The sequence below is a fragment of the Lepisosteus oculatus genome, chromosome 9, assembly GCF_040954835.1.
Source record: "Lepisosteus oculatus isolate fLepOcu1 chromosome 9, fLepOcu1.hap2, whole genome shotgun sequence".
Lineage (NCBI taxonomy): Eukaryota > Metazoa > Chordata > Actinopteri > Semionotiformes > Lepisosteidae > Lepisosteus > Lepisosteus oculatus.
In genome coordinates, this window is record NC_090704.1 from 1470821 (window position 1) to 1593122 (window position 122302).

A 122302-nucleotide genomic window follows, 5' to 3' on the forward strand; every position below is an offset into this window, starting at 1 on the left:
ACAGCTGAGACATGTGCCCTGACTGCCTCAGCACAGCCTGTTCCGGACAGAGGTGTGTGGGTGTCTCTTTACCTGCAAGTGGACTACAGAGTATGATTGTATACTAAAGAGTTTTCCAAGGAAAGGGTTATTTCACAATAATGCTTAAAGACGTGTTAAATGATGACAAACTATTTAATGGAAAACATTGTCTCTTTTTTTAAAGTATGATTCAAAACTTTAGTCTTACATTTTAAAGTTAATTTGAGGTCTACAAAGCCTTTATTAAAAACAGTCACTAAGCCACAGTTTCTTGTGTTTGGCATAAACAGGCTCTTTCAAGAGACATTTATTAGACAGCTCAAAACAGATATAAAAAAGAGGAAACAGAAATACGATGCACACTGTAAAATTAGGCACGAGTTATGATTGAAGGTTACCAGATATATTATCTGAAGAACAGAATTTAGTGAGCCTTTAAGGAGTCAGTGTCATTCCATTGCCATTCAGTCATTGCTTGACTAAAAAACAAACTTTTATTAGTGTCATAATTATGTCAGGGCACTAGAAGGCCTAGATTAAATCAAATGTATCACCCATCTGCCACGTGCAAATAACAAATCCTGAAACGGAAGAGAGTTTGTCATTGAATAGAAGAGACGCCAGCAAGTATCAAGTATAAACTCCATTTCACATTTGTGAGTGAAATGGAGTTTAGATTTAATCCCAGCTTTACAACAAAACAGCAGTCACCATACTGCTGCTACACTTTGGTCTAATCTTTATATAGTATACGAAATGATGTAATCATGTGCCCCTCGCCTTATTTTATGCTGTTTGGTTTAAATTACAAAGGTTCTTCCAAAGAGATCATCTACCGTGATCCTGGGATAAGACAATGCAACCATTACTGTAAAAACAAGGAGCAGTGTGGACATGACTGCTGTAGGTATTATTCTTATTTAAATGACGTGTGTGTACATATAGTAGGCTACAAATAGATTTGATATCTGCCAAAGGAGAAACCTTAAGTCCTTAAAAGTATATATAAATAAATAACCTCATGAACATGTAATCTTTTCTGGTTTTGAAGTTTATTTTATGAGGGTCTTTTCTCTGTGATAAGTCTGATATAGTCTTTCTGTTGTGAGTTTTGGGGAGTATTCAGTGTTTTACTGAATTATTCAATTTAGAACTGATATGGTTACTAAATAGTAAAAGTTTAAATGAGCAGTGACAAGAGATTAGTGTTCATGATTAATTCTGTATTCTTAGGCAAGGTTGGTGTGGTGGTGGTACAGCGAAGTGTTAAGAATCCAGAATCCATTTTTTCTTCATACCTTAGTGATCTTAAAAGCAGGACCGAATCACTAGCAGAAACACCTGTCAAACGTTTGAAGGTAAAGTTAACAGAAAGTAACACAGCAGAGCCTTTATGACCACAGGGATCATAAGGCCCAGTCAGCAATGTAGCTGTACAACATCTGTAGCTCATTTAAAGGATATATGTTCAGCTATCTTCATCGGACTGGATGTGTTGTTGGTGCCACTATCATAAAGTTTAATGGTTTTAGTTTAAGGGTAAATGTAACCCTTACATTCTAAATCAAACAGTGACTTATTTGGCAAAGACATTAGACAGTCCCAGAGTAGCTAACAGTGCTGTAGCACTTAATATTTTGCCATCTTCAAATCAAAGTATGACGTTTCTCTGCAGAATTAATTCCATTGATGGGAAACCTCTTTCTTGCTTTACTGTCATGTAAAACACATAGCACATCATAATCCTGACGGCTTTGTCCATTTTTTCTTATTATCCTTCACAATGTTATTCTGCATTAGATGAAAATGTCTAATGACACTGGAGCTGTAGACCTTCACCGGTTCTCATATAAACAGAATGATGGAATGCCGACTGGTTCAAGGTACAGTATCTGCCTGCATTTAACACTGTTGATTTCATGCTAGAACTATACATACAATACAATCAAAGTTGTTTCATGTGATTTGGGATGAGCTACAACTCATACAGCATCACAAAGTCTTCTGACACACATCTCTGTAAACATTATTTGAAGCAGCAGACATGACTTTAGAAACACTGCTTTTGCTGCTGTTTCTAAAAAGTGGTCAATTCAAATTCAATGCAAGCTTTATTGTCCCATTTGGGGAAATGTATTAACAATGCATTTACTGCACTCATGTAGATTTATATTGAAACATTACTGCTCAACATACTACTCAAGGTTTTATTTTTTTTAAATAATCCTTTAGATTTTATTTAAATACAGCAGCATCAAATAAAAACAAGTTTAAAGATTACTTCTCCAAGTGAACATGCTGTGCTTATACTCTAACAGAAGGTGTGAGAGGAACCAAGCTTTTATGCCAACAAAGGTGGAGGCTCTGGAATCTTTTGATAGTTTCACAACATCGCAACAAAGGGGAGAGCAGCAGTGCTGTGAAAGAGGTATGTACTGCATAAGGAGTGTAACTCTATACACTAAGCTTTGCAATTGAAGCTGCATAGCAATCAATTTCACCCAGTTTACTAAACAATCATATTAAAGCTGCCATAGCAGAATGTGCTCTTGTGTTTACTATCAGCATTTGCAGAAATATTGGAAGCTTGATGGCTAATGTTTCATCCAGATTCTTATTATTATAGACTACTATAATTTTTTTTCCTGCCCGAGTTGCTTTAATATGCTAAATGTGTAGCATGTAAGAAATATTTGCGGTGTATTGTCCATTATTAGTTTTAAAATTCCTGATTATACTATTAGAAGTGTAAAGTTAGAATGATAAATGGCGTGATTGAACACCTGAAAAAATTATCATATTTCTGAAGAATACAGATTACAAATGTGTTCTTCAATTGTCAATCCGTGTGCACAAAAGTATTGTTATAAACTGAGCATCACAAGAAACATCACTTTCTGATAAAAGATATCATACAGTATAAATGACAGAATCTTTTCTGCTGTAGGCACACATACATTTTATTTACTATCTATAAGTAAATGCTAGAAGTGGATAAGATTTGACATCAACAGGATTGATCATGAGGGTACCTGCTGTGACAGTACCATATGGGGCTGTGTCACAATCTCTTGTGCTCTTCAGAGTCTAAAGAAAGCAGGCACAGCAGGTGAGCAAAAGTACATGGATTCTGTCCAGCATTCAACATACAGAAGGCCCAGAGGTGTTGTGTTCTATTCACCAGGCTAGACACTCATCAGGTTGATTGACCTCATCATCTGTGTTCAGTCATCTCTGATGAGGCGATTCAGTGATTCAATGCTACAAAGTCATTTTTATGTATCACAGCTAGTGATCAAGAATCCATTAATCAAAATGATGCCAGTGTCCAATATTCATATACAGTACATTCATATACACTACCTTTTTTCTATAGTGTATATGAATAGTGACATGTTACTCATGATGCTCAGAATATAATGAAATAATATGAATTATTAATGTCTGTGTTGCCAGTTTAGGAGTTTAAGTTCATAAAGCTTTCTGTACATTTCTTATTTTATGTACTGACATTCCTCATGAAAATATTGATCTGCAGTGTCTAGACTGCTGTAGAGCAATGAGATTAATGATTTTGCAATGACTTCTTGCACTGAATCAGACTATGACACGGGATGTTACACTGCCAACACTCACAGCTGGATCGTCCCAGAGCCAGATGAGGAACTTCTCAGTCAAAATACTGAGGAAGCGAAAAACGCAAGTAAATACTTAAAAAGCAAACTGTTCAGTGCTATAAACTAAAAAGAAAATATATAGGTGTTTATTATTGCTGTCAAAACACTAATTGCTCCTATTACTCATTAAATTAATGTCAATCTGTGTGTTAGGAAAAAACACCAAGAATGTGTATCAGTGGTCAAAATTGTGTTGTATTATTGTACAACTCATTCTGATTACTGTTATATGTGCACTATACGTAATTCAATTATCAAAACAGTGCAGCTTTTTTCAAATTTCAGATTTTTCGGTGTGGAAGCAGTCTGATACTGGAAGTAAAGTCAACACTCCACAAAACAACACAGGTTACTCTGAGAATCAGAGGGTAAGAGACGCAGATGAAAGTGGATGCTTCTCAGAAGCTATGCGTGTGACATTCGATCTTGGAGTGGATGACTGGAGTGATATTGACGATGAGAATCTGGTACAAGTCAGTGAGCTTTCTGATGCACAGATACCACGGCCAGGATTGAAGAAAGCAACAGGTATACATTTTAACAAGAATTTTCCTGCTCTGTGATGTCAGTTTTAATACTGTACTGCTTTTAAAGTACAGTAATATTAAATAATAATTCCTTGCATTTATATAGATCAGATTACATAGAAGTGAGAAATTGTTTTACTTATGGAATTAAGTGGGAAATATAGGTATTTAAAACTATACAAGCCAGAAGAATTTGTCACAAATACCGGTGTATTTCATCTATTCTTATGAACATTGATTAGGACCTTGGCAGACCAAATAAAGACCAAATGCTCATCCTAAGCTGTATCAGTGACCTAGATTCTGCTATAGTTGGTAAACCTGTCAAGTTTTCAAATGATACCAAAAATAGGAGGTTTCGAAAAACCATAGATGCAGCAGATGACATTCGAAAAGATTTAGATTCAATTTGAGATTGATTGAACAAGCACCGGGCAGATGATGTTTAACACAGACAGTTGGAGGGTGTTGCATGCAGGTAGTAAAACATTAATTATAAAGACAAGAGCTCCTCAGGGATAGTGATGAAAATATCCTAGCAGTTATGTTAACACGTTGTTTACACATTCCAGACAACTCAAGGAAGCAATGAAAAAGGGAAAAATAACTTTTAGGCTGAATGGTTAAAAGCACAGAATGTAAATCAAGGGATGTGATGTTAATATTGTACAATGCACTAGTAAGATCACATTCAGCATACTGTGTACAGTTTTTCTATTTGGCTTGTTGATCTCTTGCTCTTCCAACTTGCCTGCCCTTGATCAAGGGCAGTGGCAAACTCAATCCAATGGGCTTCTTCATCAGTAGCAGTGAAACATGAACCGAGAACAAGAGACACTTCCTTATGCAAAGGGTAGCGAGGGTATGGAGCAAACCACCCAGCCCTGTAGATGAAGAAGGCTCTCTGGCTTCTTATAAGAAATGGCTGGATGAGATCCTCAGGGAATAGAACACAAGTCTAACATTCTACCACTGCCTAATGAGCTTGAGTTTTTCACAGTAAACTATTAAACCATATTATAGTTACGTTAACTGATTGTCCTGTTATAACTATACTTTATTGTTTTGCTTTTCCTTTGCAGTCATTCTGGTATTTATTGTCTTTACTGTCTATAGATTCCAGTGTATATCATGAAATCTGTTTTTCATACAAGTACCAACATTTCTGAGAAAAGCACTATTAAAGCTAATGTTTTATTACAGCGTTTTCAGCATCTTTGTACTCCAAGATAGGGCAGACTACATCATTCAAAGAATGTAAAGGGTAAGTAAATTCGATAAAAAGTAATTATACTACTTTCCTCATATGTTTACATTGTAAATATTTTAATAAGTATGTTAGATTGACACTACTTTTGCTATTATAATATTATAAAGCATCCTGTTATTTGCACACATTTTCAGTCGGAATATGCATGTATTTATTTCTTTATGTTGTATTTTTTTAGAACTACATATAATGACATTATACCGCAGGTGTCTAAGTGCACACCTGCACTTACCTGCACATCAGATGATCAGTCATCACAGTCCAGGAGCTTCTCAGATGCAAAACCTGTAAGTGCAGTAAAAGCTAAGCTTGCATATCTCTGCTTTCTTTAAATGTGTAGTATTCCCCATTTCATTTATGTAGCTCCTAGTCCTGAATTTAGATTAACAGAATTTCCATTCATTCTACAGTGCACAGCTGCAAAGTTTTCTGTAGCACAATGTAATGTCACAGAAAATGTATTAAATTATACAGGTATACAGGAGAAATCCTTATCAAAAGTTAACCAGATGTCAAAAACACCTTCCTCATCTCTTTGCTTTCAGCTCTTGACAGAAATAAAATAGGCAGTAAAAAGGCTGAGTGGTGAGATTGACAGATCTAATATTTTTACCATTGCAGACATATTTCTAGAAGATCTGCAGCTGAACTTCACTTAAGTCTTTTCCATGGGCACTATTACTGCTATACATGCATCTCAATATGATTAAATACCTCAGTGTTTCTTCCTCAGCGTCTTTACTTTAGAAGGTAGTGTGGGCAAGGATAATGCCACACTCCAAAGCAGTTTGGAAAATATCCAATCAGTATTATTTCAGACTGATAAACAAGCATTTGTCTCGAATCCTGCCTCATGACTGCTGAGTTATTTTTTTGGTTTCTCTTCAGAAGATTCATACTGAGCAGAGTGAGAACAGGATGGTGCTTTCATGCCCCAGACGGAATGTAACAAACTCATCAGCAGTTTTGGGAAAATTTGATTTTTTCTCCCATTTGCATGCTGCAAGCGCAGTATCAGAAGGCAGTGGCAGGTACAGTAAGTCACTCTGTGGGAGATCTTGCAGTATGTTAATACTCTGCACCTGTTATTACTGTTGATTTCTGAAACAGACTTTAATTGGAAATTCACATTTATGTGTGTATTCGGATAGCACTGCCTGAAACTCATAGCTTCTTTAATCTTGTGGTTAAATTTGCATTTAGGATTTGAGTTCACATTCAATTACTTCAGGATAATCACAATTACTGTGAAAGAAATACACTCAAACTTGTTACGCTTTTGAATGTAAATAATTACTCACAGAATAGTTAAATATGAACAGGTTATTTGGTCACTGAGAGAAAATCTGAACATAAAAATATTACAAACCTTACTGTCACATTGTGTTCCAGATTTGAGAGGGAAGACAGCGCCACAGAAGTTAGTGCTTTTCTTGGAATATTTGATGGAATATTTTAGTACTCCCCAAAAGTCTGTTCAGATGCTAGTAGAAATGTTGTAAGTTATTGTATTTCTTTGATTTGATTGTTTATAAATCTGATTTTAAATGTATTGTTAATTGTTAATAATTCAAATGAACACATTGAGATTTTGATTATTTTATCAAATATATGATGTGCTCTCTTGTTGAACTCTTGTGGTTTCTTCGTGTTTAATTTTAAGTTTATATACATTTTAGAGACAAATAGGGAGGCTGGTGAGGGCACACAGAGCCAATGACAGCAACAATCTTGAGAGTAATCTGTATGAACAGATGAGAGGAAACAGTGATGTCAACCATGCCCTGTAAGCACACCTTAGGGAGCCAGAATGGAGGATTATTCCCTTCCCCACAAGCGTTCAGTGTTCCTCTGAAGGTTTGTCACCTTCGGCTGAAGATAACATCTTTTCAAGTGGTGACCCATTGGTGACAATATTTCATAGCACCCTCGTCATGCACAGCTTAGTCACACCTTACAATGAACGAAAGTCATCATTCCCTTAGTTTCATAACTAGCAAGTTTATAACAGTGCTTTTAAGTGAGATATTTACCCTTTTTAAATTACACATTAAGGACAGTATTTGTGCTGAGCCAACCATATGCAAAAAAATGCATGTTGTTAATAAACAGAGTCATGTATGTTTTTAATGTGCAGGAAAGTGCAGACGCAAGTTCCTTTTCACATCAGGTTTGTCCTTATAGAGCAGCAGAGTCCTGTCTTGGTCCCAGCGGGCTGGTGTGTCTGTGGGTCTTCACTCCAGCTCAGCTCTTAATGAGCTGCACCTGCTGGTGACTGGGTGAACTGGTCCCATTTAACAACTGTCCCCAGGTCTGGAATGCTGCAGCATTGAAGAGACCTAGAAGACCAGCGGACACACTGTCCCTCCAGGACCAGGACTGGACACCCTGTCATGTATATCAGTGCCCAAAACCCTGCCTTCAGGAGCTACAGGTCTCTCGAACACATGGCATCAGGAAAGGCCAGCCTTTCCAGTCCATTACAAGCCTATGACCTCTATTACTGAACTAGTGCTTTATTATCACAGCTGCTGCAGATCATGTGATAATTAAGGATTATCCCGTCGCCCACTTATCCAGCCTCACATACTCACCTGGGAAAGCGCTAGCTAGAATCCAGTCGCTAGACACTTGGGATGCAACAAACAACAACGGCATCACATCAGACTGGAGGAACTGGATGGTGGGCTTCGTGCAGCAAACAGACGGGCAAGAGAAAGGGTCGATCATGCAGTTCGATTCAGTGTCTACGGGCATGACAAATTTACAGAAGTTTTGGTAGAATATATATATATATCTCATCAACAACAGCAGCCTTGTGTGTCTTTCATTTGCATTGCAAAGAGCTGTCCGTGCACAAGAGCAATGGTTCGGCGTGAGGCCGCTGCTCTGCGGGGGACGAGGGGTAGTGCGGTTGCATCGCGTGCCGACGCACGGCCCTGGAGCGAGCCGGAAGCTCTCGCTCTCGCGCTGCGCGGCCCCGCCCTCCCCCCTGACGTCACGTTTGCGCGGGTCGCTCGTCTGCGGGAGGAGGAAGAGAGACGCGGCCGGCCGGCAGCAGCGCCTGGGCTCTCCGCTCCCGTACTGAGGTAACGGGGACGCCTTTGAGCCTCTAGATGAGCGGGGTTAGCGGCGGATGTGCTGTCGGAAGTTTTTGTGCTGGGGTTCTTTAGTCAACACGACCCTGACAGACGCGCGGTTATATTCGCGTTGCTGTTTCTGCGGGTCGCCTCCCGGGGTTTGTTTACAGGGCAGTCCTGCCGGGGCTGATCGGAGATGAGTCGTGCGCTCCCCCCTCCTAACTTCATGTTGTAGCTCGTCCTGAAGTTTGCGGGGTGAGGCGACGTGGCGGCGGTGGCGTGAATCGGCTTTCCTGCGAGTTGCGTGTGCGCCCCGGCTATCCGGGCGCTGTTCCTGCTGTTCCCCCCGGGATGGCACTTGGACAATAAAAGTTCCCGCTGAGCGTTGTGCCACAAGCCGTGATGTTAAACAAGTGGCACACGTGCCCTCCCCCCCCGATGGTCTGCGGGCTCCCGGGGGTCGCACGCTGCAAGCTGTCTGGGGGGTTTATCGTCCTTGCAAGCGGACGGCCCGAAAACACCTCGGGTTTGTTCTCTTCTGCGATGCTCAGACGTGATCGTTTGACAGAGACAAAGAGAACAGTGCGTAAAAAGGAGAAAACCTCATCGGTCTTGACGTGTGTGTGTGTGTCTATGCGCGTTATTGGGTACGTATTTGAACCTGCCCCCCCCCCCCAAAAAAAAAAAGTGACTTTCTGTTGTTCGTCAGGTTTCTGTCTATTGGAGATGGAGTCGGCTCCTTTACAGATGAAGCCGGAGGGGCGCGTTGGAAACTACATCTCGCGTAAGTGGGAGAGAGCTGCTGCCTTCGAATAGACCCCAAAAATAAACTTGAAGTTTTTCCAGCCAGGCAACCTGTTGCTTCATTGAAGGATTTGTCTCCAGGTCCTCAGGACCGAGGTTGCAATACGTATGACACTTCCATTGTACAAGTAACGGATGGGTACTGTACGTGCAGCAGAGCAGGATGGGGTAGTGATGTTCAGCACCGTTTATTTGTCATGTGCTGAACAAGTGCAATGAAATGCTGATTTGCATGTGTGCTCTGATAGGGAGACTTAAACACAGAACAGCAGCAGCAGCAGCAACAAAGTTAAATAAGGTACAACTTAAATACAAGTCAGACAAGCAGCGTGAGAAGAGGAAATAAACATGAGTGTGAGCCAGTGGTAGCGGTAGAGTTCAGTCATCTGACAGCCTGCAGGACGAAACCGCCTCTGAATCTTGAGGTTCGTGCCTTTATGGTCCTGTAATCCCTACCAGAGGGCAGGGGGGCGTACAGTACAATGATATGACAGACGCAGCATGCTGGAAGCGTGGTGCAGGTGCTGTAAGGATTTGAGCAGTGTACTGACGGTGTGGATACCCAGAAAGCGTCCCGTGTGGCCAAGGTGAGTCTCGAGTCAGCGCTGAGCTGTTGTGGTTGTGGGGCGCTCCTCTCTGTACTGGCTGTGCAGGCATGGGGTGTCGTCTTCTGACTCCCATTCCCTCCAAAGCTGTGATTATTCTGATGTATTGATTTCTGAGGTCTGGGTGGCTTACTGGCACACGGGAAACCACACGTGCATTCAATTCTGAAGTAACCTCTTTGTTTTGTAACTCTGAAACCTTATAGTTGCCTTTATATATATATATTTGGTTTGGACAAAATATTGTTTGGTTTAAGTTGTTTTTTGTTTATTTTCTTTACAGGAGAAATCAAAACGGATATTGAAAGCTTGTATGAAGCCATACCCCAGCTCTCCAAAATCTTCGTCATATTGGATAAAATTGGTGAAGGTCTGAACTGCATTAAGCATTTTCTAATATAATGAACTTATTCTTTAGCTTAAGAAGCTGGAGCGCTGTAGCTGAGCAGCTGCAGTCTTGTGGTTTGGCAGCCAGAGCCAGTGTGTGGGGTCTGTGCACGCCGGATGTGTCATAGAAGTGTTTGTGTTTGGGATTAACAGGTACGTTCAGCTCGGTGTACCTGGCGGAGGCACGGTTGACGTCTGGCGCGAAAGAGAAGTTTGCTTTGAAGCACCTGATCCCGACCAGCCACCCGGTCCGGATTGCAGCAGAGCTGCAGTGCCTGACTGTGGCAGGGTGAGTCCTCTGCCCGTCGCCGCCACTGCTGACGCGGACCTGAGCAATAAAAACAAATCGGCCTATTCGCCTTTAAAAGCAGGCCTCTGTTTGACTGGAGGGCCAGGCGTTCCCCTTTCTGGTGATGTCGATATTTTTCCGGCAGTTCTGGTCGTGATTTATAAGTCTGGGGTCTTCCCATGCCTCTGTTGGAACGTGGCTTCTCAGCCTCTGGTCCTCCCGACCTGCACTGCTGCAGTCATGGGATGTGTGCCACTCTGGTCCTTTCTGTGTTGACGCTGCTAACTAAGAGAGAATGCAGGGCCTGGCGGCTGCAGAACCGCGAAGTGGACTGGATGGAAGGGCGTGCCCTTGAGCCGTCTCGTTGCAGGGAATCGTGCTACGCATCCGGTAGGGGAGCGCTGCTCCAGCCCTTCGGGGCCCGGGCGCGGCCGGTTTTCCAGATCCCTTTAAACGGGGTCGACAGATTGACGATGTTTGAAAAGTGTCAAATTGGTCTGTGCAACGCGCGCAAGGGGCCCAATCGGGTCGTTAAGAGCAGAGGTGGAAGGAATTGAATTCGAGGTGCGCAGGCAGCCGCAGCTGGCCGGCCGAGCCGGAGAGACTTGCCCCCAAGGTTACCATGGAAGGTGTGCAGTGTGTCCCCACAACTGCAGTGACTTTCCCAAATGACAAAGAATTCTCACATACAGGTGGCCTTCCGTGTGTTTTGTTTCCTCTTCGGTTGCTGTGCCTTAATTATGCTGATGAAAGCGGCACGTGTTTGCCCCTGCACATCGGGGTCAGAGTGTGCTTGCCAGCAGGAGTGAGGCCGTCCTGGCACGTTTGCCAGATGTTTTGGAGGCTGGTTTCTTCCCTAATGGACCTGAACACAGTGAACAGGTTTTCTTTAAGGAGGTTCGTAATTGCTGTGCGAGCGAGCATACAAAAGTAGCTCTGTAAAGCACCATCAATTTTGTTTCTTAAATTGTTTTGGGGGGTAGGCATCTTAAAAGGGCAGTTACTGCAAAATCGAGAGTTTTACGTTACTGCCCCATTGAATAATTTACTGCAAGTGAGATAAAAACAAGTTAAAGCATGTTGTTTTGAAGTGGCTTCCAAAGAAGAAACAGTTTTCATCTGCTCTGCTGTGTGTTGTTATTATAGATCTGGCTGGGGACGGCTTTTGAGCAGTGTTGATCAGTAATGGAAAGACCTTAGGCTATAAAACAGCAGTCTGATTAAGTTTCATACAGTTGAGACTTCAGATCATTTGGAAGTCTGCAATATATTTTGTTTCTTTTGATTAAAAGTTCCCACAAAACGAGGGGGGAAAACAGAAGAGCTTGTGACTTTTCCAGATGTCCCATGTGCTCATTATTTCAATAAACCCAGTTTTTGTCTCTCCTTTGCTCTTTAAAGGAATGGAGAATGGCCTTCCGCTGTTCTGCCCTAACTGTATTATTACTATGGAATATTAAATGCAGACGCATACTTAAACTGAACTGTTCTTAATCAGTGCATGGTACAGATCGTTAAGCTTTGCAGATATTTCCAGGAGTAAGTCATTAAAGGGTGTTAAGACTGCTTCATGTCATCCAGACTTGACGAGAGCATTCTCCAGTATTTTGCTGATACTCTTAAGCCATAGGCCTACATGTCACTGTGCAGCACGTGCATTTGCTGATTTTTAAGATGTGTTTTTTTGCTAACAACTGGCCCATGCCAGGGTTTTGATGTCAAATGAAACGCCCACAGCTTAATATTGATTAAGAGTTCAGTGCCTTTCTAGAGCATTTTTCTTTTTGATCTGACGCATGCAGTTTCTAAAGCCCCAGCAGGGATCATGCACCAGCCTGCATGAAGTCCGTCTGTGGTTTTGTTTCTTGCCGTACTTGAGCAGCTCCACATCTTCAGGTGGGGTTTGTAGGAAACCCAACAGCCTTGGCTGCACTGTGTGATCTCACTCATCCTTCTTGCACCATGAGCAGGAGGAGAAGCCGAAGTGTGAGTCTGTATGGCTGTTGGGAAGATGCTCACGGGGGTTTTTAAACCTTCTCATTCTAGCGGAAAAGAAAATGTCATTGGGGTGACGTACTGCTTTCGAAAGGACGACCACGTGGTTATCGTCATGCCTTACCTGCAGCATGAATCCTTCGTGGTAAGTCGCTCACCGGAATATCAACGGACCTTTTTTTTTGTTTCAGAAACCACTTTCATGAACGCACGCTTTTCTTCTCGTGCCTTTTGCAGGACATCGTGAGCTCGATGGGTTTTGGAGAGGTGCGGCGGTACATGTTTCACTTGCTCAAAGCCCTCCGGCACATCCACAGCTTCGGCATCATTCACCGTGACATCAAGCCCAGTAACTTCCTGTACAGCCGCCAGCAGCAGAAGTACGTGCCGTCTCCTCCCTGAGCCGCGCGGTAGCGGAACGCAGACTGTGCCCAAACCGAGCTAACTCTGCCCATCTCGTCCGCTCTGTCGGTCGTTTGTAACCCTGGGGTTGTGCAAAGTTCTCCTGTGGGAGTGTCAGGGAATAACAGGCAACACTGCAGGCAGCCGGCAGACAGCCCCCCTGTGCATCTCCTGCCTTGTCCACCTGGTGACCCATCCTGGTCACTCGCGCAGACTCAACTTCTGTGTGTGTGTGTGATAAGTGTGTTAAGTTCATCCTTGAGAGAATTATTATAGAGACTCAGTTTCAAACAGCGCTGCTAGTTTGCAGTTGACATGTAGCAAATGTTGAATTAATAACATCTGAAACGAGCACTATAAACTGAATGGCTCTAGTGGCCTTTGTATAAGTACACATCATGCGGTTGGATGTGAATGGCATATGCAGTGCTTTACAGGAAATTTGCTGCACTTAAGTGCTTCAGGCCCGTTTAAGTCCCAGGTTTTAAGCGTTTGATTTGTTCGTTTTAAAGGAGAACCACTTTTTGGATTGAGGTCAATCACGTCGAGGTCAATAACTTCTGCCATAAGTCATAAGATCCAGCTTAGAGCCATCTGCCAGTCTCAGATCTACAATGCCAGCACTTGGTGGCAGCCTTTTGTTTTCCAGAAGCTTCTGCCTTATACCCGATGGAAATCTGCCATTAGGAACTGGGGTTTTAATCTGTTGTTGGCGAGCTGGTCTGTTTTGATTGGACCGAGGCCCTGGTGGGCCCTGGTCTGTATCAGAGGACAGAGACGCTGCCTATAGAACATACAGTCCCTGATGCCTCACAGGGTTTGTTTTTTTTATTGTTTGGGAGCCAGGAAAAAAAAAATATTTTTACATTCGCTTCGTAAACAGACCAGGGGGAGTGGAAACCATAGGAACCAGCAGGACTTGCTTGGCGGATTCGTACCCGCTGGTCTAGATGACGTGTGGCGTCAGGTATCGGGAGATGAATAGCGTTCCTGTTTCTCCCCAACACCTGCAGGTATGCTCTGGTGGACTTTGGCTTAGCGCAGGGGACCCCCGGTACCCAGATCGAGCTCCTCCGGGTCCTGAAGGCTGAGAGCCAGCAGGGAGCTTCCACAGATAACAGACCTCCTGCACCCCCTGAGAGTAAGACGCAGCCCTGCAGGCCATCTCCGGACGACCGCCCTCTGCATTGCCCCATGAAGCCACCTGCCAAGAGATCCTGGTCACTGGCTCAGACTAAACACAGAAAGGTTCTGCATCGCCTTGCGTGGGGAATTTGTGTGTGCATGCGTGTGGAACAGTTAACCCTTTCCTTGTGACCGGATTGAAACATTGAAGTAATATCGTAAACTGAGAGATCTAAGCGAGGGTACGGATTAATCTGTATTCGGCACAAGCCCAGAATAAGAGTATGAACCACAACATGACCCTGTTTTGCCCCGTGATTTAAATTAATTATAGGGTCTTTAAATCTTTGGTCCTCCTGTCCCCTCTCTGTCCGTTACTGAATTAACTTCTGTAAACTTAGGTTACATCTGTAAAGCAAAAAACATTAAAATGTAGAATATAGTTCAAAGGACATTTCAGAAACCCTGGTTTTGGACAGAAAAACACAGGCAAGGAAAGTTCAACCCCCACTGAAAACATTTTTGTATGCATTGCCCTGTGTTACCAGCAGGGGGAGCTGCTGGTAAGAATCAAGTTGAAGATCCAGTTTGCAAGCAGAGGCTTAGCGTTGTAAAAAATGTGCAGAATTAAAGCTATTGTTGTCTCACTTGACGTATGCCTACATGAGTGAAACAGTTAATAATTCCTACCTTCAACATCAAGTGTGTATTTACAGGTAATATAAACTTCTTATCACATCACCTAGCACAGTTGTGTTCTCAGCTTTTATGTGACGTTTTGCACTCTGCAGGGGTGTTTATGACTTTGTCTAGACGCTGCTGTGGGTTAATACACTGGAGAGTCAAGGTGTGTGAGAGATCTGCGAACTCTGTTTATTTGATTCCAGGGTTCCTTCAAGTACAATTAAAAAATAGGTGTGTCCTTGACGGAAGTCTAAAACTCTTTTAATATTCCAGGAAGCGCAGTTGGTGAACTCGGCACAGCGCTCTGTGTTTGGGGAGAGAAACCTGAACAAGCTGAACACGCGTGAGGACTCCTTAGTCAAGGTAATGGAGGGGTTTCTTATCAGTTCAGTATTGTCTGCCGAATGTCATTCCTCATTTGCCAGTGTCCAGTCAAGCGCTTGCGAAGACATAAGCATTCAGATCTTTTACGGTTGAGTAGCTGTGTTTGATGTGTGGTTTCCTGTAGCTGTTTCTAAAGTTGAATGGGTTCATGGTGGTGGGAGTGTCCTGCCTGTTCAGGAGGAGCCGCAAGGATGCACAGTCTGTGACCTTATCCAAGAATTTGAAGGCATGCCTCCTCCTCGCTTACAACTACTGTACGGTTTCTCACCATTCGCTGTGATTAGTTGAGAAATGCACTTGGGTCTTTGGCCGGCCAAGTTGTATAGCTGGAATGAGGCAAATGGCAAGCCTTTATCTCGGGGTGTAATTGCGAGTGTTACAGTGGCCTCCACACTTACTTACACCAGGGAGGAGAGGGAGGCTGCGGTGTATCTCCTACAACAGGCCTTATTGGCTGTAAGAGCAGTTGGCCTGCGGAATGAGACGGAGACTCCCTGCTAAGTGCTGGCTGCCCTGACTGCAGTCCGGTCCAGCAGTGTTTAACTGGCGTCGCCGAGCAAGCAGAGAAGCGAAGTGGAAAATAAACCTGTCCGTCTCCTATGAGCCCCCAGTCCTCATCAATCAAGTCAGACTTGTTAAACTGGGATGACTGTGTGTGCGATGGGGGCTCTGGCTAAATTGGAAACCCTAGTAGAAGGTTATTCCCTTTTTTTTTTTTCCCCTTCTAGCCGGTGAAACATTCCAAGGTGCTGGACGTCGCGTCCCGGAGGATGGCGGTGCCGGCACGCCGGCCGGTCGCTGTGAAGGGGGCGCCCGGCGCCCAGAGCCGCAGGCCGGCCGGTGGGTGCCCGGCCCGCCTGACCTGCAGCTGCCACGACACGGACCGCGTGTGCAACATGTGCCTCTCCAGGTGAGCCCGCGCGCGGGGCCACGGCGTTCTCGTTTCCGTTTCTCGTGCGCAGGGAGCGCGTTCAGGACCCTTGACACTTGTGCCACGCTTGCAGAGAGGCAGTGAAAGCCAGCAGGTGTGGGGATCCCCAGGATCAGGATTCGGAACCCCGCTGCAGTTTCCTCTCTTGCAAAGGGGCTGCTGGGGTGTCCCCAGGACTTCAAGCTGACACAAGTAACTCTTGAGCTCTGAGCCACTTCGTATGAGTGTTTTATCACACTGGCAGTCTGTGTGCATTGGTGCTTTTCGAGAGCCAGCTGAGTTCTGTAGTGAAACGACCAAATTATAGCTATCCTTTCAGACATTACACAGAAAATATCTTGTCCAGGAAATTATGATTCACAGTGTTTTGTGATTTGTGTTTATCATCGTAACCCCTCTCTTAGTCACTGCTCTGGTTTGAGGTATGGGCCGTGAAATGAAAAATAGTCAGAATCTTGATTTAAAAAAAAAAGAGACCTTTTTCACAAACAAACCAGAATGCATTGATAGATGGGTTGAGTTATGAATTATTCCATTTCATCGGAGCTGTTTGCTGGTTTGTGCCGTTTTTGCCAGGGATTCCTATGGGAGCCTCTTTGCAGAGCGTCTTGTCTGACAGCGTCTGCTCCCTTTATTAATGTCCTGCGAGCGCTGCAGCTTCTCCGAGCTGATGGGAGGACATTAACATCTGCTCTGTGGTTGGAAATGTGTTGCAGGAAACCGCAAGTGGCCCCCAGGGCAGGTACTCCTGGTTTCAGAGCCCCTGAGGTCCTGACCAAGTGTCCACATCAAGGCACAGGTGAGAGCCCCGCCCCAACAACCGCACACAGCTCCTCCCCGTGGAGACCTGCTGACTCAAACTGTCCAGCAGCCTTATACCATACTGCGCAAAATCTGGGTTATTCCACTGAAAGCGAATTCGTGTTCTGCAGTTACTGGATGTTAGCCTCCTGTGTTGGGTCTCATTAGTAATGGTACCCAGAGGGATGTTGCACTTGATTAATAAGTGGTCTTTGGCTTTGCTCAGTGGCTGGTGTGGCCACTCTTCTAGGCATCTCCACATGTTGTGTGCGAAGTGCAAGTTTGGAGAGTCTTGCATAGGGATATATATTTTTTTTTTTAAATCCTGTAATCTTTTGCACAAGGCACTTGAGTTTTTAAGTTGTCGCCTCTTTTATGCTTACTAGCCAGTCCCCTTTGTCCTCAGTCACACTCATGTCGGGACTTGGTGAAAGAGGTATTTGGAAAGCAGGGTGGAAGGCAGTATCTCAAAGATGCTTGCACAATGTCTGCAGTCGTTATCTAGCAGTTAAAGCTAAAGTAAATTTGTACATTTAAATATCCTAAAACACAGAATGCAATCTATCCAAAAGTAGATTGTTTGTGGGTTAATACTGGCTTATTGGCCCAGCTCCAGTCCTGGAGGGCAGCAGTGTCTGCGGAGTTTCATTCCCTCCTCTCTCCTGAAAGACCAGGTTGAGCTGGTCGGCAGCATACGGGCCGCTGTAACACTGCAGAGGTCTTCAGCTGTCGATGAATTAAAAAAAAAAAGGAGAGGTCCTGCTTTAGCTCATCTTCACTGGGACGTAAATGACTGGAATCCAATTATTAGTCACCAAAATTGTGCCGCTGGATGGAAAGCCCTGTTTCGTCTGTGACTGGCGATAAGGAATTGATCTGTTTTGAGTCCCTTAATAAAGTAGAAAAAAGGCTGGTCCAGTCATTCCAGTCACCACTGGAAAAATCTTTTTTTTTTTACAGCTGATATCTTTCTTGTTTATCACTTGGTCCGTAAGTACCTCCCTGTAAATGCACATGCTTGCGAAATCGGCCTGAAAGACGAAGAACCTTTATATCTTTAATTTCATGGATTTCAGCTCCCATGTGGAATTAATCAGGAAGTGGATTGTGACACCATTAGTCCATTTCCTGTTTGTCAGTGAAGGCAAAGGCACATGTGATTGGAGGAGTTCAGCCCCTCCCCCCCCCGAGACTGCTGTCATTTCCTAGATGACCAGTGATTCAGGTTTATGAAAAATGAGAACAGGCTGGTGTCTGTGAATGTAAACCTTAAAAAAATGCATTCTGAAGAAATCTGCTTTCCGGTTATCGCGGTACTGCAGGAGACTTGCCAGCTGTAAAATGTCCCTACACGTATTACTTATGCATATGTTGTGAAGGCCCATTGCTAGTCTCTGTTCACTTGAAGCACCTCGGCTGCAGTCTCTGTCCTGTTCCCTGGTGGTTCAGTGGAGCACGTCAGGGGCTGGAGAAGCACGTGCTGTGTGTGTGTGAGGACACGGACTGGAGACCTTCTGTTGTGTCTCTGTTTCTCTAGTTACCGTCTGTGCCTCTTTAGCGGGGGGGGGGTGCTAGTGCTCCTCTAGGAAGGGCAAGATAAATCATCTGCATGACTTCTCCACAGTGCGCTGCGCCTGTGGAAGTCAGCTGCATGGGTCCCATTCGCTGCGAGGGGCCAGCTTCCCCGGGGGAGCGCCGTCTGAGGCTGTCTGGCCTCCTCCAGCGCCGACGGCCCCCTCAGAGCACCACGCTTCAGGGAGATGGGAGCAGTGCAGCAGCCAAGCGTTGTCTTGCACTCGGGAGCGTATTCCAAACGGGAATCCCACAGCACGCAGCGGAGAAGAGCGCCGACTGGGCGTGCCGTCACCGAAGGCGCCGCTGTTCGGCCGAGCTTGGGGGCGCGTGCGATTTTATTTTTCCCCGTCGTTGGCAGTTGCGGTGGAAAGGGTAGATGGCTGTGTTTTTGAAGACGCGCGTGGCAGTCATGGGCCTTGCTTTGCCCCTCCTAATTGCAGCAGCAGCAGCGCGCTGTGCCCAGACCCCGCCTGATCGCCCCAGCACAGGCGACATAGCAGTCGGCCATTATTGTCATTATTCCAGCCGGTGGGAATCGGGCGCATAGTGTTTCCGTATCCCTGTCATGTGCTGTGTGCCCTGTGGGTGAAGCCTGCGAGGGGCCCCTCAGTGTTTGCCTTCACTCGCATGTGCTGGAGCTCTGAGCTCCTCGAACCCAGGTTGTTTCCCAGCCCCTGTGAGCAGACCATTCGTGGACCCATAGACACAATCCAGACTGCTAAAACATTTGGGGGTGTTTGTGTTTTTTTTTCTTTTTTGTTTTCATCATATCTGGTGCTCACTGATAGGTTGATGATGATAGATGGAGGTTTTCCATGAAGGCTGAGTCACGTAGCGGACAGAGGTTAACTATTGAACTCTGCGAAGCTGGGTAGAAATCCGTGGTGTCAGGTCCTCTCCTCCTCTGTTGGAGACCTGGAGAACTCCCTTTCCACCAGAGTCACGAGTGATAATCGGGGTATTTGATTTTAAAGTTTGGATTAAATGGAAAGCGAACAACTGTGGCTTTTGAGGGAATGTGTCTCCCGGTGCTGGTTTGATTGTGTACCTGGCATTGAAAACCCAGATGCTCTAGCTGCTGAAGGAAATGCTCAGCGTTTTGGAGGACAACAGCCCCTCTGTTATGCTATGTACACTCACAGAATATGAAGACATTTCCCCTCCCCCTCGTTATGTCCTCATCTGACGGAGAGACGTGATCTGACTCAAGAACGTGATGGGACCTCGCTGAATACAGGTCACGTCCTCTTCGAGCGGCCCAACAGGATCTTCAGTGGGGTTGCCAGTGTTTTGGCCAGTGAGCGTTTCTGATCAAGACTTGCCTACACGTCTGTGGCTGTGGTTTGAAACTTGATGTGCCAGTAAGGTGTTTGTGCAGTGTGGTGCACACACGAACCTAATGTAGCACCGTGTTCTACAGCATGACGTCCGAGGAGCAAAACTGTCTCGGTGATTTAAAACCGTGCAATCCAATTCAGTTTCTATAGCAAACCACATATTTCGGGGTCAGCACTGTCTATAGCTATGTGTGTTCCTGTAATTTTAGCCCTAATGTCACTTTGACAGGAAACGATGTTTGTTCTCTTCCAGCCACAGAAAACAGCGGGGTAAATAAAGGTGGGATTTAATTGCCATTGCAAAACAATTAGTTGATTATTGAAGCTGTGTTCTAGTTACATTTACTATATCATTTATAGTTATGTTCACTATATCCTATTAAGAAGAGTTTTTTTTTTTTTTTTTTTTTTTTTTTTAATGCTTTGGGCCCTTGATGACTTGTAAAGGCTTCGAGTCTAAGAGCAATATGTTCCTTCTTGTTAGTCTAACACTAACTGGCCGGGTATTTTGTTCCGCTTTGTAGCGATCGACATGTGGTCGGCAGGAGTGGTGCTGCTGTCTCTGCTCAGTGGGAGATACCCGTTTTTCAAAGCAAGCGATGACCTGATTGCCTTAGCGCAAATCATGACCATTCGTGGATCCAAAGAGACAATCCAGGCTGCTAAGACATTTGGTATGTTTGGGAGTGTTTTTTTTTATCTTCATCCCTACCAGTGGTGCTCGGTGATAGGCTGGGGTTTTCCATGTCAGCAGCTGAGTCACGTAACCAACAGATTAATAATTACAGGTAATTACTGAACTCTGTAAACTTGTGAGCATTTACTATAGCATACAATATCAGAATATTTTAGCTCATAAAAATGTCTGGGTTGGTGACAATATTTTAGAGCCTTAAGATTTCAATTTCTTATTATCGTTGAACTCTAAAGGCTGCCAGAACAACAATTCCTGGGCAGTTTTGTCATACAAATTGTACAGGGAGGCAGCTTCGGTTTGTGTCTCATTTGCGGACTGCCTGTTTTGCAAGAACTGAGCAACACCTGTCACCGCTGAGCCCCCAGGGCTTGGGATGTGCGGAGATCTCGGCAGTGCTTCGGCCCGCGTTCGGGCGCCCCCTGGGCCGGATCTGAAAGACGTGCCTTGCCCCCCTGTTGGTTCTGTGTAGGAAAATCTCTGGTCTGCAGTAGGGAGCTGCCGGCCCAGGACCTGAGGACCCTGTGCGAGAGGCTGAGAGGAGCGCAGCGGCGCTCAGAGAGTGGGGGCCCGGACCCGAGCGCCGCGCCCGGCGCGCTGGAGGAGCCGTCTCTCGCCGCGCGGCTCGGCCCACCCCCGGAGCCCCCGCAGGGCGGGCAGAGGGACTCGGGCGAGGAGGGGTGGGACAGGGTTCCTGACGCTGCGTACGATCTGCTGGACCGGCTGCTGGACCTGAACCCGGCGACGAGGATCACGGCCAGCCAGGCTCTGCTGCACCCCTTATTCCAGGACCTGTGACTCTGTGACCCCGCTTCCCGCCGCAGGAGAGGCAGGGCGCCCCCCGGGCCAACAGCTAACGGCACCTGTCTGGACTCTGAAGATACACGGGGCCGGCAGGCAGCGCACCTTTCCTCCTCCTGTTTTTATCCCAGCGCGGTTTACACCGTTTTAACTGAGCCCTGTGACGGACGTTGTTTTGTTTCACGTTTTATTCTTTCCTTCGTGTTTTAGGTTGAAAGAATTGTAATAAAAACGAGCTTTTAAGAATTGTCTTTTTTCTTTATTTCCATGCAGTAGTGGAAAACAGAAGGAGGTGTGTTTAAAAATGACTTTTTTAAACAAAAAGAAGGGGGAATGGAAGAATCCAACCAGCTTTATTGTTCAATACGAAGAGAATAGTTGATACCATACCTCTTTCAAGATCAGTTCGAGGTCCTCGGATTAATTGGCTACTAACCCACAAAGGAGCTTAATGGGCCGAGTTGCAACCTCTTGTTTGTTCGTAATGAGGGTGTTGGGTCTCCTTCGGACTGCACAGCACGGGTCTGTCTGAGCAGGCTCATCCCATCCCTGAAATGGGATCTTGTGAAGAAAGGAAGGCTTTGGATCTCATTCAGTTTTCCACTGAAGTTATCTTGCCTCTTCGAACGCTGTTGAAAGGCCTTGGAAGAGTCCAGAGGAAGATTTCCTGTGACACCGCCAGCAGGAGAAGCTGGAAGTGGCCGGGGGAGGGAGGCGAGGGCTGAGGCAGTACAGCGAGCTGAAAGAGGGAGCTTCATGCCACTGATGAAAGAGGTTTTAAGGGTTTCTGTAAAGCAGCGCTGTGGAGCAGCATCAAAGCAAGAACAGAGAGAATGCACTGAAAGGAAAAGATGAAGGCAAAGCAGGAAGCAAGAGCAAGTGCTGAAATCATGCACAGGGCCAGCCGAGCTGTAAAGAGCACCTGAGGCTTTGAAACGTGGCTCTTGAATCGCTGGACAATGAAAGGGATAATGTCTTGGGGTTCAGGGGTCACTAGATCATATGCAGCATTTGTGCATTTCAAAGGGCCTACTGAAACTCTCCCTGGGCAGCATAGCACTGAGCTGTGGCTTTCTGCAGGAAATACCCTACGCAGAAATCACCAATGGCCCCTGCACCCACCCCAGCAGAAAAAAGTCAACAATTGTCCTTGTCTGCCGCTTTTAATATATTCACGTAAATAATCCGACAGTTGCAACAAGGTTTTATGCATTAAACCAAACAATGTAATTTTCAGAACCCTTTAATCATTGCTCCAGCCAAAGACATCGTAAAGTTCCATGAACATCAGGAAATTAAGTGCTGAAAAACATCAGTAACCAGCAGAACATCTGGGCTCGGAAGGGGTACGTTCTCTGTGTTCTGTGTATGTTTTCAAATGCATGTTTCTGAGATCTTATCTTAATATAAGATACATTTACGATGCTCGGTTGAACCACAGCTGAGCGCCTGCAACCCACAGGCTGAAGCAATTACTGTGTAGTTTCATGGGTTCTATGCTGTTGCATAACACAGCCTTCCGTTCGGAGTGCAAGGACAGTTGTTACTGAAGCAAACCTGGTCTGAGCCTCTGTGAGGTCAGAGGTGCCGGAGTTAGTACAGCTGACCCGGCTGACTGCAGGTGACGAGTGTGTCTCCCGGGCAAACAGGTGTCCAAGGAACAATATAGCACTCTCAACTTTTCCTAATGGAATAAACAGTATCCTTTTGTTTTTATTTTTGTTTTTATGGGGGGGGGGTGAGTTTCCCACCCCCTGAGGAAGACTGCACGCATTGTCCAAATTCCTCCATCCAATTCCCTGCACAGAGAAAGCGATGCAGCTGTGGAAGAGAGGACCTGATTGGGCCACATGTTTTGCTGTGTTGTGCGCCTTCCTTAACGGAGATCCTAGTTTTGTTTACGGCACTGAAGAGCTGTTCTGCCGTCAGCCAATGAAACCCTGCCATCTTGGGATTGTGCCACACACTGAGATGCATCTGTTTTTTGGAGAAATTTGGCAGAGTTAAACCTAAGACTTTAGAAGGAAGTTCGTGAAATTTTCTTCAGCATTTCTAATGCAGACAAATTGCGCGTTTCAGTTTTTCTGTCCTATGCCCTACACGTTCGGTCAGCTTACTAGGGGCCAGAGCTTGTCTCAGTCCGGGGGGAACACTGCAGAGTGGTTTATTTTGGTGAAAATGTAGAAACGCAAACATAGGAAATCCACAGCCTAACCTTATTTAACATGCTTTTCAGTGCATGCAGGCTTTCCTTGCCTTGTGCTGTAAGCTGTAGGTGTAAAAGCAAACACCCAGCTTACAAGTGAAGGACTTCAGCAAACCTGTTGGGAGAATACGGAGAAAGAGTTGTTAACATAAGAGTCGCTTGTAATAAATTCTCCCGGGTCACAGCCCCTTGATGTTTTTATTACACCGGCCCTTATAAGGTGAGGAATCCTTCTGGGACAGCAGGGCCAGCCCAGAGCCAGCAGGGCTGGAGAGGGCTGTTTACTTTAATGCAATCAAGCCCATTTGAGTCAAAATCATCGCAGGATCCTCTAAAGCGACGTTAATCTCCGCGCTCCTTGGCACCGACCCCACCAGAAAACTGTTTGCAGATGTGCGTGCGTTAATGCCACAGGGCCACGCCTCCCGGCTCACAGCCACCTTGGCTGTTACGAGGGAGCAGCACGGCACCAGGAAGTCATTCTCCCCCGAGCACGCGGGCCGAAGTGGCAAACAGCGCTGTGTCTCTGCAGATGCAGCGGCCTCTCTCCAGCCCTGAGAGAGGGTTTAGCAGGCGGGAGGCTTTTAAATAGAAGGAACCAACTCCTGAAGTATAGGAGTGGTGTGTCCTATAACCTGCAATAACATTTTGTAATTCCAGGGCAAAACGTCATCAGATTTGCTCGCTGGCTTCCAAAAGATAAAGGAAGAAAATACAATGGGAGCATTTATTGTCATTTCACTATATTTACTTGGGCTCTATTTTCTACTAAAATGCAGCCTATGTATAAATTAGGATTTCATGAGAGACAAGGTAACTGGCTGGCAACAATCAATAACCAGAAATGGGAAAATGCCTCTGCTGAGGCTGAAAGAGAATCGAAAGGACAAACCTGAAGAGGAAAAGCAGAGTCTCGTGGAGGCTGAAGAAATTGTTCCCTGCTGGCAGGCTCAGTCAGTCTCCAGAAGGATGCTCAGTCAGCCTCCTGCAGGGCGGAGCGCTTACCGTTCCAGACAGGAGCACATTCACTCCCTGTACTGCACTTCAGCAAAATCTGTTACTGTCCGGGCAGAGCCGATCCTTATTTTCCCTGTGAAAAAAGAAAAAATTGCAGTTGAGGGCTACGGTAAACTTGTTAGATCACCGAACACTGATCATGAAGAATCGAGAGAGGACGAACACCTCACAGCTGTGAAACACAGATGCTTCAGTGCCTCTGCTCTCCAGAACTACTGAACTCCCCTTCCCCTGAGCTGATTCAATCAGTGGTTCAGCCACTCCAGTGTCTCTCACAGAGGGCACGAGGGCTGAAGTTTTACAAGTCACCCTGGATTCAAGTTACCGTCGCTATAAAACCTTTTCAGCCCTGAGCAGAAGTGTTAAATGTTTCCGGTTCATCAAATGGTGTAATTGGGCCAATTAAGTCATCGAGTGGTTTGGATGGAGAGCAAGTTGGGAACGTAGCCCAGCGCCCTGGCGTCGCGCTATGGCTCACAGCCTCGCGCTCCGGGAGAGGGAGACTGGGAGACCGCGTCTCTCTCTCTCCCTCTCTCCCTCTCCCTCTCTCACCCGCGGCTGCTGTGGAGGGAGACCACAGCCCTGCGCTGCTCCACCTCACGTCCAGAGGCCCAGCACACAGACGCTGGACGTCTGCAAAGCCCCGACCTGGAGACGGTTTGCTCCTCCGCTCCAGCAGGCAGCGGGCCAGCTGGACGCCGGGCAGCACCAGAACCCGTCAACCTGCAGGACAGCACAGCCTCACCAGCAGGAGCCAGGGGCTCAGCAGGGAGGAGACGCCAGTCCTCAGTCTGTTCAAGAATGGAAATCGCACTGGCTTGGGCACCGAGAGAGTGGCCAGCTACTGTGTGAAAGGGTGTCAGGACGAAGCAGCTTAATGTTTCTCCCAGACAATTTTTGAGGTGCAGCAAGAGCATGGCTGGCCTGTGTCTGCAACACAGCGTGCTGGTCCCTCCGGGGTCCAATTCCAGTCATTTTTCCTTGGCGCTCATTTAAAATTCAAACTGAACTCAGAATAAAGTATATCAAAGCTGCTCAGTTCACCCAGTCGTTCAATCCTGATCAGTAGCTGTGATATAGATCCTGGCATAATCAGCAAGCTCATTCAATTTACAGTGGATCCAAAAACAGAGGGAGCAGCAAGACCACGAAGAACAAGACAGGTCTCCCTAACCTTTCGTGAAAAGAGAAGGCATTGTTGAAAAACAAGGATGAACGTCTGAAGCTTTTTTCAAGCCTCATAAAAATCAACTGCAGAGATTACAGATCCTTTCTAATTAAACATGTCTGAAATATTCCTTGGAAAGGGTGAGCAAGGCCACCTAGAAGAGCTTAATCCCCATCCACCCAAAAAAAAAAACATTTGCTTTTTCTTCCAAACTCTAAAACAACTAAAATCTAAATGTTTATAAAAATCTCCTCCTTATCAAGGTTTTTGTATATAGAACGTCCCAGTGATAAATAAGGAACTTGCTATAACTAAATCATCCTGATCTCCAGTTGGAGTAGCCTCAGGTCTTACACACAGATCCTTCCCAGCAAACCGCTATTAAAACAGAGCAGCTGCAGAGCAATACCGGCCACAAGAAAACAGTCACATATCAGTTTACATTTCAAACACAAACAGAGCAGAGTTAGTAACTGGAGAGGCCTGGAGCAAGTTTTCCAGTCTGTCAGACAAGAGCCTGCTGTCACGAAGCAGACCTGTCACAAATGACAGGAGATCATCAGCAGGAATATTACGACAAGAATTACGATCAGGAGGCACAAGCCACATCAGGACTGCAGCTTTGGCTGGGAGTTTAAGAGAAAGAAACAACCTTGGGCTTTAATTTCAAGTAACAAACCATTTTGTCCTGTTATTGAAAAACGAACATCTGAATGGAATGTAACATGTATCTGTGGTAAGCTGCTGAGGAAGAGTAACATTGCTCCAGCACAACTGAAAAAGCTGTGCAGATACTTAATGTTGCATAGATACGTGACAGCACACGTTATCTCAACACATTTAAGTCACCAGGACATCTATAATTGCCACCCGTGAGTGTTTGTTACACTTACAGAAGGTGTCACTGATAAGTACTGTTTAATAGACAATGTTTATCACACTTGATTAGTGCAAAACCATGTTGCTGTAGTTAAGATGCAGTTGCAAGAGTCAAGAGGCTGGCAGAGACACTTCACCTTCCTCTGCACTGGCGTTTCTGCCACATCTGTTCAGCAGGGCTCCAGGCTGGGAAAGAGCTTCACCACAGGAAGAGCCTTCAACATCTGGCTCGTCCGCCACTCAGGTGATGAGCTGCAGCAGTCAGGGCGGCGTGCGCGTGTAAACAGGGTCAGAGCAAAACAGCTGCTTGTGTTCAGGACAGTAAATGGCGCTGTGGGTTTTGACTTGTTTCAGCAGAGTTTGGGAGCCCTTGCATGCGTGCTTTCCAAGCTGTGCTTTTTTCAGTGGAGTAAGCTTTAATTAAGTCTCCTTTTATTGAATATTACTAGTGTGTTATTGGCAAAAGGGATGTCTGTGAAGAAATTTGATCCTGTAAATATTGTCTAAATAATTGCTAGCAGCACCAGATTTGTTTTTATGGTATTATGTAAAACTAAAACAATGTTTATTGATATTCCCTTGCCAATATTCACTTGGTATTCACACTATTTGTGGATTTCATAACAAAAGGCTCATAAGAAGAAAATTACGTATCTAAGCCCTTCAGCCCCACAGTTGTAGAATGAACTACACAAAAATCCTAACTATTCAGTCCCTGTGATGATGGTTCAGGACCCGTGACCTCTGCCGGCAGCTACATCCTGGGGGAACTCTTTGTTCTTTGCTTACTGCTCTTATTCGCTGTGAACATGGAATATACCCCACCAGGCCTGGTTCACTGCTGTCCTGTAACCACACTGTATTCTGTCGATATTCTTTACCAGTTCCTTTAGTCTAGCACAGCTCTCCCTTTGCTCTTCCAGTCCAGAAAATGAAAAGAAAATTAGTTTTGCAAAGAACAGCACATTCTTTCAGTTTTGCAAGCAGCTGACATTAAACGTTAAAAGTTCAATATCCAAGGGCCTGTCCTAGCGATTTGGAATCCTAGGATTGAGATATTAGTAACTAAGTTTATCCTTGGGAAATCTGTGGAGCATTTCTCTTTCAGGCTGAAGAACGGATTTAGAGCTGTGTCAGAAACTGTGCTTGAAGTGTGCAGCTTAGGAGTCTATGACAGCTTGTTGCTGTGTGGAAAGCAGAGACATCCTCTCTCTAAGGGCAGCGGAGTCCCACTCCTGAGCAGAGCACAAAGGACTATTCCGAGAGTAATCCGGGGCCACTGTGATAAATAATCAACCATTCTGGCCTGAGACTTGACTCCACTGCTGAGATGTTTTTAGTGAGATAAGCACTTATTTCTCTTGGTTCGTATCCAACTCATCAGAACAGCACAACTGCAAAGAAGTAATAAAAGGCCGTTAAGGTCAGTCTTTTATCCTTGCCTCAGCCTACACTACTTCTGACGTAAAGAAAACAACAAGCCTATTAAATGACAGCAGTATTCCCTTGGGTTGAAAATAGTCATTTCAGAGGCACTATAAATTTCACATAAATTAAGAGCTGCAAAATCAGTTTAGCACCGCCAGTTATTGGCTGGGAGCAAGAGCACTGTTTTAAGTGTCAACATTTGGTTCTCATTTGGTTAAGAGTCCTGTGCCGTGATTATTCCTGATGAATGAGATTTCAGATGGCGAGAAACAGGCTGCGGGCTGATTAAATGTGTTTTTCCTTCTTCAGCCTGATGGCCGTTTCTTCAGCAAAATTAGCGGCGTGATGGAATGTGACATGCACACGCTGTTTGGTCCCCAGATTACTTCTGGCAAGCGTGCTGATAAACAATGTTGAAATTTTCTGTTACAAATATGAAATCTGCTGCAAAGCTTATTTTAAAAAATAGGCGAGACGGCTTTGTGCCTTTCGTTTCACAAATTCAGGGTAAAGACATGCCACTCGAAATGCACCAATTTCAGTTCATTATAGCCGATTGCTGCTTTGCAATTCTTAAGCTCTGCTCAGATACACACCTCCCCACCCCCAAATAAACCAAAAATATAAAGCTATCACAATAAATCCCTGATTAATTTGCTAAGGTTTAACAGTCTACCTAGAAGTCAATATTTTCTTGAAGTTAACTTTTTGGTTTATATTGAAAAACAGGACAAATTCCAATACAAAATGATTTCAAAATGTCTCCCAGAGTCCACCATAGAGAGGCATCAGATGAATGGATAAACCCGGAAACAATGAAAAGTTTTACAGGAAAAAGTTTAGTTTACTAACGTTATTAGGTTGTATGAGTTGAAGTCTGCAGCGTTGATCTCAGAACGGACTTCAGCACACCTCCCAACTCCTTCCTTGGGAAAGGAATTCCCAGAACTCCCCTGACCCCAGTATATGGCTTGTTTGTGTGGCTCACTGTGGCACTACCCAGAATTCCTCTGGCCCCAGTATATGGCTTGTTTGTGTGGCTCACTGTGGCACTACCCAGAATTCCTCTGGCCCCAGTATATGGCTTGTTTGTGTGGCTCACTGTGGCACTACCCAGAATTCCTCTGACCCCAGTATATGGCTTGTTTGTGTGGCTCACTGTGGCACTAAACAGAACTCCTCTGACCCCAGTATATGGCTTGTTTGTGTGGCTCACTGTGGTGAGCTGGAGCTCAGCCCTGCTCTGCCTAGTGTGCACAAGGGAGAACATTAGAGACAGCAGGATTCAATTTCATGTTGTTCACAAAACAAAGCTCAGACTGGGGCTCCCAGAAAGGGTGCTACATGGCAGTCTAAGGCACTTAAATGATGCCTTTCGTATCCCTTTGCAATAAAAAAAAACTTGAATATGAGCAGAAGGATACAGCGACTCTTTATCATGCTCCTTTTTAAAAAATTGATCAAAGCAATAGCTTTGAGCCCGTCGGTTTCTCAGGCGATCTCGAAGGCTGTTTGGATCCTGTAGGACAAGCTGTGGCTCAGAAGGCCATAGCCTCTGCTGGCGACTGCCTGCAGATTGTGTTCAGCGCTCCGTACAGTGAGCTGTCAGTTAACACTTGAGTCCCACTCGAGTCACTCGATTGCAATGAAATTAATAGGCGACTGTGCAGGTCTGGCAGCTTCCCCAGGAAAGGGGGCTGTCGCTCCCGAGTTTTCATTTGGTCCCTAGTGTTGCTGCAATAAGCAATGCCTGGGTAACATCTGGATCTGGGAGCTCTGACTTAAAAGACAAGGGGAACATCTGGAAACCGAGGGGCCCCCTCTAAAAATATTTTCCAAAACCTTTTCTCGCATACCACACAAGCATGAAGGTGTTTCGTTCGGGGTGAAGTTTAAAGTAACTCTCTGCTTCAAGCAGGGATTAAAAAAAAAAACTGAGCACAAAACCTCTTCTGTGCAGCTATTATTATGTCAAAAGCAGGAAAACCTACAACCTTAAGAGATAAAGGAATATACAGTAAAAATACTTTAGAAAAAGCACTGGTGTCTTTTCAATATTACCGGTGGGAAAGGGTTTAGAAAATGACTACAGGTCTAAACATTGCTGCCAACTCATGTACAGTATGTTCTATTACATCTAAAGAACAATTATGTGGTTTGACGCTTGTAGTAAAAAAGTCCACATTACATAAAAGTAGTTATTTTTCTTCATTATATACCTACTCTTTATCTAGAGCAAATATTATTTGACTTTGTTTTTTACTTTCGATTACTTGTTCGGAGTCCCAGTGGGGCTCCATGGCCCAGCTGAGAGCAAGTCATTCATCAAGAGCTTTCTGAAGCCCCTCGACACAAGTCGCTGGCCGGGGAACGCCATTAATCCTCAGGCTCGGCACTGCGGAGCACTTCTGGAGCGATCAGGACACTGGAGGACACACTTCTGGCCACCTGGGGAGTAGCTGTCATCACAAGGTTTTGCTGATTCAATGGGTGTCGGGTCTTCATCTCAGAAACTGGACCCTTAGCGAAGTTTGTTCTGTTAAGCGCACGGCAAGATTTCTAAGGTTTTCCCACGGGTATACCATGTGCTTATGTCATGCATTTACTGGACTCTGCACGGATTTCCTGTGTTTTTTTTATCCTTCTCTACTCAGTTTGAATTTTTTACTATGTATGACTTAATTGCATTTACAGTATATAACATGTTTTATCCTAAAGGTTTACAGACAGATACAAAGCCACTTCATCCACAACGGAAGCACAGCCCCACCTGGGTGACATGTTCAGCCTTACACTGTGTAAAGCTCTGCTATTAATCAATCGGTACGGAGGCAGAGGAAAGGCTTTTCTTCTAATTTAAAGTGGACACTGCAGTTTTAAAAGTTGCGAGTTTCAAAATGTTGCTGCCTCTGCAATCAAAAAACAAACCTTTTTCCTTTACAAGCAGTGCACATAGAAAGACTCACCTCTCAGAAAAACGCTGTTCAAGAATAAACATTCTGCTTCTCATTTTTGGAAGAGACTGTTGAGTCCTGTGAAAATACTGCTTCTTCCTCCTGGACAGAGAACTGCTTGAAGGAGCAGGTGAGGTTTCTCTCGACCAGTCTAGCACAGAGCAAACAAGCAGCCAGACCACAAACCAGTAACTTTTTAATCTGTTGTGGTCAAGTCTGACTCTGTATTTTTCTCTGTATTGTGGCTCAGGTCTGGTTTGAGGGGAAAAAAAGGCCTCAAAGACAGTCAGAAAGAAAGAACAGCACATTTTAAAAATTGCAGGGTTGTAATTGTCTTCCAAATTTGCTTTCCCAATTTCAAAATGCAGGCCTCATTGAAGACTGTCACCCTTTCAGAGGGCTGCAGTGTCAGAAGGGCCAGCTGTTAATTGAGAAAACCTGCTGGATGAGATGCAGCTGCTCTGAGTGAGTAATTAGCACTCAGAGAGGGTGAAATTCCAGGTGAGGGAAAGGAGCTGGTGGGAGAGGCTCTGTGTGGAATTGCTCATGCCTCCAGGATAATGAAGAGGCTTATGAAGGCGGCTAGGAGGAGCAGGGCTTCAGGAGGCGTGCAGAGTCTGGAGGGTACTGCTCCCAGAGGTGAGTCTAGATGACACGGTCTCAGAGAAACAAAGAGGATCAGCTGGGAGAGAAGATCTGGGGCTTGGCGAAGAGATGTCATGGTGGATAATGAGTAGGCAGAGGATTAGCACAAATGTGATCCTTGGGTGTCTTGTTAATTGAAGTGAAGATGGAGAACCAGGTGAGCTGGTGTTTTCCAGTGCCTGTGGGTTAGGGCAGCAGTTGTTTTCAGAATCTCGGCTTCTCTTGCTCCTCCCCAATGGCACTGCAAGCCCCCGGGAGGCCACAGGGGGTGCTGTGTTGCTGAGAGACCTCTGGTGTATCAATCCGACTCCCTCAGCCAGGTCCTCAGCCAGCTGCCACTGCTTGGTGATTCCCACTCGCAGTTCGCTAGCGACATGACCCAGGCTCGAACCTGGGGCCAAAGAGCTCAACCTGCATTACTTATGGCCTTGACTGGTGGGGCCAATCGGTGCAGTTCCCTAACCCCTGGCTTTTAGACGGCAGCACAGTGTTGGTTTCCAGCCTGCCTAGTGCGCGCTCAGCTTTTCAGAGCTGTTTTATTTGGGCTGTGGCAGTTTAATTGGCGGCTAAAGTGCTGCAACGGTCTCGGAGGTTCACTAGTCGAATTCATCTCCCAGGTTTCTCCAGCGAGGGGTCGTCTGGACCTCTTCAGCTTTATCTCATGACCTGAGAGGACTGAACCCGCTGTTGTGGAGGCCCCAAAACAAAAACGGTTTGGTGTTGTTTCAGAAAACAGACAACTGTCTAGAACTCAGCAGAATACTCCTCTGTTTTAATCTGTTACAGATGTGTTATTGTTTGAAGGTTGGGGATCCACAGACCACTTTTCTCAGTCCATCACAGAGAGAAGGGTATGTTAACTTTTCTTATGCTGAAAAAACCCGATGTATTACTTGATTAACAATCTTCTTGACTGAACATGGATATTAAGCACAGGAAAAGCAGAACGGAGAGGAAGCCCTTGATGTGTAAAAACTCAACCTAGACTGGGCTTGCAGCACAATTCCATTTTCATAATGATCAAGTTAAATGATTACAAAACAAGACACTGGATAATAATCATAAGAATTTATTATGCGTATAAAAGCTTACAAAAAGGCACTGTGTATATAAAAGTAGATATTCTGTACAACAGCTTACCGAGCTGGAAAAAGTTCAAACCCCAGAAGTGACCAGCCTGGCCAGTTTGATATAAGTGCTTCCTGTCCAGTACAATGCAACACCCAACCAGGCTGAATTACAATACCAACAAGTTCCCCCCCCCCCCCCCTCTGTGGACTCAAATATGTCCCTTTTACTATGTAAAGATTTTCACTTCCTTCAGACGGTCGTCCCGGAAGGGAAATGCTAGACGTTGTGGAACAGGTGAAGAGCAGCCAGCATGCCTTGTTAACGGGCTGCTGAACCCCAGGGGTCCTCTCCCAGAGCAGTTCACGAGCCCCCCGCTTCCCTCTGACCCACCACCCCGACTCCCCTGGGCCTCGAGCTTCATCCCTGTGCCTCCTGACCCGCCAGCGTCGAGCAAGTCATGACAGCTAGGAGGTACGTCTAACACCCATACCAAGGGCAAAAAATAAAACCGTGAGGTAGATAGACTTCAGAGAAATGGCTGCCAGAAACGAAAAGAAACAATTCCAGCCTCAATTTTCCAACATTTTCTAAAGGGCTGAAGTAATGACCCTCGGGTGTCTCCCCCTGCGGCGCAGCTGCCTGCTCTGGTAAGCGTGGGGCTCTTCGGACACGCGCGGAGACCGGCTCTTCCTGCTGCTCTGCTGGACCGCGCTCCATGATCGCAGACAAGGGGGCCGGCAGACCCGGGCCGGGGGGACGTGTTAGCCCCGCTGTGTGCAGAGGAGGAGCGCAGGAGGCCTCCCCCTCTGTGAGAACGGACTGTGCCGCACTCAGGGCGTGCTGCTAGAAGCGGGGTGCAGCCTTGCACTGGTGGTGCTCAGGCACAGAGAGCCCCAAGGGATCAACATGCCTCCCTAAGTACCCCCTCCCCCCCCATAAAGCTGTAGGTTTCCCAAAGCCAGCAGCTCCCAGGGAGTTAAGAGAAGGAGCTGGAGCAGTAGCAATGCTCCAGTAGGACTGCCACATCTGATAACGCCAGTCACAAAACCACTGGAATGCTTCTCAATTAAACAGGCCACAAACTGCCGATTGCTGCCTGTACGCGGGTGTCTTTTAAAAATTAAGCAAATTGGAGTCATCGTTCACCCACAACTGTCTGAACGCGTCACGGGCAGTCTAAACACGACTGTCTCCACGGGCAGGAGGAGGAGGCTCGTGTTTATAAAGATCTTGCTATCCCCCAAATCCAATGACACTTCGGAGTGTCCTGAACCAAAACACTTCCTTCGGAGGCGTCCAGGACGTGAGGAGGATCGTGGGAAGAGGTTTTGCTCACGAGAAAAATGCTGTAGTGCTCAGTTTAATGAAAGCTGTGACGGTGGTCGTGAGGTTTAAAGAAACAGGTTTTTGACATTTTCTCCTCCAGAAGCTCATTTGCAAGTGAGATTAACTGCATGCGAGTTGATTCTACAGCTGGCTGAATCTCCCAGACCCCAGTGTTTCACACACCTTCATCTCCTGGACAGAGGTGGATTGTCTCGGTAACATTTGGGCTCGAACACCTGACCAACACAGGCTGCCTGTACTGCTCTATTTGTTGTCTTTTTAAAGAGCATCACCTTTTCACCAAACCAACACATATGTACACACAATCGTATTTAAAGCATAGTACTGGTCACAGTAACAAAGCAAGGTATTTACAGAGTAGTAGAAAACCCAACAACAAGGCACAAAAAATTCACAGTACATGATGTAAGAAGAATACAAAATTATAGGTTGGCTCTATTTAAGTAAATAGTTTAAAACAAATATGACTTTATACAAGCTGTCCACAATAAAAATATCTGGTACTAAAATACTTGGTCTTCTCTGAAGACATCTATACAAGTTTGACACACTTACAATTACTTAGAAGCTTTGAAATAAAATACATTCTAAAAAGAAATGTCAGCAGCAAGCAACATTGTTAAAGAATTAGTTCAAAATTCTGATTTAGATGTCTACAGATTTGCTTTTTCTGACTAAATATATACACTGATTGCTCTGTATGAACCAAATCTGTTCTGCTCTCCCTTCTTCCCTGTTTTTTTATTCCAATCCCTTTTATTTCCAAAAAATACAATCGATTTTGAGAAGGTACATAATAAATAGGACTTACAGCTGTAGGTTTTAATTTTATAGAGGGCTGTGGGATTATATTGCTCATACTGGCTAACGAACGACAAACACGCACAGTACAGCAACACCATGCACACGTGTATCAGTAAAGCCGTGCTCGCACATAAAAGTGGCTATTTTGCTAAAATGAGTGAATTAAAAAAGGAGTTAAATTTCAACAGGTGCTCTGAACTATTTGTTTTTCAGCCGGTCATCAGAATGTTCACGTTCAGAAGCAAAGATGAGAAAAGACCATCTTGTGTGAAACTAATGTGACGCACGCCTCTTTTCGGTTTACCGGACTGCGGTGATGAGGCCTAACTCACCTGGGCTCAGAGCACTGCTGCTGCCCAACTCCCTTCTGCCTTTCTGTGTGGCAGAATGGACAGTGACAGTGTCCTAGGCAACTGGACTGCATCTGTGATGTATCACTGGCTCCTGGGATGCTCAGGTCAGGCAAAGCCACTGAAACCACAAGGGTATTTTGGGCTGTTGCTTATTGCTATACTGGTTATTGTGTGCTGGTGTTGCTGTTTTGAACAGAGAGATCATTCTCGCCGGGGCACCTCTCACATCTCAGCAGCTGTGTTAAACAGGAGAGAAGCATTCAGACCCCCTAACTCCCAGGGGTTCCGGGCTCCTTTCCCTTTTAACCCCACAAGCCCTGCTCAGGTCCGCCTGCTCAGTGCGTGGCCGTTCAGAAGGTCTGGCATTCCTCTCAATCCCTTGCAAGATTAAAGCAGAGGAATCAGTTCTCTGGCATTACACAAAGGGAATTAAACAACATAACAATAACCTCAAAAAGGAAGAGATAGTGGTGTAAGACCCAGGAGAAGCACAATCATTTAACACTCACTAATTATTTCTTCTCCTTTAGTTGTTATCTCAGTTCTAATGCCCCATCCTTCAGAAATGCGCACAAACGATAATTTTCACTCTTTTGTACACAATCCCAGACCAAGAACACATAGAAAAACTAAGAGTATTAAGTAAGTATCTGATATTTTTGGCAAAATAATATGTAGCATTTATATAGGAGCTTTAAGAAATACTGGCTAGATGCCGTCTGTGCAATGCAATTACTTGGAAAACTGAAAAAAAGATGTCGTGCTCAAGGTGTTTTATACTTTCAATGTCAGTTTAACACTAGGGGCCTATTTACAATATGCACAAATACATTCTTTTACAAATAAGCTCTTAGCTTTTCTTGAATCCCTTTCAGGTATATATACTATAACATTTACAAGCTATACAAGACCAATATAAAATAAAAATAAAAGTAAAGTTTTTCTTTAGTTGTAGAAAGCAGCATTTGGAAAAGAAAACGGAACCGGGCTGGCGTTTCTGAAGCACAGCTGTGTTTTCTCTTTGTTTTGGTTCTGTCTTGTTTTCATGAGTCCCACTGTGGGATGATCACTAGTAGTCATTCTGCCGCACGGTCTTGGAATTTCTTCTGGAGAGAACGGAAAGGCCCCCCCCCCACTGCAGCCAGCGGGAGGACAACGGCAGGTGATTTTTTTTTTACGTCGAGGGAGAGAAAGAGTTAGAGCGAGAAAGAGAATAAAATCAAACACCCTTCTCTGCCTTCAAAAGCAACCCAAAATAATTCCTTTCGTCCTGGGAAAGCTAAAGTCAACAAACACTCGCCACAGAGCCCTGGCCTCTTCCGGCCTCCCCGCGTGGCTCCGGCCCTTGGGTTAGACTGTACTACTGCTGGAACAGGGGGTGCTTTGTGTGCTGCCGATACTGTGGGCCGCGCTGCTGTTTTCAGAGGCCAGGGGCGACGTGGGGACTTGGTGTCTTCCGGCCGCCTCACCTGGTGAAAGAGGCACAGCAGAACTGTCAAAACAGAGAGGCCTGGAAACGCTGCCAGCGAGTCTCTGCAACATGCCCATCGCGGGCCCCTCATGGCAGAGCCTCAGCTCTGAGCACTGCGCAGGGAGCCCTGCTCTCTCTGTCAGTGGAGCTTTATACTGCAAGCAGGCCTTGCAATTCAGAGATGCCTGTGGTCTACCCCAGAATAAAGAAAAGAGGAAAAGTCTGTATTCTGTGTTTTGTTTCTTGGATGTTAGTGAGTTTTGTGTTCAGGATAAGTTTAATTTAGCAAACACTTCTATTGTGAAAGTCTCTAGGGACTGGGAGTCACAAAGGCTTTCGCAAAGTTAAGACAGATTCTAGCCATCAGATTTTAAGCGTGCTCAACTTGTTCAGCACTTTGAGTGACCTTTAATCCATCTGAACCTGCCGTGGCTGACCTGCGTCAGTGTGATGGATCTGGCAGATCAGTTGTTGGCTGCTGTTATAGAAATATCAAGTCGTTCTACATCCGTCACTGTGACTCACTCCACAGTGCTGAAATACAGCAGGCGGATTTGCCAGGTACTGTCCCAGCTGTCGGCCTCCCCCTGCGCGTGCTTCTTCAGCGGAGCGCCGAAGGCTGGCGCCCGGAGGAGCCACACCACGGTCCGCAGGGGAAGAAACGGGAAACATCGGCGAGAGCAGACAGCTACAGACATCCGAGGAAAGGATCAGAGGAGCAGAGCATCCCTCTTCTTCCAGCCCTCTCCCTCGCTCTCTAGTTTCCAGCGCTTAGTCAAAACCAGCAGCGTAAGCAGCAGGCGGGCTCTGGCCTGCGATGGAGTCCGGCCTGCGGCTGCTGGGTGCTGTACCTTGTACTCATCTCGTGCCTCCCGGCGGCTCCGAGACGGAGCCTCTGGACATTTGTGGACAATCACAAGACGAGTCAGATTCCCGTTCTGGATGGAATGCTCGTCTAGCAGAGAGGGACTGTAGCATTTCGAAGAGCGGTAATTTCTGCTCCACGTCTGGCGTTTGCTGCGGGTGTAAAAATGTGAGATGTGCTCTGTGTCTGCCAGTTGTTTGTTGTGCGGGTCCCTCCCTTCCTGTGGGCTGTGTGGGGACAGTGGCAGTGTGTGGAGTGGCCTTTTATCAGCAGCTAAGAAAAAAAGAGCCCATTTTCCATCGGAGAGGTGGATCAGCCGAAAGCATCCCCTTTTTCTGGCCCCTCCGCTGAAAGAGAGCTGCCAAGAGCTTTGGCTAAAAACAGAACATATCCTCAATCCCAGCTTGGGAGTGAAGCACAGCCTTTTAGGCACTCACATCTCACACACACACATACAAACAGTCCACGTCTCTGAAAGTCCATCTATAACATAAAGGTTAAAGAACCCGAGGAGGGGTGAAAAGGTCATTCTCTCTCCGCAGTGTTTTGGAAGTCCAGGGTATATTAAAAAAAATTCCGACCATATTCCACATGTATTCCTATTCCGTACATTCAGGCTTGATGGAGACATTTTAAATTCTTGTCCAGAATATACACAACCAGCTGATCTCATGGTACCTCTTCTTGTAATGCACAAGGGACTGCTTATTACAATGTCCCACAGACAGGCAAAACAACCGAGTGGCTGGCTCTGTGTGCTCGCTGGGCCAGGAGGTTTTATTTCTCAGGTTTTCCTTTGCCTAAAGCTAGGACTTGTCCTCATGTGCCAGAGGTCTGTACCCCCTCGTAGGAACTGGGTCTTTTTCTGTGCTTGCATGGTGCACTGATGCCTTCCTGTGGCATGGGCTGACAACACCGCACCCGACCAGACCAGTGGCACAGCCACCAGAACGACCACAGCCTGCAGCTCCAAAACGCGCTTGCCTGACTGTCTGACAGCCCTGTGAGCACCTTGCTTCAGTATGAGATTTACAGATCCACTGCTACTGCTCGTAACGAGTCCTGAAGGAAGAAGATCCACAGTAACCTGTAATGTACCATTGGATATAAGAAACCGATTGTTCCTTTAAAAACAGTACAGTATATCTGGTTACCTATACCGCTCTGTTAGTGTGCAGAAAACAACACTGTAGGAAAAAAACTACACTTCCTGCACGTCTGCGCAGCAAAGTGTCCGAAAATAGAAACCCACCAAAATGTTGAAAATTCATTTCCAGGCGATATGCGTACTGGCACCCTGATATTAACTGGAGCTGCAGGCTGCCGTGGTCAGGCAAAGTGTCTTGTATCATATACTTAGCTGCAGTGGAGGGTCAGTCTGGTTTTTAAGGGATAGAAATTACAACCTGACCCATGTCTAGACGCCATTTAAATAAACAGATGCTGATAAAAAGCAAAACAAGTAAGTTTGAACCCTTGATCTATTAGGAGCTCAGAAGTGCACACAGATTGTAATTATGCAGATGGTGTGAAAGGGAAAGAGAAGGAAAAGGCCAGTTACTGGCAGTATATAGGCAGCCTCCCTTTACAGAGTGACTGGAAGTCACTGACTCCCTTATCTCAGCCAGGGGAAACTGCACAGCTTCACTCATCAGGAAGTCTGACCTTTTTTGTCCACTTCAATATCCTCACAGCAATCTGACTAACACATTTCACTTTTAACATAAAAGTATCAGATCCCAAAACTGCAGTTCCCAAATACCATGCTGGGTTTTCATACTGCAAAACCCCAAATACAGTAGGTCCCATAAAACATTCCACATTTTATTATTAATTTAGAAAAGTGTCTAAAGCAATGTTTTTGTCTCACTTTTGTCTGAGTAGTTTTCCAAAGAACCATAGTGGTCAGTTTTCTCGTTTGATTTGATGACTCAGGCTTTAAAGGTTGCAGTAATTATTACTCTTTGTCTAAATGCCTCAGGATTTAAGAGCTATATTTTAAGGTACTCAGATAGAAATTCTGTCTTAATCATCTGTGATTAGAAATAATCTGTTGGGCAGGTGAAGAGACCAACAGCCGAGAAAGAGTGAGATTTCTGATAATCTCTGAAGCCACACGATTTTATGTTTCAGTGTTCAGCAATGTGCTTAATTCTTTGTTAATTCCACTTCATTCTTCACTCAAGGTCTGAACTCCTACACTCCTTGGAAAAAAAAATGTCTGTTTACTGGAACTACAAGCAATCAGGACATAAAAAGGTGGAAAAAAGAAAACATTCAAATTAATGCATTTAGATGTCAGTGACAATATAGGAACATCTGTCTAGCCTGAAAGTAAAGAGTGATGAAAATCTTTCTGAAGTGTACTGTAATAGGGCCGCCGGAGAGCCCAGACTGCCCTGATCCGCATGTGGATAAGAGGGAGTGGAGTACCTGTGAAAGGTGTGGAGATCGATCCCTTCATGTCAATATTGGGCCAAGCTATCAGCTAATCAATTGCACATCCTTATTCGAAAGAGGAAAACACTACAATAGGGGGCGACGGCTCGGCTTCTTCAATGCACAGAATGGGAGTGTGATGAGCCTGAAACCTGATTTCCTGAGATCCCCGCCCACAGGAACAAGCTCTGCTGCTGCACTGTGAACCACAGAGCCCAAGAAGCGAGAGGAGGCCATGCGAGGCTGGAAGGGGACCCGGCAGGGCAGGAAGTGAATGTGCCGACGGAGCTGGAGCCAGACTGGAGGGGAACAGAGCTGCTGAGGAAGCATACCGCAACACTCATGGAGAGGAATCAGAGGTGACGCAGGGCATGATATCATGAACCTCCATGCCCTGCCACTGTCACTGTGCTGTAGCCCTCTCTTTGTGGCTTACCGGCTCTCTTAAATTATTCAGTAATTAAGTGGCCAAGCTCTCTTCCAAAAAAAAAAAACAACCAACAGTGTTATTACCTCCGAAACCTAAAAAGAAATCCATCAAAAACGGATAAACTCAGCACAATGGCTTGCTTTGTGTTAGGACACCAGCGCACTGTTTGAGTATCCAGTCATGCTCTATTGCAGATCTGATGCTGTGAGTTCAAACCTGCATACAGACGGCTGCCAGACAGATGTGGACCCTTTTAATTACTGACACACGGACACACCTGCTCTGCACTGTCCCAACAATGCCCTCACACAGCCCAGCTCCGATCTGAGCTCGTATTTCCTGGACACCCTGTCCACGTGACCAAGCTGCTTTGCTTATGTTTCTGCACCTGACTAAATTGCTGAGTCTTTCTAGGGAAATAAAGTAATAAAAAGGAAGGAAGAAAAAAAGAGTTCTTCTCAGGAGATGCCAGCAAAAACAAAAGGATACAGATACTCTGTGGTCTCCTTGGACCTGTTGAAGAGCTGCACTTATTTCACCTCTCAGCTGCGCTGCAGGAATGTACAGCCTTTCTACAGCCCTTAATAAACACGCAGCAACAGTGACGCAACTCCAGCCACAACCAGCGATTCGCTTTCTCGGCCTGGAGAGATACTATCTGCTTGAGCGCGCCAAAGAACGCACAGACCCTCTCTCTCCTTCTCAGCACTGAGCCCCGCGGTTTAGTAGAGCGTTTTCCCCTATCTCTGTGGCTCCTGTAAATATGCAGCCACGGAGGTTAAACCATGGTCCAATATGATACCGTCATACAGCAAAACAGCACAGGAGAAACTGTTCCCCTAGATGCAGGACAGAGAGGCTGAGTGCCAGGCTCAGGCAGCTGTCAGTGAGGGGAGTATCTGCTTCGCAATCTCAGCAGAGCCTGAGGCCAGTGACCTCCTTCCTCCTCCTGCTGCTCCAGGGACCCTATGGCTTCTGCCCTCCAGACACCGAGGAAGGCCTTGGCACCCAGCAGCTGGGATTTATCTCTTCCTGTGCAGGCCGAGACCCCTCGGGGAGCCCTCGTACCGCAGGGAAGCCGCGCAGGGCGGGAGGGACTTTCCAGCCATTGTCAGGCCATTGTATGGAGATTCACCGTCCTTGGGAAAAGGCCCTGATTATTTTTGGAAAGCGCCTGCTTTAATAATTAAAGCAAAAGCCAAACAAACTGGAACAGAGGTGTACACTGTATGAAGTCTTTTAAGGGATCCAGTTTTAGATGTGAGCTCAGGCTGCCGATCTGAAGCGCCCCGCGCCCCGCGCCCCGCGCCCCGCAGACGCCCCCATCAGGTAATCAGGCAGCAGCACACGACACGGCCGGGGAAGAACGCATGTGTGAAAGACTCACCTGTGTGGGAATAAATGAACCACAAGGCTGCCGTCAGCAGAGCTCCAATCACGAAAGCCGCGAAGGCGATTCCAACCACAGTGGGAGTGTCCAGGCCATAGATTACATCTGCAGAACAAAACATTTTCCCACCGTGTCACTGCCTGTGCAATGGCCTTCTGTCTGCTGCTGCAGGGAGAATACAGTACACACAAGTCCACCGAAGTGTGTACTCCTTCTGCAACACCCACGCCAAAGTATCACATACAATGAAATAACCATATTGAATACATAAATCCTGATATAAAAAGGTTGAGAAGTCAGTTTCACACAGTGAGATGAGAGTAATCGGGGTTCGTGACCGTACTCACACTCAGGAGGGGGCTCGGTTTCTGGCACATCTTTCCTTGTGGGAGGACCTGAAAGCAGAAGAGCACCCTGGTAAACATGTTTCAATTTAAAGCTCTTAACTGTAACTCTGTATTTCTGAAGTCTATTATGTAAAGAACTAGACTACTGACTATCAGCTGTGAAACACCATCCGTGTTTGAAGCATTAATTTGCCCCCCTTTGGCAATGCTCCTCTTTATAAATTGCAGCCTGATGACTGATCAGCTCAACAGGCTGGTATTACAGCTCTCCAGCTTCTTCTCAGAGGGCACTAGGGGGAAAGGGAGTCTGTGGCACTTTGTTTCGTAATTCTACAAGCTGGTCCTGCACCTGTGAAGATGCAGCAATAAAGGACTCTTGGGGTGGGGGTATTCTGAACCAGTGGTACAGAACCCTACCGGGCAGGGCACGGGGTAACCTCCAGTCTCATCCCTGGGCCTCACAATCTGTGCTGTCCTCTGCTTCAGCAAACACAGCCAGCCAGAGAGCTCTCTGCCAAGCCCTGAGGAATGTGTGTGACTGAGATTTTAACACCTCGGATTTTCATTCCTCTCTCACGAAGGAGCTGGGTCTTCACCAGCACATCTAATCTAGCGAGTGCCCCTCACCCTCTTATCTCCTGTCTCTGAGTCACAGGACAGTGTGCTGAGCCTTCAGCAGCCCAGACCGCGGTGCTACACCCCAGGTGAGTGCAAGACTGGAGTCAGAGAACAGGGGGTCGAGAAAGAGTCACAGTGCCAGACAAATGATCCTGGGACTAGTTCTGAAGACATTACAGGATAAACACACACACAAGAATAACAAATAAGGCCCCAGTCACTTTGTGAGCAAAGTTAGACTAATACACGAGCTGAAAGGCTGGAGTAAGAGGTTGTGCTCAGGGGACTTCTGGAGTTAGATGCTGTTCCACCCAGGGCGGAGAGGGGGCGCTGGTGTCCTCCAGGCTGCTGGCAGGCTGCCTCTGGCCCGGGACGCTCGTCTTATCACAGACGCCTGTGTAGCTCAACCCACAGGCCCCTGCTTGTGCGCACAGCCGTCCGCCAAGATTAGCGCACTTCATCTGAGCTCCAAACGCACTGCATTATCCGTTTTCGCTCTGTGGTGGCTTTTTATTCGCCTCTCGGAATCGATGCCTTCTGACTGGAGAAAGCAGGAGAGCCGAGCTGTTTTACAGCGTGTGGGTCGCGGCCAGCGGAGGGGAGGTAGTGGAACCCCAGAATGGCCAGTCTGATAGCCGAGCACTGTCTGACGGAGCTGAACCACCATTCACTCATTACTGTATTACTGCTTCGGCCTCCTGCTCGATCCTGTTCCTCCGCGGCTTCCCTCAGTCCCGTGCAGCCCTTCGCTCACATTTGGCTAGCGGAAGGGGGTTAAGGAGAACGAACGGTTCGGTTTCTGCTTCCTTCTCCACCTGCTCTTTCATACTAAAAAAAGTGAACCTGCCGAACCTTCAGGGTAATAAAACAGAACACACAGCTGGGATCTGAGACTGGGTTGCCTTCAGAAAACCAGCCCACAAACAGGTCTGTCTCTGTACACTGGGGTGCAGTCCAAGCCTGGGCCATAAGGACATGAAAGCAGGTCTGTTCCCTGTGCCCTTTGAAAAATGACCGACGTCTTTGCGTTACAAACGCTTGCAGAAAGTACTTCTTCGCGTGCCGCTCTCAGGCAGCACTGCACGTGCGATTATTAAGCTGTAACCTTACAGGATGGAGACCTCAGAAGGCTGTGTCCTGACACCCTGACGCACGAGGGATCGAACTGCCTCTCAAAACCACAACTCTCATCATCTTGGTATCAATCGGACAGGTGGTTGGAGGTGTGCGAGCAGATGAAAGTTCTTGCGTTTCACTTCAAAGCACTCAGCGGATGTCGCACTTGCAGAAGTCAAAATCAAAATCCACGCTTCTGACGTGAGTGGGGGCTCGGGGACCCGCCCACCGGCGATGAGCACAACACTGTTTAAGGGAACAAGCTACCCCTGTGCCCCAAACAAATAAGCAGATAATCTCAGCTTTCAACTGCAATTTCAGATTGTTTCCTGCCCATCGTTTTCTCTCAGTACAACACAATAAAGAATAAAGGCCACTTTGTCTTATACCCCAGGAAGTCAATCAGGTGATTTCCCCTGCTCTGCCTCTCTGCACCATATGGTACGCACCGCACACGTGTTAGTGGGGACAGCTCGATCCTGCCCCGCTCATGTCTCCCAAAATGCCAACAGGCTCTGCTCCGTACCCCTGAGGCCCCGCCAGCTCCACCCTGACCTTTTCAGCACTCCGCACTCCCACCCAAGCGCTCGAAGCTCGGTCTGGCTATCACATACCTTCAGGGACAGGGCCGTTGGAGACCACGACCAGCGGCTTGGTGGAGATCTTCTTGTGCATCATCATGGCCAGAATCGTCTCTATGGTGACTGCAGTGCAGGCTTCATCTGGCTGAATACACTGCAGGCGGGGGGAGAGGAAACCGAGGTCAGAAGGTCGTAGGCTCCCGAGGGGTGAGAGGCGAGGGGTGGCCGTCGTGAGGAGCAGGAGGAGCAGGAGGACTCCTCCCCAGTCCCAGTGGCACTGGAGGAAAGCGCCAGTTCAACCTGCACCCTGCTCACAGCCCCAGCTGAAGGAAACTGGATGGGACAGGGCAGCACAGTTCTCCAAACTCTTAAGAACCCATCCTGTGCTCTTCCTGCAGCCAGCCAGGCCCCAGCCCATGTCCTTGTGGCCAGTGAGCACAGACAGCTGCCTTTATGCAGGTTCCCAACTCAGAAATAAACGGGATATATTTAGGAAGCACAGCTCAACCGCTGGGACTCCCGCTCCATTAAAACACAGAGTCATCACAGGCACGGGGCTGTGCGCTCCTGCTGGCTCGTGGCCTGGGGCGCAGGAAGACACCGGTCATCTGAGGATGCTGACCACAGAGCGGCCCTTAACTGGAGCCGGGCCCTTGACTGGCCAGTGTGCGCTGTTAGTGGACAGTGAGCGAAAACAGAGCCGAAACCAGGGCTGCCCCGCGCTGTGGGTTGCAAACGATATCAGAACAGAGGGGCGACTTGGCAGGGGGAGTGTGGAGCTCTTTAAGGAGGTCTTCCTGCAAGCCGTCATCTCCAGACATTCCGGTTCCCCTTTGCGGGAACCTTTGCCGTCGATTCATATATACATGGCTGCTTCCCACAGGATTTATCAAAAGTCAGGACTTGTTCCTGGAAGTGGTCTGCAGCTCCTATCTCCCAGGCCTGCAGGATCTCCTGATAGACTGTTCTAGCTGAACTCTCTCCTGGTAGTCAAGCCAAAATGCTGGTAAGCATGCTGTCTCGTCCTTAAACAGGTGATGGCAAAAGACCTGTGGGACAGCTAGGACTCAGAGCTCAGTGGCTGAAGAAGAGGAGAACCCTGAAGCCCCCCTGACCTTCGCTGCTCTCAGCTCTGGTGAGGCCATGAAACGTCACGCCACCCCTAGCACAGCCAAGCCGCACAGCATTTGTTTGGATGATGCATATACTGTAACATCTTAACCTCTCGAGGCTGGGAATCGAGCTCCATGATACTTCCGAGAACCTGAATCTCATTGCAATGCAAGTTCTGCCTGTTGAAATGGGTTCACATCAGTGAACACAAGACCCTGTGTGTGATGCACAGTCAGCGCGCCTGAGCAGGTGGAAACCCTCCCTGCTAACACACGCAGTTGGCGTGCTCACACTGCAGGGATGTGGGAGTGCATGACAAAGGCAAAAAAGTCTTTGGCATGTTAACTGTTCAGAATAAATCACTGCCATGGGCTTCAGCACAAACTCTTAACCCTAACACTAACCCTGACTCACCCGCAGGGTGCTATGGAAATCCTCAAGACTTGTGTGTCTGAGAGCAGGGCGCTGCACTCCCCTTTACAGGTAGTAAAACCCAAGAGCTCAGAGGGCTAAAGGCAGCTAATTTGATTCCCAGCCTCATGCATTACAGCCCAGAAGCCTCTGTTGACGTAATATGCCCTTAAAGCACACAATTAGTTCATACGCTCCTTTAATACATCTTAATATGAGATAATTCCATGCTGCATGTCAGAAGTGTAATTATGCGAATAACCATACTAATTTTAACACCCACAAACAGTACAGTAATGCGCAGTACTTTCCCACACTGGTGCTTACTGTTGCTGTTACTGCCGCCTGTATCATCTCTTAAATTCACCACGTGCTTTGGGCCTCAACAGGTAATTTTAAGCGTAGACTTTTATGCTATATACTGTAAATGAGATTTAAATTTAAATTCCCTTACAGCTGGTAGCTGACCTGTGCACTTCTACACACACGAGATGTATGCTACCCAGTCAGCTTGCCAATGGATCACACCTGCGCAGGCCGTCACACAGATGTGTCTACAACACCAAATCAAAGAGCCACTGCTGCCCACATGCATGTGCACCTTCTCCGCCATGAACAATGCTTTTCGTCATGAGGACAGTATCACCCATTAGGAATCCCAGATTCTTACAGTATCAAAAGCAGATACTCTACACAGAACATCTTAAAAGCATTGAAAACTACCTTTGCTCAGAAGACAGAGATGCAAGAGTCTGTCCCCGAGTGCTCCACCCATCTGTGGGCTGCGGAGGGCTCACCTTGGGCAGGCCTTGGCTGTCCACCTGCCTCTTTGTGCACAAGGTCATCTCGCAGTGCAGGAAGAGCAGGGAGATGTTGTATCTGGACCTGAACGTGAAGCTGAACCTCTTCCTGTCCGTCTGCGCATGCAGGAGGGGGAAGCCGGGTCTCGGGGGTGAGTAGAACTTCACAGACTCATCCTTGGGGCAGATGTTCTCGATGATGACGTAATCCGAGGCCACGTTGGGGTTTGAATGTGGCGAAATGAAGCACGTTTGAATCATAAACCCCAGCTCCTGGTCGGCTTTGGTAACTGAAACCTTTAACAGAAAGCACAGGAAGAGAGGGCTTCATACATGCTGCACAGGCCATGTTTCACAGGAAGTGAGAAGAAGACAGAGCACCCCTTCTATAAGGAGCTGAAGGACCACCGAACTCACTCTCTACCACAGTCAGCACAAGGTAACACACTTCCACAAGGAAAATATTATAATATTAAAATATTGTTGTCGGGGTGACATTTAGTCACAAAGTTTTTCCCAGGACAAATGACAATTGCTCGGGGACCGCTGATACGCATGTATCTTTGCAAGGAAGAACCAGTTTCAGTCTGGATTTCTTCAAAGCAGAAGAAAAACACTCGCTGCTGAAGAGGTGACTGATAGCTTGAGGAAATCAAGTTGCACAAGCGCCACCCCGAGACTTGTCCCGGTTCCAAGAATCACAATTCCTCAGTGAGATTTCGGTCACTTCAACAATTTCAAGAGGATCTTTCCGTCAGGACGAACCACAAGGCATTTCCTCGAGTTCCTATCCCCACGGCTCCCCTCCTCCCTCTTCTGAAACCACAATCTACACGCGTGCGCTCACAGCAGCGCTGCCGTGCCTGGTCAGCCAGGACGTGCGCTATCCCGGGCTTAAGCTGAAGTCAACAAGCCCCCCTCGTGTGCACACCCAGGCTGGCTGTCTGGGGCGAGGCAGTCCCTACCTCCTGCTCCACCACTCCACATCACACATCCTCACTCCTGATCCACAGCAGCCCCACGGCCCCTCTCGGACGCACAACCGCTCCAGTACGTGAACAAGACCGTGCTGTCCATCCACACACACCGTGTCACAGCACACTCCCGCACCCTGGCTACTTAGAAAAAAGCGCAGACCTCACAAACAGCCGTGAAGCTCTAAGACCTGGGGGGGAGAAGAGGTTTGTGTGTCTTAGATGGCTGCTAGCACAAATCCCCCTTTGTCGTCCACTGGCCGAAATTTCTTGGCAGTGTCATTCTCAGAAGCCCTTATAAATCAAAGGTTCAAAGACGTCTAGTGAATACACTGTTTTATCTCTTTCGCCAGCTCTCTGATGTGATGGTGTACAGTACCTTGGAATTGCACCGATCACATCTGATTTAATTGGTAACAAGCTGTCTAGCATCCCTTGAAGGGTTAAGGAGAGAAAAATACAATATTAGTTTAACAAACTTGGAAAGCAAAGCCAGACCAAACAGTTGGTGACCCCGTGTGAGAGCTGCTTTTGGACATGAAAGCTTTGCGACTGTGATGTAGACCAGACTAAATGTTTTGATGCTCAGCGAGGCAGGATTTATTCTGTTGGGAAACACAGGACACTTTCATAGCCATACAGAGACTCGCGTTTAAACAAAAAACAGCTTTCTCTGCAGACTGCACCGGAGCGCCGAGATTTCCACAGTTTACAGTGCAGTGTGAGAGGGGGCCCAGCTAAAGCAACGCCAGTGCCTATGGGCCTCTACACACATCATCTCTACGGCTGAAATGTAGGCAAAATATTTATAGAATTGAAAAACAGCTTTGTGTGGAAAAGCTGAGTAAAGGTTATGAGTATTTGTTTAAACAAAAACAAAACTAAAATGACAGCTGTGAATACTGAACTCTAAAAGTTTGTTTTGTGATGCTGTGTTTACTAATTTACCTGTCCTTAGACACACTTTGTGTCCAACCTATAGAAAAACAGCTGTAATACCTAGTTGTTGTTTTTTTTTAAATCTGTATAATCTGCTCAAACCCTTTTAAGAATATCCGCCAACAGATCAACAGTCAGAGGTCAACAGCCCCTTCATTTTGAGATCGCCTGTCCTCCGCCCAGCTCTGCACCTCCTCTCGCAGGCTGTGGCCCTCGGGGTTGGGAGAGCTGAGCAGCCTGGCTGCCCCCAGATCGGGGGGCACTGGGGGGTTACAGCCCTGGACAGCAAGCTTGGGGCTGGCTCTTACCTCGACGAAGATGTGCTCATTGTCGGAGGCGGTGGGGAAGGCCTGGGGCAGGGGAAAGTGGAAGAGGTCGGTGCTGTAGAACTCCATGTTGAAGGTCGCGTTGTTGACCGGATTCTTGCTGGGCCCGTGCCTGGCCAGCGTGCTGCCTGGAGATTCCTGAGCCTGCCCGTACGTGCAGTTAAACTGCGGAGGAGAAGCAAACAGCACAGCGGGAGGCACATGAGACCAGAGGCAGCTCGTTTGTGCCGTGTGCATTTTGAAGCTGCACTGCAGCTCATCCTGCACAGCTTTCCATCACCACAGGCACCTCAACACAGAGAGGATTAGAGAACGAAAAGCCAGCAAACTCCTGAACTTCGCAACACAAGGAAGGTTCTGAAGGTCAGGAGTTCAAACGAGGGAGGATGGCAGCGCTCCAAACAGCAGTTCACGTGCAGTTCAAGCAGGCTCTTCTTCACACAGTGAGGACTCGGAGACCCTTAGCTTAGGGGACAGGACCCCAATAAACACCTGCTGATGATTACTGGATTCGTGACGGCAGTTTGAAAAGTTTCGCATTAGGCTTATCTCTGAGACTTCCTGCGCTTTCTGTGGAGAGTTTAAATTGAGGGATGTTACTGGATGTTTAAACTACACAGTGCACCTCATTTAGAATATACTTTAGTGAACGGTTCTAGTCACCACTTTACAAAAGAGTTATTGCTGCTTTGCAATCTGGAATCAGTCTATAAAAGCCATGACCTGTGGTTGTTCAGTCTTACACAAAGGGTTGTGAGAGTGTGGAATGAGCTACCCAGCAATGTTGTTGAGGGTGACACTCTTCTTTTTCTTCTAAAAAAAGCCAGATGAGACCCTCTTGTTCATGATATTTTGTATGTTTTACGTAAAGTGGTTATGGAAGAAATAGGGAAGCAACACCATAGATAAAAGCATCCCTTTTTACCCCCCCACACAGTAAATGTTAGAAAAACTGGTAAATGTTCAGCCAGTCTCTCCACTTTGTGAGGGAAAAGGCACAGAACCCTGTCTGTTAGGCTGTGATCAGACGTGAACACGTGTCATGAAACAACTAGCCTTTCAGATGTGGCCTTACAAAGGTCAACACTCTTCGCAGGGAGCTGATGTGTTTTAAAGCATATTTGAGGTGTGCATATTTAAAGTCCCAGGTGAGGGGCTGCCGGGGTAGCTCCACGTTGCTCATTGCAAAGGCCAGGTCAGGATTTGCTGCCGTTTGTGTGCCGATCTGCTGATAAAAGCCACGTTCTCCCAGCCTGCTCTGCTTCAGTGAAGGGAAGAGGTGAAGACTTGCCAAGACAGAGACGGGTCCGTGTGCCTCTGGTTCAGAACCAGTCCTTTCTGGGCCCTCAGCATCGGAGGCAAAGCCATTATCGCCAGACTCCATGTCCTCATAATCAAAAGGCCAGCCACTTCCATCTCCTGGCTCTGACTGGTTGATCCAGATCTGCAACAACAACAACAGAAAAACTCCTCAATCTCCTCCAAAAACAGCCACAATCGAACTAACATCACAGAACTGAAAAAAAAAACATGCTTCCCAAGCTTTTTCGCAACAGCCTGACTCCAGGCTTGTTTCAAAACACCGGGGCGTAAATGTGATCAGATAAGGCCGTTTTTTGCTGGGCTGACGCTGAGCAAAACAAGCAGAATTTGCGTCCGAACGTCCAAACACTGCAGAGGACCTATGACAAAACCGCCAAAACATTGGGAAAACAGATGAGCTGGAATTTAAACATGGGAACATCTTGTGATTTCAACACAGGGTCCCTTGGCGATTCTCTGAGGCACACTTTCCTTTCTATTTTCTCACCACGACTAACAGATAAATAAGCAAAACTTGAAACAGGGCTACAGTATCACTGTTCAAGCAACAAGGACTGTACAAGGATCCTTGCAGTCTGAGAGGAGGCAAATGTGCATGGCTTAGTTAGACTACAGGGTTAACGTGGCAGCAGGTCTGTTCCAGCAGTGTGTACACTCAAGAGACGTGCCTAAGGGCAGGTCATTCGGAGTCGCTGCTACAGCATTCTCGCTAACGATAATCATGAGGGGTAGAATAGCAGGCAGGCCTGATTGCACAACTGCCGAAAGGATCTGGAGTTCCTGCTGACATTTATGACGTCCGTACGGTAACGAGGACCGAGGGGCTCGGCTTTCAGCTGAACCGCTAAGGGTCTGTTTGAAAAACTACACCGGTCAGCTCCTTGTCCCGGTGAACTGGGCGACTGCAGACCGTGAATCTCTCTGCTGACACGGAGCACCGTAAGGACGGGAGCTTCCGGAAGTCACTCTGCTGCCATCGTCTGCCTCAGTCTGTGCCTCCACCCGCAAAATCAGAGCTGCTGCCCCGCGTTGCCAAGCCAGCAACAGGCCCCTCTGCCCAGGTTCTGCCCTACTCACAGAGTTCAGGTAAATAGCCACTGGGCTGCCAGGGAGCTGGAAGACCGTGGTGTTGCAGCCGGTCAGTAGCGTCTCCAGGGTGTAGTGTGTGGCGTTGGCTGTTGCTTTGCACGAAGGGTCCTGCAGAGTGATGCCATCTCCCCTGAAGCCATTCGCCTGCGAGGGGATGCTCAGAGGTAAGTCGGGTTAGAGTCTAGGAGGAGCTGCACACTGCACAAGCGGTCTCTTGCAGAAATGCAAAGTCCCCAATTATCTACATCAGAACACGTCTGGCTAGCAAAAAGCACGTTTCTAGGAAGACAAAATAGCTAGGGAACAAATGGCTTATCATTTCATTTTCAGGATGTGCACACACCTAAGTGTGTCATTTCTGTCATAAAACATCTTCCACCGCGCTGCAATTCTGAGGTGTCGGCTGGAGAATGTGGAAATAATGGCGTGCTGGGCAAACAGGACAGAGGGCATGTGTGCTTTAACTATTGCAACATGCAATATGGTGGTGATCCAAGTTGATCTGGGTGTAGGGTCTAGGACAGGTTGGGGCTATTTTTATCACTCAATTCAATCAGACTGCTTCAGGAAATGGTAATGCAAAGTGGATGTCTAGTTCAGGGATTGTGCTCTCTTGGATACTCCATCACCTCATGGCTCCTCATGATAGCTCACCAAACGCTGTCTGCAGCAGCTCAGGTGTGCGATCAGGAAACAGCTTCCCACTCCCCTCCAATGGCCACTCAGAGCACGTGATCGCTTCTGTTTCGTATTGAAATACAAGTCCTTTTGTGCTTAAAACATCTGACAGCTCGTTTCTCCCTCTTCAAACGGCACAGTATCTTTTTTGACAACCAGCCTTTAATTTTGTCATAAATACAGCAAGTTTTTACCCAGCAAGGGATAATGAAACTCACATTAAACACAGGCATTTAAAATGATTTCAGCTCACTTTGTTGTTAAAGATCCCGAATTCCATCTGGGCTTTTGGCTCTTTTTATGGCCAGTTACAACCCCTGCTGCGTAGTCGCTCTTCATCATTACTAAACAGTCGGACAGTCATCTTTGGTTTAGATGAGAACATTTTGTACTAAAACACTAAGGAACTTTTAAAAGCCGACCGCTGAGCATTAACGTTCACGGAAACACAAAAAAAAGTCAGAAGAGAAGATCAAGGCTGTTGACTTTATGTAAGACAGATAAACACTGCAGACGCCATGGAAGTACAATACAGTACATGTTCTCGCAGGGATGTCGGCTATGACCGGACCCAGCCCAGAGCCCCCATGCAGAAGGATGGCACTGAGCAGCTGAGCAAAGCGGGCCAGTACCAACCTGCAGGCTCTCTTTGTCCACGGAAACCACGATCCGGTGCTCCTCGCAGCGCACGGACAGCCCCACGCTCACGGAGCCCTGCTGCTCCTCCGGCTCCGCGGGGGGCCACTCGGCCGCTGGGAACGGGAAGAGGGGCAGCCTGCCCGGCTCCGGCCGGCCGCCTCCCCCGCGGCCGAAGAGGAAGGGCAGCTCGAGGGGCCCTGAGCTCGCTGGGCCGACCGGGGGCTTCAGGTTGCGCAGACGCTCCAGCTCCGGGGGGAACATGCTGAGGGGCTCCTCCACCACCACACCTGGAAGAAAAACCTGAACTCAGCACCCCGGCCAGGCAGGTACAGAGCAACAGCCCTACAGGTACAGAGCAACAGCACTGCGGCCCTGCAGGTACGGAGCAACAGCACTGCAGCCCTGCAGGTACGGAGCAACAGCACTGCGGCCCTGCAGGTACAGATCAACAGCCCTGCGGCCCTGCAGGTACAGATCAACAGCCCTACAGGTACAGAGCAACAGCACTGCGGCCCTGCAGGTACAGAGCAACAGCCCTACAGGTACGGAGCAACAGCACTGCGGCCCTGCAGGTACAGAGCAACAGCACTGCAGGTACAGAGCAACAGCCCTACAGGTACAGAGCGATCACCTTTGGGCTGTGTCTCTGGACACTGAACACTGGGCGAGGGTCCCGAATACAGGCCTTGTTCGGCTCCCCGAGGGGCTCACCTGCTTCCCTCAGCCTCAGGCTGAAGTGGTTGGCCATGGCAGTGCTGGTGAAGGAGGTGACTGGACGGTAGCCGCGCTCCTCCGCCCAGTGGATCAGAGCCTGGGAGCCCGAGGGCAGGCTCTGCCTGGCCGTCTTCACCACCTGCATGGAGCTCTCCACCTCGTGCCCCACCGAGACAGTCTCCGAGGTCTGCGGGGAAGAGCAGAGGGGCTAACGCACAGCAGAGGCCCAGCAGAGGCCCGGCAGCCTCTCTCATCACCATGAAACACTGCCGCCCCTAACGGCACGTGTGCCTTCAACAACATTCCAGCGCCCTGCTCGGAGCGCTCCCCAGCCCCATTTCAACATGCTCCATCTGCTTTGAGCCCCCTTCCTTTATCCTGGCCTGACCCTCGTTGCTGGGTTTGCAATCCACAGCCCTCGAGCCCATTTTATTAACTTCGGGGCTCGAGCCGAAAAGCCAAGAACAGTCCAGGGGCTGCGGACCGGACCCTGCGCAGACAGGGCTGCCCATTCAGAGAGCTGGGTGTCTGGTCTCCCACCTCTGTGGCAGCAGACAGGCCGGACAGTTTTTTTAGATGACATTTTAGTTGAAAGAATCTTATGTTTGTACCCCTTTATACAGCATTTTCCTGAAACAATAGGAATGAGGCACCTCAATCAAGGACTCAGGATTTGAACCCACAGCCTTGCAGTTACACTGTCCCACACTGCTGTCCTGCAGCAGGGGCCGGGACGGGGCTGAGATGAGAAACCCTCACAATAAAACCCTTTGTTTCAGTGTGTCGATTTCTAATCGCCATCGATAAGATTCAAAAGCCAAGCGCACGGCTTTATGCTGAAAGATAAACATTAAATTCCTACCCACAGAAATCAGCACTTCCTGTTCTGTTATCTTGTTTGTTCCAGAAACTAGACCTGATAACAGAACCAAAATAGGGCAAACAATTTCCACTCCAGCTGCCAGTTCTTTACTGGCAATTATCTGTTTTCACTTAAACCATCTATCAGTGGACTTTCAAGGGAAAAAGAGATGTATATGAGTGCACCACGCGTGCAGATGACAAAGTTCATTGCACTTCTTTTACTTAGTCTAACAGCAGTAGCTTGTATCCCATTTGTTCTTCGATTTTTGTTAGATTGCTCTACTTTTTGTAAATGTTTTCTAGCGATTTACCGCAAGTCATTTATATAACAAAACAGTATTATTAACCAAGTGACTTTGGATCAGGCTGTCCGCCACAACAAATTAACAATAATATTCAATTCTGAAAAGGCTTCTCAAACGGCACGCCACCAGGAGAACAGCGCTGCGCTGTGCCTGATCAATCACGAGACACCGACGTGTCACATTTTCTCTGAATTACACATCTGTTCCCCGTTCAGCTGGCCGCTAATGTGAGCGAACGTTAATCCTTTCCCACAGAAGATTCCCACACATCGGCAGTGCCCCTCGCCTGGCTTTGGCCAACCCTCCGGCAGTAGCAGGAGCTCTGGTTTTACGAGGCTATCGTTTCTCGCGCGCACACACCCACACACGCACCTGACCCGCGCCACACAGGCCGTCCCAGGGCCTGGCCCACGCACACACCCGCCTCGTCCCTGCCGAGCCGGCCCGTTAACGAGGCTCGTTCGGGACTGCCGGTGCAGCTCGTGCGCACTTGAAGGGACATGTCCCGGCAAGAGCTGAACCTGTCCTCTGTCCTCGTCAGTGACCCTCCCCCCCGACGCACTCTCCCTCTGACAGCCCTTATCAGCCGCGAGAGGTTTCGCTGCAGTCTGTCTCCCTGGCTAAGCTCTCTCATCTCGCCCAACACCCCTAACCGGGCCCGAGGTTTCCCGTCAGGCCAGTGAAACGGCAATTTGGGTTTTCTCCCATGTGTTTTCAATTCAGCGCTGGCTTAGGCCAGCTTGCCTTACAATGTCAGCCTTGTGCTCTCTCTCTCTCTCCTGCTTTCCTGCAGAGAAGCAGCCCTGACTGATTAAATACCCTTCCAGGGCAGCTGAACAAACAGGGCGCGCTGGAAGACTTGCACTGTCATGGCAGGCTCTTGTCCTGTAACAGGTCTTGATTACAGGCAGCACACAGGCTCCTGAAAGCGATAACTGGATCTGCTCCTTCGCCCAGGGGGGCCAGTGGCAACAGCAGACTGTGGGAACCCTGGCGGGCAGCTGGGAGAAGAAGAGCACTAATTGTTCCACGCTTCATGTGTAAGTGCCAAGCAAGATTTCATTATAGGCATGCCAAAGGCTAACATACTGTAAACAGTTAATCTTTACTGTCAAAGATTTATGTGAGACCAGCCAGGCCATTTAGGCCTAACAAAGAGGCCACAGGCTTCAAAACATTAGGTGCTTTTGTCACCACAAAATGGTTTTGCCATTATAATTTTTTTTTTTATAGGAGCAGAAACACGCAAATCTGGAAAATACACAATGAAAGACTGGGCATATGTTCAGAAATTCCTAAAACTACCAAGTTCACACAACAAAATGAGTTTAAACCATAGAAGAGCACATGAAGCTGAAAAGACGAGTTACTTAGTGAGATGTTTTTACTGCGATGGTGTCTTGAAGGTTCCTAAACACATACTGTTTTTTGTGGATTTATTTAATTAAACCTGATGGGATTCAAGAGTCTTTAAATCACCACCTATTATGTACCTCCAGAGATGAGGTAATAACTCAGAGCTCCGCTGTTTCTGCAGATGAATGCAGAAAACCCAGCTGGTCACAGCTTTGGAGTTTCCGAATTCTGCTAGCCACAGGGATGTTAGAGCTACATGTCCAAAAATACCCTCTTCAGTGAGGCTAACTTATTTCAACGCCTGTGTGAAGTTGACAACGGTCCTAAAGGTTTCTGGAGCGTCTCATCACCTCAAGGCTAGGAAGGCTTTCAAACTGAAACTGCTGGCAGGGTGCCAGAGCGCTGGGACAAATTAAACTTCCTCTTTCCAAAAAAACAAGTTCACTAAAGAAGGTTTTGCTACCCGACCCCGACCGCGTTTCCCTGCTCGGTCTTCAGTTTGGTTGCAGAGCTTCTCCAGCTGAGCCTCACCTGTGGATCTGGAGCACGTCCAGTTTCCACAGCAACCCCACAGGTTGCTAGGTGCACAGGGTGACCACCCCCAGTTTTCAACTGGTCCTCCTGACACTCCTCCCCAGGCTCAATATTTCACTCCACTGTGTCCTTTAAAGCAACTTTCTTTTCATATAGCTGTTTTCTCAAACACACGTGCTGATGTATTTTAAAAACCAAAAAGGAGAAAAACTTAGAATTCTGAAAGAAGTCTGTAGTATATCTTACATAATAAATCACAGGAGTTTTAAAGACAGCTCCTTCAATGCCTTTGAAACTAGATGAATAAGCCCTGAGAATTTCACGCTGATGTAAAAAAGTTGTTTTATTACAGTTAAATCCAGTACAGAGTGCCCAGTAATATTCAAAGCAAGGCCATCTCTGATAAGCCATCTCGTAGTAAAAAGACTTTTTTGGCAATAGCTCCTTTTCTCTCTTGAACCTTTTTTTAAAAGTTGTAGTGCCATGAAAAGTTAAGATAAAAAAAAATCTCATCGAAAAATATTTTTCCTTACGAACTCCAAAAGCCATGAACATTGTGGCGCTCACCAGGCCAAGATCTGAAATCCTAGAAGCCCAGCAGGGTGCCAGCGATTCCCGTACTGTAGCTCATGTGTTCTGCTGGGTGATGAGCGATCAAGGCCAAGAGCACGTGGAACACAACGTGAGGACCCTGGCTCTCTCCCTTCCCCCTCAAACCCACGGGGCCTTCGTCAGGAGTCTGCGGCCTGATGCGCGTCCCCGCCAGTCTCCCCATGTGGGGTGTGGCGAACCCCCGACAGGAGCACCTCTACAGGGGCGCGGACTGCAGGAGGGAGACCCCACAGTCTCGCCCAGCTACGCACCAGAACTTCCAGCCGGCCCGCCAGCCCACGCGGTTCCACAACCCAGTTGACCGACTTCTGGCACTTGAGCACGAGCACCAGGTCCCGGCGGAGGGCGGCGTCGGAGTCCAGGGGCCTGATGTCCACCACCACGTCCACCTGGAAAGCGCTGTTTTGGAAAAAGGCGGAAAGGAGACACCGTAAAAACTTCAAAATGCCAAGAGTTGTGAAATTTATCAAACTTTCTTCCATGTTATCATGTCTCCAGTGTCTGGCCAAATGATTAAAAAGCTGGACTGTGTCCCGGATGAGCAGGACACGTGTGGAGCAGACCCTGTTACTACTATGTGCAGACTGGAGTGATTTTACACAACACAGCGGCTGCATTTTCACACTGCCAGCAGCTTCGGGGAACCATTTAGGAACAAAACGCTTCAGTAGATTCTTGTGCAATTACTAGCTCAGTTGCTGAAAACACTGGAAAGAGAAAATTACTACCTTGCTGTCAGCAGTAACCGTGTTTGGGAATAGGGACACTGTCTATATTTACACTGTGTGTGTGTTTAACTAATCCCGACCACGGTTTCTTGTTCTGTTTTTCTTTACTTCATCGGAGGTTGGGGTATTTTTAAGAGGCAAATGTCAGATCTCTAACATTTTTTCCATCTTTAAGCCTTTTTAAATTGTTTCATGTTTAGAAATCAAATCTAAATAATAATCTTGGTTTTAAACCATGCATTTCAGGATTCATTATCACGGGGACTTTTTAATATAACACAGTTTTAAGACAGGATTTGAAAGTGCCAACTGACTTGCAGGATCTAATAATGGCTGGAAGATCTTCCTACAGCCCTCTGCTGGGGGCCTCGTTCTGATCTGAGTGACAGCCAGAGTGCAAGGGGCTGCGCTCCGAGATGGGCAGATGTGCAGGAAGTGAACTTTACTGACGCAGTCAGGAGCAAAACCATTCGAGCTCTTCGCGTTGAATGGCTGTAAGCTGGATCCTACTGTCAAACCCATAGGGAGCTAAACAGCTAAACAGGAGACATATGCTCATGCGCTTGAGTTAAAATCTGAGCATCTGTGTTCTGAAACTGATTCAAACTGTTAATAACACTTCTGACTGAAAAGTGAAGCACTGCTTTGTGACAGTCAAGCTTGGGAAAAGCAGCAGCACGCCCTGGCCTGCAGGGGGAGCAATGAGTAACCTTGTTGGGCTGGGCCTGGGGAACAGCACAGCTCACCTGCTGGAGTTGGGCGCCTGCAGCTCGATGATGTGGACCTCCCTGTCCTCAGAGGGGCCAGACAGCACACAGCCCAGGGACTGCTGGGGCTGCTCGTACTGAGCCAGGTAATTTAGAGACAGGAACTTGTTGTCTATCTTGCAGGTCTCTGAGAACGTGGCGTCTGGAAGGCAGGTGACAAGGGCGCAGTGAGAAGGTGGCCGAATCCTGCGCAAGGCGCAGTGCTGGCGCCTGCCAGCAAGCTGAGACTCATGCTTCACCATGGGCACTGATCACCCGCCAGCTGCCTGTGTGGACCCAGTGGTCTCCATTCCAAGACGATTGTGGGATGGCAGAGCCACCAAAGGTGGTGTTGACTGGTGGTGTTTGACCACAAACTTATACATCGAGACGGGATCTAGGACACCTCCTCACTCTTACAGCTCACACTGTCACCCTCAGATGGTTGAACCCCACAAATCACTTTAAATTACACAACTATTTGTGCTGCACAGAAGGAAAGATTTACCATGAATTCCTGTAAGAAACATGGCACATGACACACCGTCAACAGTTCTGAACATCTCACAGTCTTCTGTGCTGATATTAATTTTTTCCACCCTCACACCCTCCACTTAAATCTTTGCCAGAACATGAGGACTAAGCCCTGCTCGTTTTCCACTCTGCTGAAACAGAAGACAGGTGCTTCCTTATTAGGCTCACATGGCATTGGACTCGAAGCAACATACCTTGTATAGAATTATACACTGGCACCTTGTCTTACAGTACAGAGCTTGCTTTTCATGCTTTGTTAAAGCCAAGCCAAATACACTTAACACCTTCTATCCTGGGTTCACTGTCACTATCCTGGAAGCAAGGGGCAGATGGACACAACCACAGTCATAGCAGGGCCTATTTTTTCCAAATTAACCCACGAGCACATCTTTGGACTTTGGGAGGAGACCCCTGCGGACGTACAAAGAGAACATACAAACTCCACACATGTAGCCCACAGGAACTGATCTCAGTGCCCCAGAGCTGTGACGCAGCAGTGCTAACTACTGTTGCACCATGCCATACTATGGACTTTTCCTTAAAATGTCAAAACAAAGCACACCAGCCGGCATATTCGTAAGTACTGAAAAAGCAATGATCGCAAATTCACACTTCTTGCAGTGCTCCAGCTGCAGCCCACAGTCCCCCTCCACCTGCTCGGCTCACCTTCGCCCACTTTAATGTAGATGTTCTGGGCGACCTTTAGCTCGGAGAAGGAGGTCACTGCCTCGTACTTCCTCTTGGCCCACGTCATTAGGCGCTCGTTGTGGGTGGGAAGCTTTTCCTGCAGAACCTTGCAGGAGAGGGAGAAATTTCCGGGCTCGAACTGGACCGTCGAGCCTTCGGAAACCTGGGTGGAAAGTAAAGAAAGGAATTAATAAAGTACGTCCCTCAGTGACAGCTGCAAGTGTGGTCAGATAAGTTTATACCATGAGCTCATTTTCTTTAGTCGCTCCTGTGTGGATAGTGGAACATGTGGTCAACACTGATCTGTCCTTACAATACAGCTTCCCATCAATGTGTCAGCTCCTGGTAGCCCAAGTCTACCAGACCACTGGTCCCACTGCTCTATGGTTTTACTCTCTTTGTGGTGGTGTGACCTCTTAGATTTTATTTAATAAGCCGTCAGGGGAAACCATAAAGAAATGCATTCAGTACTTGAAGCATATCGGATATAATTGATCAGTATGCATTGAAAGGCACTACTTTTCAGTAATGTCTGGTATCTCTAATGGGGTAGCAGTTTCAAGTCAGGAAATAAGGGCATTTAGTGGAACAGTCCCCAGGGCTCGGACACAGCTACCTGATCGGAATTAACCTTTTCATTACCCTCAAAGGCAGCAGAAATGCAGGGCAGGATGAGGCCGCCAGCACACCAAAGAAAAGTAATGTACTGTAGAAACATAAGGGCTTATTTTGAAGCTGCATGTAAGTGTGATTTTATTGACCATTGACATAGTCGTGGCTTCATTCCAATCATCCCATTTATAAAGTGCATCCAAAAAATGGCTGAGAGAACCTATAAAGAGAGTGTATAGCTATACAAAGCTGCTCAAGATATTCGTCAGTTTTAAAGAGGCACAGAGAGCTCAATTCTGACATTCAGGAATGACATGCAGCTCTCGCGCACTTAATTCCCATCCATGACATTTCTGAAACTGCGCCTCTCTTGACCCACAGTAACGTCTGCTTCAAACTCAGTCTTCACGGCTTCCACATGTGGTCTTTTCACAGGCCCGTCAGTATAGCGGGAGTTTCTGAAAGCTGCCGAGGTCTCGTGAACAGCCAAGGCGAGGGGACTGGCCTGCATCACGCAGACAGCACACCCACAGACCCTCCATCCATCTGCTTTAAATGATAAAACATTTCCAGTCGGTCTGTAGCCATGAGATCACTGCATCTCCAGGGACCAGCACACGCATTCTACAACAACAATGCCTGAATTATACTTCGCCCCTGTATATATCGTTAGCTCACATTTCTTACATAATCGACGCCCTCCAGGGTGCCAATCGCCGTTAAATAGTCCGTTTGAGCCGATTATATTACCAAACAGGTCTGAAAGGATTCTGACCCTGACTGATGATTTACTGTCCTCATGAAAGGCCGAGTACGAGGAGGGAAAAGTCACACTGGGCGCAAGAAAAAAGACTCAAAACAAAAACAGCTGCTGGCGCGAAAATGGAAAAAGAGAGGGGCTTGCAATGTGTGCAACCCCCCTCACAACCATGAGGTATTGGTTCGGGTTCTGGCACGAGAGCTCAGCTAGAACCGACCTGCAAAGCAAGAGACCACCCCTTTGGCTTGTAACACAGCCCGATCTCTACGCCTCGGCTCGGAGAGATAAACATTCGCATGTGTGCTGAGATCTGCTGCAGCCGTCGTGCCCCTGCAGACGGTCTAGACAGGCTCCTTCTCCGGCTTTTTTTCTCATTTCGGAAGGGATCGTTTCGAAAAACAAGAGGCCATGCGAATTAAATGCTGGCACCATGGGTTTGTTCAGGAAAAAGAACACAGCTCTGAATCACACTTACGATCCTCTAACTTATACTTCCAATCAAGCCCCATAACAACTCATAACAGAGCTCTGGTCTGGAGTCATGACTCTGCCCCTCTGTCTGGCACGCAATGCCAAGCACATGGAGTGTCTGGGGGTTTCAAACGCACACAAACCCCTGTTTTCCCATCCTCCTTCCAAGCCTGACGCACCCCCATCCCCTTGAGTGCCAGGACTTTTGTGGTGTCAAACATCTGCTTCACCTCTGGCTTGTCTCCTTAAAGTTTCTGGCTCTCAAGACAACAGCAAAAAATAAAGAAAATAACGCAGAAGATAACAAAAAGAAGCCTTATGAGAATCTTGATTTAGGTTAATCTTCTAGCATGAAAAAAACAACACACAGACGATAAAGCTCCAGACTTAACTTCTGCGAGCTGTCTGGAAGTCGCCGCATATAAATAACTCATTATAAAAAGAGACTGAGATACTCTGGGCCAGCACAGTGTAGGTGCGCTGAATTGTAGGTGTGTGAATTTAATTGCAAGAGCAATTTGCTTTCAACCAAGATACACAATTCAAATCCCAAGAATATAAAAAGGGCAACAAAGTAAAGAAATGAGCTCCAGGCAACTACATGCACCAGAGTCCAGAGTCCAGGCTGGAGTATTACTAGGTCATCCCTGCCAGGTCTCACACAGAGGGTTTCCTACAGCTGCTGACCAGAAGAAACACAGAGGAGGTCTGTCACACACTCGAAGGCGATGAAATGACAAACTACTGCACCGAGACGCTCCCTTGACAGAATGTGCAAAAATGTCATACAACCCTTGAGAACGCCCCCCCGTGGCGAATTCACGACGCCGTGTTAAAACCACGTGTCCAACAAGTCGCGCGGGACAACGTCCATGGTGGCCTCATGGAGGCGTGTCTGTTGATGTGTCAGGACCCATCACAAACCGCCCGCCTCCATTTTCTCCATCACGAGGGGATCGCTTTGTTTTTGACCCACCAGATAGTGCACCACAAACACGGGGCTGTCCAGGACAGTCACCCTGGCCCTGTGGTTGTGAACATACAGTCATTCTTACTACGGGCAGCCCCTAAGATGGAGGAGAGTTGGTAGACCCGCGGGGATATTCCACCCGTTCCACCGTGGATGACAATAGCCACGGTTCAGGTCTGCCTTGACGGTAACCCATGCTTGAGTATTCACGCCTACAGTGACTCTGACCTTCTGACCTCTTAGGTGCATTTTTTCCCCCAAGCTCTCAAGAAAAACACTCAAACGGACGGCCCACTACCCTGAATGGGTCTAGTAATCGGTTGTCCTCCTGATCCACAAATCCACTGCCCTACAGTACCACTGCCTTTACGATGCCAGAAAAAGAGATTGGATTCGGGGTTCTGTTGTGAATTGACCTAACGTCCGGCAAATCCAGATGGGCCCATGGGTAGTTCTGACATCAGGCCCAGTGGAGGTTGATGGTGTGAAAATGTGCAACAAAAAAATCGGCCCTTCTCGCCTCCTGCCAGGCCTCAGTGGCTCCTCCGTTTCCAGCCAAACACTCGGCGGTACACTAAACCAGTTTTACAGTGCTGCAAATTAAAACCGTCCCACACAAAAGAATGGCAATTAAAACTGCGCGCCCTGGAGGGCAGAGAGCACGACTACGATTGGCGATTCATTCTTCCGGGGGGTCCTGAAAGGACAGCAGGCAACAATCTTCAAGCCCTGCGTCATCTGTTTTGCTGCACGCTCTGTATAACGAAGAATTCGAGAATATTATTCCCAAGCTCAGAGAGATTTGCTCCAGCCAATTAGAGAAACGCGCTGCGTCGGGAGGACAAGCCTTAAAAGGTTAAACTTTCACTTATCCAGCATCATTGCTCTTTATTCCTCAGTCAAAAGCAACAGCTGCAGGCTGCCAGGACTTCCCCACAGCCCCTGGGTCTCTAACAGCACAATTTCATGTGGTTTCCTGGTGTTCCTCCCCATCAACATTAACATATTACTGCCACATGTGCATGCTGCAAGAAGAAAAGTGCCAAAAGTTTTATATCAATTATCGGGTCCGTATTTTCGTCAGCTGCTCACCAAGCAACACTTCCAGCCTGGGAAACACAAACGTTCTGCAATGAAAAATACGTGCCATTTCTAAATGACCTAGGGTGTTAATTAAGAACTCGTTAATAGACGCCAACAGCAATGTATTAGGACATAGATGTGTTGACAGCTCATTTTATCAGGCCTCGTCGGACGAATGATCAGTCAACCTGTAAAGAGGCACACAGGGTGCTGTCTAGAATCAGGTTCGAAGACACCATCTGTAGGTACACGCAGCAGACTGCAACCCCACTGAAAACTAGAACTGCCTGTCTTTCGCCTGGTTTCCATTAACAATCAGAAAGTAACTATCAAGGCACGTCCCATCCAGATAAGATCCAGATTTGGCAAATACTGTAGCTCTGATGATGACAACGCAACTTCAACATGATATATTTTTATTTCCACACCAACCTGAAATGATCAAGTCCCTACTTTAAGCCTGGATTGTGCTTTCCGTCACAGATTTGCAAACTATTAACAAAACAGAGACTTTTCTTAAATAAAGATTACTGACAAATGTCCACTTGGTTTAACTGGTTCCTCCTAAACCTTGCATGCAAGCCCTCAACTTAATGCGAATGTCCTCTTCAAAGCAGTGATGCTGCTCAAGCACTTAAGTCTTTTTCATAAGTATGCTCTTTAAGTTCAACTTGTTTCTACGACCTGCATGAAATACTGCTCTTCTCTACATTGCTGTTGTCAGCAAGATGTTTGCTCAGTCTTAAATCTGAAATCTTTTTGAATTTCCTTTGCATATGCTAATGCATCTGGCTGACATTTTTATCCAAAGAAATTCACATTGAAACCCATTTATACAGCGGGTTATTTTACTGGATCAACCGGAGTGAAGTATGTCATTCAAAGACACAGCGTTGTTGTCTCAAGTGGGATTTGAACCCACACAACCTTCCAGTTACAAGTGGCGGCAGTCATGAGTCCAGGAGCCTAACCCCTGTTTCCCCGGGAGTTTGCTAATCCACCTATTCTGGGATCATCTGAAAACTTAACAGGAATACTAACTATACCAGAATCTGAATCACTGAGCCAGTCCAGTATAAGTTAGGAAGAGCAGTGGTCCTAATCAATACCGCGGCTGTGCCCAGCTGCTGCTGCCTGCAGGTCTGCATCCAGAGCAGGAGGGCAGGCGCCACCGCGCTCAGTCACATACAGTAGCTACAGTAGCTCAGGCCATCTTGCTGCTAAAAAAGAGGTGCATGCAAAGCATGCTTTAATTGTTTTTTTGAAAATTAACACACAAAAAAACAGGAAAACCCATTTATTCAAAATCTCTAAAATGCAAAAGCCATTGGAAAACTTTACATGAGAGAAAACTCAACAGGCCCAACCTTCAGAGTTCAGAGTCTTGACAGAAGAATGTAAAACAGAACCAAAAGTGCATGTTAGGCTGCTCTGCGGCAAAGATTCATGGACTCCAGGTTCCTTTGTGGTGGAGAGAAGAAAGATTAGTGAATGACCAAAGAGACAGCCATGCACATTACAGTAAAGCACATTAATCATGGTCAGACTCTTTCATGTTTACCAAGTTCAACTTTATTGCAGTTATCGTGTACTGTAGTAAATTTTATCCCAAAAAATTCTTGTAACAATTCACGTTTCTTTTTTATAATGCTGGCAAGGCACATTGCTGATCTGCATGGACCACATTAAGCCTGTTTTACAGCGGAACGTCTGGATTGAAATGTTTTTAAAAAAGCATCGGCGCTCTAAAGACGGCCAATACCAACAGTCCGCTCGGAGTATTTAACCTGATCCAAGCTCAGCCCGTCTGTGTATCTGGATCCAGATCGCATAGATGGGAATCGTGAGGAAATGAGCACTGACAGGAGTATTTTCAGACCAATTTGCTTCAGGAAATATGCCTTATGATGCAAGAAAAGGCACTGATGAGGCTTGGCTGGAGTGGACCCTGTGGTACAGTGTAGTCTGTCAGTGTGCACAAGAGTCCCAGTGCCCACTGGGGAGTCAGCATCCAGAGCCATCAGCTTTTACTTGATCCAGTTGTGTTTGAAAAGTTTAATGTGTTGAATAAACACAAACCATAACCCCGCTGGAGCTGTGAAGCAGATATACTGTAACGAGAGCACAGCTCAGGCCTTGGTGGTGTTGGGGGGCATGTTTCTGTGGTTAGAACTCTGCAGAACGGGGCCACCAATGCTCACAAGTTTCTCCTTTCACGCACGGGCTCTGGATCAGAAAATCGACAGCCGACAGAGATCATGCTGAAATCACAGATAAGTAAATGTTTTGAAAAATAAGTGATGCAGGGCTCAGCATGAAGCACTGGGAGCACATGATGTCCCCATGGATGGGAAACTGGTCTATCCCAAGTTTATCTGCCATGCAGCTTAGCAATTAGGGAGAATGGTAACAGAGCCCGCAGGAGGAATCACACTGCTCAACCCTGCAGTAAGGGGTCCAGGGCTCTGCCCTCACCCTCACACTGTCAGGTCCCCTGCACAGAGCTCACCTCCAGCTTCAATCTGAAGAGCTCACTCCTCAGCACATGGAAGTGCAGGGATCAGTGCAGCCTGTCTCCATGCCAGCTTCTGCTTGGACATTTGCATGATCTACAGTTACTCCTATAGGTTTTCTTCTTGTTTGTTTTACTGCTGCAGCAGAGTTAATGTTAATGCCCTTTCCACAAATATATATATATAAGGGATAAGGTTCATATGTCACCCAAAAACAAAAATGAACTTTGTGGATTTGAAGTTATTAAAAAAAAAAACATTGTGCAGAGAATTAAACTCATAAACACAAAAAAATACATCTGTTAGAAAACAAGCAGCTCCCAATTTCAACAGGAAATAGTTGAGTAATTAAAATGTCAAACGTGAGCAATAAGATGCCTTTGGCTTTTAAAAAAAATCCCTTTGAACATAAAATATGCAGACATTTTCTTGCGTGGGTGTTTCTGCATTTTTAGTGGGGTGTCTGAAACTTAATTCCTCGGATTAAACTCCAACAGCCTGCGCCAGTGTTCCTGCCCAAGTCTCGCTGGATTTAACTGTTACTAAGCCTCACTGATTAACCCCTGCTCTGGTCTCTGCACCAAACTCAGAAGTTGAATTTGCACTAGTATAATCAACTTACAACCTCTTGATCAAGACAGGAAATACAGAGCAAATGCATCTGTGATAAGCAGTGATGCATCCTCTTTAAAAACCCCAGCAAAGGCTGGCTGACTCCCCTCCGTGCGCGCTGCCGAAAAAGCAGCTGGCTCTGAAAGGCACATGGCTCTGGCGAGCGCAGTCCTGACCTCCCCGGCCGGTGTGTCAGGCTGCTCAATCACAGGCAATTAGAAACGGGGGTGATAAATAATGGTAATGGTATGTGAAAGTAGAAGGCAGAGCAGGGAATGGGCAGAACCCACAAGGCCCTGTTTGTGTCTGAGGGTGTGAGCGTAGAAATCAGCACAAGACCTACATGTTACAAGCTTTTACTCCGCAGCTCGGCCTCACATCTGGGCCTGCTTAAGCTATGATTGCAAAAGTAACTTTCTGATTTCCAGATAAATACCTCTTAGACCAAAACAAATAACACTTGTTTCAGAAGGCTTTTATCAGCTGTCCAGAACTGAAGCCTCAGCCATCGAGTTTCTTGTGGTTTTGTAGAGATACAGGCCCGCCGAGAGAGACCGAGAGAGAGGAAGAGAGAGGGGAGCAGGAATGGAGAGGGGGGGAGGAGAGAGAGGTGGGGGGAGGCAGAGGACAGAAAAGAGGCGAGAGAGAGGGAGAAGGAGAGTCAGTGCACTAGGAGAGTTGTGGCGCTGCTGCTGCTGCTGCTTGATAATCCCTCACTACAGCGAGAACACATTGTTTTCTATCAGGGTACCTGCAGATACACATACTCACATGTTTTTCGCATTAGCCCTACTCACAAAAGAGGCTGCCAAGACATACCTTGGCTCGGCCCGAGCAGCGCTCTGAGCTCAGGGAGCGTCTGCGCAACGCATCAGCTCCACGGCTCTGTCCGACCCGACGGCTCGGACACGCGGGGCCTTCACGACGAGCGCCCAACCCTCCTGGTTCTGCTACCAGGCGATGGCCTTACTTTTCGCCGCTGAATGTACTTAGAATACAGTATGTGTTTTTGCTAAAAACGTTCTTGTTTTGAACTTGTTTGCTTTAGTACATTTTGCAAGGCGCCCTCAAAACCGCTCAGTCGGGGGTTATTCTGCCCTGACTGCACGAATTAAAAACAAGCGGAGGTTTCTGGTATCTGGCACGCTATGTAAGACACCTCAGGAAGGAGAAGAGTCACAACCTTGCTGACAAATTCAGTACCCAGAAACGAAAACCACACCAGAATCTTTCTGATAAAAAGCACCCAGAAAGCTACTGCTATCAATCAGTGCTGGTTTTGAGAGCAACACAAGGTTGGGGGGGAATTTTCAAGGATATTTCTTGTTAGTAACCTGGTGTGCTATATAGGAACTCGTGCTATTGTGGGTGTGCATTGTGTGTGTTGTCAAAGACAACTGCTATACACACACACTGATGCAATATTTTAATAATCTCAGCTTTCACAAAAGGCAAACCTTTCCCCAAGGACCGGTTTTTAGGAACACAAGTCTTTAATTTGATACTTGGAGTCACGTGCTGGGCTTCAGTTTATATACACTCTCAAAGCGGCCTCATGGCTGCAGCTACACTGGGCTCGAGCTGCTTTTCCTTTGTGATTTTCTCATGTGATAGCGTTGCCAAAGCCTACAGTGAGCAGATCTGAACAAGCTTTCTTTTTCTCATTAACTTGCAGCGGGGCAGGGCCCCCTGGATTCTTGCTAAATATAGCCAGGGGTCCAGCAGTGCCAATGGCCCAGGCCGGCCCAGAGAAATGTTTTCCCAAGCCGGCTCAGGCTGGCCCCGCACAGCGCCGGGGCATGAGATCGCACCCGCTACAAGGAGCTGATCTCGGAACGCTGAGGCTTGAACAATACTCGTCCTGCAAACCAGTCAACAGTTTAGAGAAGTGGAGTTTTTCCAAAAGCCGATCGGGACGCCGTGCCAACAAAGTGCTGGTCTCATAGCTCCGGTTTATCCTCTGTGTAAACACATTTCGTCCCAGGCTGCGTCAGAGGTGTCCCGACTGGGTGCGTCCAGGGAAAAGCCTACTCCAAGGATCACTGCTGCTGCCTTAGCGTTTCAGGGAGCCGAAGAACACAAGGTCGCCTCAAGGGAGCAGCCCGAACACATAAACCAACACTCAGGGCCCGAAGCACTTTTAATACCCCACCAACACACAGGTGTTCATTAATTCCACGTGATGGTGCCGGAGTCTCGGTGTCTAGCTTCAAAGCCCAGCGCAAGCAAGGGGTCTGCAGTGATGCCTGGGGCCCCAAGCCGGAGTGAGAGGGATTTGCTTTTCGGAAGAAGCTGGTACCCACTTCCTCCCGCTAAGCCCTAAACCCCACCTGCTGCCTCCCCGCCCTGCTGTCAACATTAATCGCGGCAATTAAAAAAAATTGGAAACTGAATCTGTGTGTTTTGGCTACAACCGCTCTTTACGAACGGAGCCAGAAACATTAACTCTCTCCTAGGTTTTGCTTACACGTCACACAACGCTTATGCACACAAGCACATACACACAAACGTCTGCGATCGCTAAACAACATTTCTCCACCTGGCTGCATAAAAACATGACTGACATAATCTTCATCCCTGAGGTGTCGCACACAAGCCACAGGACCTCACAGCGGAGAGCACAGCCTAAGAAGTCATGACCCCAGGGAGAGCCAGCAAAACTGGTGGGACCTGACGGACAGAGTCTCCACTCAACTCACATAGAAGGTCCGATTGACCTGAGGAGCCAGCTTCTCCGTCTCCAGCTTCCACTGCACGGGGCGCAGGGAGTTCAGCACGAACACCAGCGGCTTCTCGTGCTCCGGCAGGGACTGGATGGGCTTCAGCTGCAGAGTCACCTGCGCCAGACAGAAGGGGAGAATTATTGACAAGACAGCACAGCGAGCGAAGCCGGCCTCTGGACCCTGAGGTGAGGCTGCGACCAAGACACACAGTTAGAAGCTGGTTTAACAGGTCCTTAGGTATGAAGACACCTATAGGAGCTGCCATCCAGGATAAGGGCTAGACATCCCGAGGATAATGCTTGGACCTTTCTAGTCTTGAGCAGAGAAAATTCTGAGAGGACCAGATACTGTATACAGTCCTAAAAACACTCTGCCAAAGTCAACCCAGCAGATCTCTTCGGAATCAAGAGTGAAACACAAACCAGAGGGCACAAGTGGGAGCTATGAGGAAGTGACTTAAAAACGGAGAACAGGAGAGCGACACTTCATGACCCGGAGGTTTGTGGGAGCGTGGCACAAGCTTCCCAGCCACGCTGTCGAAACCAATACCCTGGAACATTTCAAGAAATGACTGAATGAGATTCTTGGAACGATTACCTACGAACTACCAAACAGCCTAGAAGGGCAGGGCCAGAAGGGCTCCTCATCTTTGTCGCCTTTTTAAAGCTCTCACACCCCTGGCCAGGAGAGTGACAGACAAATCCCCTCTCTTCCCCCAGCCTCCACCGCCCCTGGCCTGCAGCCTCGTGACGGGCAGAAGCTCAGTTTTGTTGTTTCTCTCGGGGATGAGCCCCAGTTACCACCAGGGCAGTGCAGTTTCCCTGCGGCCGGCAAGCTGCAGTTAGGATTCGGCACCCAGTACGCTCTTGCTGTGTAGATGAGTCAAAAAGAATCAGTTCGTTTCAAACCGTAACCTGATTCTTTCACAGAGCACAGAAGAAGAAACGGAAATAACAGCATTGAGGAACAAAGGCCATAGAACAGCAAAAACGAAGTCCCCGAAGACAGAGAGAGTGGAAGAAATGACATAAAGCTTATCTCCGAGGGTTCTGGAGTCACAGTCTTAGACAAAGCTGCGTGTGTCAGAGAGAATCTCAGCTCCATGGCGTGCTGCGGTTCATTTCTTGGGAGGTTTGGTTTTATTTCAGGCTTCTATGGAAATTGTAAAAGAAAAAAAACATAATCTGTCGAAACCTCTGCTTGCATTTGTCCAGTCTCTGAAGCAAAATAAGCATCCACCCACCAGGACTTAAAAAAACCCCAACAAGTACTAGATTGTACCTGCTTGTGTTTGCTTGGTTTCAGAGAGTAGGCAGGGTGCCAAACACAACTAATGCCAAAAGAAAGAAAGAGAGAGCAACCAGGCTGGCGAAGATGTGCGATTATACTAAGGGACATAAACAATTCCACAGCGGAAAGGACAGCCAGGATTCACAAACATGGCTGCACAGAAAAGGACTATGTGAAAAAACAAAATGGTTACCTTTAGGATGCCTCCCTCTCTGACCCCCCCAAACAATCTATCCTGAAAACTGCAGCCCAAATGCAGGCGCAATGAGTGTACAAGAGAGCACCAGAGCCACGCACCCTCCCTCGCACATCTCAACAGCCACAGACAGCTGCAGACGTCTCCCTCCCAGGAGAGGATGTCTTCATAGAGGCCCGGCGATCTCTACAAAAACAGGCCCGGAGACTTCGGCATTCTGGTAACATGATTTACGCCGTATCACAGGGCCAGAGGATGAAAGACAGTAGCGCAGGGCCTCGCCAACCAGACACAGCGTCGTAAAGATGATACTGTGCTGTCTGTTGACTTTGAGGGAACAATCTGTGTGTCTTAAACATTCTCAGAGCCAAGGGGACAAGAGACAACAGGGGGAAAATGCTTTAGTCTGGATTTGGTATTTTCTTTGTCTTTATAAAGAAGGCTGCTTGAAGATCAGCAATGTGGAGCCAAGGAGATGGCACCGCACAGGCAAGAGAGGGGTCAGGTTTCTGTCTAATAAAAGCCTCTTTGCACTGAGACAGCTGCCAGGGGCTGGCCACTCCGACAGCCTCCCCTGGAAAGCAGGCGGCCCAGCTGTTGCCTTCAGCCCTGCTGAGGCCAGGACGACACTACGACAAGCCCCGAGGACAAGGCAACTCCAAGGCCACAGACCTGCTCTTTCACAACCCAGCCTCCGACCCCTTCACGAGCAGCAGCTGCCAAAGCAAGCAGCACTTTCCCTTTTCTTACTGACCTCTTCATGTCAGCGGACAGGAACTTAACTTGAGTGACTCCTTCAAATAAAAAAGACTCTTATTACTAATCATGCACCGGGCTGTCAATGAAAATACTTTTTATATTTTTTTTGCTCCAAAGGATTCTTTCTCCACATGACCACTACAGAAAGAAAAGGACATCTCAGCCTGCTAACTGTGGAATCTCACAGTAACTGTCACATTCCCGTTCAGAAATCTCACTTGGCACTGTGGGATTTCAGTAGCTCCGTCTGTAGGAACAGGACGCTTCCTTTATTGGCAGAGTTAATCTAGGAATTACTTTAAAGTGTGAGTCACTGAACAGCTCAACACACCCATCATTATCAAAAAACGTTTCCAACAAACGAACAAAAACAAATACTGCCAACAAATAATGCCAACATCTTGTGTTAAATCACTGACCATATCCTGATTGTCTTTTGGCTTTAGAAGAGTTCAAGGAAACGGCAGGCTTATACATTCATGGAAGGTGCTGCAGGAAACTTTCTCCTCAGATCTGTGTCTGTAGGAGCATTTATGTCTGAAGTGCAAATGCGCACATGTACAGTATGTGTGTGATCAGTATCTGCTTTTGATCAAGCATGTATGTCCAGTCAAAGTATAAACAGGATATCACGTACTTGCCCAAGACCGAATGCTTCACAGTTCTTAAAAATGCATTCCCCTTTCTAGACCCCCTCTTTTTCCCTGGACTTGTGGGCTCCTATCAACTATCAGCCATCAACTCCAAAGGGAACTGTCCTCCTTATTTTCCGAAAAGATCAGTGCACACACCTTGCTAGGACTAGGATACATTAAACATTTTCCCCACAAATTACAGTTTTGGGGGGGATTTACAGTATGCTGAAAATGAGAAACTGGAACAGTTTTGCACAGCAGTAAAAAAATATTCTCCAGCAACTGTCCTGCCCATCCTATTCACTTGAAACAGAAGGCCACCTCACCGCAGAAAAAGACTTCTCCATGGCTTGATGTCCCTGCGCTCACGCCGGTCTCCACAGGCCCGAGCACACAGAGACACGTCTGTCACCCAGCTCATGCCGCCCAGAGGAAACGCCCAGCTCAATTATAACTCTACAAGCAACGCGCAACTGCCAGTGGATCTGCCTGAGAACACCAAACGCTAAGCATTAAGTTTGAAAGTTTGTCTTCTAATGATGTCAAAGGCACTTCCCATGACTTGTCACACTCGTGTCCGGCATGCAGCAAAGTGCCTCTTCAGCAACATGACGTTCCAAAAGACAGGAAATCGTATCTTACAGAATGTCATGTGTTATACAGAATAATTTGGGTAATAAATTATAAGCTGTCAGGCAAAATGTTATTATTGATATCTTTTGGCATGCACAAACCTACAGCTGCTTTTTGTTTTGCTTTAAAGCAAACATTTCTTCGGCTGCAGCTGACGTGCGTGTAAGCAGTTTCACACAGAACAGTGAAAACGTCCTGCGCGAAACACGTCTCCGATGCCGCCTCTCAGGGCCCTTGATGTGGTCGCTCCGCAGTGCCCGTCCGAGGAGCATGAACGTGTGTGTGCTGGCGTATCGTTACTGATTCTTATGCGCATCTTGGCTTTTTCTGGGTCAGTGCAGCAGAAGAAAAGGGAGCCTCCAATTGATGGAGGAAAAAAAAAAACGAGAGCTTTGAGTGTTCTTTATCATCAACTGATCCTCAGTGATCTCACTTCAGTACCTGGTGCCTCTCCGCTGCACTCCGATGGCAATCAGTCTGTCTCCAGCCACCGCCGACACATAAAAGAGCTCCGAGATAAAGGCTGCCCTGATAAGAGAGCTGCATGGAACTGGCGGGACACAGATCATTCTAGAGCACTGTGCATCACGATGCTGCACACAGGGACTGGGGGGAGGGCTGCCGGGCGTCTGTGGTGTTTAAAACCACACATCTGTACCGAAGTACACACACTCACTCACACCTGGCGTGCTGATGAAAAGTCACATCATAATAATAATAATAATAATAATAATAATAATAATAATAATAATAATAATAATTACTTACACTTATATAGCGCTTTTCTGGACACTCCACTCAAAGCGCTTTACAGGTAATGGGGATCCCCTCCACCACCACCAGTGTGCAGCCCCACCTGGATGATGCGACGGCAGCCATAGTGCGCCAGAACGCTCACCACACATCAGCTATCAGTGGGGAAGAGAGCAGAGTAATGTAGCCAATTCATAGAGGGGGATTAATAGGAGGCCATGATTGGTAAGGGCCAATGGGGAATTTGGCCAGGACGCCGGGGTTACACCCCTACTCTTTTCGAGAAACGCCCTGGGATTTTTAATGACCACAGAGAGTCAGGACCTCGGTTTTTACGTCTCATCCGAAGGACGGCGCCTGTTTACAGTATAGTGTCCCCGTCACTATACTGGGGCATTAGGACCCACATGGACCACAGGGTGAGCGCCCCCTGCTGGTCCCACTAACACCTCTTCCAGCAGCAATGTGGATGTCCAACAAGAAGAGGGCACGGTTATGTTACTTTCACTAAGGTGGGCTGTATGGTAGGTGTACCGCTAGCCCACATGTCACTGTGATGTCACACGAGGCGATCCGCAGGGAGAGTCGCCTGGCCACACTACAGCACAGTTCTTACTGTGACCGGAGCCGTCACCCTCAGCCGAGGTTCAATTTTCCCCTGCTCAGTGACATTTCAGGAGAGCCAGGAGAGTCTCTGATACAGGTCTATACTGCTTGCAGGCAATTACAGCAGTTTAGATACACTAATAATGCAGTGCTTTCAATGTCAGATGGGGAAAAAACTCCAACTCCACTGACATTTGCCTTCAAGCGCCTCTGTTAAGCAAACGATATCAAAGGGAATAATATTAAAAACAAAATGAACGATAAAGCATTTGAGTTACACAACCGTGCTATCCTGCAGTTTGTTGTAGCATGTATGACTTAACAGCCAAGGTCACCCAAGAACAATGGATTCCTAAGTCACTAGAAAATCTGTAGAAACCCAGATTTCATGCAAAAAAAAGTTTGCTTGCACAGAAGAAAGTTCAGTTTGTTCCCCCGTCTCAACTGGTAGCTTTTTGCAGTCTCCGCGGTGTATTCAGAGCATGACAGAAACAACACTGGAGTATGATTTCTGAGCACCATGAGAAATGTGCTGTCTGACAATTCGCTGCTTGTGCTCTAAGAACTGCACATTCTCTCCAGCAAAACTATCTATAAATCCACCTGATAAAACAATCATCCTATTACTCATCTTGCTCTCCAGCCAAAAAAGCTCTCTTTTGATGTTTGGGTTTGTTAAATTGATTAGACAAAGAGAGCCTGGAGAAGATTAAACAGGCCATTCTGCCCAGTCTGGCTTACTAGCGTCAACTCAGCGTATCACCGAATCATATGCAGAGATAGGAGAAGCATTCTCTTCACTTATAAAAGAAAACAAAAACTCTATTCTTTTCATCCTTAAAAAAACAGGTTAAGTTCGTCTGAAATCCTTTGATAAACACCATTAATCTTTGCTCACTGTTTGCAGGCACATGGTGTCAGCAGTCAGCTGTTCCCCAGGGGGTGTTAAACTGCACAGCAAAGGCCGCAGGTTCACCTTGCAGAGATGAGAGCAAGTGGAGCTGAGGCTGTACAGGACTTTCATGTTAATTTGATAACAACAAGTGCTTTATCGGTTAGAGGCCAACACCAGAGAGTCCTACTGTCAGAAGTATAAATAGACAGGCATTAAGTGCTCACTGACACTCTTAGATAAGCATTGCACTAGCCAAATAATAACCATTTACAACCTTGAGGCGCTCTAGTTTTTCTTTTGAAGGATGTAAGCATAAATATAGCAAGTCCGTAAATATTTCAAACTGATGGCCCTTAGTGGTCTTGTAGACTGCTGAGGTCAGAATACAGAGAGCATGAAACCCTGTGACCTTTCTTGTGCTGTCATGCAGTTCAACATGAACGCGGAGCCCCACTGCAGGCGATACTGAACAGCACAGACTCTGCTCCCCGGTACTGGCTGTGTCGTCACCAGGTGCACCGTGCATCGTGCACTACCTGGTGCAGCTGTGTCACAAAACAGCCGTTCTGATTATATGGAGAGAGTATGAGCCTCCAGCACGGAGAACGGTCTGGTGCTTTACTCCTTTATCTGATAGCCATGCCTAACAATGACTGCTTTGTTTCTGCAATCAGGAGGGACATCGTGTGTACTTATCTGTGAAGGTCAGCACCAAGGCGGAGAACTTAAAAACTCTTTTTTCAAGTATTAGAATCTGAAGGGAATGTCCAAATGGCAAAGCACCTTACATGTCATCCACCTCTTCCTGCACAAGGTCCCCTCCTGTTGTCTGCAAGTCTTGGGTGCAGGGATGAGTTAATGCACAAGCACAGCCTGAACTCTGTGATCTGGCCGCATTTCAAATATTTAATAGTGTATGGGAAAAAATCCCCAAAAGCTATCTGTTAATACACAAGGATGCAAGCTGTTGCAAATGTCAGCCCATTATTTAATGTGGTAGTGTTCATAATTGATGTCAGTCATTCAGCTAAAGCTATGATGTTAATCACTTAAAATGCACATAATGCTAGACTACTTGTGTTTCTAGCAATTTCCAAAGTGGATAACAGATTTGTGTAAAGCTGTTAAAAAGGGCAGCACACTGGTTTATTGCAGATCTTCGAAGTAGCCAAATTTTTGGATGATTTCTCATACAGCGTAGTATTTCTTAACACCGCTTCAACAAATCATGCTGGAAATTAGCCATACAAATGATGGCAGACACGGGGACTTAAATCATAATAAACATTTTGATAAATGCACTGAATCAAACTTTGAACATGGTTTTCAAATAAATAATTCGCCGAATTCTAAAAACCAGAAGCCGTTTTACTAATCTGATATGCAAAGGTCTAAAGCCAATCTCATTTGAGGGCGGCTCAATCGGTGATTGGACAGAAATCACCAGCCAGGAGCCCTGCAGAGTATATTCTCATTGGCCGTTCTGGGAAACCCATGCTGAGAAATCACTCCTTCACACTTTGACGTTGGAGTTGCCCGAACACATTGCAGGCCTGAAGTCAAGCAAGAACCTCAGCAGCTGGTGTGTGTGTGTTTGTGTCACGACAGCCGCCCACAGGCTGCGCAGGTACCCTTACTGGGGGCCTCGGGAAGCTCAACAACAACAGAGGGCCCACTGGACGGGCTTACCCCCAGAGCACCAAGCCAACGACATCATTCTAACTCAGTTGCTGATGTCACTTCCTTCAATCCCAGGGTGCAACAGTGCAGTCCCGATGCGGAGCAAAGCTTCCTGGGAGAATGAAGGTGCAGAGCTCATCATGCACACAGCATCACGCAAGGCCAAGTCCTTCTTCTCCTGCAAGATTCCAGTCCTGCCAGGTTTCAAGGGCTTAATGTAAGACGGCGGAACTCTACTGCACAACATTAACAAGTGGGTAACGTCTCAGTTACGTACAAAGTATTCTCCGGATCAGCACTGACGGTTCTAGTGCGCTGTCTTTAGGCTGCTGCTGCTAATAGTCTAAACTGTGTTCGACTCCAGACTTTCAATTCATAAATTGCAGACAACTGTCCACACTCCACTTCCTAGCAGACGCGTCAGGATGGAGTGGGTTTTTACGGGAATGCATGAGAAAAGGTTAAAACCCCTTTAGCTCCTCAATCTGGGAAACAACTACAAGTTCAAGAGCTCTTGCAAGTTTCGTGTCTTGGGGTTTGCTTCCCGTAAGGCATCATGTTGGAAAAGTTTTTTTTTTCCCCGAAAGAATCACGGTTCCAGTTTTTATCAAAGCATGTGTGTACATCAGAATTCCTGAACTTGGTATATTTCCAATTAAACAGTTTATCTAATTTTTTTTAAATCCAGAAGTTATACATCAGACATATTATGGGATATGTATGTAGATCGTGGTACTTTTTCTTGACGGACAAAATCTGCTTTACAACTACAAAAAAAACCACAGCAACACACAGTGCATTAGCAAAATACTCAATCTAGCAGCGATAATTTTGCAGTAAATCCAAGTAATGAGTATCACTGGATAAAAAAGAAAAATATGAAATATTGTCTTTAGTAGCCTGAAAAAGTACAAAATGAATATCTATACACTCAATCAGATTTTGCTCACCTATAAATGAAAATGCTAGCTGACAAAGGGAAACCAGCGGATCAACACGAACTGTGAGTATTACAGAATCAGACCCAGACAGGTAGAATCCTGAAGGACAGCTATGATGGGGTCGAGGTCTAAGCCTTGCAGGAGATGGAAAAGGACCCACATCCCTTCTGGATATCTCTCTGGACAGAACAGAGAGAAGACGGTTTCCTTTCTATTTCTCCGTGAATGAGCTCAAGTCTCTCCTCGGCTGGAGGAACCACTTAGATAACTGAGGCTGGTTAATTCCACAGCTCTCTTCAAACCCAGGATGGCAGGAAAGCCTCCATCAAGCTGTGGCTCAGAAATGTAAGGTTTCAAGGGTTGATTTATCCTGGGGCAAACTCACAGACAGGTGGGCTCTTCAAGACATACTCAGCCTGCACAGAGCCACGTGTTCTTCTTTATTCACTGAAGAATAAGCACCCAGGAAAAGACCTCCACTGGGTTAAATGCCTTCTTCCATGTTTTACAGGTCAGGAGTGCCAGGAATCACATTCCTCAGAGTGGAAGCACAGAGACCGGAGTCCCTGCTTCATGGAAGCCGAATTCGGTATGGAGCGAAGGTTCGCTCAGACCGCACACATTTGCTCCTCAGCAGCTCCCCTGCTGTTGAACATCAAAAACACGGTACAGTAAAACATGTATCCAGCACAGCTGGATGACTGCAGAATTACCACCAATGAGCGATTGATTAAATGTCAGAGCGATGCGCTCAGCCTCTCCCGCCAAACACTCATATTGTAACAGTTATGTAGGAGCAGCTTTTGAAGAACAACTGAATGACTGGAATATGGCAAAGGGAAGTCAAAACTGCTGCCTGAAAGCTTTTCGTTGGCAGAACTGAAGCAAGAACAAATCCAGGACTCCCTTTTCCTTGCTTTCTTTTATTAATCACACATGTTAACAGGTTTCTCACAACACTCCCAAACCCCTGTGCACAACCAGCCCTGTCCCACCACAGGAGCTGTCGAAAGACTTCCACAAGGTAATTAGGTCCACATTTTTAAGGGTTTTATTAAAGCACAACAAGCTCTCTGTGCAAACCAAAGGGGGACCATTCGCATCCTCACTTGTAATCTATACATGCAAGCAGAAAGAGGACACACAACTTCACACAGCTGAAGAAGGCTCAGCAATGGAAACAGCGTGGAACCACCCTTTACCTGGGCCTCTGCAGCCTTGCTATGTAGTGCACTCTGATGCAGTTCCCTGCTCGGACCCTTGTACAGTATATACACAAGTATTCCAAACTCGACACCACACAGAGGCCTGAAGGGCATCTGCTGTATCTTTCTACACAAGACTTTGCAGGAAAGAGACTCACTGCAGGTAGACCCTTCGCCCAAACTGCCCCTCAGGACCCCAGCTTATAAACAAGAGTCACATGGATTTGCCTAGAATTCCATGTCTTCTACTGGGAATTCTCAGTGGTGACCACTGGTTGTTTTTGCTTTCCACCATGACTTAGTCGTTCTGTAGGTTGTTTCCTTACTTTAATAGGTTATGATTTATTTCTTGCTTTGCTAGAATGCACCATTTAACCATGTAACTTAAAGTTACCGCTGTAGTCAGGATACTGCATTGTAGAAGCTGTGATGATTTAACTTAAAGGCATTAGTTAAATACTGTACAATGTTAATAATAGTAATGTGGATCTTGTTGAACATTAAGACTTCTAGACTTGAATCTTCTTCACATCAAGGCATTTAGAACTATATCTTTTATGAGGTCGTTTTAGATTAATTACTACTTTTATTTAATTATACTAAATCAGCACCGCTAGCCAGGAGCTTGTGGGCCTCCAGGCTTCTCTGTTGTTTAGTCTGTCAGAGCAGTCTCCACGCGAACCACAGAAACCCTGGTAAACACTCATTCAAGATGGAAAACGCCGTTTTCTACAAACTCTCTCTCCTGTGTAGTCAACAGCCGCGGTTCCAGAGTCCAGCGGACGTGCAGGTGTGCGCCAGGTCACTCTCTCAGCGTGGCACACTTCTCTGGCTGACACACTCTTTCCTCTAACGGTGTTGCTCACCAAAACATTTGCCTGAGCTACTGACTAGCCACTTCGGAGCTTGGAAGACAGGTTGTCTAATATTTCTGTCCAGAACAAACAAGGGGAAAAAACTCCAGAAACAGCATGAGATGAATGAGTGAGCACTTCCCAGCCCTTTCTGTCTGCCTGCATCAGGCACCAAGGCCGATCTGTTTCCCTCTTTCCCAGAATCTGAATGCAGGTGAATTGAAAGTGTGTAAGTCACCGGGAGGAACTGGCAAAAACAGACCGACTTTCTCAAATCAGTGGGGCTGAAAGTCATCACAGCCTGCTACCAAAAAGCACAAAAGGGGTGCCTGACATCAGTCATCAGTAATCAAGACAGTTCCTCAAAACAGATTGCAGTTAATCTGCATAGATCTCCGTTTCAAGGTGTGCTGCTTAATAAGATCCCTTTTTACTGGTGGACAACATATTCATCCATTACTCTAAATCAGTGAGACTAATTCCTGGTGAGGGTCATGACAAGCACATGGAGAAACGGACAGTAATTAATGAAGACAGCTTGTCTTTTGCAAAAAGCCTTGTAAAAACAGGGAGGATGTGAAGATTGGAATCGGACTATGACCCGCAAGGCAGTGTTAACACCCACCAAGCTCATTACTACAGTAATTCAGAATGAGCACAGTGAATTCTTGTGGTGGTCCTGCACTGTGGTTTTGCTCTGTGTTCCTGAAACAAAGTCCCCTCAAAAGGCTGCAGTTGAATCTTCCTCCCCCCTGTTCCTGTTGTCTTCTGAGAAACCGGCAGAAACCCTACACCCCTTCGTCTTCGAAAGCTCATGAAGACTCACAGGTTTCGGTGAAGGCCGAGATTGTGTGCCAAGAGGGAGAGCTTAAAATATCTCAATCTAACGCATTGAGTGCTCTCAATTACACTGGCATTCTGGCTCTGGAGAGATGGCTAAGGCGTGCTTGTTTAGCTTCTGCTTATACACAGGCGTGACAGTGTGGTGCGCGGAATGGAGGATGTTTTCTAGTGGGGGAAATGACGGAAACGAAGGGGGAATCAATGTGTCGTTCAAGCCCCTGGCCTGTGCTGGGGGAGTCGGCTCAAGGGCAGCGGAAGGAGATAAGTATTCCACCTGGAAGAGCCTGAAACAGTGTCGTCCGAACTGTAGGTGCACAGTGGAGAATGTCAAGGATTCCAGCTGCCAGGCCAACCAGGGCTTATCCTGGATCAGCGCAGTCAGGGCTTACAGGAAAACTGCTGCCGAGGACAGCTGATCTCTCCCCACGCCCCCGTCGTGTTCTTCAGCCGCTGCTCTCCCCGTTTTCCTTGAAATCTCTCAGCCTGTTTCTCATTTTCTCCTGCTTGCGCCCACAGGACCGTGAAGGCAGGCACAGAGATGGGGTCGCGGTTTGCCACTCTCACACGACGCAGGACAGAGAAACTTGCTTTCTTTCCATCGCAACTTCCCCGTTGCCCTCCCCGCTCAGTGCAGCCCCAGGGGGTCATGCATAAAAGAGAAACACTAAGTACAGAAATCCATCCGAAATGCCCCAGATAAACAGCACTCTGTCTGAAGACACACAGCTTCTGCGAAGAAAATAAGTGAAACGTTTTGCTTTTGTCTTTGGTGAAACACAGAGGGACGATTCCAATTTCTCATGCAAGGGCCGATACTACAGGAACTGACCGACAGACGGACACAGCAGGGAACAACAGAGAGAGCCTGGAATGGCTGAGGCCTAAAAACTAATCTATAAAAGTAATAACTTTGCCGGTCATTGCAGTTCTTATTCCAAAGAAGTACAGGCTGACACAAGTGACCACCGCGCTCAGGAGGGTACTGACCATGAAAAAATTACCAGACCATTAGATCACTGTAGTAACAACGTATTTGGACACCGTTTGCAAAAACCTGGATGCTGAAAGGAAAAACAAAACAGGTGCCAGATTTTTTAATTCGTAAATTACTAAATCTCTCTTCTGGCCTATTTCAGACATAGGCTCTTCTCGCACTAAAAAATAAATCAAAGAGTCAAAGAAATTGCTTGCAGTATGTTATTACATTGGATACTGTGTTTCTGCAGTCACATAACTTACAGGCAATGTGAAGGCAAGCATTTAACTGCAGGGGTCATGCGCTCTGTGACTTTAAAGACAGCTCTTCAACATGTGCTCAGGACGTGTTCAAAGACGAACGAATTGCCTGCTTATTCGGAACTAGAAGCTTCAGCATATCCTTGCTTACATTTGGGCTTTCAGCTCTGACAGAGATCAGTCATATCTCTCTGCCGAGGATGTGCACGATTCAGAATCTTCTTTTGTTCCGCTTTCTCAATCAGCCCCGGCATCAGTAGGGTTTAATTGTTGTTTTAAAAGATATCAAAGTCCTACAAATACCTAGGGCTTGGAATGCGGTGCAGGGAACAATCTTATCTGCAAGCCACTGTAGACAAAACTCACCACAGGTTTAAAGTATGTGGAATCTCTACCACACTACAATCCATTACAACAGCCCTTCACAGATCTCTGGTCTGCACTGGGAAATGGAAGCAGACTTCCTATAATTACTAGGTTACTTAGGACAAAACCAATAAGCCCTCTCTGTATATTAGGATTCAAGCTGGAGGGTTGTGAATACTCTAAATTTCAATTTATTTTTGTCAATGGCTCATTACGTATTTAATTTAAATTAACAATGCTGTTGATAGAACAGAAGACTGGGACAAATGCTAAAAATCCACATGCCCGTTTTGTTGTAATTGCCTGTTTTTCCAGTAACTACTTAGTGTAACTCAGTAGTGCTTTTTAAATTTACAGAAGGCACCACAAGTGTTCCCTTTGTCACACTCCTCAGGAAACATTGTTCTTTTTAAATTTCTAGGCAAATAACGTCACACCTCCAGATTTGTCAACCACACAAAGTCTGAATGAACTTAACAGGAACAAGCTGAACTTTTCACGAATACACGAAAACCACTAAAGTCACTTCAGGGCATGTCTGCCCTGTACTCAAAAAGCACATGTTGGACTGTGTACCATTGTCGTTAATTTCTTTCAGAAAAATAATATGGTAAACAGCCAGAAAAACAAACACACACACATACATGTCAGCAAACATAGTGATAGCTGTTCATCAAACATAATAGTAAGGTTTATGAACTTACACAGGTAAAGACTTGATTGTCGATAGACATGATTCAGAAGCCTTAAGCCTTATTTTCACATGTTTGGCAGCCTCAAGCAAATATTTCTGATGTGCCATTTGATTGCTGATTAACTTGTACTCCAAAGAGTCTAGATTATACATGCATTCAACAGGATTTCAGCTTCCAACACAAGCCAGCAGAATTTAATCATTTACACAGTCATTTACCCACAGAAAACCTGACATAAGAATAAGCAGGCAACTTTTGTGCTGAAAATATAATTAATAGTTTCCAATCCCCTTTGGTGGGGTTTAACTACTGTGTAATTGAAGACTTAAAAAAAGTTTCTACGCATTTATCATTATGAGTGATGATGGATTACTCAGTGTCGTCTTTTAATCTACTGGTGAAATAAGTCTTTCAAGTACAGGGATGAGCTTTACAAGAGCTCCATGTTTCAAAACTGGATTCATTTCCAGGCCAGAATACCAGCTTCAATGAAGTATTGCACCTACAGCCCCTCTCAGAGCTTGGATCTGGGCTGCATTTCTTATTCAGTTTTATTCTCATTTCATGATCTTTCACAAAATTCCACTCGCAGCCAATGAACAGGCAAGGGGGCAGCTGTGAAGGAACATCTCAAATCTACTTCCAAGGAGCAGCAGCAAAACTGATATCTTCAGCAAAAGCATCTGATTTACTTCGCCGTCACACCTGGTTAAAAACACGGGGTGGAAGTCTGACAAAGTAAAATGATGAAGAAGTGGAGGCTTACTTTAAAGAGTGACATGCTTGCAGTGGTGTCATAATCTAAATGTGACTGTGCCAGAAGCTCCTCTTTAAAAGCAGATCAGAACTGCACCTCGGACAAATGGAAATGTTCAGTATGAAATCTGTAAAGCTTCCATCTAGTGGATATAGCACAAAACACGGTATCATTCTGGGTTCTCGAGACAGAAGTGTTCCCTAATAAGTGAAGACACATGTGAGCTTTAAAGTATAACAAAAAAAAAAAATGTAATTAAGTGCTTAATGTACACAGAGTCTGTACTCCTCTCTTTGATAACATGGGCTCCAGTTGTTCGGCCTGACACACCGTCAGGAGTCCGTGACTCAAGAGATCCAGTTTTACTGCTCCATGGTGCAGACAGCTTCCTTGCCATTGGAAACCTTAGAGTTTCCTCTCACACAGCCCAAGAAAGGGGACTTCTAGCTGAGGCCTGCATGACATCAAAACATGCCTGGAGGCTGACTGTTTGTGACCGTGGCCTGGTCCAAACATTTAACTTCACAAAACTCCCCACTCGCCTATCTCTGCCTGCGGAGGCCAGTGGGCTTTTTTTTCCTCAAAACATTAAGGCCATGGTTACTATCTCTCTAGAAACCCCAGACAACACTGAACCCAAAATTTCCAGAGAGTGGAACCTCAGTGGTGTTTTTTCCTATCTGAAGGCAGGCGGCGAAGCTGTGAAAATAAAACACACTGTGCAAAACTAATGCACAGTCCAGCCGCATCCAGTGTGCACAACCAATACGAGTCACAGAGACGTTAAAGTGCACTGTGCTACCTGAGGCCAGTCTGAGCATCTTGCACAATAACCTCATATTCCTCGCCTGGCCTGAGGGGAGAAAAACCCAACCAGTGAAGAAATCCAGTTTCTCCTGCTGACACACGGCATGTCTCTTCCGGGCTGGTCTGTTCTACTCCATTTGAAACATTTCACTGGTCATATTCACTAGAGCATTCACAGAACGATGCACAGAATGGTCACAAGTAAATGGGTAACTGATGTCACCCAGGCAAGCAAATTAAAAGCACTTCCAAGGTTACCAGAGTTACGTTTATACCAAACTGAAACCATTGCTGTTGAAGAAAAAAAAGAAAAAAAACATCTGGACAGTTCTCTAAACTGATTTATGCCTCAGAGCTGAAACATGTTATGATCTTTTCAGGCACCTGGCCTAACCTCTTCAAGAAGAGGTGCCAAACTCAAAACTCTATTGACGTCCCTGCATACATCAAATCTCAGGCTCACCCTGGAAAAAATCAATTAGGTTTTTCTCTTAGATAAGAATTTATCCTTTGCATTTGCAATCTGATTTCTCTCGTCCTGACCACTTAGGTATCAAAAATCCCTTGGTACTGTTCAGAAGAGTAGGAGTGTGACCCCCACAGTCTGGCAAGATTCCACTCTGACCTCTCTAAAGCTCCCCCTCAGGTTCCAAGCAATCTGTCCCTCCTCCCCTGAGCTGCTGTGCAGCTGGGCTACTGGTGCTAAATGGCAAAGTGTCATGCAGGTGGGCACAGCACTTCAATGGCAGATGACTGCCCTTCTATTGATAAAGCACTCTGAGATCGTTGGGGATAAAGAGCACAATATAGATACAAGGCGTTGGGCCCTGCTGAAGGTTGGTTGATTTGACGTCATTGTTTTGGCCATCCTTTACCCCAAATCTTTCATGCTTCATGTCTTCATCTTTCTCGTCGATGAGATCCAACCAGCACAAGCTTTCAAAATGTGCTCTTCCGCACTGCAGTGCACAGATCTCCATTCCAAAGAAACAGGCTCTGGCACCCGCGATTACATCAGAAAGAAACGATGCTCATGCACAGATCACCGAAATTACAAGGTGTGTCAAATATTCAAAGCTGACAAGCATGTTACAACTTTTCTTGAAAAGAAAAAAAAACATGTTTTATAGTTGTTTGTTATCTTTGTTTGCAGATGCCTGGCTTCTGTCTATTCAACAACGGGTTGCAACTAAAATCAGATGATTTCCCTTTTTCTTTTCCAGGGCCAAAAGGACACCCGGGGCTGTGTTTGTACAGAGATAGCAGAGATAACGTTTTCTCTGCTTTGTTTGAAATCTTGGAACCTCGAACAACAATCTGATCTCCCAAGGATGTTTACAATCTTCTGCTCTCCCGCTGCAGCCAAGAAACCTTTCTCCAGCTTCCTGTCAGCTCCAAGGGAAGGAACACCAGCCATTTGCAGGGCCTACGATTACAATAGGGGGCAAGGAGGGCAGACAACTGACGCCAAGATATGGCATCAGAGAGCACGGCGCTGCACAGCAGATGAAATGTCCCACAGTGCGGAACAGCGCGGCTCCTGCGCATTGGAGCTTAAGGAATTCACCTCCTGAAGACCACCCCGTCCAGCGAGAGCCATCCAACACTGCCTTATCGCAGCATTAGCTCGCCAGAGCAGAAAAACACACCCAGTCCTGGAACTGGAAGAGCCATTCATCCTCAGCCCGGCCGATATTGACTTTCACTTCTCAGTCTGGTGTCATTAGAGACTCTGGCACCCGAAGAGCTGCCTCTGATCTTCTCGGCTGATACCGGACAAGGGTCCACTCCGGAGCGGGGGCAGTGGGGGGGGAGGAGATGACTACAGAGCAGGGCTTGATTCAAAAAGGACTGAAATTCCGGAAGTGCCTGGATATCAGGAAGGCTTGTTATTTTAGGGCAGGATGTCCAGTCCTGGTCCTGGAGGGACCGTGTGTCTGCAGGTTTTCAAGGTCTGCTCAATGCAGCAGCACCTCACGAGCTGAGAGAAGCTGCTAAATTGATCCAATTGAGCCATTAATGAGCTGGTTTACATCTTTGAGAGCTGAGCTGAGACGAAAACCTGCAGACTCACTGGCTCTGCAGGACCAAAGCTTGTCATCCCTGCTTTTGACTGGGCAAAATGAAAAGCTACTGGGTTTCTTCATGAGTGTGTTTTCTAACTTGTCCGAAGGAGAATTGTGATTCTCGCACACACAGAACAGTCAACGCCTTCACAGTGCTGCGAGCTGTAGGAGGGGCCCGTTTAAGACTATCTGGGAGATAAAAAAAGTAAACAAGAAATTATACAGACCTTGAGAAATGCTTAAGTCAGCACTGCTGACAGACAGAAAAGCCTTCCAGTAATCACTGATTTAATTAATTTGGTATGCCTGCTGCAAGCTCATCATCTTAGTTATTCTTTTAAAACAGCAAAGAACCACACTCAAATACTGATACAAAACTCACTTCACAAGACACAAGCGACACTTTCTTTCACAAAGCAACACCGCTGCCTCTTCGCCGGGCTGTCCTGGGTTGCAGACAGGAACAGAAGGATGTGTGCTATGGCCACCTGACAGCACGGCCGCACGAGCAAGAGTGCTCTCAAAGCAGACAAGCGTGTCTGTCACGACGAAAGGTTTCACACCCCAAAAACAGTTTGACATCATTATTACTGTTTTATTTCTGTGTATGAACCACTAGTGTCCACATAAAAACAGATACCTTGTGGTCATTAAAACATTTTAACACCAGAAAGCTCAGAACTGTAGTGGGAGCAGTTTATTTGCCTTCATTACAGCCTGTTGTTGTGATTAATTTAGGCTAAAATGGTTCCATTACAAAATGTGAAGTTCTGAGTTTTATAAGCAGTCACAGAAGATGCCATGATAATGCTGGCCTTCACCACACCTCTGACATGCACAGTCACACTGAAAAGACCTTCAAGGCCAACATTTTAGATTTATATATATATTAAAATATGTTTTTTTTCAATAAAAGTAAAACTACCTCCTCAAATACCTCTATGCCAGAAGGCTATTTTACTGTTCAGAGGAAGGAAGTGCAGTCCAAGGCAGGCTACGACATTCTTGTGAAGAAAATTAATACACTGTGTGTGAACACTCACTGCTGAAATCAGTACACATTCCCTAGCTCAGCACACACACATGAACACACACTCCCGAGCTCAGCACACACAAACTTGGATCACTCACCTCAGAGCCCAACACACACACATGAACACACACTCCCGAGCTCAGCAAACTCACATAAACACACTCTTGGGCCCAGCACACACACACACACACACACGAACACACTCTTGGGCCCAGCACACACACACACACACACATGAACACACACTCCCGAGCTCAGCACACACAAACTTGGATCACACACCTCAGAGCCCAACACACACATGAACACACACTCTTGGGCCCAGCACACACACACACGAACACACTCTTGGGCAAGGCACACACACACACACACACACACACACGAACACACTCTTGGGCCCAGCACACACACACACACACACATGAACACACTCTTGGGCCCAGCACACACACACACACGAACACACTCTTGGGCCCCGCAGTCCCGGGGGTGGCCGGAGTTACCTGTGCGACCGGCTGCCCGGTGCTGTCCTCTCCGGAGCTCCTCAGGTTGATGATGTGCACCTCCTGCGGCCAGGACATGGAGCCGCGGCTGGCGCAGCCCGCCAGCACGGTGAAGCTCTTCAGCCGGGCCTGCACCGGGTGCCCCTCCCCGACTGGCAGCAGCTCACAGGGGCTCCTGGACAGCGGACCTGAGGGCACCAGACAGAGGGCACTCGTCACTCAAGGAAACCTGCTCACCTTGTCGAAACCTTCGGCTGAATCGCTTGCGTCTCCCAGCCTGCTGTCTTTGGGGTCGTGATAGTGTATACCAGCCACATATTTCCACTTTTCTCTCGGGAATGCAGAGAGAAGGCTTGGAAATAAATGAGCTATGAGCATTCCACCCCAAGATCTTAGTTCTTCATACAGTATCTACTGCACACTCATAATATGACACTGCAGCATTTTCCGGTCTGCTCACACTAGATCAAGAGCAGTTGCTAACTGCAGCGTGGTCGAGAGCTGTGATCACAGCCCTGGTACGATAATCAGACAGACTGCTGCATGTTAGTACCTTGAATACGACTGCCTTTTCGCAAACATCGCTCAACGGTGTTTACATACTGTACGGAACACAAAGGGACAGACCAAGCAGGCAAGGGTTCCGTGAGACGACAGAAACTTTGTTTACCTACAGTACTGTTCTGTTAAAGAAATCAAAATCCCTCTCTAATCGCACATAACAAAACTGCAATAAAAGTATTTGTCCTCAGAGACCGTTTCAGGTCGGCTCTCCATCCAGTATATATGAATACTTTAGGATTCTACCCAGTCTTCCGAATGACAAATAAATGTTTCCTTCTGACTTGTTCACAGCTTTAAAATCTGACTGCAGCTAATAATGTTCAGGTGACGTAAGTCTCATAAAACACAGCTTTTAACACTCCCGAAACGATGTGATTAAGGCTGAAACTCCTAAGGGCATGTTTAAGGTCCAGACAGTGTTCTCCAATACTGATATTGAAGGGCTACATACTTTCTCCTTCATTAAACCCCATATGAAACCACAAGCCAAGCTGACCCAAGAGGTGAGAGCGCTCAGCCTCAGTAATGCTGTAATTACCAGCTAACCGCAGCCATGAGCAGAGCAGATGAGGAACTGAAGCACGTGCCTGACGGTACTGCACCCTCCTTCTCTCTCCACACCGCTGTGCGCCGTTAGGAGATCTTGCAGGAAGCCTAGGGGTGTGAAAGTAACGAGGGGTTCCACAAATAACACAAAATAGCCTCAGGGCTAGCAAAACAACAGGTCAAGCCTGTCTCGAGTGAGATGACTGAGGCACAACAGGCATCTGTAAAAGCTACTGAGAAACTGAAGCCGTCGTTTCCGCAAACAGATCGAGCAGAGAGCTGCATCAGGAGCTGAGCACTGGCTGCACGGGAAGGTTAATTCCACGCTGGAAAGCAGAAAGACGTCAAGTAGCTGCCATGCCTTCTTCAGGTGTGAGGAACACAGTGGTGAGTACAGCAGGAGGGATAAAATCACGGTTGACCAGAGGACAGAGCAGGTGGGAAAGTGTGGAATTAACCTTCACTTGTTCCCACTTCTTCAAAAATACAGTTTACCACATCCTCAGTACAGTACACATGATCTTTCCTCTCTTCATACATACAGAATCAACGACAATAAAACTGATCATCACGGGGTTGAAATTTACGCGCAGTCATTCCAAATCACAGATCTGGAAATGTCCAGCCGCGCTGTGACAGAAATTCAAGTTTTATTTAGAATAACCCGTCCCTGATCGCAGTGCTGAACTCCGCTCCTTCATCAGAAGACAGCAGGAAAATTTGCTTTGGTCAGAGCGTGTTCTCGCACGTCCCTTCCTTCAGAGCGCACCGATGTCAGGGAGCCAAGCGGAGCTCCTGCAGGAACAGCACTTATGCTCAGAAACACGGAGAGCCAACACCGGCTGAAGCACGTTTTCTACAGATAACTGCTTGTAGTTCGATAGAGTGAATCTAAACCTGTCAATCAACTATTTCTCTGTTCTAACACATGAAACTGAAAATTTCTAAAATAATTCCTTTTTCTCCCGTTGGGCTTCATGTCTCATTTGCAGACAGCAGCCTCTGTAGTGACAGTGTGCAGGCCCCTAAGAAATGCAGTCTTTTGGGGGGAAACTAGATTCAAAACCTGCCTCGCTCTGGCCATTAAGATCTGTGTCAGTCAAGAGAAGTGACTTTGGACTAACGTTGTCTATGGAATACCACATGACAAGACCTGCAATAACTACAGATGGTTGTTCATTTGAGAGCACGGATTTCAGTTTGCTCTTGAACAAACACAGCTGCAAACACAGAAGACACCTGAATGCCATTACTGTGCACCCTCCTGCGAAGGGCTGTTACCACGGGCAGTTTCTTAATGGTTTAATTGGTTGGCAGCAGGGTCAGTGCAATCAAGCGCCGGTTATACACGTGCACCTCGATGGAGTGAGCTGGGAGTAGCTCAATTCCAGCAGCTCTCACCCTCGGAGCAGGTCTTTGAGAGGGCCTCTAGTTCTGAACTTGCTCTAGAGTTTAAGAAGCGGGTCTGCGTCCCTCTGCACCAGCAGCCCTGATATCTCTTACCTGGAGAGTAAACGTGGGCCACACAGCCTTCAGTCCACTCCAGCTGACTCAGGGCGCCGCGGCCCTGAGGGGCCTGAGTGCCACGTGCGCTGGGGGGTCTTTATAGCCACCGCTGCTCAGACGCAGCGCAACGCTTGTCTGTATTTTGTCTAAGGAGTTGGGAAAGCATCTGTCTTTCCAGGAAGAGGCCTGCGCTCCCAGAGAGTCTGATTGTTCCACTCCAGCACGAACCCCGCAGGGTGCCCAGAGAGCCCAGACAGACAAAGGCCCCCCAGGGCCCACAGCTGGCCAGCGCTCGCTCCTCGCCACCGGCCACCCGCACGGACAAGTCCGAGCTTCCTCCTCTCTCCCCCCCGGCGCAGGCGGAGGCAGGGAGGAAGAGTCATCCCCCCCCCCCACACACCCCTCCCATCACAGCTCGCCGCCGAAAGCTGGAGGCCTCGTCCTCTCCGGTCATCGCCCGACTGGCGGGCCGGGACGGAGGAATAGCGAGCCCCCTCCGCGCCGGCGGGCTTCGCTCGCGCCGCCGTGCCAAGAGGCCCTGCGAAAGACCGGGACACCGGCAACCCCGCGCCCCCCGGTTCTGCCCGGGACTCGGCCGCGGCCTGGGCTCACCGAACGGGGGAGAGGGACCCGCAAGCCCAGCGGGGCAACGTGCCAGAGCTCCGGCCCGGAGAGCTGCAGGCTGGCACTGGGAAGAGTGAAAAGTCCGATTTTCCGCGACACACACGGGCCCGGGTGAAATGACAGCCGGCAGACGCACCTGGTTCATCCCAGAACAGGTAGGAGGCAGCCTGGAAGTACCTGATACTTTAAAAAACCGTGAAGGCAGAGGAGGAGAAATAAAAACAAACCCATACAGTATCTGAAACAATGTTGGGATACTTGGGAAGGCCTTTCTGATGAATAAATGGTTTGCATACCACTAATAAAAACCCAAAGGAAGTTCTGCTCCGCTTATTTCATTAACACGCTGACCTACAGTACAGGGTGCTGTCGTTTCCTGCTTTCTGAAAATTACGTGATTTGCATGTGTGCACTCAAGAAGGAATCCCCAAAATACAGCATCCGCTGCTCAAAACTTGTGAATGAATTCACCCTAACAGAGATCTGCTCCTTTGATCAGTGAGCGGAACAGCTGCAGAAGACACTGTGATCACTCTGAAATATGAAAGACAACACCAGTAAACAGGAGGGCTGACTTCAATTGCAAAACCTTGTTACTGGCCAGCTGCAAATTCCACACCCCCTTGGGGTCCTGCTGTGATCCCATACAAAGCTGGTGTGCCTCCCTGTGTTACAAAATGCTCATCTGAATGGTCTCAAACTAAGTTTTTCCTTTCAAAATGAATTGTGGAAAAACAACCACAGGCCAGACTGGAAAAGGAGAATGCCTTGGAAGATGTCCAGAAGATTACAGTAACACTTGGGCTGAAATATTGTTTAAGAAAGTAAAATGCAGCAGTGTAACCAGAAAGAGAAGTACTGTATCTAAATACTATTGACACAATAACGCTAGGAAGCCATGCATTGTCGTCCTCCCATCTGGTATTCCCGTGCTAAAATAAATTAAATACAAATGTGAGTGACTCAATCAAGTCAATGTTTCTCATGAGCAAAGAATGCTGATTTTAGACATGCTGGATGGCCGAACTGTAAAGTAATATTTCAAAAATCTTTCATCAACACAATAATTCCAGGATTCAGACAAGCAAGAACATAGAAGAAAAGAAAAAACAAAGAACTTCTTGCTTCTTTTGCTTTTTGTGGTATAGAAAATGAAGGATGCCTTTAGAAACAAACAAGCGGAGCACCTTTGCAGACTTTAGGAAGAGGTACCCCAGGGGACTAACACAGGTCCCTCTCTATTGTCACAAGACACAGTGTACCTATGGTGAAAGAGCCTAAAAGATCTTGGGTGCTACTGACTCAAGCTTCTTTCCAAAGTGTTATGTGTTTCATTCCACATTACAGTGAATGTCAACAACCCAGTGGTATGTGGGGCAAGCTAATTGTACACTTACCAAAGTAAGTCATTTTTCTTTCTCTGCTCTAAGCTGTAGTCTTCTGCCCAAATCCTCACAAAAATAGACTCACTATCTAACAAAAGGAAGGGCATTCAGCAGAGCGAGAAGGCTGTACTGCCCATTGTGAGACACCTGGTCTTCAACAGATTTAGGGACCAGAATAAACCAGATGTCTCTGTACCCATGCAGTAAGCCCTTGAGATAACCTAGAATTAGGTCAGTGTCTCCAAAAATCTGCACCAGTTTTTCCCCAAGATAATTATCACTAATATTCCAGAAGTAAATAAAGGAGAATTATTGTCATTTCCTTTCTCTTAACCTGACAATTCAAAAGACTTGGTCTTCTACCAGCTGAATGCATTCTAAATATGCCTTGAAAACTCTCCGAAGTGTTTGGAATGAGGAGCTGACACTTGCACTGAATCCATTTCTCTCATTCTCTGAGGCGGCTCAGCAAACGGTGGCCAGGCAGGACGTGAGCCGGCGCACATCTGGAGTGCTCATCAGAGCCACGCTTCGCCTCTGAAGGAAATAAAGAATGAAACAACAAGAAAGGGGGTTTTATGTGTCTGCTGGCCTTGCCATTGATTCATTTCCCCATCACCTTCTCTTTCTACTCCTGGCTCGGCCCGCGCACGGCCCCTGACAGCCCACACGGGCCAGCAGGCTGCGGCCAGGTTCCTGGTGACATCACCAGCGCCCCGCGCAGAGAGAGAAGGGCCGCTGTTCGTGGAACGAGAAAAACAAGCTGGAGGCTCCGAGTGCCAGAGAGCAGGCTCAGGCGTTTTTTCAGACACACGCCGCTACAAAAACAGTTTAGATCATCTTTATTTTCCTGACTTTTCATGCAAAGTCTCAGTGGTTGCACATGCTAGCCCGTGCTGTACTGCGGGACAGCCTCAATGCTGTTTCTGCAAAGAATGCCCAGTTCCCAGCTTGAGGGCTTCTCAATACTGTGGCAAAGGAAACTGGGTGGACAGGGAGGAGTACTGGTAGTGCACCAGTTTGGAGTGCTGACAATTTGCCTTCAATGAGCTTCAGAGATGAGAATGATGCTTGTTTGAATCCTCCTGCCCACTTCAGCACACCAGTTTTGACAAGCCTGCAAAAGCAGTCCTCTGTTGCTTCCCTTTTTATCTTTGCTCAAGGATTCTGAGAATAGCCAATAAAAAAAACAACTAGGAACACCTGGAAGAGGAAATATTTCCTTATCACCTGTAAATGAAAGACAAGGCCGGATTCAGGCTGTACACAAGCCTTTTTTAGTGTCAATACCCAGGGACCAAGGTAAACACTCCAAGCATTAACAGAGCGAGCACCTGTCTAAGGGGAAATCAGACTCAACAACAACACTCCTGAATCTGGTTCAGCCAGAGCTACGTGTACTGCCAAGCCTGAGAGAGAGAAAGCCAATTTAAAAAAGAAAACAAAACTAAACACAAAAAGGTTACGAAAGAGAAGTAACTCAGGTTTTGTCATTTGTGTACACATCTGATGTGTAGAAGACAGACCAGTGCAGAGCTACAGAGCCGCACTGCTGTAAGACATTGAATAAAAGTACTAATCCAAGCACCGTGACCGCCTCTGCATCTCTGAGGCCCTGACAGGACACGAGCAGACTCCAGAAGACCCCTTTTCCCTCTTTCTCCTGGGGTTTCTTCGCCTTGAGGCCATCTAGTTGAGAGCCGGTCACTTGCAAGGCCCTGTGTGGTATTACTTCATCCTCTTCTTCAGTGGAAACGGATTATGACAACTGTTTCCACCTTCATGACTAATAAACATGTGAAAAATGAGTTGATCAGGGTGCTCCAAGTTACAAGTCACTGCTAAAGGACGTGGAGCGTGAATTGAGTGTCTCCATCTCGGTTAATGTGCACAACCAGTCCTCCTGTGGCGCAGCTGCTTAAAACCTAATACCAAATGGTACAGTTTCAGAGAGCAGAAGAGATAAATTAGCCATGCATGTTATCAATGACTAATGTAAGCAGTGACTAATGTCTGAGTCCTTCAGGTTTCCTCTCCGACACGCACACATGCCGAGAGGCACACTGACACACACCAGGCCACCACACATCACGCGACAGGCCTGAGTCTGCGCCTCACCGGCTGCACAAGACCCAGGACGCCCAAGAGGAGCGAGCATGATGGCGCTTCAAACGCATCCCCTGCACCGCGCGCCTCAGGAGGCTCCGTCACCTGCAACCGCAAGAGTCACCCCGCGCGGGGAAAGTGAGAGACCAGCTCCGGCTGCAGGTGCTCGCGGCCACCGAGTCACAGCAGGATCTCGGTCTGAGAAGCCGGTAAGCCACTCCCTGCCGGGGAATTTCTGAGCGGCTACAGAGGCGCGAGCCACGCAGAAGCACGAACGGTTTTATTGCTCTTCAAGTGAAGCTTTCTCTGCCGCCGCTCCTCGCGGTCTGCTCTTTACCGTCAGGCCCTTCTCTCCTCACGAAGCGCGGCAAACTCCCAGTAACGTGAATAACAGTTTAACAACAGGAAAGGAAGCACACATCAGGCTTCAGCACCGGCGCAAACACACACACGCGCGCGCGCGCATTCACGACAGGTTTCCCAGAAGCCACTGGGAAAATTCACAGTATCTCTTTGGACTGTGGGTGGAAACTGGAGCACCCGCAGGAGACCCATGCGAACGCGGGGAAAACGTACCATCTCCATGCTGGCTGCACCCCAGGAACTGAACCCAGGTCCCAGAATCTGCGAGCCAGCAATCCCAACAACTGCGCCAACAAGTTGTAGTAAAGTAAATAGATCCTAAATACTTAAAATTCTAAAACGTGAATGACCAGTCCAGTATTTCCTGTGGACAACCCTTCAGGCAAGGTACAGAGTATTAATCCTTCCACTGTCTGACAGTGAGAAGCCAGGGCTCACCTTGAACAGTAAAAGTGAGAGCTCTGCAGAGACTAATGTATATAAATCATCCTTCTCAAGGAATAAAAGATGCTAATCATGCATTACCCCAATGATAGCTAATACCCCTCTATTTCATCACAACCCTCCTGCAGGTTACATGTCTTTTAACAGAGGATACAGACTGCCAAGAGAAAATTAAAGGACCTTTCCTTTATAGATTAATGGATTCACATCCATAAATGAGTGAACAAAGCTCTCCTGACATGTTAAACCATATTTAATGACACAGGCAACGTATCAAAGGTTATTTGTGACAAAAATGGAAAAAAACAGCTGTCTTAAGGGAGCAGGAGGTGGGGCAGCACAGGAAATGCGTATATAGAAACAGAAAACAATGGCGCTTAATGGAATTATGCTCTGAAACCAGATAAATAATTGTTTGAGCTTCAATGTGTAATTATCAAAGCCGCCCAGAGTTCGCTGCCACTCAGCGGAACCTTTGATTACTGCTTTAAATATAGAAATCAGCTCAGATCGTACACCCACCTTCCACTACCTCCGTGTGTGCATAGCCTGGTGAGGAGCCAGGACTCTCTGACTGGCAGCGCTGGCAGCTTCTATGCTATTTAGAAACAAAGCAAATATTCCCACACGACAATCTCTCTTCTTAAAAAGACAAGCAGCCCCCGAGAACCCCGCTACCATGACGACGCCTGCTCACTCTGGCGACCATAACCGAGAGCGGGAGAGCAGGGTGCTCTCTGGGGACAGCTCAACTCGACCAGTTCCCACCTCCCAGAAAACTGAAACTACAGCCCTGCCACAGGCACAGCGTTCACCTAAGACACTCAACATAATCACCCAACACAGCACAGCACACTGCTGAACCTCAGGGTCTGCACTAAGACTTCAAAATGGGGTTACTTGAGCACACAGTAATCAGAGCAGGGCCCCCTTCCATCCGTTAGCAGGGATGACCTCCACACCACCTTTGCTCCGTCTCCATATCCACTCCCAGCTGGGAAGAGGCAGTCTGGGCGTAAATCATTCTTCTGCGAGCGTTCGTGTCAAACGCAGGGGGTAGTGTGAGCACTGAACTGGGATGAACATCAAAACAAGAAGACCGATCAGGATGCATCCCTTGCGAGCATCCACCACCGGGCGTCCGGACAGGATCTGCTCGGGTTTTCATTTCACAAACGCAGGCAGGAGAGAGACAAGCTCCAGAAAATTGCCGCAGGTCTCAGAAGAACTGGGGTCAGAGCTGAACGAGCAGGCTGGTGGCGGTGGTGGAGACGGGAAGAAAACGAGAGTGGAGTGTGGGGGGGGTAGGCATTCCGAAACACCTTGACAAACAACAGGTTTGGGCTGCAAATGAGCTTGGAGGAAAAACAGGTTGTGTCTGCAAACAGTACTGGTGGACCAGTAGGAGTAGCTCTTCCCTCTGGAGCAGTGCCCCAGTCTAGTGACCAGCGACGCTGTGCTACTGCCCTGCAGGTGAGGGCCAGGATACTCAGGGAGCCAGGCTTCTATGTGGGACAGATGAAATCAGCTCACGATCAGATGTGGTTTTGTTTTCGGAGGTACTGTGAACTGATTTGTCATTCCTGTACTCCAGGCACCGAAAGCCTTAGGTAGATCTGCTTCTTTACACACTACAGAAGATAAACAGCCCGGCGTCAAGAGCAGATAACAGGCACCAAGAAACTAAATCACGCGAACGGCAGACTCAGAAGCTGAAACACATTTCTTGGAAATGAATACGCATTAAACATTTGTTTCATTTTAAAAAGTGAGGGCAAATTGCCCAGTGTTTTCTCAGAATGCTGGAGTCCAAAACATGAATCTACACGAGGAACTCTTCTGTGCTGAATGAATATGACAATTCAGAGCTCATCCTACATCCATCGAGTGCTTACCTTTCAATGTGTCTATCCCTCCACCTAAAGTACTTGTCTTTGCAGTGTAGACACTGCTTATGGTTTTATAATGGAAATGGAGGATGGTGTTCTTAAATGTACACTTAGCAGCAGTGTGGAGCAGTGGTCAGGGCTCTGGACTCTGGACTGGACAGTCGTGTGCTCAGATCTCCAGTAAATGCCCTGTCTTGTCCAGGGAGGAAGGCGGCCATGCCCATTATAACTTTCATTATTTTTAATCTGCATTCATCTCTGTTTCATTCCGTGAGCTGTAACAGAGGTGAAATGCACATATGCAACATGCTGTATACTAAGACTGGGGTTGACAACTTCATATCCAAGGCCAGGGGTCTCCAGTGCTGCTTCAGGAGAGCCCCTGTCCAGTGCCTCTTACCCTCCGTCACTTCAAATTCCAAACACGTGTTTTATTGAAAAATATGAGCAAATTGTTCTATTTCAAGAGCACCGAAGGCCATGTTTTGTTCTAAATGATCTCTGAAGTAATTTAATTCATCACCCGTTAACTCATCACAGTATTCATGATTCAATGCCTACCTCTTAAACCTGGGGAAGAGGGCTGGAGAGGATTGGGTTTAAGTAAACACAGATCCTTCACCTTACCTAACAACGCCTCATTAAATGGCTATATAACCATTAGGAAAAGGAACAATAGTTTCTTTTGTTCCCTGACTGAGAGCGAGGAGTGTGGTAACCGCTGATAAAGCAGGCAGGTACTCAGGGGATCTCCACATGTCAACTCCCCAGACACACACCAATTAAAAGGAGGTTAGGCTTGTCATTTATGTTAAGTGTAAAACAAGTTTCACTCACTTTCTATTCAGCACATGTGTTGATCGCACAAACAGTCACCAGTGAGAGTGTCAAAGGCCTTTCTAAAACTCTAAGGATAGTGAATTTTTCTATGAATTTTAAGTAGGTTAAATCCTTAGAAAGGCTGAAATGTATTTGTCCAATATGTGAAGTGATATGAATCAAGGAATTTGGTTCTAATTTAAGTCCTTAACAATTTTCTAACCACAAGAAACAGTGTCACCTGTTTCCTATGGTAGTTTTTTTTTGTAATTGCACTCAGCTGTTGAGTTCATGACTCAAAAATTAATTGTATTATACAGATATAAAGAAATAGACAACTCAGCCATGTTAACAAGTCAATCAACACACATGGGCAAAAATCCCATCACCCAGTCGCCAGTTCCACCTAAAGCAGGACTGAAGACACCACGGATAGAACCAAGAACCAAAAACACACCAATCTCAGTAAGCAGATCAGCTGTCATTGAGTGTCTCACACTTTCAGGGATATCTGCCGTTTTAAAAGTTTTCAGAGGATTACGCACTGAGGATGAGCATTGTCAATAGCGAAGACATATCACAGAAGGAGATGGTTCTCGTTTGACTTCTCCTTCTCATTTACCTGTAGTTTCTAAAACACAAGAGCAATTAACTCGTAGTCCTCACATTGAAAAAAAAAAAACAGTTAGACTTTCTTAATATTTTGTCCACCAACATTGACCTCTGCATTTTTCAGCCAGTAGGCCCATTGGTTGTGTGGTATTGGACTGTTGCTGAAAAACACACTCTCCTACTGTACATTTAACACTTTTGACCCATGTATCATTAGAAAACACTGGACCTCAGTGCTCAGTACTGTGCACTTCGCTGACTATGATTACATCTGGATAAACTGAGCCCTCAGTGTGTGAACTGCTCATAAACACTGCTAGAATAACCAACCTGACACGCATCCATGCACAAAGAATACTTTTCACCTTGAAATTACAGTTAGTGTCAAGTTCTAAGAAAAGCTGATTAGTACAGTAGTTCTTTATGATTTTTTTTCTCCTCAAAAATACTAATACACCTAACACAAATATTGACTATAACCGTACAAGACTAGAAGTCTAGTTCCATAAATACGCCAAAGGCCTTTGTTTTAAATGAAACATTGTCATGAAGAACTTTCTCCTGCTCTCCATCAGTTAAAGCACACAAGGTGCACAGTCTTACCTTACCTATTTCACACACCACTGCTGCAACTCATAACCTAAGCTGACAACCACAGGCCCTTCCAAGGTAGACACAGTACTGTTTAAAAAACGACAAAGATCTTGTGGACTGTAAATTTCGCAGGCAGAAATGGACAGGCAATCACCCTGGAAGTACAGTGTCAATCATTGTTAAACAGTTACCTTACAAAGGAATGGGCACTGCCAGAGGGGAACCAGAGCTCTCTGCAGCCACTGCACAAGTAACAATGCTGAGGCTTTGTCTGAATGTCATCTGAATATCAAGAAGGGCAGAGCGAACATGCCAGCACAGCACTTCTGCAAACGGAGGTCAGAGGACACCGTGAGAGCCCTGGAAAAGACTCCAGAGGGTAGGAGGGACAGGGCGCCGTGTCAAATGTCACGCTGGATCACGCAATAACATATACAAAGAATCTTGAGAACTCGGGGCTCTTCCACACACCATACATTAATAAAAGTGACAGCTCCATGGAAACTGGGCACTGAACAAACTCCTCTGTGTTTAGAAACAGTTAAGCCTTGACACAGGGACACAGCAACACTGTATTCGAAAATGTCACCACATACAGGCTTTACAGTGCCACTTCCAAATAACAGATTCTATCATTGTAATCTGACATGCATTACCTTATTATGTCACATCTCAGCACTTCGAAAAATGAAAAAGCCCAGAGTTGCGGAATGAAGCTGTTTAACCCTGAACGTCACGCTGGTTTCACCCGCTGCCTGATTTCTCAGCAGCTCTGCACCAGAGCCTGCATGCGCGCGTACCTCAGGACCCGGAGCATGTAAATGAGGCCTCAGGCGGTGCGGCCTCAAACGTGTAGGTCACCGCAGATTACTCCCACAGCGACGAGCTTCCTGTAACAAACGCCCATGTGGGGTTTCACTAACCTGAGCAAGCAGAGTGCTAAAGGCACGCCTGAAACAAAACTCACCAACCCCAGCACAAAAAAAAAAACACAATTATGAATCAACATCAGAAGAACACAAACCGATAGCGCGTTTTACGCCTCTCATCAACACCTGCTAGAGACAGCTTTCTCATTCGGCTTCTGTCAGTAAATAATCAAACAAGAGCTGTCAAAGTGAAAACGACACGTTCTTATTCCTGAAACAGCGAAGCTCTAACCCCTGCAGATGCCCAAGCTCTGGCCTTCCTAAGCCAAGTGTGGAGCTTCAGTTAAAGGCGGGGGGGAGCAGGCAGTCATCTGAAGAGGAACGGCTACTCCGGGCTACTCCGGGAAGAGGACTGCCAGCCCAAATCCCGGCTGCACTTCCTGAAGCCCAGGAGGTCCAACCTTCCCAGCTGGGATCCGGGAGAGTCCTGCAGCCCAGGCCTGACCCACGTCTGTCCTCCAGCTGGCCTGCAAGCTGTGCCGAGAGGGTGAGGTTCCCAGGCCTGTCTCTGCCCACCTGAGCCTCTCATTGCCAGGGCACTGCCCGTGTGGCAGCGGTCACTCACTTTGAAATGCGACTGCAATCTTTCATTTTTTTTTTAGAACGAAGCTCCTGGGAGAGACGGAGAAGGAGACACTGCCAGACATTTCACTGTGCCTTTCTGTCAGCGGCGCGTTAGTGCTACAGTAGAGCTCTCTCCTTCCAGCTCCGGCTGTCGTCACTGTTTCGCAGAATGAAACGGAAAACACGGGTTCAAGGGTCGCCGGCTTACACCAGCCACTTCCCTGCCAGCGTACTTTCCGTAGAACAGAGGGAGTTAGAGGGAGGCAGAGGAAGAGCGCGAGAGAAAAATTGCTGTTTTCCATTAGTCGGTGTCAGAACAGGCAGTGCTGCACAGGACAAGCGCGACGTGTTTATCTGGAGAAATCGCTCTAATGGAAAACTGGCCTGTGTGCTATCATCACACATCAGAGACAGAGAGGAAGTCTTGAGAACCGGCCAGGTATGTCCTATCTATTTTATACATAATCCCTGAATTGCTAGCTGGCATAAACAGTGATCACCTGCACTGGCCTCCTTTACCACACATCATCTCAGCAAAACACCCAGCTAGGACTGTGCTCCAGTTGCTGCACTTGTGTCGGCTGTGAATCATTCAGCAAGTTTAAAAAGTTAATAATCAGCAGCCATGAGATCGAAAACAATTATTAAGTAAAGTATTTTGAACTTGAATGAGTTTTTGTTGGATCTCTTCGCAAACGCTCCCTTTGTTCACAAGCGGTGCCGCTGTAATCTGATCGCATTGATTGGGTCCTGTGCTTCCCAATGGGGATTAACTCCCTTAAGAAAATATCTACAGAATCACATCCCTCCATTGTCTAAAACACGAAGTGAAGTCGATTCACAGATGCCCATATCCAGGGAGACCTACAATTCGTAAAATGTACATTATGCGCAAGGAATAATTGTGCCATTATGATAAGGTAATCATAAATTAATAAAATGATAGTAAAACAAGGAAATGATAAGTAAAACCATGCTGAAATACAGAACAGCGGTAGAAAATCACTGCTGGTAAGTGTTCCATGTTTACACCAAATAAGTACAATTATCAAATTACCTCACCAGTTCAAAAATGAACAAAATTAGTCCCATAAAGCGTAAGTAAAAGTAAGTGTTTGTGCATGCTTCCTGAAGGATATAGCTGAGAGATGACAGGCACGGTCTTCAGATCGGATGCTGGAATGTGGAACTACTATGCATCTCTAACGACACAGAGGCCAAAGCAGGGAGTTCTCATGCTGCCAAAGTGGAGGAGCAGAGGGGCAGACAGTTGATCTCCCAGCAGAAGCTTTGGTTCCGTCACGCAGCACTGCTGACATTACAGGACTAGCTGTGCGCGCCGGCCTCTGGTGAGCACGTCTGTCAATACGGTGATAAAGACTGCTGTGGTTACAACCCACCACAGCACTGACACCTGAAAAGAGGTTGAAACTTAAAACGTTCGTACCAGAAATACAAACGTGCCCTGCCGCGCTCCTGTTTATTGTTAGCCTTGACGTTTTGAAAAGAAGACAGCTTCTGCTTGACAAAGCCTGAGAGTGAGCAAATACATCAAACCACAAGCACTGCAGTCACAGGCGTCAGCTGCCACAGCCCTGCAGGGAGAAGCGGAGAGGCTGTACTGTGACCGTTCATCAGTCAGGCACAGCAACGACTGGTACGATTCGAGGTCAGGCTGTCAGAACCGTAACTGGCAGAATGATCAGTGAAACATGAAGCAGCAGTGGCCAGTACAAATTCAGCTAAAACCAGGAGGCACTTATTCACACAAAGGGGCGAAGGAGTAGGTATGGAACAGGGACTGATCTGTGGTGTCAAAGCTAATACTTTGGTTTGTTTCAACAAACACCAAGCTGAGATCCTTGAACCAATGAGCTACTGGAAGCCATTTGACCCAGAGGGACCAGAACACCACCTGCCACTTGAAACTGCCCTTATGTCCCCGATCCTGACCGGCGCAAAAACAAAAAGGTTGCCTGTAAGGTTACTCGAGATCGTAAGACGTCTGCTGCACTGACACTTTGCACACTGCAAAGTGAGATGCCTGCTCTCGGGCCATGCTGCTCACGGGGTGTGATCCTGTAATGGGGACAAGGCTGAGCTTCAGGACCCTTGCTGTCGACGCCGAGCTCTAGTGCTGTTTTAATTGCATTTGCAGCGTACCTCGTAGCCAACGTGAAAGAGTGCCAAATCTTTCTCAAACCACTTTCACTCACAGAGCGCCGAGGAAGAGTCTCCATCGCCGTGTCGCTCTGCACAGGCTGGGCCAGCTCGACGGGGGAGTACCGCTGCCATCGCCCCGGCCCAGATCCCAGAAAGAGCAAGCCTGCTAGCCCTGCCTCCAGCCTCCAGGCCCCCCCACCCGGGTCCCGAACTGTTCTATAGTGGGGGCGGACAGCAGGGGGGCCCACGTGTGGCGTGCCAGTTTGGGGTTGTCATGTAAACACTCCGGACCTGCGCTGACGCAGAGGATGTTTACAGCCAGCCGGGCCTGTTCGCTGCTCGGCGCCGACACACTCCTTCGAGCTGCAGTTTTCTCTGCTTCACGCGTGAGTCACACCCAACATCTGGCTCGGGGGGCAAGACTCTGCTCTTAAGGCCCTTCTGCAGCAGGGCTCCGCTGTGGACATCAGCACCAGGCGAGACAGCACGCGCGGAGCGTTCCACCTTAAGCAGCCCACTCGCTGCTCGGATCACATTTCACGCATTGCGCAACTCTTTCTGGGACCCATCAGCCCTGACTTGAAAAGGCTTCATGGAAATACACTGTGATTAACAGCCTAACCTTTTGTTCAACTGTTAAAGGTCCCTGTGGGAACACCGAAAGTGAGGGACGTCTGATTTTGCACGTTGACAACCATCAATTAACGTTTTTTTCCCCCCCCACACAGAACAACAAAATACGTGAAGCCACTCTGCACAAGCAAGCACCACCTTCATTCAACAGCTTGCACTGGCAGAAAGAGAAATATATCAACTGTGGCCCTGTTACAGCAGTGCATGCTGGGTTTTGCCACAGCGGTCATTGACTCACAGAAACTGACTGAGGCATTCACACAGCCTGGCTACACATGTCTTAAATGTTCTGGTTTTTAACATGTGCTAAAGCAGTGGAATGATCTTTCAGCACATCAGATTAGCACTTTCAAATCCAGTCTTAAAACTCACGTTCACATTCCAGCCTTTATCCAGCTCTACCCACTTTCCAATCGCTTCATCGGACTAATGGCAGCAGGAGGCCGGAGCCCGTGCCACAAGCCACTCGAGTTTTTAATTCTGCTGAATTTGCTGCATTCATTTGCACATCCCTGTCTTGTTTGTTTAATTGCAAAGAGGCTAAGATGATAGATAAGGAGAGGTACTTTTTTGTATTTTAATCAGGGGTCATCATCACCGGTAAGATAAGTCAAACCAAACTGCCAGCTCTCTGCTTGGCCACGCCCGCCTGTTGCAGATGCACCCTGAGCACGTCCTTCAGTCAGGCACAGAATACAACACGCTCTCGCTAACGCCATTTAAAAATAAATAACACCCAGCTGATATCCACTTATTGTACATATTAAAATGGATCGCGGCGGCCTAAATGCAGGCAGCAGGGAGTTGCAGGAAGTGAGCTTCCTGTGTACCTGCAAATGCAAGACCAGCAAAGCCCCTGACCTTTACTCTGGGCCCTCTGGGAAGCCATCCCTGCTATTTTCTGCTGGAAAATAAAACTTGGCTCTGGCTCACTTCTGTAAAATCCATTAGAGAAGTGCCCGGTGAGAAGTGCTGCGAAGGCCAGCCAGAGACTGCCTGAGCCGAGCCCCATCCTCTGTGGCCCTGAAGCTCTGATGATGTCAAACCGGCAACGCTCCCCACCCAGCCTGGCTAACACCAGCTCACTGGTCGGCAGTTTTCTCTTGCTTATCAGACTGTCAGCAATGTTAAGCGTATGCTCAGAACTATAAAATTGCCCTGGTGTTCTTAACATGACCAAGCACTTTGTTTTCTGGGGTTTTGCTGTGCAGCTCAGGGCCTTTGTTATTTTTTAAGACTCAGCAGTCATTTCACAGTAATTGTCGTGTCACTGGCATCCTGTTGAAGCGTTTTTTTTGGCATGTACAGTCTAGTAATTCTGGATACAGTCCCACTAGGTTTTTCTTTTTTTCTGACGTCGAAACTGAAAGCCGCGGGACCTGGCCTCTCTGCTGGAGAGGAGCCGGACTGTGGCTCATGTCAGCGCTAGCGGGGCGTCCGGCCGGAGATGGCAGCTGTTTCTGCAGCCTGCAGCCCATGTGCGGCGGCCGACCTGAATGAGCACGGGCCGGGGAAGAGAGGGGTTAACCTCTGCACATCAGAGAACGGAACAATATCACAGGAGCAGCTGAGGAGTTCAAAAGCGCAGCGTGACGAGAGATCGAAGAGGGCAGGGGTGCAGAAGGCTTGCCACTCGCTCTGAGATGTCGTCCCTGAGTCCAGGCTGGCTGCCGCGGTGTGAAAATGCCCCTGAAGTACAAGCGACTCAGGTATTGCAGCTTCATTGACCTGCTTTTTACACCTCTTGGTTGTACCTCCCTGGGTTAAAATGTCTCGGACCACAAGTGAAACGAGTTCATCAGATCTTGGCCCCATTTTGCTGCTGACGGTTATTCCTGACCAATGAACGTAACCAGACCAGAGGAAGTTCTAATGGTGCCGCTGGCTCGGTGCCTGAGCACAGAAAAACCTGCCACCTCATCACCTTCAGTGCTCTGATTTCACAGGTAATATCGCAGCTACTCAGCCATTATCCTGGCTTCCTTCAAGAAAAGGATGGATGAGATATTTGGGTCAATTAATTACTAACTACCAAATGAGCAAGATGTGACCGAATGTCTCCTCTCATCTGTAATCTTTCTTAAGTTCTCCAATGTGAGAGTTAAATAAAAAACTACATCCATCGCTCATGTAATCAAGACGAAGACATTCAAGATATTCTCCAAGTCTGGGTGACGTCATGCAAGGTTACTTTAAGGTTGTTTAAATTTTGCCTGCCAGAAAATGTTAATTAAATTTAAAAGTACGGACCCTTAGAGAGACCTCAGATATTTAATCCCTCCTGAGACAGCTAGGTGAGCATGCTCAGGAGTCAACGTTGAAAGAGCATTCAGGAGTTAAACCAGACTTTGATAAATGAACTGAAATCCCCTCTGAAGTCTGTTTACAAGCCTTCAATGCCTTTACTGTGTCTACAGTATTCCAGCAATGCAGACCAGTAAACACCTCTGTCTGCAGCTGATGGAACCTTCACTTCAAGCATAATTGAAAAAAAAAATGAAAAAAAACAACATCCTTAGGTCGCAACTCAATCATTTTAACACACCCAGGGCCCTAACTCACCATCGAAAACACACACCAAAACCAACATTTTAAAATGTAATACACTTTCATCGTTTCATTGGGCTGTGAGCAGTCTTACTGATGATCATTAGTACTCTAAACAAGGTACAGGACATCGAAACCCTAATTCTTCTAGGTTTTGTTTATCATTAGCAGCGCAGGCAACCAGAAATCAGCCGTGACGAGTTGTCCCAGCAGGGAGAGAAAAGTCAGAGCCAGACATCAGCCTCAGATCACCCCTGTAACTTTCAAGTCCAAAAGAGATACAGCTTCCTAGCGGGCAACCAGGAAACTTCTCAAAAAATAAACACATTCACTTCTTTCTAAATCCGTCCCACACGCTTTCTCTAAACGAGTCAGCAGCCGGTGCCCACAGTCAAACAGGGACTGATAAGGCAAGAGCCGGGGGTCTGAGCTCTCGCCTCGCTTGACTTCTCGCAGGCTGACATCTGAAACGCTTCATCTTCATAGTGATGATGTTCCTGACTGCGCTGGGGAGAAAAGGGCGAGGCGGGGGGTGTTTGGGAAACAATGCTGGCACCGCAGAAGACGTTCCACTGGAATATCGTGAAAAGAGCTGATGGAAAAGGTCTGAATGACCTCACCGTCTGTGTAATAAAGGGAACATCGGAGGCACAATTAGGTCTGCTTACAACAGATGCCGCTCTCTGCGGTGCTGTTTGCCTGATGTTTAACATCCTGCTGGGGTTGTGCGTCTCTTAAAGGGGCAGGATCATACGGGATAGACTTTCTCGCTCTTCAATATTTGGAACGCAATCGCCCACAAAAACATCATACTTTTTTTGTGAGGGGGTTAACTACAAATACGGTAATGAATCTTTCCTTTATGGTGCATTTGTTGAACTTGAACAATTCACGGTAGAGGACTCCGCCCTTTTGGAAGCGTCAGATACCTTTGCGCCGTTTCAGCATCTTCGGACGGGTGGCCCGTTCACGGATCCATTAAGATCGCTCACGGTTGCTGCCGCACTCGTTAAAGATTCCTGCCCATCGCAGGAATCCCAGAGGAAAACCAGAGACGCGCTTCAGCGCAGCAGGAAAGCGAAGCACAAGAACAGCGCACCGGGCCAGCCGAGAAGTTCGAGGCGCAGCGCGCTTCCCGGTGCGCTGGTGGAGCTAACGATCTGGGCAAAGTCCCTGGGGCTCCGAGTGACTGTTTTGTTCAGAATGTTTTGCAACCCGCGTAAACATTCCCAGCTTTGTTCGGCTGGGAAACATATATAATTCAAAAGAATGCAGCGCCTCACGAGTGAAAAAGACAGGCCAGCGCTGAATGCAAGGAAAGAAACCAAACCAAAGAGCTTCCCTTCATTTTAGTTCTTTTTCTTCCTACTGGCTGTACACCAGTAAAACTCAGGCATGACAATCAAAGCAGTAATAAAATATACTCATGTAAAAAAGATGTTTTTATCCTCTGGAAAGGTCCGTGCCAGCATGGAGACTGGCAGAGCTGGTATAACTCAAAAACAACAGCTCTCGCTCTTCTGTTGTTCTTCTCCTTTATTTTATCCGATCTGATGTGTAAGTGCTTCTCTCTGGGTTTTAAAAACCAGACACATAAGCTGTTGTGGGTTTTCCCATTTCTAGTAACCAGGCACTCTTTAATTCTAATGTGGCCTGTGTCATTTTAACTAGGCAGTAGTAGTCATCAGAAAAGCACGTAAAAGCATTTAAAGAGTCATTTCTGGCAATGACCTGACAAAGCACAGTCCCAAGGGCTCTTAAAAGCACCCTGACCACAGTAACACGTTAATGAAGAACTGAGAAGACATCTACTGGTTTCCACTGCCGTTGTCTCAGCTTGCTCTCTTTATCCAGTGGAATTTGCCCATGTACATAATTCAGACCTTTCCTCTGGGCCCCTCCAACATTCAGCACTTTTGAAACCAGTGAATGCTGTTTTTATTTGAGTTATGTTTATTTTATGTTTCACTATATTTCCTTTCTTTTACATAACATCCTGCTAATTTAATCAATCAGGTATGTGCATGGGTGCCTATTGAGAAGTCATGCAGCACCTGCTCCCTGGCAGGGTGCTGAGAATTCATCTGTCAGCAGGCTATGAGCTGAGAGAGCTGCCTCTGAGCACCCTGGCTGACTGGGGCGTTCTGGCTGCAAAACCACAGAGGGGAAATTCCGGCAGCGAATACTGCTTCGCGATTTGTGTCGGGAGAGACGAGAAATCACCAGGGAGCCCCTGACACGGCTTTCGTAGGAAACCAGCTCTCCCAGCCCCCTCGGGTTCGGGAAGCTGCCCCAAGGGGCGCTGCAGCAGCTGGGAGTGAACCTCCCCACTGCTGCGTAGCCCTCAACAGCTTCGCGACGAAGAGGAGTCCAGAACAGAGTTTCAGACACTCCACTCTCAAAGAATGCAAGAGTTTCTGAGACAAACAACACAGTACTGTATATCAAAACGACAACATAAGCTGTGATTCTGACTCCTCTGTCGGCTGAAGGAGTCGATGGTGAAGGCGATCTCACCTGCACAGGCCACGCCACACAGAGCCAGGAGCAGCATTGCCACGCGCTCCCTGCCTGCCATCGCAGCTCCAGGGGTGGACGCCGTCTGACACCTGAGCTTTACTAAGGACGCTGAGCTTCTCCCCGCTCGAAGGAGCCAAATCGCCCTCTGGGAAGAAAAGACAGGAAAGGGGAGTCAGGCAGTGCTCCACGAGGACAGGGAGTCGCAGGAAGACGCGGAGCGCCAGTTCATCGAGCCGCTCAGGTTCCTGCAGCCCGGTGCGAAATCGGCTGGCTGCCTGATCTGGAGAGCAGGACGGGGCGTGAGCGTGCCGCAGCCTGTTCTGACGTTCCAGCCCTGGGAATGACCAGGGCCTGCGGCCACTGCGGATCCCAAGGCGCAGAGAACCAGCCTGCAGGAAGTGTACAAGTGAGCCTGGTCTGAAAGAGAATGGAGAGGGGGTAGATCATGGAGCTCACTCACCTACCCATTCAACTCAACTACCGTGCAACTCAGACAAAAAACAAATCCTGCAGATTACAAGAGCTCATTCAGGAAGAACATCCACACAGTTTTTGATGGGTAGAGGAAAACAGAACAGAAGGCACAGAAGTACGATTTCCGTGGACAACAATACACATCGCTTTCGGAAACAGAGAAAAATTCTCATAGTAGAGTTCTGTACAAATCCCTTCTCTAGATCCTGCAGAGTCAGTGGCATTCCGTCACTCTCCTGTGTCAGAGCCGGCCAAGCTGAAGAAGAATACAAATTCCACTTATTTCCAACATCCTGTAATGGGTTTCATGTGTGACTCATAAAAATGCTGATATCACGTTTCCCCTGTAGGAGAAACATGATGTCTAAACTTTTTAACTTTTTATTTAAGCTGTACTCAATTCCCATTGAAGACCAGGGAAATAATTAGATCCATGTCCATTAGGGTCGTGTGACCAGAACTTCCCAAACCGCTGAGAAGTTGTGACGTGCTTGAAGGAGTGATGTAATTGCCATTCCATCCAAAATTAATGTTAAAAAGATGCATTAGTCAGAGAAGGAGGTGACAAAAGCACCTGCAGATTTCAATACACTGTTTTTTTTTACTAATTTCACAACACAGCCTGGACTAAAGCATGAAGAGCTCTCACAGAAGAAATAAAGGGCAGCAGAACTGGAAGATCTGAACCTTTTCAGTTCTGGGCAAGGAAGGCTGCAGAGAGACCAGATAAAAGCATTCAACGTCCTCAAAGGCACTGAAAATGCCAATCTGGCGCACTCAGTGTAAACAGCGAAACACGAACCAGAGGGCACAAGTGGAAACTACCTGGAAGTGCGTTTAAACCGAGAGCTGAAGGCACTTCCTTAAGCATGGAAGAAGCCAAGCAGCCATGCTGTGAAGCCGATACCCTGGCTTCTTTAAACACATTGCTGCATCGGTTGGCTGCTGACTGCTAGATGGGCTGAATAGCTTTTTACTCGATTGTATCTTTTCTTATGTGCTTACAGGACCTGGAGACAAACGTGAGCAAATGGAGTGATTTTAACTCCATTCTGTACTTTTGCACTCGACCTCCCATCAGTATGTGTGAAAACAAACTGCGATGCGCCCTGTGTGGCGTTAGTAATGAAACACGACTCTTCCGAGCTAGCAGTACTGCTGAGACACTGCTCTGCTGCACCCACTGTAGCGCTCCGGTCCTGCGAGGATCAGCCGCCTGCTGCAGGTGACCCCGGGCCTCTGAACTGAAAGCTGACAGTGGCTTTTAACCTCATAAGACAAAAGACTGGCAGCTCCAAAAAAGGACACACTGTACAGTCAAGAAACCCAGAATATTCAGGTTCTTTCATTTTTCTGATTTGTGGAGGCCTTTCGGCTCATCTTGGATGCTGGTAAGTAGCTTATGGATACAAGGATCTCGTTCAGCTGTTTCTGGAAGGATCCCAGGGAATCTGCCTGGATAACGCGGCTGGGTGGCTCCAGACCCCACACCCATCTGTGTGAGGACCCTTTTCTTTCCTTCTTTTCATGGTTTTAGTCCTAAATGCACATGCTTTACATTTACCATCATACCCACGGGCCTTTGTTATACTAGTGAAGAAGCCATCTGGCTTCAATTTGTGAATGCCTCCTACAGTACCTCTTAAGATTCTGTATACCGCTAAATAGTCACTTAACAGTAGTCTGTTCATGACTAAAGATATTCAGTGCCTTTAATCTGTCTGTATTTGCCATTCCTTTGAGGAATTGTGCTGCAGGGTCTGGCCTGTGCTCATCAGGAAAGTACTGCCACTGGTTAGACTGAGGAGCTGTGCCGCCCCAGCAGGTCCCAGCACGAGTGATCTCAGACGGCAAGAATGAACGGTTTAGAATTGTGCAATAACAACAAAGAGTGCTGCTCACACTCGAGTCAAGGGACGTAACTCCAACGAAAATTCCTCCGCCATTCAAAACCTCCGTCCCCGCAGCGCAGCACAGAGCAAGACCCCGGCAGAGGGGTGCAGCCAAGACCAGGACAAGCTTCGATGTGCACGGCTGGGGGAGACGTCATGCAGGGCTCCGCGGGGCTCAGAAGTGCAGATCCGCTCATCGATAAACAATTTCATCTATTCTTCCTCTCTGGACGTGCAGCTGCAGGCGCAGTGCAGCAGGTCAGCGGAGTGGCCTGACAATACGCCAGCTGTGTGTATCTCCTCTCCACACCCTGCCCTCAACACTGACAGCATTTTTCAGCGCATGAGTCATTTTCTAGCGCAGACACAAACTGTGGTCTTCAAGCAGAAATGCCACTTGTCAGTTTTTCTGCTGCACACTGCACTCTCCTCTTTTACACTATGGATCAGATAGAAATAGAGGGACGTCTGTCAGGTACCGCAGAAGAGCCCAGATCTCTGTGAGTGATTTACACCGCGGCAGGTTCCTTGTGAAAACCCTCAGTCGTTGTGAAATACACACTTCGACCCCCGGAGCCATGCTGACAATCGGCACTTCTGGCATTTAAATAAATAACAAACACTTTCTTCACAGGGCTTCCCATGGCTTCTCGGCTCACACTCTTCCCACTGATTTGCTGTCTAATCACGTTGTCAGTGTCGGCACGCTGGAGTGCTGTGTCTCGGCTGCACATGTCCGCACACCTCAGAGCACAGGTCTTATCTTTGCCAGCGGCGCCTTCAGACACCGGCCAAGGCCTCTTGGCTTCCCTGGAACACGGTTTTATTTTATGGCGGTGACCCCCAGGAGGCGGTCAGTCTTCCATCTGAACATTCAAGGATTCAGAAGAAGCAGGGACACACAGCTAGGGACAGCCTTGACAGCCTGGGCTCCTGCCAGCACTCGTACCCTGGCCTCACCTTGGGGACTTTATCAGCCAGGCTGTGAGGCCTGACTCCCACACACGAGAACATACTGTAACAAGACAGAGGGCAGGGGGCCATTCAGCCCATCTTGCCTCTTTGGGAGCCAATTGATCCCAGTATCTCATCCAGCTGTCTCTTGAAAAAAAACACAGCATGACTGGGCGGCTTGTTCCCTACTCCCACCACCCTTAGGGTAAAGATGTGTGGCCCGTTCTGGGTCATGTTGGCGCCAACCTCTCACTCCCTTTGCCATGTCAATCACCCTGGGCCCTTCTCCCCACCCCCCCCCAAAAAAAGAACCCTGCAAAGAATGTCTGTGTAACTCACCCCTCAAAAAAGTCAGGCTGGCTGAGACTACGTATGATGGCCTCTGAAGCAATATGTCACAGCATTCTGCCATGATTTTTTTATTAAAGGTGAGAAGGAGAAAGCGGAGGCGCTCAGGGCTCTGAGCCTGCCAGCATGTACCTGTGAGTATTGCAGACTGTTCTCTAAGCCCCTCCCGTGCCTGAGGAAGTCAGCAGTGGGACCGGAGTGTGTCCAGGTATACCCTTTCCAGCTAGCGGAGCCTGGTAGGAAAGCACTGCATTTCACAAACATATGGATCTGGAGTCCCGTCCCGTCATGTTGTAGTGGATAAAGCAGTTAGAAAATGGGTGGATGGGTAGATGTGCAGTATTTACTGTCCCCACAGATCTATAGGTCTAGAAATCCTCTGTTTTCTACACAACAGGGGCTCTTTATCATGTGGCTGAGCCCTCCTCCACCTTTAAAAACATTCTTGTCCATGGGGACCCTCGGACTGAGCTGTGATAAACGCCAAAGGCAATATAAAACCTGCACTGCTGATATCGATAACTTGGTGAGAAACGTAGCACATCAGATGGGCCGTCAGCTCATCTGGGCGTTAGTTCTGACGAGGGCCAGGCCTGCCACTGAGTCAGAGAGTGGACATTTAACACTCGGGGTGGAATCTGGCCAAGCTCTCTGCCCCAGGGCTGGGCTCACCCCGCGAGCGGCCGCAGCCTCAGGAAACGTGCAAACAACACCTCCTGGAAGACAGCGAGCACTTGATGTCCCTGCCTGGTAAACAACACTATAAAGACCTGTCAATCGCAGAATAACATCCCCTTCCTTTTCCAAGCTTACAGCTCTGTAATGGAGACTGTGGCTACAGAAGAGTTTGCTACTTATAGATTAAGCATGGTTACCTGGATTCATTTCAGAATAAATGAAAACGCACTATATTTGAGGTTTTGATCCCCCTCCGGGCAGCAGCAGGAATGAGGAGAGAATCGGTGCTTACTCTATCCCGCAGTGTCTCCATGTGCCAACGGCTTCTTAGCTCTGCTCAACACTTGCACATTTCCCATTTTCCTCTCTTCTGCATTTTTAGAAACTCTGCCCCATCTTTGCACAGGCTACACATTCAAAACAGGCCAACAGCTCCAGGTTTTCCAGGTCTCTCAAAAACACCCTCATGCCGATACGTAGAACAGGAGAGTGCGATTGTTTTAGAACTGTAAAAATATCTCTCAAGAACAATAGGGCTCTTCTGAATCTGGGAGCACAGTGTCCTGGAGGTATTGGTTTTGATTAGCTTATTGCAGAGCACAATGGTAAAACAGAATAGCTTTTTGCACACATTGAAACTGCAAACACTTTGTAAATAAACTGGTGCCAAAAGTATGGAGAAAACTGTTCTCCTTAAGAAACAAATCTCACACTGTACAGGGTCTTGGTGGATAGAACAAATCTGGTGACCAGAAAATCGATTGATGACTTCAAGCTTCTTCATCATAAAGAGTAATGTATCCCTTTATATATTTTGCAAACCGCCCTAATAATCCAATGCAATGGAACTTTAATAGGAATTCTACACAAAATTCTACAGGGTGCAGTAAACTAGTCCTCTAATTTTACAAGAAACAACTTCATATTATTATTCAGTTTTACAAATTCATATTTGAAGGGAAGGGGAAATGTAAACATCGTTTACTTTAATACTTCAGTAAACTGGTTCTTACTTTAAAGACTACAGCTTGCAGATTAATCTCGGTGGTGTTTCTTAATAACAGGTCCAGCAGAGTGAATTAACTTTCTTGTGAACACTGTATTATCTATCTCTCCCTGTGCGTATACAAATACAGCAAAACACTTTCTACATATTGCTCTAAATATTTTTTTGGGAAAAAACAACTGGCTGGCTGCCTGGCGAAGAAGTCCGAAAGAAATCTCATTCTGTGCTCTGCGGGGAATCGTCTCTTCGACGGGACAATGATAAAACTCAGAATAAACTCGTGCACAGCAAGGGCAAGCGCGTAAAGAAATTAGATTAAGGAGAACGCGAAAAAATATCGTTTCGATCAGGAACCTACTGCAGGGTATACTGTCACTGGAAGTTTGAAAAAGTATTCTGTCATTTTTTTAGGGGGACATTCTGTCGCCTAAGGATCCGCAGTCAATTCAATTCAAGGTGCTTTATTAGCATGACCGATGAGTAGTTTCTCTGTGTGCTTTATCTTTCCCCTGAATCCCCAAAACTAGTTCACACATGTTAGACACCACTCTTAACACCAGAAAGGCCGTTCATCCCATCTAGCCCGTTTGGCAGTTAGTAATGAATGAATCCCCGGAATCTCATTCAGCCGTTGCTTGAAACGTATCGGCTGGGCAGCTTGTTCCAGACTCCCACAACCCTTTGGGTAAAGACTTGTCTCCGCTTCTCGGTGTCAAATTAACTTCATTGTACTTTCTACTTGCGCTCTCCGGCTCGTGTTTCGCTGCTTCAGCGCTCCAGAGAGCACTTGTGGCTCTGGATGGGCGATACGAATTGCGCAAAGGAAAACAGCAATCGTGTAACAGAAATGTAAAAAACATCTACAGCAGCTCACACCATCCAACACTAGGCACTGCGCGTAACACTCCCACGACTACCCCTTTTCTCTGGTTCTGTACTGCATAACTGCAAAGCGTGATACTCGGAAGCAGCCGGAAAGCCTGGCTGCTACACGCCGAGACCGCTCGGCTCCTCAGCGCAGCGAGCTCTGCTAGCTGAGCGCAGCTCGTCCACAGACCCAGCTGTGTGTCGCAGGGCCCTGGGCAGCGCTGCAAGACAGGCGCCCAACAGCTGGGCAGACGAAAAAAGTTTACCCCAAGAACCCCGGTACCCTTCAAGGCACAGAAGAGTGGGGCTTGACACAGACTTGACACGTTCTTCTGCGATACAGTGAAATTATCACCACTCCCGGGACATTTGCTGTCTAGGCAGCATTTATAAATGCAATCACGCTGTCCCGAGCTAATCCTTAGGACTATCTGAGGACTACTGACAATCTTCGGCATGCAGCCGACACGGTAACCTAACTCTCTTTTCCTTTTCGTGGATTTAGGAGGAAAACAAGAGAAGCGGAAGAAAACGAAAACGTCCCGATCGCAGCAGACCCGAGGCACGGCAAACCCAGCCGAGGACTGCGCGGGGGACATGGCTTAACCCAGGAGATCAGCCCTCAAGTACGGGCAACGCCGCTTACACACACACACGCACACGCCGCTCCGCAATCCAAGCACGACCCGGACTCGCTCTGCTCGGCTCCGTCCCTTGTGGGAGGGAGAAAACAAATAAAACGTGATCTGGCTCTGGTACACAAAACAAAACGAAACAAGGCTGCTGTGCATGTGAATACAACAAAAGTCGGGACGTACCGTGCAGATTCCGTCCGAGCTGTCAAAAAGGAGCCCGATCTTAGCCGAGGGGCAGCTGTTGCAGGAGACTGCGCGTCCAAGCCTCACTGTCCAAACCCACCGCTCCTGCGTCCGGGCGAGCGAGCGGCCGCGCTGGAAGACGCCGTTGTTTTTCGGGATTATATGAGCTACTCTCTCGTTAGTAAAAGTTTAAAAGTCTTAATGAGGCATAATCTCCGCTCTCACTATCCACTGCTTGTGGGGGCGGAACAAACAGGAGGAGCCTGTTCCCCGTGCATCACCCATCACTCAAATCCAGCGCCTGGCCTCATTGGAGACGCGCACCGAAAAAAAAAATATATATATATAAAAAAAAATAAAACAGCCCGAATTAAACACATCTGGCGGAGGCTCATTTCAATACTACGAGAAAATAGGATCTGCGGCCAGATGATTACTCTGACATGAGGTGTTTCGTCCAAACTTAAAATCTGATATAAAATGGCTGTCAAGAATTGAAAGATGAAAAAAAAACACGTTTAATATAATCCTTTTTCTAATGCGAGTTAGGGAACGTGTTTTCAAATGTATAAACTAGGCTGAACTGAAAGCGCGTTAAAAAAAACATTGCAGTGCGCCATAGCCGAGATTGAAGTGGCGGACACAGGCAATGTTTGCTACTCAACTCTGTCGGAGCTTACAGTATAAAAAGAGAAAGCGTGATCTGGTCTTTTCAGGTGTTTTATAATGTGTGGCTCCTTGATGTGTACTTTGAAACAGTACAGATACAGCGGGAAACAAACGTTCACGATTCAGCAAAGCAGACTGCGAGAGAGTGAGGGAATGAGACTGAGTTTTAAAGCAGTTCAATGGGTCCTTCTGGAGATGGAGAGCAGTCAATGGAGAACGGATGGCAGAGCTTTTAACAGCTTCTGCTTGAAGCACAGAACAGCATGACCTCAAGAGTCAACACTGGACAACTAACTCAAATGGTTTCATAAATCAATTAAGAAAAGTATTAGAAACAACAAAGATCTGTATATATATTTTATTTTAGTAAGGCTTGGGAGAAAAATAAAAAGGAATATTGCAATGAAGGCCTAAATAAGCAATTAAAGTTTTTTTTTTTCAGTATTACAACAAAAGGACATATTTAAGCAAAAGGACTGTTAATGATGAAGTCAGGTGTCCTAGAAATGGGGTTTAATGAGTATTTCCTCAGCCGGTGACAATGACATACCTCAGATGCAGGGAAGACGAAGAGCTGTATCAAGTAATATAACTGTGATTATAAAGGATAAATGCTCAAATTGGGGAATTGAAATTAGTGGAACGCCACAGCAGTCTGTACCAGGACCCCTGCATGAAGATTCTGGTGTGGTTGAACTGATCAAGTCCACAGCTGATACCAATACAGGAGAATCAGCAAACACTTTAGAAGAGGCAAAGAACATGTAAAAAGATTCAGATAAGTAGACAGGAGTAGCGTCTCATGTAGGCAGTATAATTTGAAAGCATGATTACAAAATGGAAAAGGCAGTGGGAAATGGGATCTTATGAGAAACACTCTGGTGTTTATATTGACACACCTTTTCGTTTTCATTGACAATGTGAGGAAGAAATAAAACAAACAACAAAGAGGTTAAGATATGTAGTTAAAAGTGTAGAATTGGAAACAAATGGTGTTGTGTTAACATTTGTTCAATGCACTAGCGAGCTCTAATTTAGAATAAGGTGTAGAATTTTCAGTATGGAAAGAAAATATACTGCTTCTCTGGAATCGAGTGTCCAGATTTCCCTGGATTAGTAACTAAGAGATTGTGGGTTTAAATCTCAGACGATACAGTGCTGTTGAACTCACCTGTGTGAAGCTAAAAATTCACAGAGCAGCTCCTACCATTAGTATTCTGAAGGCAAGGCATAATCAGCCATTGTATTTGAAACATTCCAGTCATTAGTAGAGAACAGTTTTGAAATCACCTGCTCGCCGTGCTGCGTGTTTGCGAAGATCAGTGGTTGCGGGGCAGGCAGGCGAGGGCTGTTGTGAGAGAGAGACCAAGGTTCTAGCCTTGAAGAGAAGCTCCAGAACAGCAAAAATAACCACCCAGCTTGAGGCAGGCCCGATAAACTGCCTCCTGATTGCTCAAGGGCCATTCCTGAAATCAGAAAATTGTGGAAAAGTTAATTAATTTTCTGCATTTAATAATCATAATAATAAACTGTATTTTATATAGTGCCTTTAAAAGTGCTTCTCAAAGCACTTTACAGTAAGAAATAAAGTACACAACGAGAGGAGACAGCAGAATCACACAGTTACAATAAGAGTTTGGAATACAGTAGGAAAGCACAGGGGCAGACAGAACCAGTTAACCAGTTATTTAGTTTTATAAATGGATTTCTTTTTCCCTTTATGTATTTTAGCTAGATGGTTCGTTTTTGTATCTTTTAGTCCTCACACAAGTTACATTATTGCATTTTACTAGATGTCCTGAGCTTTTGTTTTTCGTAAAAGCCATTTCTGTGCATGGTTGTATGAAGAAAAAAGTTTTAATTTCACATACATAAAAGGAAACTGATGACCTGACAGTTTGGTTAGGAGAAAAAACACAGCACTGTTCTGAAGAACATTAAAAAGGTTTCAAGCAAGAGTTTAATTCATAACTAATTAACCAGTAACTCATTCGTCCATTTCTTGAAAGGTATCAGAGTCCTTTTCGACAGTATAGTGAATTAGCTTGTTCCCGATCCCTTTCATCCAAAGAAAGTTCTGTTCTTTTCAGTAATGCAAATTCCAATTTCCACTCACAAGCCAAGGTCTTTGTGCTGCTGTTGACTCTGGAGTGTTCCCTTTGATATCAGTTCTGGATCTGGAACATTTGTTTCAAACTGTCAGTGAATGGTGTGTCTTTACTGACATAAAGTCCACAGGTCTTTGGTGTAACCAGTTGCCAGATGTTAATTCTACTTTATATTGATATCATGTTATATAATATTTTATATATTTGTAGAAGGTAGGGCTGAAGGAATATAATGGTACTGGTTGGAAATTAATTCTCAAAAGAGATGAGAATCCTTCCTTCTTTTGTTATAATTAAATGTATTTTATTAATGAAAATGACAAGCTTACTTTTTTAGGTCACAGAAACTTCCTGTTCTCTTTGAAATCCATAATAATGTCTCAAATGTACATATAAGACCCTCCAAATGTAAGGGGGACAGCAACTGCATTAAGTTTGTTTAGAGAGCTCAATAGGTTGCTTTCTTAGGATTTCAAAATCAGGTTTGATGGTTGCAGATCCATTTATGTACAAGGAAGACTTGTCAAGACCAACTAAGAAGCAATAAGTAATTTTTAAATTGACCAACTTTTGTTCAAATGCACATTTCTGTGTCAAGCTTGCCATTCCTTCACTAAAAATACAGTGCCTTCCAAATGTATTGGGTCAACAAAGCCATAACTTATTTTTAACAAGATGCTTTCATCAAGGAATACAATAAACATTTTAGTTGACTGTAATTACATCCATGCATTTGAGCACATCATAGCAAAAATACACTTGTGTCCATCCAAGGGGCCATGAGTACTGGGGCACGTTCCCTTTCAGTACATGTTCCTTTGAGACAATAACTGCATTCAGTTAGCAACATACTGAGCTCTCTAGGTTTTCTTGCGCTGTTTGGTCTTACATCTGTATCAACTGCACGTTCAATGGAATTCACGTCTTGAGGTTGCTGTGGCCATTCCAGGATTTCCCTCTTCGTGCCGCGGGTGAACTCATGGCTTGCCCTGGCGCTGTGCTCGGGGTCACTGCAGTGCTGGTCAGAGAGGTCTCCCGTGGGGCGTCTGCAATTCCTTTCTTTTTCTGCACCGTAACCTTTCAGTTGCCATGGTAAATTCTGACCTTGGCCTCACCTGTCCACACTGTTCCACAACACCTCTGTGCTTCCCGTCAAACACTAAACTGGCTTCTCTGTCCTGGCTGCCAGTGAGCGGTCTACAGATTGTGGTGTCGCCTTCGTAATCCTGCTGTCTCAGTCTTCTGCAAGTGTGGGTTTGGAATTGTGATACTTTCACTGCAATCTGGATGTCACCAACTGTGTTTTTAGATTTTCCTTGACATCTCAGATAACTTTTCTGTCAATACCTACAGCCTGTTTCTTGGTTGACCTGATCTAGGATGATTGGTAATTAGACCTGTTTATCTTCTTTGTTATATTCCAAATTGCTGTTGTTGGTTTACTCCATTTCTGCACTATAGTTCTGATATTTTTTTCCTTCAGCTTCACATTTGCCTACTTTTCTTTATCAGAAAGTTCTTTTTTGTGTTCTTTTTAACTATAAACACTGAAGTCAAAGCAAACCAGGCTGATGGGTTGCTCTTTCATGACCCTAATTCTACAACAGCAAACATCTTAGCAACTAGACACACCTATCAGCCAACTGCTACAATATTTTTGCTCCTTCAAAATAAGAAGATGTTTTAAGCTATCCTAAGAGGGAAAAATGAATTGATTTTATTAAAAATACATAAGAACTGTACTTACAGTATCAATCTTTTTTCCATGAGTAATGATGAAAGAATGAAAAAGAACATACTGAAAATCCCATTGTTCCAATGGAGGGCATGGCAAAATCAGTAAAAAACATTGCATAAAAACCACAGACTTTCGTTAGCTTTCTTGACAATAAATACTCGTGATTTTCCTCGTGACCTGAGTTTTGCCAGAGTTGGAACATGCAGGATTAAAACCACTGAGTTTGCAACGTCCTGGAAAAGAAAACATTACAGAGAACACAAGACAACATCATCGTTGGCCCTGCTGTGTGTTGAACCATCCTTATCTGGGCTTCTGCACAGCTGATTAGAAAAGCTATTATCTTATCAATGACAACGGTTTCGTATCAAGGCCATGGTCACTGATTCTGCACATGTGGAAAGGTCTGGATGTTCTCATTGCTTCTCTAATGGGACTTTTGCAATTATGCGCAAATAGCATTCAGCGCTGGCTTCTTTTCAGCCCCCAGCCCTCCTGCGAGAAACGGAAGGTCTTTTGACTCAGATTCGAGAGGCCGAGGCTCTGTAAAGCTGCTGGGATTCGTTTCATCCAAGAAAAAGGCTCGTTAACACCCTTTCCTACCCAGAAAAGTCTGCTTTGTGACGAATGGGGTTTGCCCCACTACGTTATTCACCGTTAATTATGTTGATAACCATGTGAATGATAAAGATAATGTCATCTAAGTGCCTTTCTCCTCATCAAATACAAGAGTTATATCTGAAGAGGAATTGACAAACACAGTAGCTGTGAGGAGACCTCTTAATGTGCTTGATCACATCACTGGGTCAATTTGGTCACTTTTAGGCAATATTGGATCAATTTGTTCTCTATAATGAAAACCAACAGACAAAATGCAGGATAATTAAAATAAGTATTGTTGTCCAGGGCTTTTGTATTCCCTTTATTGCTATTTACACATGGTTTGGAAAGCACTTTGAGCTGCTATTTGTATGAAAGGTGCTCTATAAATAAAGTTTATTATTATTATTTGTTTATTGTATTATTTATTCTAAGAGTCAGGAATCCAATGCATCTTTTAGAACACACTGCTTCCACCATACAAAAGGTGATGAGTGAGAACCCTGGATGTCTAGGTGCTCTGAAATAAAGTTAATTAGGCAGAGCTAATTAAGAGGCTCAGAAATGTGCACATTTGTAACTTGAATTTGAAGCTCCTTGTCTCAGACTTCTCACCACCTAGAACCCGAGGCCAGCCTCTGGTCAAGAGATTCTGAACATCTTTTGACCATCACAGACAGTGCTATGCATTTATCGACCGCTTAATACTTTTATCTTGGAGAAACCAAGGGACTTAAGAAGGTACCGTATAACCTGCCTTCCAATACCTGTGGAATTATATCCTAATTAATGTCTGGAATGTGAACACGCTGGAATCTTTTAGGCCGAGATCAAAGTCACTTCTTAAAGATTGCTTGTTCCTTTTCTTGACAGCTGAAGTAACTGATGTGAGTCTCCGTCTTCTGCTGTTTTCAATGGATCAATTTCTCAAATGCCTTTAATTTACAAATCT

General features: G+C 46.8%; 3 protein-coding genes and 1 long non-coding RNA gene across 8 annotated transcripts in view; 2 read left to right on the forward strand and 2 right to left on the reverse strand.

Moving 5' to 3' along the window:
- hfm1 (helicase for meiosis 1) overlaps nt 1-7127 on the forward strand; it is a 26195-nt gene extending 19068 nt beyond the window's left edge. For 3 of the 4 annotated variants that reach the window (XM_015355373.2, XM_015355374.2, XM_069193875.1), the window contains exons 30-40: nt 1-52; nt 835-924; nt 1255-1379; nt 1822-1904; nt 2340-2449; nt 3623-3724; nt 3984-4226; nt 5429-5489; nt 5674-5782; nt 6384-6526; nt 6888-7127. The exon at nt 1-52 is cut by the window's left edge and continues 107 nt beyond it. In XM_015355373.2, coding sequence (XP_015210859.2) covers nt 1-52; nt 835-924; nt 1255-1379; nt 1822-1904; nt 2340-2449; nt 3623-3724; nt 3984-4226; nt 5429-5489; nt 5674-5782; nt 6384-6526; nt 6888-6954 — 1185 coding nt within the window. In that variant the 3' untranslated portion in view covers nt 6955-7127. The remainder of the gene's footprint in view (nt 53-834; nt 925-1254; nt 1380-1821; nt 1905-2339; nt 2450-3622; nt 3725-3983; nt 4227-5428; nt 5490-5673; nt 5783-6383; nt 6527-6887) is intronic. The other variant, XM_015355375.2, reaches the window with a different exon arrangement.
- LOC107078369 (uncharacterized) overlaps nt 1-8425 on the reverse strand; it is a 17608-nt gene extending 9183 nt beyond the window's left edge. Inside the window, exons 1-2 of the long non-coding RNA XR_001479314.2 lie at nt 8090-8425; nt 5728-5780 (exon numbers count right to left, since the gene is read on the reverse strand). This is a non-coding gene — a long non-coding RNA (uncharacterized lncRNA). The remainder of the gene's footprint in view (nt 1-5727; nt 5781-8089) is intronic.
- Nucleotides 8422-21635, forward strand: cdc7 (cell division cycle 7 homolog (S. cerevisiae)). Its single transcript, XM_006634804.3, has 12 exons — nt 8422-8584; nt 9285-9359; nt 10268-10354; nt 10525-10660; nt 12707-12800; nt 12893-13035; nt 14071-14305; nt 15140-15229; nt 15979-16160; nt 16898-16980; nt 20419-20568; nt 21061-21635. Exons 2-12 carry the CDS (start codon nt 9302-9304, stop codon nt 21384-21386), a joined length of 1584 nt encoding a protein of 527 aa, XP_006634867.1. The 5' UTR covers nt 8422-8584; nt 9285-9301; the 3' UTR covers nt 21387-21635.
- Nucleotides 21636-32739: 11104 nt separating this feature from the next.
- tgfbr3 (transforming growth factor, beta receptor III) lies at nt 32740-120848 on the reverse strand. 2 transcript variants are annotated; one of them, XM_015355227.2, is made up of 18 exons: nt 120760-120848; nt 118195-118370; nt 109196-109343; nt 88391-88578; nt 69611-69748; nt 59870-60053; nt 58670-58832; nt 57447-57594; nt 53522-53711; nt 52808-53097; nt 51482-51637; nt 50373-50525; nt 49064-49246; nt 46840-47139; nt 44552-44672; nt 42204-42251; nt 41854-41961; nt 32740-36730 (listed from the first exon to the last, which is right to left on the reverse strand). In XM_015355227.2, exons 2-18 carry the CDS (start codon nt 118366-118368, stop codon nt 36612-36614), a joined length of 2811 nt encoding a protein of 936 aa, XP_015210713.2. In that variant the 5' UTR covers nt 118369-118370; nt 120760-120848; the 3' UTR covers nt 32740-36611. The 2 variants fall into 2 exon arrangements, with proteins under 2 accessions (XP_015210713.2, XP_015210714.2); XM_015355228.2 differs by lacking the exons at nt 118195-118370; nt 120760-120848 and adding an exon at nt 116236-116491.
- Nucleotides 120849-122302: the final 1454 nt, after the last annotated feature.

Excerpts from the sequence above, each read along its gene's own strand:
- cdc7 (XM_006634804.3), top strand. The coding sequence starts at position 9,302 with ATGGAGTCGGCTCCTTTACAGATGAAGCCGGAGGGGCGCGTTGGAAAC. Across the intron at positions 10,355-10,524 it reads ATTGGATAAAATTGGTGAAG|GTACGTTCAGCTCGGTGTAC; the intron begins GTCTGAACTGCA and ends TGGGATTAACAG. Across the intron at positions 12,801-12,892 it reads TGCAGCATGAATCCTTCGTG|GACATCGTGAGCTCGATGGG; the intron begins GTAAGTCGCTCA and ends TGCCTTTTGCAG.
- tgfbr3 (XM_015355227.2), bottom strand. The coding sequence starts at position 118,368 with ATGGCCCTTGAGCAATCAGGAGGCAGTTTATCGGGCCTGCCTCAAGCT. Across the intron at positions 47,140-49,063 it reads ATGAGCACATCTTCGTCGAG|GTTTCAGTTACCAAAGCCGA; the intron begins GTAAGAGCCAGC and ends TTTCTGTTAAAG. Across the intron at positions 42,252-44,551 it reads CAACGGCCCTGTCCCTGAAG|GTCCTCCCACAAGGAAAGAT; the intron begins GTATGTGATAGC and ends TTCTGCTTTCAG.